General features: G+C 41.0%; 3 protein-coding genes and 2 long non-coding RNA genes across 10 annotated transcripts; 2 read left to right on the forward strand and 3 right to left on the reverse strand.

Moving 5' to 3' along the window:
- The first annotated feature begins 6,590 nt into the window (after window positions 1–6,590).
- On the forward strand, window positions 6,591–19,011 carry DEPDC7 (DEP domain containing 7). The gene is made up of 9 exons (XM_081838939.1): window positions 6,591–6,715; window positions 8,931–9,324; window positions 13,982–14,112; window positions 15,411–15,600; window positions 16,018–16,232; window positions 16,467–16,609; window positions 17,424–17,549; window positions 17,645–17,723; window positions 18,632–19,011. Exons 1-9 carry the CDS (start codon window positions 6,643–6,645, stop codon window positions 18,850–18,852), a joined length of 1,572 nt encoding a protein of 523 aa, XP_081695065.1. The 5' UTR covers window positions 6,591–6,642; the 3' UTR covers window positions 18,853–19,011.
- A 2,417-nt stretch (window positions 19,012–21,428) lies between these two features.
- On the reverse strand, window positions 21,429–23,250 carry LOC309327587. Its single transcript, XR_014150583.1, has 2 exons — window positions 22,920–23,250; window positions 21,429–21,668 (listed from the first exon to the last, which is right to left on the reverse strand). It is a non-coding gene; the product is annotated as an uncharacterized lncRNA (long non-coding RNA).
- A 370-nt stretch (window positions 23,251–23,620) lies between these two features.
- TCP11L1 (t-complex 11 like 1) lies at window positions 23,621–46,728 on the forward strand. Of its 5 annotated transcripts, none has more exons than XM_081835429.1 (12): window positions 23,621–23,856; window positions 28,107–28,225; window positions 30,252–30,411; window positions 32,228–32,360; window positions 33,518–33,638; window positions 35,255–35,475; window positions 36,477–36,613; window positions 37,785–37,972; window positions 38,723–38,904; window positions 39,554–39,726; window positions 40,612–40,729; window positions 46,015–46,728. In XM_081835429.1, the coding sequence occupies exons 3-12, from the start codon at window positions 30,258–30,260 to the stop codon at window positions 46,031–46,033; spliced, it is 1,446 nt and encodes a 481-aa protein (XP_081691555.1). In that variant the 5' UTR covers window positions 23,621–23,856; window positions 28,107–28,225; window positions 30,252–30,257; the 3' UTR covers window positions 46,034–46,728. The 5 variants fall into 5 exon arrangements, with proteins under 5 accessions (XP_081691555.1, XP_081691556.1, XP_081691552.1 ...); XM_081835430.1 differs by having other exon boundaries at window positions 46,702–46,728; XM_081835426.1 differs by lacking the exon at window positions 46,015–46,728 and having other exon boundaries at window positions 23,622–23,856; window positions 40,612–43,462.
- A 1,895-nt stretch (window positions 46,729–48,623) lies between these two features.
- CSTF3 (cleavage stimulation factor subunit 3) lies at window positions 48,624–104,460 on the reverse strand. Of its 2 annotated transcripts, XM_081834917.1 has the most exons (21): window positions 104,137–104,460; window positions 95,839–95,940; window positions 95,618–95,713; window positions 65,169–65,201; window positions 62,874–62,971; window positions 61,253–61,319; window positions 61,135–61,169; window positions 60,903–61,029; window positions 59,098–59,175; window positions 58,751–58,913; window positions 57,642–57,751; window positions 56,940–57,056; window positions 56,691–56,765; window positions 55,937–56,080; window positions 55,749–55,851; window positions 54,335–54,404; window positions 52,734–52,929; window positions 51,332–51,485; window positions 50,922–51,016; window positions 50,714–50,774; window positions 48,624–49,341 (listed from the first exon to the last, which is right to left on the reverse strand). In XM_081834917.1, exons 1-21 carry the CDS (start codon window positions 104,164–104,166, stop codon window positions 49,139–49,141), a joined length of 2,157 nt encoding a protein of 718 aa, XP_081691043.1. In that variant the 5' UTR covers window positions 104,167–104,460; the 3' UTR covers window positions 48,624–49,138. The 2 variants fall into 2 exon arrangements, with proteins under 2 accessions (XP_081691043.1, XP_081691044.1); XM_081834918.1 differs by lacking the exons at window positions 95,618–95,713; window positions 95,839–95,940; window positions 104,137–104,460 and adding an exon at window positions 79,235–79,381.
- LOC309327499 lies at window positions 84,423–93,090 on the reverse strand. Its single transcript, XR_014150553.1, has 4 exons — window positions 92,202–93,090; window positions 89,859–91,832; window positions 89,713–89,793; window positions 84,423–89,390 (listed from the first exon to the last, which is right to left on the reverse strand). It is a non-coding gene; the product is annotated as an uncharacterized lncRNA (long non-coding RNA).
- Window positions 104,461–129,971: the final 25,511 nt, after the last annotated feature.

A 129,971-nucleotide genomic window follows, 5' to 3' on the forward strand; every position in this document is an offset into this window, starting at 1 on the left:
TAACGTACACTGAGATCACATGATGAAGGGCAGGCCTAAGCTATGCAAAATAAATAAGCATTCTGTGTTTCTGTAGTATTAACTTGTGTGGATTTTATTTATTTTCAGTATATGTGACCTATATGCTGAAAGTCTACTTGTCTCTTCAAGGATAATGGGCACAGAGCACATTTTCATAAGCAATTGTTTATGTAATCCATGTGCTGGTCTCTTCAGAATGGCTTCATTTTGATTGAATGGAGCCATTGTTCATAGGTTGGAGAAAGATGCAGATGAGGAGTCATTAAAAAATAACTGGAATGTTTATGAAATATTTATGGTAAATAAGCATTCGGTATAATCCAAGATCAACACACAGGATTCAAAGAAGCAACTCATACTAATATAAAGTGAAACATCAGTGCTGCTCCAAACACTAAATTAAAAAAGATATAGTGAAGACTACAGTAATTTGTGATGTGGTGAACTATTCTACATGAACAAAATCTAGATGTACTGCCTGAATCGAGCCATTTTCTTAACTTTTTCTTAATGTTAGCATGAAATATGAAGCCTATCTAAGAAAAGAAAAGTAGTATTTAACCTCTGCTTGATTATTTTCTTTCTCAGTTTGTGCTAATCTGACACAAACATCATCTCAATCACTTGAAAAAGCAAGGAAGATCCCATCAGTTACCATGTCACTCCAAAATTTATTCCCGCTGTGAAAGAAAATCCTGCTCGCTTGCTTTTTTATTTTTAGACTTACATACCGCCCTTCATCATACATCTCAGGGCAATTCACAAGGTAATTCCCTGACGTTACACCACTGGCAAGGCATAATTAATGCATGGTTGTGCATCTTGGCCAGATTGCGACCTGACCTTTGCTATTTCACCCTCACCCTTTCCACAGGCATGGCCAGCCCAAACCTTTTGCAGCACATACACAGTATAGGTCTGCTCAAAAGTGTACCCTCTTGAGTTCCAGTGTAATCCCAGTACAGAGTGTATAGGACTGCAGCCTCAGTATATTAAACTTCTGCAAATCTATTTTAATTGCCTTGTTTCCCCTGCAAGGGACTTCCAAGGGATCAGATACCAAGGATGCTTTGCTCCCCACTCCTTACTTCAGGAGCTGCCTTCCCTAAGACCTAGCTGTCTTTGGGTGTGTAGTACCCATTATACACATTCTTTCCCTCAGTGAATTCTGGGCATTGTAGTTTACCCCACAGAGTAGCAATTCCCAGGAGCCCTTAACAAACCACAGTGCCCAGAATTCTTCAAGGGAACGAATATGCTTGGAATGTGCTCTAAAAGGTATAGTTTGTGCACAGCCTCTGCTGTGCACTTTGTCATGTCACTGTTTCTTACCCTAGTTACATTTAGAAGAGCTCAGCTCACCCCATCAAACTTCTGAAAAGCCCAAAGTTATCAATGGATTTTAGAAATTGCAGAGTATTGGCAGGAATATAAGCCAAACCTGCAAATAGGCGGCACCTTTAAAATTTGGCGGCTTGGGAGCCGTTGTCCCACGCTCCTGGGCTGCTTCCTGGGAGGTGGAGCCGCACCACTTTGACATGGCATAAGGTCGCAAATATAAGCCGCACTTTAACTTTTCACGATCAGATTTGGGGGGAAAGTGCAGCTTATTTTCAGGCCAATACAATATGTAGTTTACAGGATCTCCATTAAAATCAAAACAATATAAAATCAAGCAAAAATGCATTAAGGATAATCAGTACAAAAATGGGTCATCTGACAAAGGTTTAAAAAACAAATCAGTTTCATAAAGCAGTGTGCTGAAATCACCAAGTTTTAAGTTGGTGCCTGAAGCTCATCAGACACTTACATATTAATTATTTTGTGCTTATATAGAAAAACCATCTGGATTACAATAAATGAATATCTTTCCTGAGCAGCAATCTGAAATAAGGGGCATTTTTTTAAAAAAAATAGGCCTTGTGGAAAACCCCTTGTTAATACAAGTGTTGCCCTTTTGGTTTAAATGACATTGATGAGCATAAGAAAACAAATATACTCATTCATATAAATGGAACTGGCTGAATTATCACAAGATAAAATTAATTATTACTGAAAATAGTGGTTCATGCTTCTGAAGCAACATACTACAATTGCACAGACATCCGTTTTTCATCTAACAAAATAAAACAAAGATTAGTGTGACCTCAATGCATTTGGTTCATTGTGTGCTGGCCTAGATCTGAATGTTCTGGTGTACCAAGCAGATAATTTTTTTCAGTATGTTCTTTGATTAACAGTGTATTGTATAAAACAAAAAAATTCCTTCCAGTAGCACCTTAAAGACCAACTAAGTCAGTTCTTGGTATGAGCTTTCGTGTGCATGCACACTTCTTCAGATACACTGAAACAGAAGTTTCCAGACCTTTCTATATAGTGAGAAGGTGGGGAGGGGTATTACTCAGAAGGGTGGTAGGAATGGGTGATTGGCAGATAGCTGTGATGAGCCTGTTGACGACTCTTAACGACTGCAATAGGTCTTACAGGAGGAAGCAAGGGGTGAAAAGGTGAAAAATGGCTTTGTCATGTATAATGAGATAAGAATCCTAGGTCTTTGTTCAGGCCAGGTTTTTCCATTGTTTTAAGTTTGGTGATAAGTTGTAATTCAGCAGCTTCTCTTTCCAGTCTATTTCTGAAATTCCTTTGTAGTAAAACAGCTACTTTGAGATCTTGTATAGAATGTCCTGGGAGATTGAAGTGTTCTCCTACTGGTTTCTCTGTCTTGTGATTCCTGATGTCCGATTTATGTCCGTTTATTCTTTGGCGTAAGGTCTGGCCTGTTTGTCCAATATAGAGAGCTGAAGGACACTGTTGGCATTTTATGGCATACACAATGTTAGACGATGAGCAATTAAATAGTCCCGAAATGGTATGTGTGATGTTGTTGGGGCCAGTAATGGTGTTGTCCGGGTGTATGTGGCAGCAAAGTTGGCATCTGGGTTTATTACAGGCTCTGGTGCCAGTGTCTGTGTTAGGTCTGGTTGTAGTATTATTGTGGGTTAGGAGTTGTTTAAGACTGGGTGGCTGTCTGTAGGCAATGAAAGGTCTTCCTCCCAGAGCTTGAGAAAGAGAACTGTCATTGTCCAGGAGAGGTTGTAGATCTCTGATGATGCGTTGTACTGTTTTAACTTGGGAGCTGTATGTGATGACTAGAGGTGTTCTGTTATTTTCTTTTTTGGGTCTGTCTTGCAGCAAGTTCTCTCTGGGTATCAGTCTGGCTCTGTTGATCTGTTGTCTAACTTCATCTGTTGGGTATTTTAGTTCTAAAAAGGTTTGCTGTAGATCTCTTAGGTGAGAGTCTCTGTCAGTAGAATTGGAACAGATGCGGCTGTAACGTAGTGCCTGGCTATATACAATGGACTGTTTGGTATGTTTGGGATGGTAGCTAGAGGCATGTAGATATGTTTGTCGGTCAGTTGGTTTACGGTATAAGGTGGTGTCTATGTGCCCATCCTGTATTTTTATAGTAGTGTCCAGAAAATGTATTTCTTGCATAGATTGATTCATTGTTAGGTTGATTGTGGGGTGAAAATCATTGAATTTCTGGTGGAAGGTGTTCAGGGTCTGTTGACCATGTGTCCAGATGATAAAAATATCGTCAATGTATCGCAGGTATAAGAGAGGTTTGAGTGGGTAAGAGTTTAGGAAACGTTGTTCTAAATCTGCCATGAAGATGTTGGCGTACTGTGGGGCCATGCGGGTGCCCATTGCTGTGCCGCTGATCTGAAGGAACAGTGTATTGTATATGTTGCTATGCTGCTACTTGTGTCTATAAATTTGGTATGGTTGGCATAAACATCCTGAACCATTCAAAATTTTACAGAGGCTCAGTTGCTGATGTGTAATTTTATTTCAGCAACTCCCCAACAGTAAAATTGTCAAAACTCAAAACCTCATTGTTCTGCAAGTTGTTTGAATTCCAGTTTTTAATAATGTTTAGGAATAGGCCCAGATTGCACAGCATGTCCAAATATCCCATTATCACAACTGATTAGCCACACGCATGTTGTTACTTTCAATCATTGAGACCCATAGCCAACAAACATCAGACTTCTTGGGACAGAAATTGCCTTGGTTATGATAATAAACAACTTTATCAGGAAATGGAACAGGGCTTTTTCTTCCTTTTTTGCTACTCTGTGCCCTATAAGAAGCTGAGTTTGTGGATATGATCAGGTGTAAACATGTTTGACTCAGGTATACGTGCATTAGAGATTGTTACAAAACATATGGGAGAGGGCCCTATAGAAATGAAAGACACAGACCAGCTAGTCATTGCCTATGACTGCAGCATGTATGACAACGCTTGACTCTGGATAGCTTGAAGTACTGTAGTTTGGCTAAAAGTCACCTTGAAGTTAATGTTCCCTGGTCAAACAACTGTGGGGATTAAGCTACACCAACACACTAAAAGAGGAAACGGTCTCATTATGTGCTCAAAGGTACTTACCTCTTGGCTACAAGATATTTGCTAATATTTTAGCTAATAGATTGAAAAAGGTCTTAAATTTTTATATACATCCAGATCAAGTGGGATTCCTTCCAGGTAGACAGATGAAAGATAATATAAGAAATATTCTAAATGTCATAGAATATCTAGAAGAAATGAGAAAAAAGCAGCAATGATGTTTATAGATGCGGGAAAAGTGTTTGATAATATATCTTGGGATTTTATTAAGAAAGTGATGGAAGAAATGGAATATGGAGAAAAGTTTATAAAAGGGATACAAGCTGTATATACAGAACAGAATACAAAATTAATTATTAACCAGGTGATAACGAATCAATTTAAAATAGAAAAAGGAACAAGACAAGGTCCATGGCTGAGCTTTGCCTCAGATTAGATTATGTGGGCATACTAAAAAGGCATTCCCTCTCTCCAGAATCCATAGTGACTGTGATACTCTGAGGTGAATATTCCAACATGACAGTTCCCATGGTTCTCTGGACACATTAAAACAACATTGATATAAACTCTGTAAATTTGTAGACTACATTCCAAGTAGAATTGAATCTGCCCCAATACTAGTATCTGCACCTTCAGGTCTTTTTCAGCTCAAAATTTCCAGGAGTTGTGTATTTAGGACCAACCTGGGGGACTAGGGTTTATATCCCACTTTGAGCTACTTGGAGAGGAAAAGTGAGATGTTAGTATAATAATAAAGGTAAATAAATTCTATCTCAACAATCAAAGCTTGCACATTTTTGTATAGGCTGCTACCAGCTGAGCTCTTTTCACCGTTAGGTGTGTATAACATTGCATAGGATCTGTCTGGCAGAACTGCAACCCCTTCCACACTTAGTACAAAGCAGGATTTGCTTATGAGTAAACATATATAGGTTTCAGGGTGCACAGACTTGTGAAATGGAACATCTGAGACCACGAGCGATAGGAGACTTTTGGTTAATATGAATTTGATGGGGGTAAAATGCTCTCACCACCAAGATGGTAATTTGCAAAGAGCAGGGAACATACCCTCACATGCCCCACTACCTGAGACCTTTATAAAGAGGGGCTAACCGAGAGGAGGCATGGCTACAATGCAGAGACTACCCTACACCATGGGCAAAGGCCTACTTGGGACCCTTATAAGCAGGAGTCCACCAAGTAATAGCCCCTCACCTTCCCCTTACTTGCACTCAGCCTGAAATCCACATGGAAACCTGTACACTGACCAACCTTCCAGAGGTTTTATGTAGCATGACAAGTGCAGTTGCACTGGGGGCTGCAGGAGGTGTCACAACATCACAGAACAGAGCCAGGAAGGTGAGGGGTGTCAAATCTTAGCGTCACATAGGGTGCTGCTGAAATTTGAGAACCCAAAGTCCACTACTGCTCCTTCTTTCAGGCCTTTCCACCAATCAGGACCAGTCCACCCATTAGGTGAGGTGAGGCAATTGCCTCAGACGGCAGGCCACGGATCCCAATGCAAATCATTATTATTCCCTGCCCCCTTGTTCTTGATGCAGATCTTCACTCACCCTTCTTCCCTAGTGGGGAGAGGACGGGGCGCCATTTTGATGTTTGCCTCAGGTGCCAAAAAGGCCAAAATGTCTTGGGTGTTCCCTGTTCACAGGCAAGCCAGCGGGCAGATGTGAGCTGACCCCACTCCCCTCTAAACCCGTGTGTGCAATGCAAACATATAGAACAGGCTTCCTCAACCTCGGCCCTCCAGAAGTTTTTGGCCTACAACTCCCATGGTCCCTAGCTAGCAGGACCAGTGGTCAGGGATGATGGGAATTGTAGTCTCCAAACATCTGGAGGGCCAAGGTTGAGGAAGCCCGATAAAGAAGGTGGCTCACTCTTGGTTTGTCCCTAGAGCTAGAGGGAGAAACGGGAGCCTTTGTGTGGGTGGGAGCGTCCCCCGCAACGCACCCCATGAGCACGGCAACCCCCTTTAGGGAAGCTCTGGTGAGCGCACCGCTGTCTTCGCCTCGGCGGCCAAAACGCCCTGCGGCTGCAGTTCGGCTTATTAAAGTAGAGGGCGGGCTCCGCCCCCGCCGCCAACGCGAGCCAATGGGAGCAGCTTCTGCGTGCGAGCGCCGCCTATTTCCCCTCCGCTAGGTGGCCGGCTGCTCCGCTCATTCCCGGGGACGCCGAGGCAGAAACCGGCCGGCGCTATGGCCAGCGTGAAGGAGAAGGCGGCGGCTTTGAATCTCTGCGCGGTGTACAGTCCGGCTAACAAGCCTCCAGGTAGGCGGCGGCGGCATCGGGGCTGCTTCTCATGTTCTCCGTGGGGAGAAGGGAGACTGCGGGGCCAAGCGCCTCCACTTAAGGCAGGTGGGTGCCGTGGGCTCCCCGCCTCGTCTCGCTCCTAAGGGTCGGCTCCTATAAAGGCATATGCAAAGCCGCCTATCTCGCGCCCTCGCCTCCCCAATTTCGCCCCGGGGGGCGGGCGGAAGGCGCGTTCTCTGAGCGGCCGCAGGTGGAGGCAGCGCCCGGGTCTGATCGACGGATGGACCTTTGGCCCGACCCGCCACGGTTGCTCTGATGCAACCCCGTATCTTCTCCCTTCGACGGCTATCTCCTCTTTTCTGGGAAATGGTTGGCCTTAGCCCTGTTGGAAGGTCAGCCGGGCGGTCAACAGAGCGGCGTTGTTGTTGTTGTTGTTGTTGTTGTTGTTGTTGTTGTTTTGCTCTTATTCTGGAGGGATCCAGTTGCTCGGGCAGAATCCTATTTTATTATAAATTTGTATACTGCCCTTGTATACTGATCTCAGGGCGGATCGCAGTAGAAAAATGCATAATAAAAACAAGAACAAAACAAACCAATAACTCCTCCACCCCCTCTCACAAACACATATAAGAGGTTAAAAATGTTAATTATTGTGCCTAAGGGCTAGGATGGCGTGGACTTCCCTCCTCTCAGCTCTGGTAGGTTTGCTGTTTCCGGACCTGCCGCTGGGCAGGCTATCTCTCTCTGTGTGTGTGTGGTTAGAGCTGGTGACCTGTTTCTTCAGGTTGGCTGGAGTCGCTGGGTAATATGCAAGAAGCCTTTCCTCGACAGAGGATGCTCTTTTAGCTTGCTTTACTTGCTCACATTTCTACATTAATTTCATAAAGTGCTTTCATTCCCTCGCTTCCCGCAATAGGTCTGTTCTGTCTCTCGTAACTGAACTGCTCTCCAAAAGCCGGAGACGCTATTCATCAGCATATTGGGTTCCTTCTTAACATATAGCCGTGGATAAATTGCTGTTTAAGTGTGATCAAATTCACGCTGGCTGTGTGATCCCTATGGAAGTTCATATATGTAAATCTGCAGGAGCTGGTCTCTTGTGGACTGTCTTCCAGGAGAGGAAATACTTTCCTCTCAGTTTGGGTAGTCTTCTGGGAGGCAGCCTTGACTCCAATGTTGTTAGCAAACAAAGCTTTCCCTGGGGTCTGTTTGGCAACAAGAATTAGAAAAGCTGTAGTGCTGTTGGCTATGGTATGGTAGATTTTTTGTTTTAAAAAAGGAACTGGTTTTTTAAAATCTCAGCAGAACTACTCAGGCATTTGAGTTTACTGGTCTGATACAGACAGTACCAGTAGATTTAGGTGTTCTGGGGCAGCCTTTGCATCCTCCAGTACTTGACTATAAATATTATGGTCATAGGCATAAAAATTTGATGGGTGAATGTACCAGGTTTGTGTGTCTCAGGCATTTGTTTTAATAATAAAAAAGACCGTTCTGTGCTGATGGCTTTGTTGTAATTATAAAGTACAAATAGTAACCACAACACATGCTTCTAAAATACATCTCTCTCTCTCTCTCTGCAACTTTAATCCTGAGTGGATACAAGAGCTTTTACAATCTTGTGAAGAATCATGGTCACCTGTAAAATACCTTCTTTCTCTTTCCCTCCCCCACCTCAGGAATTTGAAATGGCAGCCTTGCATAGAAGAATCTAGGGCAGGTGTGGGCAAGACTCTCCCACAAAAAGTATCCCACAAGAGTTTCTCAGTGAGAAAATGAAGATTCCCCAATATTGTCAATAATTGACTGACATCTGCTTTATAGGGTCTCTGTGTCTGGCAGAGAGAAATCTTTCCCAGCCCTGCTAACTGATAGCATTTTTATAGTTACAGGGACATAACTGTTATATTCCCTCGAGTCAAACCTTAGAGCAGGGTTGAGGAGCCTCTGTCCTTCCCCAGATGTTGGAGTCCCAGAGTCCATCATCCCTGACCATTGACCATACTGGCTGAAGTTTATGGGAGATGGAGTCTCACTCCTCCTTGCAGGCAAAAGGTTTCCCATCCCTGCGCTAAAAGACCTTGTTAGCTAATATTGCCAGTAAAAGGGCTCCACCAATATTTCCATGGGAAATGATGCACACTTTTGGAAGTGACTCCTAAAAATATTGGGTAGGTCCATAATCTGCTTCCAGAAAACTCACTGAAATACATCTCTTGCATTGCGTGTTTAGGTTTCAGCTTGGCACAGAGACCATTTGGAGCCACATATGTCTGGAGCAGCATTATCAACGCACTTCAGAGCCAAGTTGAAGTGAAAAAGCGGCGTCAGAACCTGAAATCTTTTAACGACTGTTTTATTGGCTCTGATGCAGTAGATGTCGTCTATGCCCACCTTCTGCAGAACAAATACTTTGGCAATGTAGATATTTCCCGGACTAAAGTTGTGAGAGTGTGTCAGGCACTGATGGACTACAAAGTGTTTGAAGCAGTTTCTACCAGAGTCTTTGGAAAAGACAAACGGTCTGTGTTCGAAGATAGCAGCTGCAGCCTCTACAGGTTTCCAAATGCGTGTAACCAAATGGACAGTCCGTTTGGAAAAGAGTATGGCCGGACTCTGCATCAAAGGTTAGTACCAAATGAAAATATTTGCCATGTTTTCTTGTTGTTCTATCTTGAAAGCAGCCTAACCCTAATCAGACTTACTTTGAACTCGAGTATTAATTGCGACTTTCTAGTTGTAAGACGGGAGCCTGGCAGTCCTATCTTGTGTGCTCATTTGCTCAGAAGTCAGTCCTGGTTGCTGCTGTGGATGTATGTGCACATCCAAGGTAATATATATATAATACACACACACACACACACAGAGAGAGAGAGAGAGAGAGAGAGAGAGAGACAGACAGACAGACAGACATACATACATACAAATAAATAAATAAATAAATAAAAGCAAATCCTTCTTGAATGGCCCTAAAGTCAATAGAACTTAATTCTCTATGTGGGCTGCAATCCAAAGAACTGTGTATGCAGCTTAAAAGGTTAGGAGGGAGGATATCTTGTCTATAGAAGGAAAAATGGTAAGCATAAGTTGTTCCACAGTCAACAACTGAGGAAGATCTACTTTAGCTGAACTCATGGTGGACTTTGCTTTGATCTATCTCTGCAGCTTTGTGCACCAACTCTGTACATGTCACTGTCACTATCTGGCCAGGTGCCTCTGTGGATGTGGAAAGGGGCAGTCGACTCCCCCTACTTGTCAGAAAGACAAGGTGATTGGTGCTGCTGTTGGCCATCTGACTAAGGATGTGTGAGAACAGCCCTGAATTCAGGATGCCCTGGGAATTATGCATGCAGCACCAATTTTTAGGAGTTCTCATCCAACCAAGGGGTGCTGGAATTGAAGCTAGTTTCCATCCTTGCTGGATGTCTATGTCTGTCTCTCTTAAATGTATATTTTGCCTTTCAGCGTAAGGCATTGGCTGATGATATCACTTTAATGGACAATAAAAGGACAATAAAGTCAGTAAAAGCAAAAAGCTGAACAGAAACAGAAACAAAAAGGCTATGGCAGCAAAATTAGTTGCCTAGTGTAAAAAGGCTTTTTGGACAATTTAAAAGCTTTAGACACCTGGTAATGAAACTAACACACTAGGAACTAGTTACCAGTCAAGTGTTTCTGGGGAGTGTTCCACTGTGGGGATGCCACCATCAAATGGGCTCTCTCTGATGCCACCAGTTTACCTCCTGTTGCAGGGAGCATTCAGACAAGAGCCTCCAGTGAAGATCTTGCCAGGCAGGCAGGTTCACGTGGTTATAAATCTGTGTTTTAAAATGTCCCCAGGGATAGAAGGTAGAGCTGCCTGTAGAAGTCAATGGAGAAATTGTAGATTTCAATGTAGCTGGAACTGAATACCAGCATGTTCCTCCTACCCCAAAACAGCCGAGTGAGGACTGAGCATGCTCAGTAGACACAGAATGTTGACTGGCTGCTGGGATAAGAGGGAATGGATAGGAACAGAAAGAACGATTTCATTTTTATATATCTTCCTCTGTCCTCTTTTTAAGCTACTTTCTTCTGCCCCACCCCCCGCACAGAACCGTTGCTATGGGGAAGGGGGGCTAGCTGGATTTTTTGCCCTGGCTGAAACCTCCAGAGGGGTGCCATTGAGGCTTCCAGCCTGTGTGTGTTTGTGTGCATGTATGTCTGCAAAAGCGAGTGGTGGGGTGCCAAACTGGGTCTTTGACCCAGGTGAAATAAAGCCTAGTTTTGCCCCTGCCCTTCTTGCCCACTTGACCTAGTTTTCAGTCGATACATTTTTGAAAATTGAGCAGACTCAGTACTCATGGGGGCGGAGCGGTTTTCCTAACATTTATTTTGTACCATTGTACAATTGTCCCAAACCTTGGGATTTTCTCAGGTCTGCCGATAACCTCTCTTTTTTTTGTGTCACTGTTGCTCCTCTTAGCGACATAAGTGACGACATTTGAACAATTGAATGTGAATAAAGATATGATTTGAGATCAAGGCTGCAGTCTTATACCTCCTTTCCTGGGAGTGAGTTCCATTCAACTCGGCTACTTTTAAATAGTAGTAAGATTGTACAACTTTGGATATTTCTGTTTATAAAACTGCGGTGAAGCATGACTACAAATGGGAAGGGGAGGGAAGAGTATGGTGTTATTTTTTAAATCCAAAAATGACCATGAAAGTTGCAAGTAGCTGTTGCATAATAGTCCCAGCTAGAGAGAGGGGGGTCAATTTCTTCTTCTTCTTCTTCTTCTTCTTCTTCTTCTTCTTCTTCTTCTTCTTCTTCTTCTCCTCCTCCTCCTCCTCCTCCTCCTCCTCCTCCTCCTCCTCCTCCTCCTCTTAAAATTTACCGTATTTTTCGCTCTATAAGACGTACCAGACCATAAGACGCACCTAGTTTTTGGAGGAGGAAAACAAGAAAAAAAATATTCTGAATCCCAGAAGCCAGAACAGCAAGAGCTGCGCAGTGAAAGCAGCAATCCCTCTTGCTGTTCTGGCTTCTGGGATAGCTGCCCAGCCTGCATTCGCTCCATAAGACGCACACACATTTCCCCTTACTTTTTAGGAGGGAAAAAGTGGGTCTTATAGAGGAAAAAATATGGTATATACTGCCCTATACCCACAGGTCTCAGGTGGCTCACAGGAGAAAATCACAATATAAAAAACACAAAATACATAAAATAAAAACAACCCAATTTACACTTCAACTCTGTCATTCGCAAATGAATTTAAGTATGACTAATTTCCATTGAATCAAGTACAATTCTTGGACAGGATTTTGTTTGTATCATTCCAGCTGATGAGAGAGTGATGTATCTGAAGGCACATGCTGAAGACTCACTCACGTGAACTAATTATGATTACAGGGAGAGTTGTTCTTTTGGTCTATTATTATATGGGCGAAGTGGACATTCGAAATGTGTTAGTGTCTTTTGAGAATGGAACCAAGGGTGGACACCAAAGTAGAATGTAAGGATGTGTGTAATGTAAGATGACTAACATGCTTCTAACTTTTAGGAGAAAAGCGTACAATGCATTTAAACCACATCCAATGACTTCTCTCAAAGAATCCTGGGAACTGGTTTGTGAAGAATGCTGGGAAATGTATCTTTTGTGAGAGGGAAATGACAGTTCCCAGTATTATTTGGGGGAAGGCATATGCTTTAAATGTGTGGTATGGATCTGCCCTTAATTAAAATTAAACCTGTTGACAAGCGAACTGAGAGGCCTCATTTGGGTGCAATGTGCGCAACCCTTGTGAAAGATGCTGAATATTACTTGGTTGTGCTTTACAGTGCAATCTATATATAGCCAGATAGAAACAAGTCCATTTGAAGTCAGTGGTGCTTGTTCCCACTAACCTGGAAGTAGGGTTGCCTTAGACATCACACCTAAGCACCTTTGCTGGGGAGTAAATCCTACTGAACTTAGTAGGACTTACGTCTGAGTACACATAGCTTGGCCCCTTAGAAGCAGTGTTGGAAACTGAGAGAGAAAAGCTAGGAGCCAAATGGCTCCTGGAACCTGGATTACAGGTGCAAAAACAGGATTGCTAGTCGCCATTCCCTCCCCACCCCAAATGCAGTAGCACTTTATATTTAGTTTTTTGAAGTGCATGAACTAATACACAATTCACATCAGTGACACATTGTAAATATCAGTTCTTAATTGGACACTGCAAACATAAATAGGGCTCAGCCTCAGCAATTGTGGCCAGCCATAAGTATTTATAAATACAGGGCTGGGGCTGTGCAGTCACAGTTAAATATGTCCATTATATCAAACTTCTTGGAAGAACAGGCCTAACAGCACAATCTTAGCCATTTCTACACAGAAATAGATCCTACTGAAATAGAACTAGGCAAATGGGATTGGGATTGTAACAGATTGGTTTTGATACTCTTGTGACAGGTCAATTAACATGTTGTTGTTTAGTCATTTAGTCGTGTCCAACTCTTCGTGACCCCATGGACCAGAGCATGCCAGGCACTCCTGTCTTCCACTGCCTCCTGCAGTTTGGTCAAACTCATGCTGGTAGCTTCGAGAACACTGTCCAACCATCTTGTCCTCTGTCGTCCCCTTATCCTTGTGCCCTCCATCTTTCCCAACATCAGGGTCTTTTCCAGGGAGTCTTCTCTTCTCTTGAGGTGGCCAAAGTATTTGAGCCTCAGCTTCAGGATCTGTCCTGAAGGCTAATTTCCTTCAGAATGGATACATTTGATCATCTTGCAGTCCATGGGACTCTCAAGAGTCTCCTCCAGCACCATAATTCAAAAGCATCAATTCTTCGGCAATCAGCCTTCTTTATGGTCTAGCTTTCACTTCCATACATCACTACTGGGAAAATCATAGCTTTAACTATACGGACCTTTGTTGGCAAGGTGATGTCTCTCTCAACCTAGATGCTGTCTAGGTTTGTCATTGCTTTTCTCCCAAGAAGCAGGCGTCTTTTAATTTTGTGACTGCTGTCACCATCTGCAGTGATCATGGAGCCCAAGAAAGTAAAATCTCTCACTGCCTCCATTTCTTCCCCTTCTATTTGCCAGGAGGTGATTAACATAAGGGACACTAAAGTGTATTCAGTTATATTGAGCATGTATCTCTTTGGTTCATTTTTATGTTTGAAGCGGAATGTTTGTATTTTTGCCCTTCAGTTGAGTAGTCATGAATTCAAAGCTCACTTGTAGAGACTATCGCTACCAGGACCTTTCTGGCTGATGAGCAGATAACTTGAATCATCCATTTTTCTTTCTTCAGACAGGAGAAAAGAGCATTACTTAGCATAACACCAGTGAAATCGGGAAGCTTGGAGGATCTCTTGGAAAACTTGAGTCTAACACCTGTTAGTTCCTCTCAAGTAAATACCTCTCCAAACTTTTCTCACCAAGGTAAGTGATGCGCAAACATCATAATTGCTTGCACGCAAGGGAAGGAATGGGTGCCTTGTTTTAAACTGGTGGGAACTTGCAAATTTAGCTCCTTTCCACTACCAAATACAGTGCTTAGAATAAAAGGAATACATTGTGTAGTGTATTTTCTTGACTTACAGCAGATGCCTATTGTCTCCCCATCCTGATAAATCATGCAAGGCCAGCCTCTGACACTGACCCACAACTGTCACAGGGAATAGAAGTTTGTGAAGTTAAGCTGGAAGGCCTGGTGATGATCAGTATAGACAAGCCCTCACCAGCTCAGTACCCATTGTATGTTTTGGACTACAACTTCCATCAACCCCAGCCAGCATGGCCTAGCCATTTGCTTATCCAGTGATGTGCTGCTGTCTGCCTTCTCTCCCCAAGCTCTTTAGACTACAGATAGCAAAACTATCCCAAGCTATAAAGGGAAGGGCTGACTGTGGTGGTTTTGAAAATGGCATTGCCTCACATGTTTTACTTGTAGTGGCTAAAAAACTTTTATGTATTACATTTATTATGTAGCCACCCCAGAATAGAAGTTCCCTGGATGGCTTACAAAGCAACAAATAAAATAAGTGCATCATAAAACAAAAAAAACTATTTCAAATTACTATTTTTTAAAATGAAATTCAGTTTAAAACTCAGATTTAAAGCTTAGCCACCAGTAGTGCAAGTGTTCAAAGCTTTTCATTACCTTTAAAATTTAGCTCGCTTTAAGAAGGCTTGGATGTGTTGCTGCCACTATTTCATCTTCATTGATGGGAAAACCCAGAATTAGGGTTGTTTTTCTGTAGTTGAAAATTTAGTCCTGATTAGAAAGTGCAGCAAGCAGACAAGTTCTTGCTTTTCAGTTTTGGAATCCTTGAATGTGGCAGAGGCTCTTGGAGCTAAGGAATCCATTGTTCCAACTCTAAAGTCTTCAACAAGGCCTCCTTTCTTTACGCATCCTTATTAGCATGATTTATGTGATTGGATTCCCTGTGCAGCAAAGATCATTCGCAAGTTCCACAGGAAAAAATGTAAAGCATGTTGGCTATGTCTAAATGCTTGCTGTTCCCTGCATAAATTGCTGTTGGTCACCTTCCTTTTACCCTGATAAAGTACACTTGTAAGTTGATAATGCATTAATAAGGAAGCAGGTCGCTTAAGTGTTCTTTCAGTGAAGTATTAAGTCTCTTAGGCTAAAAGATAAATACTGCAATAGCAAATTACTCCTTGACCCCTAAATAAATTTAGCTAACTGGATCTTGGCATTTGAATTGTGCTTCTAGTTATTAACGAAGTCTGGAGAGAGCAAACAATTACCCGCCTCCTGCAGCTTATAGATCTTCCACTTCTTGACTCTTTACTTGAGTACCAGAAGGCAGGATCTAAATTTCCACAAACAAAGCAAGAGTCTGAATGTAACATCACAAGCAACTACCTGGACCGAGAAATTCTGAAAGCATTCGGAGACTCTCAGTAAGTATGTATGTTGATGAACAGGAACACAGGAAGTTGAGTTACAGACTAAGTTTACTTTTACCTGCAGGGCAAAAAGCATCTTTAGAGGCATGTTTATTTTGGAGGGGAGGGTTTGGACCAAGAAAATAGTGTGCTAGGAAGGGTGTGCTAGGAAAATAGGAAGGGTTACTTTTCCTGCCTCTGTGCTGCAGTTCCCATTTTAATTGTATTCACCTCCCATCCCATCCGCAAGGTGCTTTGATCTTTTTCTTAAATGCCACCACTGAAGATCTTTCCTACATCTCTCAGGTCACACCTAGCTTTGGCCCTAAGCTGTTACTATGACTTCAATGGGTCTTGGTTAGGGATGGACTTTACCTGGAGTAGGGCCCATGACTTTGAAAATATAGAGACATAGGAATTTTCATTTTCTAGGACGGATGAATGGCTGTCGGCAGCAATAGACTGTCTGGAGTATCTGCCAGATCCGATGGTGGTTGATGTGAGCCGTAATTTGCCTGAGCAGCCTGACAAAGTACATTTTGGGAAGCTGCTGCTGTTTGATACCATTGGTAGATACTATAGCCAAAAGAAGGAACCACTGTTAAGTCATGCACCCGAAATCCACCTGGGCATTGCAGAGCTGCTAGGTAAGTGCAATTGGCTTCCAAATTTCTAGATGACTACCTACATTCTTTATCAGTGTATACAGACATGTGGAGTGAAAACTCTTGGAAAAGGTATACTGTACTGTATAGCTCAATGGTAACTGTGCTTTTATTGGCAAACTTAACAAGTTTGTGGTGATGGGGAATTGTCGGTATTTAAACAGAACAGTAATGTTGGGTGTTAGTCATAAACTCCATCGTTCTTCTTTGTTCCAGTTAATGGGAAAACTGATCAAGCTTTGGAAGCGATTCAGCTCTACTTGAAGTTATTGGATAGTTCAAGAAGAGAGGAGTTCAGGAGACTACTCTACTTCATGGCTATTATCGCTCAGAATTCTGATCTTAAGCTCCAAGCAGAGGCAAGTGTGATCACTTAGGGCCCCTTCTAATGTAACCTTCAATGACATGACAGTCTCTGGAGCAGAGCAGTGCCACTAGGTTAATGTTGGAAATATGAGATTGCTATGGTGGGAGCCCATGCCATGATTCCTTCCCATGGTGGCACTGTCCTTTTGAGAAACTGAAGCTCTGAAGTGGGAAGGAGCCACAATATGGGTTCCTCCCACGTGACCTTGGGTTTCCAGTGCTGCTAACCAGTGGATCAAAGAGTCACACTGCACAGTTTCCACACCACCAGACAGAACATTGTTTTAATTTACTTTAATATTTTCTATATATGAGCTGGGACCTTATGACAAAGAGTAGGTAAGAAATAGTGGTTAATAACAATAGTAAGCAATAGTAATAGTTAATAATGATAAAAAATAATGGGTCATTTCCAGTGTGACTATTCTGCTAGCATAATATTTCCCCTTTCCCGTCCCCTGTGCACCCTCAAAATCTGCTCCAGAGGATTGGAGGGAGGCCCTGGAGCAGATTCTGAAGGTGTGCAAGGAAAGGAGAGGAAGGAAAAGTCCACTTGCACAATGGGAACTCTGTGCACAGTGTTGGATACAACCCCTAAATGACCAATAACAATAATACTGGGATGATTTTAAGCAGACTTATGCATAAGCTGTGCTGAACTCTATTAGGCTTACTTCACAAATTAAGTAACTTGCATTCACATAACTTTCTGTAGTCTTAAAAAGCAAACTTTAGGAAACTTGTGTTTGAAAACAGAGAAAGTAAGCAGGGAAACACTCCTTTAATCATTTCCCCCCTATTTTGTAGAGTGACAACCGGATGGTTGTGAAAAGAACTTTCTCCAAAGCCATAGTCAACAATAAAAGTTTATCTAAAGGAAAAACTGACCTTCTAATTTTGTTTTTGGTGGACTACCAGAAAGATGTATTAAAGGTAAGTGCCTTAAACCTTGTTCCCCTGCTGTTGCTTGTTACTGAATTATCTTCCTAAATTTTAATGACTAAAAGAAGCTGTTGCTTTTCTCCAAGATCCCAGGGACGTTGCATAAAATGGTCAGTGACAAGCTTGTGGCTATACAGCAGGGGAAAGATTCCAACCTGAATACAGGTAACCATGTATTTAATAACATTTATGTCCTTGGCTGGGGAATTGGTGACCCTCTACCTGTTGCTGGACTACAGCTCTCATCAGACCCTGACCATTGGCCATGCTGGCTAGGACTGATAGGAGCTGAAGTACAGCAACATCTGGAGGGCCACAAGTTTCCACATCCCTGTTTTTGAATCACTTCTAAAGAAACCTCTGGCAAAACCTGGAAAAATCTATCTTAATTGACTCTACCATTTATTTGAGCGTAGTGATAACGAAACTTGGTAAGGCATGGGTTGGGTTAGTAATGCATTGGGGCCCATTCAGCAATGTGGGTCTATGAAAATGCAAGCTAATTAAGTAGACTGAGATGAAAGCAGTTGTGAGATGGTCAAGAGCATGAGTGGGAAATCCCTAGTCCCAATTTTTTTAGCCATGAGATTACTAGGTGGTCTTAAGCAGCCTATGTCCTTAATTCAGCCTACGTCCTTTATCTGTAAAATGGGGGTAATACTGAACTACCTTCCAGAGTGATATAGGGCAAGGGTGGGGAACAGGATCCAGCTTAGGAGGGGGGCAAATTCTGAGGCCTCCCACCCTCACATGTCACTTTGCTAGGTAGGTAGGGCTACCCACCTGTCAGTGGCCTGTTGTCATGTTACATCTGATAACTTCAGTATGAGGGAAACATGAGAATGTGTTCCTGTTGTGGCAGGGATCAGCTCAGCTCAGCTCAGAAGGTGTGGGGCCATGTGGGCATGGGTGGAGGGAAATGACTTCACCTTCACAAGCCAAATTAGGATCCCTGGCAGGCCAGAGGCTCCCCCTGCCTCTGCTCTATTGATTATGGATATGAGAATACTGTATATCAATGACAAAAGTTACCACTATACTTTTATGAATGGTTTTTCATGCTTGCTTTTTAGGATATACTTTCTGCCAGCAACTTGACAAAAGTGAGTATCACCACAGTGCAAAGAAGACTACAAAAAAGGAACTTGTATCTTTGCTAAAATCTATTGATGAGGACTCCAGTCTCTCTGCCAAAGAGCGGAAGAGGTTGCTTGATCAATTCTATGCTAGTAATCCAGCCATCTTTTTGCAGTATTTTCATGACAGAGGTACCGATGGAGGTGTTGAACTTTAGTTCTAGAAGGATATTGGGATACTAATAACTTTTGGAAGCACTTATTTTGTATCTTTTTAATTTTTTTGTATTGTACTTAAATAAAAGTGGTTTTGTGATATGGAGTCCCCATGTAATAACATTATTTAAAAATAATTAAAGCTTCTATTTAAATCTTAATTGTTCAGATGTATTCTTGATTTTAAAAAAATAAATGGGGTGGTGAGGGAAGTTTGGGCCAGTGTATGAGTTTTTAGCTTTGTTCAAACACTATTGGAAGCTCCTGAAAACTAGACTTTATTTGGTGAATATAATTTTTGCTCCTGATTGTCAGATCTCATTGCCACTGGACTATAACAACCACATGTTTTCTCTGTGTAACACAAGGCTGTTGGATATATATATACACACACACACACACACACACACACAAAAGATTATTTGTCCATGACAAGTCTACATTTGTATGTGACTTGTTCACGTGTTGTGAGTTTATAAATACCTTCAATCCATTTGTTGAAGGGAGTTGCATTTTTATTTTTCCAGTTCATCAATACCAGTCTTCTTGCTATAGTAAGGGTGTGGAGAGTCAATTCATATTGTCCCTTTGTTAGGTTCCATGTATTGTATGTATATAATTCAAAAGGATATTTTTAGGCCAAGTTGGTCTTGAATTAACAGTGCATGGCAGTCACTTGCCAATTATGTAAATACCTGTGATTGTGTCTAATCTTATGTTCATGTTTATTGAACTCTGAAGAACAAATAATCCTCCACAAAGGTGAGCAGCAGCAATCTTCCATTGGTCCACTTGGGCATAAACTCCATTGAATTCAGTGGGGTTCAGAGTAAACGTAAAAAATAATAGGGCTTGTTAGAAGAAGCATGTTTGTTTTTGTAGGACATGTCTTATGTATAGGCCAGTTCATATGATCCTTGCGAACACCTCAACTTAATTGTATTTGATAGTGGCCTGCTGAAATGTCACTTATGCCCAGGGCAGTGAGTCCCAGTGATTGCTTTGTCAGTGGCACAACACAATCCAGAGGGATTAAGTACCTGCTTGGAAAATAAGGGCTGAATCATATACTCCAGGGTTGTGTAAATTACCCTTGTACTTGGATGCCAAGAGAGTTTGGGATATGCATGAAGTCACTGTTACTGCCTTCTCTGCTGATAGATCTAAAAGTGCAGCTGATGGTGATCTGGAATCTACAGTATTTTTTTAAAAAAACAAAACACTGTCTTGGTCCATGGAACATCTACATAAATCTGTAGTAGAAACCTAATGGAGGTTTCTGTGAACCTTCTTGGATTTAGAGGGCAGTTGTAAATCATCATTACTGCCATACCACCACTTCTGCCCTTACATGGACACAAGAATTGTATCAGTGCAAAGAATGCTCGTTGGTAGATGTTTTCCATTCTGTTGAACAATAGGGACCTGAAGCTAATAAACTGGCCAAGGGTGAGCAAAACTTTCCAGCATAAAGGTTCGCTCCTCAGGAGACTACCACCATTGAACCCATTTTTATTTACTGTTGCAATTGGCTCCATAATATGCAGCCAAAAAAAGAAAGGAAGAAAGAAATGCAAAGCTCCGCTTTAATATTTCTCACTCCTTTAATTGTGTTATTCCCACCATAATGTGGCATATTGGATTTATCTGCGCCAGTAGATAGGCTTTGAAGTATAGGCCCTATCATACTACTTGGCATTCTAGGCTTAGTTACTTGCTAATTTTCTGCGCATGGGAACATAAATAGTGCAAAGGGGAACCAAAAATAAATGGGGGTAGACTGCTTTTAATGCATTTTTGCTGATAATAAGAAAGTAAATGCTGCTGCCTATATCTTAAAAAGTTTTCCTGTTTGGAAATGGTTCCAAATACGGCATATGCTTAACCATTGGCCTTCATGTGTATAGTTCATATGTATAGTTTCTAGATGGCCAACTATGCTTTGGTTTTGTTTCTCAAAGAGCAATTCCTTATAACAGATTGCAATGGCACTCCAAGTGTGGGCAGGGGGAGTGGAAAGGTACAGCAGGTTTATGGTACTCGGACTCAGAGACAAAGCCACGCCAAGGCACAGGAGAGCCATGCAGTATAGCACACACCAGGGTGGTGCATTATTATGTGGTTGGCTCTCTGATTGCTAAAATAAGGGCTTGGGAAACAACCTATTGGGCGTAGAAATCAAAGGGATAAAAGTGCTGTCTGGTTTCAAGTCACTGCAGCAAGATAGGACCATCCCATAGTAACCTGACAAGACAATATGTCACGTGACTAGTGACTGCAGAGTGTGGCTGAAGTTAGGTGTGTTGGGTTGGACTAATCTGGATCCAGTTTCTATTGCTAGGTGCTGTCTTCTGCTTCACTGACTGCTTTTTTCCATGGCTGGTTTCTTGCCAGATGGTATCATTTTCAGCTTTGGCTTGCATTTTTGCCTTTTGCTCAAATGGCCGATTATAATGCTTTGCAAGTACTGTAGTACTGAAGCTACATTTATCTCTCTTCCTCTCTCTCCCCCCCCCCAAGTTTCCTGACTTGTTTCCTCCTGAGATTTAATTGATCTCTCTTTATATAAACAGTAAAATTGTGGATGTGTCCCTTTTCAGGCGATGTTTTTAATGGTTTATTTGCTGTTCCTTAGTTTTTTTTCAGAGGTAAGCACAGAATAAACTGATTTTACAGGTACTATCACTTTCTGAAGATATCTTATTTGTTTTGTCTAAGCTCTCATTGTTTCCCCCTGGACTAATGTTCTGTTCTGGATGGCAACCAATTCTGAGCTGTAGGGAATTGTCCAAGTAGAAGTGAGCCATCAGTCACAGATCTGCAGGGATTATAAGGGAACAGAAATAAGGCACTTGAATCTGATGAAGGTTTATAATGTTAACCCTCCTACCTAGATGAAATACATAAGCAGGGCTTTTTTCAGCCAGAATTTGCCGGAAATCAGTTCCGGTATCTCTCAGGTGGGAGCCATTGCCATTATAAGAGAACAAGGGAGGTGTTCATGGTGAGTTCCAACACCTCTTTTTCTAGAAAAATAGAAATATTGAGGATTAAGGATTCCTATGCATTTCACATGTCTCCTAAACATGTTCAGGATCCTTCCAACAAAATGGCAGCAACAGACCTGTGCTCTTGGAAGTAAGCATTTTATAGAGGGAAGAATATAATTTCCCTACTCACTTGCCCCCAGTTAGATTATTCCAAGAATAAACATAAGGTGATATGATACCTGTCAGTTGCCTCTGCAGAACAATGTAGATTTATTCTCACAATGTGAAGTTATTCACATGTGTTCTGTTTTGCTTCCCACTCAGCATTCACTGATGTTTTCAATCAGAGGTTAGGTAGGTAGTGACTAGGGAATAAACTTTCTCTGTGGTGACACAATGTATATCTCTCCAAATCATTTATTTGCCCAGCTATTTATTTGCCGTTGTATAGCTTATTATTATTATTGGTAGTTATAGGCTATCTTTCAGGAAGGCCCTCTCTTCTGTTTTCCTATTTTTACCTAGTGCATTGTATGTTGCTTTTGTTGACTTCTATTGTTTTTATATAACATTTTGTTGTATCTGCTTTTGTTGTTGCATATTTGTATTGGTTAGTCTAGAATGATGTCATCTAAAGGGCTCCTTCATAGCTTTAATTATTGATTGTGAGACTGTACAGTAGTTTGGTCAGGAGAGGGTTAATGGAAGCAGCATAACTTCCTGAGGTAACTGATAGCACTGGCAGGGCGATCAACTACCCTCTTTATTAAGGAGGCATCATTTAGACACCGGAGCTCAGCTCCCCATATACCCCACACCTGCTGCTGAAAGTACCCAGAGGCCCGATTCTGCGCTCTGGGAGAATCCAGTACTGTACTAAGGCATTGTGAAGCCACCGCCCCCCTGAAACCTAATGAGCAGTTTTATTTGGCGCTCTGATGCTGAGAGTCCAAATGATGCTCAGCGGCAGCCTGTAAATAAAACCGTTTATCTTACGACCCCAGAATCTCAGGTGACCTTGATTTTATTTTAAAGAAACCAAACACGAGATAGGTGCGGGCACCCTTGAAATCTCTCACCATTCAGCGAGTGGGGTGCATACGCCATTCTTTTCTCTTCGCCCCCCCCCCAAGCCATGCACCCTAGGGAGCTTGGGGAGCAAACCTCACTTAACACAGCAGGACGGCATTCCCAAGTAAACATGCCCGGGGCTGCAATGCACCTGACGAGCTGGCCCGACTGATCCCTTTCGGACATTGACCAGCAACCTATTTTGCAGGACGGCTGTGCGAGAGAGCCAAACAAAGGCTGCCTCCTGAACAGCGTGCATGCTTAAAAACATGTTTGCAGGGAGGCGTTTCCAGCACGCCCCATGCCAGTCAGTCCGCATGGCGTTAGGATGCCAGTTCATTGTTTCGAGGTTTATCGGCGGTTTAGAATAAAAGCCGTCATAATAGTACTCAGCCCTGCCTCTGTATGTGTGTGCGTGTGGTGGTGGGGCTTTTGTGCCGCACGGCGCTCCCCTCCCTCCCTCCATGCACACGTACAGTGGGAAAAGCCTGGATGCAGCAGCGGTAGTTCTGGAACAGAAAAAAAGGCCCGGGGGTGGCGAGGGAAGAGCCTTTCGCCCCTCACGCCTTCCGCCAACAACCTGGTCTCTTGATTGACAGCTATCTTGCGTATTGTTATCGCCGGCACACGCGCGCTCCTCCCTCCCTCCTCCCGCAGCTGCCCTTTAGGGCTCCTCGCGCTTTGCTTTGAGCCGCTTTAGCGAGGAAGAGCGCAGACATGGCGGCGCCCTATGAGGAGCCGCCAGCTTTCCCCTGCCCTCTGCAGGCTCCGGGCTGCCTGTGAGGAGGAGGAGGAGGAAGAGGACGGGGATTGCGAGGAGTTCCCGCTAGTGGCGCTGGCGTTGAGGAGCCGCGCCCTTTCCCGCCCCCCGCCGCCCGGACTCGCTTTCCGGAGACCGGGTGCAAAAAAGTTGCTGTCTTCCTGCGCTCGAAGCCTCCCTCTCGGGTAAGCGGGGCTGCGGACTGGTCTTCTTCCCACTGCAGCCCGGTTGTCCCCTCCCCAACCCTTGCCATCCCTGTCTGCACCAGGGCTGGGGGGTGGGGGGGGGGTCGGGTTTTGGTGCCGCAAACTCTGCCTCCGCCTGCGGGCGCTGCAGCAGAACCGGCGCTGCTTGTTATTCGGCTGCATCGGGGTCCCAGGCCAGGGTCGCGACGGGGATGCGGGAGAGAGCACAAGCCTTGTCGTCCTGTGTGGGCCATTAATCCCGATTAAATCGGAAGGGATCGCATTGCTTAGCAGCATGCATGGAGAGAGCGGGGAAATACCGCCGTGTCTGCCCTGCCCGAAGCATTCGTCAAGGGTTAACATCCGTAAAGCATGAGTTTGTTTTGAAGGGCTGTCAAAATTTCCAGTCAGTTCCCGATGCGCGCCTGTCCGGAAATGAGCTCCACTAGCACAGTGGGACTTTACTGCTAGGTAGGCATGCATGCATTATCAAGGCCTGCCTTTCCTTCTGGGCAGCCTCCCAGCAGCGGCATAGCTAGCTGCTCGGGGGCGGGGGGCGGGGCGAGCCTCTCCAACCCTTGGAGCCTCTCCTCTGCCTTTCCCTCAAACTCAACTCCACCCCCATGACACCCAGGGCGACTGCAGGCCCCCCCCCCGCACCCCCTTCCTCCGCCACTGCCTACCAGGGGCTGCATGTAAGTGGTGGGCAGGGCCAGAGGACAAAGTGGCAAGAGCAACAATTGTTCAGTTTTACCTTTGTATAGTCGGCTGGTTTCTACACACATTCATAAACCTCTGTATTCTCCCAGCCAGGCAGGGTGGAGAATTCAAGGATGCGTTCCAGCCAGGAAAGAAGGGTATGGAACAGGGCCAGTGATGGGGGTCCCCTGGGGAGGGGGTGTGGTGTGGTGAGCGTCCCAAGGGCCAGATAGAGATGCTTGGAGGATGACATTTGCCCCCCGGGACCAAGGTGCCCCCCTATACAGCAACAGTCTTTCATTTGCTAAATGGGTATTATTGTTCTAATCCTATATCTGAAGATTTTCCTTGTTTTGGAATATAATGGATATATTTTATTTCATAACTCTGCAGCTCCCCAGAAAGAAATACACCAGTTCTCTGATATCCCTTATTTTTATTCTCTGAGTTGTTCAAAGCTTTGTCTGTCCCCACTGATAATTTTTTTGTGTCACATTGGGAAATATATAGTTTCACTGAAATAGCTGGCACTTCACTCACATCCCTGCTTTTCTAGTTCTTAACCTCAACGTTACATGCTTATCTGAGTAGTCATCTTTTTAGAGTTTCATGCAGACTTTTAGGAAACTGCATAGTCATGCTGTGGTGTAAATAAAATCCAAACAAGATAATATATATGCATTTTATGTATATGCTTTAGGACAAGTCATGCTCTGACACTATAATAACCTGTTTTGATTTGTGCTAAGGAAACCTTTTGATAATGGGGACTATACAAAACTTTAAAATTTTGCTGCTTTATTTCCAAACACTTGTCTACATTCATATAGTGATGTGTGCATGAAGGTAGAAAAAGTGAATGGGGAGGAAGCCTCAGTTTTTCTTTTTATGCCTGTAAAGCCACCTGGTTTGAACTTCATTGATTTAAATCAGTACTGTGCCATTTTTTTCTATGTGGTGGGGCATTTTCTTGGGAAACAGTGTTCTCCACCCCTGCTGTAAACAGTGCTGTTAAAACTTGGCTGCAAAGTTTGGAAGACATCAAAGAGGAATTCTGTCTCGTTGACCTGTATTGCTCTGTTTCTCTCATTTTCCTTTGCTGCCTTCTGTTCAGACACCCCTTAATTGGGAGGTGGCAGGGTGCAAACCTAGCTGGAAATTATAGCCTTTTGACATGGATGTCATTTCTCAATGTGTGTCTGTTGGTTGTACAGGCTCATTGTTATGGAATAAGTCATTATAATGATTAGGTTCTGAAGCTGTGAAGTCCTGTCTCAAATTAAACCCTGTGGCTTATAGGGAAGGCTATGGTGGTTGCTTCTCAAAAGTTCTGTGAAATAAACTCAAGGATGTGCAAGCCCGCCACACATCCATCAGGTTTATTCATTAGTCTAAACAAAAGCAGGTGCAAACACATACTTCTAGAGGCAGACTCAACCACTTGGCTGATTAAATACTTCTCACCTGTGCTAGCAAGCAGTTCATAAACCTTTAAGGGGCATTACAGCAAAAAGGCTACTGCATTAAAAGGAGGAAAACACACGAAACCAAAGTGAAGTTGGAAATGCTAAAATAGAAAAGAAAAGATTGAGTGAAAAAAATGAGGTGGGTCTAAGAATGATGGCGAAAGGGACCACCAAAGAACTTCTGAAGAAAGTAAAGAGAGGGCAGTCTGGGAAAGTGATGATAACAAGGGGGGAGAATCATATGGGGAAATGATATCAGGATTAAAAGGAAGTAACTGTTGAGATGAGAACTGAATGGGAAAGGAAAATGATGGAAGTGTCAGTAGAAGTACCATATTTCACATGATAGAGGCAAGCATGTTAGGAAGAAACCTCAGCTAGAACTCATCTCCCTGACATTTAGTGAAGGGAATCTTTTTTGTGTGTGTAAGGAAAAGGATTCAGTCATATAGTCTGTAGTCTGAGGTGGTAGAACCCAAACAGGTTTTAACATCTCGGTTACCCAAATCTTTACTGTCATAGAACCCATATGTAAAAGTGGTCAGAGGGATGGTAAATGTGACTCTCCCCATCTTTTTTTGCCCAATGAACTGCCTTTATTGTTTTCCTCTCAGTGAGACTCTGAACCAAAATTAATCATGCTGGAGAAAAGCAGCAGATGTACAGCAGTTTCACTGGGAGGGGGAGTTAGTTTTCCCAACCCACATATCCCTGCTTCCATTCAGTTGCCACTCCACCACTTCATATGGAGTTGGCAGGATCCATGTTGAATCTGCCATTTTCATATCTAGTTTGTCTTGGTGTCTGATAAATCAGCCTTCTTGATGGGGATGTTGCTATTTTGGATTCTTTTTCACTTACACAAGCATGCTAAAAGACTCCATGATGTCAGAGGCTGTAGAACTACTTGGCTGGAGTTGGTCACACAGGCATAGTTCTGCTGTTGAATGTGCTCAGAAGAATCCAGTGCATTGTAGGTTGCTTCCTTTTTAATTTGGCAATTTATGGACAGCCGAGCCATTCAAACTACATATGACACCAGGGAGCTTAGTGCAAACCGTAAATATGTGTAAATCATGGGTATAGTTAGGGATGTTTAGTTTTAATTATTAGAGTGGAAAACCGGTTATTTAAATCCCTCATTTCCTATACAGTCATCTGTTTCCAAAGCTGGGGTGAGGAGAAAAAAAATAGCAACATGGTACACTATAATCTAGCAAGGTGTCTTGTTTCATTCTATTTGTTGAAGCTCTTTGCTTAATCCATAAGCTATTAACCAACACTTACTTTGAAAAACTGAAGGCAGCACTGGTAGAAGTCCAGACACAATTCTGCCTTCATCAAAAATATGGATAAACTCTGTCTGCTCTAATGTTTCTATTTATTTTAGAAGTTTTGTCTAGAATTTGAATAATACATTAAATATACAAACAAGTGTTGAACCTGGATTATATCAGTCATACATACTTTGGGTCTTCTGGGTTTGGGAAACTTTTGTGTTTGTGCCAAAACTCAAGCAGATGAATCCTGAGAAAATTCTAACTTTCCTTTGCATCAGAATGTCAAAGAGATAAGTAACCACTCAACTTTTAGAAGACATCGGAAGGCAGCCCTGTATAGGGAAGCATTTTAATGTTTGATGTGTTATTATGTGTTATTATGAGATATATTTCTGAATGTTAAATAACTCAGTGTCAGTTGTGTTGAAGAAAACTTGACTGAATGCCTAGTGGATTCTAAATGCTTTTCAAATGATGCTAGTGAGTTCGAAAGAGGCATTGTGAATACAAAATATGATTTTTTGTGTGCACACAGTACAGTATAATGAAAATAGCAGTGTGACTGCAGGAAAATGTCATATGGGAAGGATACTGCTGTGATAGTCTGCCTTTAAATTCCTGTGATCAGTCACAAGCATATTTATGTATAAATTGTATCTAAACAAGTAGGGCCTCCTTCCATGTAAGAGATTTGGGAGGCTTGGGATGCCAGATTCCTGTGCTTTTTTTGAAATCTGCCCTTTGTTAATGGTGTTTTGTATTTGCTGCTGTGGAACCTAACTCTGTTGTGGTGGTTTTCTTACAGACCTCTTGCTTCTGTTTGGCTTTGCAGAACTTGAAGCTGTAGTCTCACTCCACTGCTTCTCTGTCTCTCTGCCCTTTTCTTACACCCTGAAGGCTTGGTCCAAGGACATTAAGTGAGAAGTAAGTGTGACAATGTGGAAGACAGGAGTGCCTGGCGTGCTCTGGTCCTTGGGGTCACGAAGAGTTGGACATGACTAAACAACAAAACAAGTGTGACAATTCATTTATGTGACAATTCATTTAAATGGCAAAGAGGCTACCATCATCTAGTGCATGCCCTCAGGATCATGTGCCTATAATCACATGAGGCTGGGGAGTGGGACTATGATCAGTCACCCTGCCTGCCCTGTTTTGCAGGGTGCTCCTGGGGGGGGGGTGACACCCTTCCAAGTGGCCCCATGAACTAGAACCTTGAGCGCTTGGAGATCCATCTCATGGGGCAGCCTACATGCATTTGGAATGCTGATGTGACTCCATTAACATGAATGGCATTGTGGAGAGGCTGGCGTCATGGCCTCTAAGGGGCGGGCATGTGTTTTCCAGCCTCACGCAATTATAATATGATCCTGAATGCCGATATAGGATTATAGACTCAAAAGGTCAGATTTCCCACCCAGCCTAGACTGCTCAAATCCCATTTGCTACCTCTGAGCAATTCTTCTTAAAAAAAAAAAAAAAAATTATAGTAAGAGTTGTGTGAGGCATTTCTTCTTTGTTCTTCCTTTCCTTTGTCCATTTTGCTGATTTAGAGGCTTCCCTTCTAGACTAGCTAACCAGGCAATCAGCCAGCTTTGCATATCCCAGATGGTCTTTACCGGGATGGATTTTGTTTTGTAGTCTTAAGCGATGAGAGGCAGTATCTGATTCATATCAGCATTTCCTGGGGAGATGAAAGACAGATTTTCATATCCATCAGCATCACTTGTCTCATTGCTCAGTGACTTGATGCTGAAAGTGTGAACTGCTTCCCATAGTCTGTGTTCTGTTTGAGAACATTAGTTTGGTAGATGTGTGTGATCTGTGGTGGCAAGTGCACATCTTCACATCATTGGATGGCAAAGGTCTCTTGTTTCATCACTTATTGCCTTTTAGGTGAATTAATGTTCTAGCAGTAATAGGGGCTGGTTTTTGTTTTGTTTTTTTACAAAAGCCATTGCTAAAGTCTGAAAACAACATTTTCTGAAACGAAAGGTTAAAACCAGAAATATTCTAGAAACATTTCTGGGAAAGTTTTCCGGTGCCCTAAATTGATGGGGAACTCCCTTAGCATGTATGACTTATATTTGGTAAACAAAACTGTCTGAACACATCAAAGTCCACCCCCCCCAAGTATACTCATAACTATTTGAAGTCAAATATTTTATTGGGAATAAGGTGAATCAATTAAGTGTACAGAATGTAGTTCAAATATGGTTTAAATGTTACGTGCAAATTAATTAAAAAGCATTACTTGAATAGTATTTTTGTTATGATTGTTCAGTAGCATACATTTCCTTACATGGTTACATTTCACAAAATTAAAAAGGTGACAAACCCAGGAAATTGTTGAAAAATGTTAACATACTTTAACCAGACCCATATAATTTTGTCACGCATGCATGTATATATATACATAATGCATAAATATACATTTATGCTTCGTCAAATATAGCCACCTGAGAAAAGTTTATTATAACTTTAAAACTGCCTTATTTGCCTGGTGTTATATCTATTAATTATGCTACTAATTAAGGTTATAATACCATGTACTTTGGGAAAGGGATTATTTTCCAGCCTATATTGCAGCTCTTAATATGGCATGATGTCAGAGCTACTATCTTTCCGTATTTGAAATTACTGTTGCTGCTATGATGATGATGATGATGATGATGATGATGATTATCTATTAGTTGATTGTTACCCAAACGTCTCCAGGCAACATTGTCAATACTGAAACAGTGTTATTTTATTCAAGTGTTTTTAAATAAATAGGTCTAACTTCTGTACAGTACATATCCTCCCCCCCCAATTTCAGAGAATTTCCCCTCAAAATTCTTAGGTAGAATCCTAGTTGGACTAACTGAATTAGATGCAGGATTTAGCAGAGAATTTGGCCTCAGTGGGAGTGCGTGTATTGGTTTAATTTCTTTCTTCTTAATCCAAAAAGCTGAGAATGTCCCAGGACCCAGGCAGGCCAGATACAAGTGAAGGAATATCAGGTAAATCAGAAGATAATCAGCAGGACAACTTGGATAACTCTGAACAGTCTTCCAGAAAGAAGATTCGACAGAATACGCCAAGTCCCAGCAGAGGCAATACACCTCAAGGTAAGCAAAATTACTACTTCAAACCTGATTTCCCTCTTCAGAACCAAAATACCCTCCAGGAGTTCTCTCTGTGTGTTCTGTACTTCAAGGTAATTTTCTCACTATAAATGGAGCATTTTCTGAACAGTATATTTTTTTATTCAATAAAACATATTTCTTAAACAAGTAGTAACGCTGAACAGGCTTTCTACCTCACTTTGTGATATTGCACCACATACTCCAATGCATGGGGAGGAAATAAGACATTGGATTGACACCCAATGTTAGAACTGTGGGTTGTATCCAAAGTAGCACTACATGAATGTTCTGTGAACACAAGGACTTCTGCTTGAGCTATTGAATGTTTTATCCTATCCTACTCGCACATGCCCCCTAAATCTGTTCTAATGGTTTCCCCAAATCTCTTGAGCAGTTTTGGGGAGGGCACATGAAAGGAGAGGGTGTGAAAGTAATGGAATCATACAATTGTAGTGTTGGAAGGGACCCCGAGAATCATCTATTCCTTTTTAAAAAAATTTTTTAAATTTTTTATTAAATACAAAATAAAGAAAAGAATATCAAATAAGAAAAGAAATAAAGAAACAAATTTCTTACGTATACACATGAACATAATTATACATCTGTAAAGCGATATTCAAAAAGAAGAAGAAGGGGGGAAAAGAGAATAAAAGAAGAAAGAAAAGTTAAAAATGGAAATTTAGAGAATAGAAAAGTGTTCACCATAAACAACAATTTCAGATCTATACTTGCATACAATTTTATATTTCAATCTTGCAAAATATCAGACTTAATTAAAATGTTTTAAAAGACTTCCACCGTTTACGCCACACGTCTTTTATACTTCAGGCGCCATAACCTCTGTTCTTCCTATCCTTCCCATAAGTTTTCCTTAATTTCTCACTTTACATTCTTTATATTCTTCACAAGATTAGTCCAAACATCTATTTCAACCTGCTGCAATGCAGGAATCTCATTGCAGAAGTGAGAATCCTAGCATTAATGGGGCACATTAATAGACTACTGCCCTATGCTTATTTGTAGTCCAATCTCAGTTTTGATTTCCTGAAGCTGGAAATCTTGCAGCTTTTCCTTTCTGTTTCTTCCTTAAATGGCAGAGTTTTTGGTTGCTTCCAATGTCATGAATTCAGCATACCTCACTTATTGATGAAGGGCTATATCTTTTGTTTCCTTTTAACAGCCCTCCTTTCCAATTTTCCTCTTTGATGTTATTGTAGCACAAATTCTGCCCATCTGACAGCTTTCACTTTTTCTTTTTTGTGACCATACCTTCCTTTCTCAGAAGCCTTGGTGAGGAGAAGCATATTCCTTCTCTTCATCTTTGAATTTTACAGGCACGGAATTGCACAGAATGACCTCTAAACAGCCCACTTCTTTGTGCAGCTTCAAAATGATGGTAGCATACAAACTCCACAGGATGGTCACAGACTGAACATGGCAGCCTTCCCTAACCTGGTGCCCTCCAGATCTTGTTGGACCAACTCCCACCAGCCCCAGCCAGTCAGGGATGACAGGAATTGCAGGCCAACTATATCTGGAAGTCACCACACTGGGAAAGGTTGAGATGCACCATTAGATAGCTTATCTTTTTTTGAGGACATTATTGAAATATAGTGGACATTTACTTCTACTATTTCCAGTGGTATCTTTGATTGTCCATCCTTATCAATTCTTAGGAACTGTAAACTTTAAAATAATACAGGCCATGCTCAGTGAGATGGGAACAGTCATCTTTGTTAATTTGCCATTTTTTAAATTAATGGGACATTTTGCTGAAGTATATTTCATTGCCTTACAGCCAGCCCTCCTCAGTTTGTATCAGTGGAGGAGCTAATGGAAACGGCAAAAGGAGTTACCAACATGGTGTTGGCCCATGAAATTGTCGTCAATGGAGGCTTCCAGATTAAGCCAGCCGAATTGCCAGAAAACAGGTATAATGTCTATTGTCGCAGGCATAAAAAGTTTAAAACAAAAATATAATTTTTGCTGTACGAAAAGGCAGCATCGCAACTAGTGGATCTAGGGGTGGGGAAAAATCAGTTTTAAACATCTCACTGTTTTTACATGGAAGTGAGAAATACAGAAAATCTTGTGGCTGGTCAGGCATTTGTTGAGAGAACATAAGCTTGTTAACAGTGGATACACCATATTCTGTTTGCCATGAACCAAATGCATGGGATCCTCCTCACCCTGTGAACCACATCCTCTCCCCGGAGGCCATCAGCAACAGGCTCATATAGCCATGAAGGTTAGCTTTGTACATCTAGCTCAAGTGTTATATCCTATACAGTGGTGCCTCACAAGACGAAATTAATCCGTTCTTCGAGTCTCTTCGTCTAGCGGTTTTTTCGTCTTGCGAAGCAAGCCCATTGACGGCTTAGCGGATTAGCGCTATTAGCGGCTTATCGGCTTAGCGGATAAGCAGATAAGCGGCTTAGCGGCTTAGAAAAAGGGGGGAAAGGAAAAAAACCCCGCAGGAACTCGCAAGACATTTTCGTCTTGCGAAGCAAGCCCATAGGAAATTCGTTTTGCGAAGCACCTCCAAACAGAAAACCCTTTCGTCTAGCGGGTTTTCTGTCTTGCGAGGCATTCGTCTTGTGGGGCACCACTGTATATAGTCAGGGAACGTTATGTTCATGTTTGTACATAAAGTCTATTAAGAGCATTCCTGCCCTAGGAGGAGATAGAATGCTTACATCAGAATACACACACAATCAACTGTGATTCAAATTTCCACATTCACCACACAACTCATTTAGGAAGCTGTTTTGCATATTATTTATGGAGGGAGTTCTCAAAACCTTCCAGCCCTTCTGGCAGCTACACCCCCTATCCTTTTCATCCCATTTTGGTGACAGAGTCTCCCTTACGTGTTCTTTTTGAGCTAGAACTTCCTCTTGGATGCAGTGAATTATCTTGTTCTCTACCAATGTATTTTCTTCAACTGTAATGTTGGACATTTCAAGTAACCATCTAACTGCTAGTGATGGTTCCCCGCCCCCCCCTCGAAGCATCACAAGCTCATTGTACTTGGCTTTGTGTTAGAATTACCATTTCACTTTTCTTCTCCTGTTGTGTTGCTTGCCAGCCTTGAAAGAAGAGTAAGGGATATTGTCCACAAAGCTTTTTGGGATTGCCTGGAAACACAGCTAAAGGAAGATCCACCATCATATGATCATGCAATTAAACTTGTGGGAGAGATCAAAGAGGTAAGAGGGGCTAATGTATTTCCATAAGCATACTTCTTGTCCATACATGATTCTACATTGTTTAAGGGTAGTTGCAGCTGTATCAGTCCCAGTACAGAGACCTACACTCTTTCCTGCTCCCAGTACATTTCTCCCTTCTCTTTGCTTCCTGTTTTCTAACTAGTAACCAGCCCATAAAAAGGTTCTGCCCTGCTTTCCTGTGACTGCTAAGTTCCTTTGGCAGGTACTTTGTCAAAAGCTTTTTGAAAGTCCAAGTGTTTATATTATCTTCCAGATGGACTTCATCTACGTTGTTTGCTAATATCTGCAAAGAGTTGTAAAAATACAATGGGGCATGTTCAGAAGCATCTTTGATTTAGACAAATAGAGATCCTCATGTCCTGTTCGAGCCTCACAAAGGCGTTTGACTGGGTAGTGCTGGAGCCAATGTACAAGACTAGATAAATTAATTGGCCTGATCTATCAAGGCAGTTCCTATTTTCTTAGGCCAATGGCAACTTTAGTCTAGTGTCTTGTCTTCAGCATTGACCCTGTTTCATAAGGGCATGGACTGGTGGCAGGCAACACCTGAATCCTTTGGATAGCTTTGCAGTGCTTCCATAATGACTCATAGCCTTAAGCCCTGCCCCTCTGTGCTCTGGAATCAGTATGGCAAACAGTTTCTGTTGTCTCATAATCCAATTTACAACCTGTCGCTAGTGAAAAATTATGTCGGTCACAGTCTGCCACTTGATTGACTGAGGCATTTCATTCCTTTTCCCTAGCCCCTTTAACATCTGTGCTGGAACTACTCATTGTGTCTCCAAGTATCTTCAGAACCTGCACACTGCTTCTCCTCTGCAAAGTGAGGTCAGTAGAGAGAGATTTGCAGGGAAGAAGCGGCAGCAAGAGAAGTGGAGCTTAATCCTACCCTCTCTTGCAACCCCATCTCTGTTTCAGATCCATGTTTGTGGTGGAAATAATCATTCTAAAATTTCAGCAAAGTGGCAGTTGAGGAACAGGTTAAGTGCCCTTTCTCACACCCCCTGTTTCCCTGCTGATGTCCCTCCTTGACACCACTTTGCAGAATGGAAGCATCAGACGTGAGTTTAAGGATATAAAATGGAGCAGAATTTGTCACCCTTCAATACACTGGAGTTTATGCATGCATACACACATAAGCACCATTGTTAATTCCCTGTTCCAGAAGCCAAGGGTTGCATCCAGCAAAGTCATCCCGTTTGTGCAAGGGATGGAACTACCCCTCCCTTTAACTAGCCCCTTTAACATCTGTGCTGGAACTACTCATTGTGTCTCCAAGTATGGAGGGATGGAACTACCCCTCCCTCTCCCCACATTCCATCCCCCAAATATGCTCCAGAGGGTTGGAAGGGAATGTTCTTGAGCAAGCAGAAATCCTTGTACACATGGGATTACTTCACTGGATACAACCCCAAAACAGTTCTTCTGTACACAGTGAATGAAAACTTCTATTAAAACTGTTAATGATTTGACCTTATTTTACTTTTCCTAGTAACACAATATTGCTGCAACTGTTATTCACTTTGGAATAGTGTTGATTGATACAGCAACATAATACTGCTATGAGCTAACAAAGGAACATTGCTTTCTTTCAGACACTTTTGTCTTTTTTGCTGCCTGGCCATACTAGATTAAGAAATCAGATTACCGAAGCTCTAGACCTCGAGCTGATAAAACAGGAGGCAGAGAATGGGGCCCTTGACATTTCGAAGTTGGCAGAGTTCATTATTGGAATGATGGGAACGCTCTGTGCTCCAGCTAGAGATGAGGAAATTAAGAAGCTGAAAGACATTCATGAAATTGTTCCCCTGTTCAGGTACTCACATTAAATCAGTATCTGCCTATGGAAAAATACTTTGAATGTTTTTGATAACCATTGGCAGAATACAAAAATTATGCATGTAGCAATGAAATCATACATGTGTGTGTTCATGTTTGTTTAATGGAGAAGTTATTGGTGAAAATGCAAGTGCAAAAATAGTGAATAATATGGAAATTATATTTTTATCAAGACTACTTTTATAGAGGCATTCATTGCAATTGGGATTTCCCTCCCCAGCTAATTTAGAAAGTAAATAAAATCATGTATACTCCTAAATACGCACAAAATGTGGCATTTATGTCTACTCCTCCCTACAGCTTTAGCTGACATGTCAGACTGAGGTGGCAATTCATATTTTGCTTGTATGTTCCTCAATGATGAAGGGGAAGGGAAAGGAGGAGAAAGATTTTTTTCCACATTGGATACCAGATGCATGGGAAAGTATTCTAGTCCGGCCTTCTGCCTGACATTGTAATTTCTGTATGGGAGGGGGCTCTTCGTTTTTGTAAAGATGAGCATTAATTCATGTAAGCCCCAACTGCAGTCTGAAGCTGTCTCAGGCTTATCATCTAAGCAAGAATTGGGCAGTGGTGATCTGAAAAACTGCTAAAGGTAATTTTTAGCATATAATACATATGCCAACAGAATAGTTCTCTAGAAAGCACTGTATTTCTTCCTGTTCTTTAAAAGGGGATTGTTCTTAGTTCTCCCCACATAGTTCTTTAGTTAGATTACTTAAATATGATTTGCCCCCTTAGCTCTTCACTTTTTCATTTGCTTTATCTCCTTCTTTTACATTTGATAAATATTGCAATTTGGGGGGGCATGTGATTTGATTTATTGCAGACATTTAGACATGCTGTATTTCTTATTGATACCATTTTTTAAAATACTGCGCATTGCTTCGGTTTTTTTTAAAAAAAAACATTAAGCGATTTATAAATGTCCTTAAATAACTACACACACCTGCTTGAAATGTCTTCTTGATTTTGCAGAGAGATTTTTTCTGTGTTGGACTTGATGAAAATGGACATGGCTAATTTTGCTGTCACCAGCATAAGGCCACATTTAATGCAGCAGTCAGTTGAATATGAAAGGAAGAAGTTTCAGGAACTTTATGAGAAACAACCAAGTACGGTTTTTGTTATTTTGCATTGCTAAATTATCTGCTTTTTGTTTATTAAAAGAGAAATTTATTAAGCTGATTCATCATAACTGTTCAGTGCTTAATTTGATAATTATGCCAAAATAACTCCCCATGAACGGCAGAAAGCTTAATGAACTCAGGGGGGCTTATGTCTGATGAGCTGTATATGGGAGGTCCTTCTGCATAAACTTTGGGTGTTCCTCAGTGCCATGAATGGGAGCATGCAATGCAGTTTAAAGATTGCAGTTTTAGCATAACTGTGGCGCTGTGGGTTAAACCACAGAGCCTAGGACTTGCCGATCAGAAGGTCAGCGGTTCGAATCCCCGCGACGGGGTGAGCTCCCGTTGCTCGGTCCCTGCTCCTGCCAACGTAGCAGTTCGAAAGCGCGTGAAAGTGCAAGTAGATAAATAGGTACCGCTCCAGCGGGAAGGTAAATGGCGTTTCCGTGTGTTGCTCTGGTTCGCCAGAAGTGGCTTAGTCATGCTGGCCACATGACCCGGAAGCTGTATGCCAACTCCCTCAGCCAATAAAGCGAGATAAGCACCGCAACCCCAGAGTCAGCCACGACTGGACCTAATGGTCAGGGGTCCCTTTACTTTATTAGGGGGAAATGAGCAGTGCTAATAAAAATAAGCATTCAGAGTGCAAATGTCTGGATATCTATTTCAGTTTTTAAAGCCAAATTATTAACAAACTAAAAAAATTCAGTCAGCTGAAAATCCAAAAACAGTAGGCCCTTGGGTAGAATTATTCAACATGCCTTCATTCTTAAGGCCATCTTCCCTAAGGACCGACACCCTTCCCTAAATATCTTTCACATTGGAGGTGACGCTGATCCGAAGTAGAGAGATGGCTTTCTTAGCTGTGGTGCTCCAAGTATAAAATATTTTAGATGTGATGATGAGAGACCTCTCTATTCCCCTAGGCATTTTAAGTATTGTTTCACATCTTACACCTGCTCATCTTATTTGTCAGCTTTTTTCATGTCTTTTGTTTTAAACTGTTTTGATTGTTTTTATTTTGTTCATATATTGCGCAAACCATTCTGTGCAATCTGTTTTGACCAAGGGCGGTATAAAAATATTTCAAATGGATAGGCAGGAAAATGGGTTGATGAGAAAATGGTCTGGTAAGTCAGTTTCTCCCTCAAAACAGATTCCTTAGATTTCGTCACTGAGTGGCTGCAAGAAGCTGCGGATGACCTGAGATCCAGAATGGTGCCTGCTATTGATCATGGTGCCACGTCTACCAGTACTGCTCCTGTGCTCTGTCCTGTTGCTGTACAGAATCATGCATACCTTAAGCTCCTCAAATGGGATCATCTGCAAAAGCCTTTTCCAGAGGTAACTATTTGCTTCTCTGCAATTACTATAACAATGTATGGATTGGTAGGGTGCATTCAGACATACACTTGAACTTGGTTGGGCAAGTCCCTTTGAATGCGAAGGACGGGGATGAATATGGGATTGTGTGGCAATGTGGGATGTGCTTGTTGTTGGTGGTGTTTAGATTATTATCTTTGAAACTAATCTTTATGCTGCATACAGTGTGTTTGGCTGATGGTGTCAAGATGTGCTTGTTTGTGGCAGGCAGCTACCATAATGCTGCCTCATCCTCAGTGGTTGTGGGCAGCGGGGAGGCATAGTTTAAATGGAGAGGCTGAATACCATCTGGGCTAGAGGTCTTGACGTTTGGTCTTTGTCAGCTCTTTTGGAGCCCTCTGCTCATCCAGAAGTTCCTGGTAGCTTATTCACTGAGTCCTCTTGTCAAGTGGAGCTGTTAGTCAGTCTGGAACAGGTCTATGCTCATCTGCAATCTTATCGTGGATGAAAGGCCTGACCTGACATGTTTTGCTGAGGCTTGGGTGGATCGGCTGTTCTTGCAAGGATACTTAGTACTGCACCTGGCTAGACCAGAGGATTGAGGTGAGGGTGCTGCCGTTAACTTTAGAAGCACTGTCTCCTTCACCAGACAGTCTCCTGAACTAGGAAATGGATGTGGAAAGCTTACACTATATAACTATTACATCATCTCGCCTTCCTCCCTGCATTCTGAATTTACTATCCTCTGTTGTGTTAATTTTTTTTTTCCAGACTGTGCTAATGGACCAGAGCCGCTTCCAGGAAATGCAGCTGGAACTGGACCAGCTTATCTTAACTGGAGCGATTCTTCTGGTAACATTCAATGCTGCAGGCACAGCGCTTTCAGGCTTGCCAGCATTTACGGCCAATCTCAAAATGGTTATCCGGGTACTGCTGACAGATCTACACCTCCCGTGAGTACCATGTGCCTTTGGGGCCCTTTGTAGGGTGATGCAGGATGATATAGACGTCAGTTTCAACTAGATCTCAGGCCTGTTTTGAAATGAGACTTGCACATTCTTCCCTACTTCTCCAAGTAGTAAAAGGCTTTAGAAATTATGAGGAATTTCCATTATGAGGAATAAATAGCCTTTTGGATAATTCTAATTTTCACATTTGGAGTAACCTTTGATTATATCACTTCAGAATACAGGGCTGTGGGAATCTCCTGATACTCTCACATGTAAGAAATAGAATGGAATGGGAAAGGGTTATAGGTAGTTTCTTGTGTGGGGAACATTTAAACATATGTTGTGCACTCGCAGAGCATTCTGAAGAGTTATGAGCCTGAATTTTTCTTAATGTAGCTCCCAGTTGTATCTAGGAAATTGCTGACACCCCCCACCCAATATAGACACACCCACTTGTTTCTTTGAGAGCTCAAATCCCCTCTTTAAAAAGGAAGTGGTTGGTGTGTGATGATTCCTCCAGTAATGTTCCCTCAGTCTGTAAGGTTTTTACTTGTATAGCTCATGTTTTGTTTGATTGGCATACCCGTCAATTCAATTCCATGTTGCTTATGAGTTGTTAAAACATAAGAGAATTTTGATCATCTTTTTCTAGTTCCTTCAATTTGAGTGAAGCATTGGCTGTCATAAGTGAAAAGATTTGTGCTGAAGTTAATAGCTGCCTTTCCCAACATGGATTCACACCTTTCACACTTGAGAAGGAGACGGAGCTTAAAGGACAGATCCAGGCTGTGGCCAAGCCTAATAACACTGTGTGCAAACTGATAGGTATGCTTTGTAGATCAGATGATTGCTCTTTTCCCTGCAATAGTTGTGCATGTCTAAGTCAAACATACATTTGAGGACATGGGTATATCTTATTTTTGTAAAGTGAAGGGGATAGTAATGCTTCAAATGCGTGAATGCACTCGTTTTGAGATGAGAGATTGTATTGGCTGCATGTGCACATCATAAGACTAAGCCAAAAATCCTGGTTTCAAGAGCCAGGATATGCATGAGCAGTATGCACTTGTAGACAGCCCCTTTCTTGCTGCTTCATTCCTCCCTTTCTTGAGCTGCAAAAGCAAGCCAGGACTGAGCCATAGCTTCTTGTTATATGCATATCCTGAAACTATGACTAATGGCTTCAAAACAAGCCAAGGTATTCAACCAACATTAAACCTTGGTTGAATGACTCTGTCTTGTTTGGAAGCTAAAAACCAGTTTCAAAGTTTTCATGTAATGGGAAACTATGCTTAAGTGCTGGATCCTGTAAAGGGAAGTGGCAGGAGCCTGCAACCACTGCCTAGCATAACCATTAAAAAGCTACTTTGTCAAGGTGTGGAGGTAAAAAACCAGGAAGCAAGGGCTGCTTTTGGAAAATGAAACGTTTTCTTGAAATATTACTGAAAAGTGATGATAGGTTTGAGTTTTCTATCTATGAGTGGTGGTGTTCCTCTTGGAACTGGGAAGCAGAGATACATGGGAATGTTTGAAATGAAGGTGAAATGATGCTAAAAGAACTCCAGATTTTGTTCAGTCTGTGATTACGATAAGATGGTTGTATGAAAATAAAAATTAAGCACCATAATGGGCCTATTTGATGCGTATTATCAAAAGAGGAATTTGGGATCTTTCAGTAAGTCTTACTAATAATTTACTTCCCTTCTCAAGATTCAAGAATCCAGTCGTTTCTGGAGAGCTACCTTGCTTCTGGCCATCAGAAATCTCTTCCTGCCATTCCTGGTGGATTAGGCCCTATTCAGAAAGAGCTGGAGGAAATTGCTATCAAGTACGTTCGCCTTGTTGACTACAACAAGATGGTCTTCAGTCCTTACTATGATGCAGTTCTCAGCAAAATACTGAATGAAGAAGACTCATCTTAGCTATCTGTGAGCAAAACTGGGAAGATGTCAGACTCATTGGTATGCTGCCCTAAAGAAGATAGGGTAGGAGAAGGCTGTTGCACTCATGCTTTCTGTCAGAATGATGAGGGTTGGGAAACAGAGGCCTCTTTCAGATCCCAGTTGTTTTTTGGGGATCCCCGCAGTCTGTCTTGGTATCCCCTATTCCCCATCAGACCCCCTCAAACACAGACCAGTTCTGATTAGGAACTTAAGTAAAATTCAACACAGCACAGTTTTATTTAGGCACTTGTGTGTTGGAGGTAGAGTGAGAAGTTGCAAGATTTAAATGTTCACTTCCCCCTGCTTTCACCCAAGTTTAATAACTGCTCGAAGCCAATGCCAGTCCGCCATTGGACTAGTGCAGAGATGTGCTGCTCCCCTCCCATCCTGGTCCTTCTGGCTGCTGTGTATGCAAGTGTGCTTCTATACATGGATCACTGTTATTTGGATCAGGGTGGTCAACTGTATGTGTTGTAGAAAGCTTACAATCCTTGGGCAACAGCTTTGCTGGGAATCTTTCACTAATACGGTAGCAATGGCTGAGTGGCAAGTGGATGCATCAGGTGATGTAAAAGGTACATGAAAACACACCAGTTTAGTACTTAATTCAAAGCAAGTAAGAATTGATGGTGTATTGACTTTTGAAATATGGGCTTGAGGGTAAGACTAAAATGATAGATGTTCAAATTATCCTATTAGCATGTACATTGATACAAAATGGGCTAGTAAACTTCTCTTTCTATATTAAGTTTTAAATAGTTCTGAAGATCATCTCAAAAATTGTAGCAGTAACTTCAGTTTCCAGATACTCAAAACTTGGATATTGGTAGTTAAAGCACTTTATATGCAGTCTGCAACACTCTTAAGTCCTTCTGCCAGCCAGGTTTTTTTTTTTTTCTAAAGTATTTTATTCTGTACCTGCAGATATTCTACCAAAAGCGTATAAAATTATATTTTTGTAGAGTATTTTCTGGTTCTTCTCTACTGCAGTATTCACATTCTGTAGATTCTATATATTGTTTCTCCTCTTGAAGTGAAAACAAAAAGTCTGATGAGGGAATTTCTTCCTTCTGTATTGCTGGAGGCATGAAATGCTAATATAGGTGAGGAAAACTTTGGATATCTGAAAAAGTTGGATAATGGAGTATCCATTTAAGTTCATTCTGGAATTTATCTACGTATTATAAAAGCCTGTGATTTAGGTGAGAAGTTGGGTTAGCTCCTAGTTTAGTAATATAATACTGTGTCCCCAATTCAAGTGCTCTTTGAACATAGTTGTACATTATGAGCCTACAGCTTAGCATGTGTGCTGGCAGAGATATTGCTGGCACTGATCATGGTGAATTCCTCCCCCCCCCCCACCCTTTTACCTCATAGAGTAGCCTTTGGAAGGCCTGATCCAGCAGACAACCCACAGGCAGGAAGTTTCCCTCTGCCCGTCGCATCACCCTTGCTGGACTTGGATGCAATACTTTTATTTGAATGTTAGAAATAGTGATTTTAAATTTATAGTAGGAAGTGGACTACCTTTAATGTCCCATGGAGTTTATAGAAAAGTTTCTGCTAGGTTTTAAAACAAGTGTTTTCAGGAGTTCATAAACATGTGACTTATTGGATACTTGAGGACATTAACTGTTTATTAGGTAGGCTCTCTTGTTAAATGTTTTCTAACATCGAGACATGGATGTGTATGTTGTCACAAATATGGGAGGCAAAAATAATTCTGTGAATTGGCTTTTGAAATTGCTTTTGGTTGAAAAGCCACAATGCACAGTATGCTTCCTGAATGTTTGGTAGCTGTTTTAATCTTAAAAGGGAACAAAGTTAAAAGCCTCTACATTAGTGCTTAAGTGATCTCTCTGAATAATAGAATTGCTGTAAAGCAGACCAGCCCCCACCCATCATTATTTGATGAAACTTTCTCTGTTTATGGTTTTTTTTAAAAGAGGTTCTCTTTAACTATTCGGCCCATTGTGTTTGAAATGTGATGCTCGTGATGTCTGGATATACGGCAAAGGTATAGGGCTAAAAGGTTTTCCTCTGTGAAAAACTGTGGTTGGCACCTACCTGAAACGTAGATCTATGAAGTTTGAGTGAGTCTGTGAGGTTGGGTTTTAGGACCCACCAGTGCAGCAGAGGCAAGACAAATGTCTTGGGAAGGGGGTGGAGCTCCCAGCATTCCTCAGTCTATGGACTCACCAAGTGGAAAGCAGGCATTGAAATTCAAATGGTTATGAAATAGAACAGTAACAAGGACAAACATACAATTGTCCCTCTCCAAAAGTAGAACTGCAACAGGAGTAAATTTGCCTTGAAAGCAAGGCTTGATAATTACGCAGCCAACCTAATCCCAACAAGGTGATACTTCCAATCAACTCTCAAATTTTATTACACTCATTGAATATGGGTATGGCCCTTAACTAGCTCACTCACACTCTGGAGACCTGTATTTCAGGCAGGTGCGAATTGCACCCATAGCGGGAGTGAGCCTCTTCTGGTTGGGACATAAAACGGCTAACCCCAATTTGGGCAGGACCCTGACAATTAATCTGGGAAGATCTGCTGAAGGACAGCCTCAACCTCAGCTGAGACATGCTTGTCAATTTACTATAAAATTGACATACCGTATTTTTCGCTCTATAACACGCACCTGACCATAACACACACGTAGTTTTTAGAGGAGGAAAATCCATAGGCATGCCACCCGTAGGCATTCCCTCCATAACATGCACAGACATTTCCCCTTACTTTCTAGGAGGAAAAAAGTGAGTGTTATGGTGCAAAAAATACGGTACTTTTAAATGACATACTTGTCAATTTTATAGTGTTTGACAAAAGGTTTTTGGGGCTATGCTCGTAGCTGCTTTACAGATATCCTCTAAAGGAGCATTGGTGGAAAGGCTGCAGCCCTTGTGGAATGCGTTGCCACATTTTTTGGTACTGGAATCTTTTGAATTTTGTATGCAAAGATAATGCAAGCCTTAGTCCACCTAGCAAGGATGGATGTGGAAACCCTATGTCCCAGAGAGGGCAGCTGAAAGGACACAAAAAGGGAATCTGTCTGCCTCAAATCTCTCTGCAGTAAGGAGGGATGCTTCTTACTGCAGGTCTTTCCCTCTTCTGCCTCCTTGCCTGTTCAAATATGATTTGACTGTAGCATTGTCTATGCACAAAACGATGTGAAAAAGTTAAAACTGAGAGGAGATGTGCTGAATCACTAGATAGACTGCTGTGAGTTTGAGCTAGTTGACACCCCCCACCCCAAAACAGGCTACCTTCACAGGAGACCACAGGGCCTGAATTGAAAGATGTTGACAGAGACCCAGCCCAACAGGATGTCATCCAATGTGATGATGGCTCGAGTTGGATCTTCCAAGGGGTGTGCCTTTACGTAAGTTGTGGCTATTTGTCCGCCAGCATGTGGCCAGGCAGTGATGATGTGGAATCGTGATGTGATGCTGTCTTCCTGCTGTCACCAGTCACTGGTGAGTGCTTCTAAGGCAGTAGCACCCACTGTGATGGCTTGGCATGGAGCTTTGCCCAAGGTGGTGCTTGTGATACTGATATGCACACCCAAAGGCATGGGACAGCTGCGTAATGACCACTTTTTTTGCTGTTAAGGGACTTCTGGTGGCTGCTTTAATTCAGATTACTCTGTCCAGTGCTGAGGGGATAAACCCTCTTACTGTATCCAGAAGTGTGCCTAGATGAACCAGTTGTTTTTTGGAGCTCAGGTGCACAGGGTGAAATCTAGGCATGTCTCCATGGCATCTCCAAATTGTGCTTGACCATCTTTCAGGTGTAAAGTGTGGCAGAGTAGATTAGCAACAGGAAGGTACTTTCAGCAGTTCTGTAATGTCAAGTTGTAGAACATACAACTTGTTAGCCAAAACAAGCATATTTTTTGTACTTCAGCGGAGAGTTCCACTCATCCTTGGTCACAGATGTAAATGGAGCAGGAACTGGACTATATCTAGTCACTGGCTTTGGGTCAGGTAACTTGGTCACACCTGTGAGAGGTGCAGACAGCTCTTCAACTAGATTTATCATTATCATTGTTTATTTGTATGCTGCCTATCCATAGTTAAAACCATTCTCAAAGCAGTTTACATGAAAATAATTACATAACTGCAAACATAACAAAAGTAGCCATGAGTGATAAATAAAATGTACACAACATGATCAAAAGATACAAAAAAAAAAAAATCAGTACAGTGGTACCTCGGGTTACAGACGCTTCAGGTTACATACGCTTCAGGTTACAGACTCCTCTAACCTAGAAATAGTACCTCGGGTTAAGAACTTTGATTCAGGATGAGAACACAAATTGTGCGGCGGTGGCGGCAGCGGGAGGCCCCATTAGCTAAAGTGGTACCTCAAGTTAAGAACTGTTTCAGGTTAAGAACGGACCTCTGGATCGAATTAAGTTCTTAACCAGAGGTACCACTGTATCAAAAACAGCAAAATCAATATCTCAAAAATTAAATCTTGACCCCCCCCCCAACAAAAAATCCTGAACCCCACGACAAGAATTTGTAAGTATCCTGAGTAGCAGGTCTTCCAGGACTCACAGTCAAGATGGTCTCCAAGCAAGGAGCGAAGCCATTACTACCCCACCTCCTGGTCCAAGGCCCTTAATCCATTGTTTACCTCAGGCTGCCCAACTCAAGTTCCTCAGAATATTCACAGCAGCTTCCCTCACTTCTTATAGCTGCAGTGCCATGCATCCCAGCTGCATCTAATGGGCCTTGACGGGTCAGCATTTTGGCCTTGCAGATCCAGAAATGGGTGAACATCTCTGCCTCCGGGATGTGGGAAAGCGAAGCCAGGGGCTATTCTAAAGGAACCCCCTCTTCTGTCAGCTTTTGACATTCTGCCAAGGTGCTGCCAATCTTCTGGGCACCCTGAACTGCTTTGTGTCCTCCATGGAACGCCAGAAGGAGCAGTCCAGGGCCTACTTCCCCTTTGGCAGCTGCTTTTTTATTGGGAAGGTCAACAGGGGCCACTTCCTGCATTTCCCTTGGGATGCAAACCATTGCTCCAGCAGACAAAGATGGCGACTGGAGATGAGAGACAAATGGCACTCACCATAAATGCCCCAAACACTTATGAAAGCAATCAAATGCTTGGTCAAGCAGCCAGCCAGCCAGCCACTCTCTGTCTCTCTTAGGACAAGAAAAAGAGAATGAAAACAACAAACAAGCCTGAAGAAAGTCAGAATAGAAGGACATAGAAGCAGAAAGCAAAGACATGTACAGCTTGCAGTAAAGGCAGGGCAGGTTAAGGAATGCCTAGATCTCCTCCTCCTTCCCAAGGTGTTTGTCACACTGGTGAGGCCTAAACCTGGTGCAGCTCACTTCAACTCAGGAGATAGATGAGTAGATAAGATACCCTGGGCTACCACAAAGTATCAAATCAGTGTTCTTCACATAGAACAACATTGACCACAACCCAACAAAAAACAGTCATCTCTCCCATTGATATAGACTTCACTGTGCTTAACTTTGGCTGGGTTGTAGCTCTCGGGTCTAGAATTGCCAAAGTAAAATAATTATTCTTCGGTTATATTGGTCAAATTGTTCCTTTAGGCTTAGCTTCCTACACATCTGACCATTTAAAGAAAAAAGTGCTGCTTGATAATTTGCAACAATAAGTTGGAAAGGGGTGGGGATGCTAAAGGTGGAAATTCAGTATTCTAATATTGTCTGACTTGTATTTCCTTGAAGCTGTTAATGTGATATTGTTACTATTTTTCTTATGTGTTTTATGTTGCTGCTGTTTACTTCATCTATGCACCACTAATGTGAGACTGTAACTCATCTGTGATAAATTTTTGTGTGTACTTTACATGTTGCAGTTACAGATAAACAGCGATTGCCCGCCATTCTTCTTTCTGGTCTGTATGCAGTTTTTGCTCCTTTCATTACTTGTTGCAGGCAAGTATTTTATCTTTTTAATTCCCCCTTAATATCTACGTATGTGTTCAAGTCCTTGAAGAAAGAGCTATAGTTTAAAGTGCAATTCTACAAGAACTGCTGGTATGCGGAGCAGTAGATGGGTTGGTGGGACTGCAGCGCTCACCTTCTGTTGCAGTGCCGCTGCATACTGGTACAAAAAGATTTGAGAGGACAGTGAACTAAGAGAGACCTCTGCCTTGTCCCTCTGTCCTGGTATACAGCAGTGATACAACCAGAAGCAGGTGAGTGATGTGGACTCCCCCATGCCATCTGTTACTGTGTATGCGTTATTGCCATTGAGTTATTTTAGCTAGTAGATTACTCGAGAAGCAGTGCCACTTGCCACATAAGGAGGTGGTTACAGTGGTACCTCGGGTTACAAACACTTCGGGTTACAAACTCTGCTAACCCGGAAGTAGTACCTCAGGTTGAGAACTTTGCCCCAGAATGAAGACGGCGGTGGCACGGTGTCAGTGGGAGGCCCCATTAGCAAAAGCGCACCTCAGGTTAAGAACGGTTTCGGGTTAAGGACAGACCTCCAGAACAAATTAAGTTTGCAACCCTGAGGTACCACTGTATTTGTAACCTCAAGAGCATACCTGTGTTGGCTGTTACTGGCCCCTGGATGTCTAAGGACCTGTAGGATGGGTAGTGTTCTGTTTGAATGTGGCTGGATACTGCACATGACCTTGCAATAATCCCCAGTAAATGTATCCCCATAATTTCATCCCATTTCTGCATTAATTACACTTTTAGAAATTCCAGTATAAAATTGCATTTAAATATATTTTAATACTTTTTTTGAGAAGGTAAGAAGCTGGTGGATAACTAAGCTTCAGAATGTACCTTAGTCTGAGTTCATTCAGATCAGTTGAGGTCCAGCTGGAATTTGTAAAAATCAACTGCTTGCAGCATTCTGAATGCAGCGGTTTGTCTCAGGGTGTTAATTGCCATGTGGTAGAATTAAACCGGTTCTTGCTGACATGGTTGTCTGGATTACAACCATTCTCCCCAAGACAAGTTTTTAAAACTGTAGAAGGCTTTGGGTACCTTGCTAGAAAGGCAGTATATTTCCAGTTTGGAAGAACATTTAGGAGGTCCACTGTAGCTATCTCTCAACAACCGTGAGTGCTTTGTTTCAACAATATTGCTTCTTAGGAGTAATGTCACTGTTGCCATGTTTTTAAAAATGGCCAAGGCTTCAAAAACAAGGAAATTGGTCCACAGACAAATGAAATAACGATTTACCTAATTGTTTCTTTTTTGTTTACTGTAGACTGTACTGAAAAATTTATTTAAGACCAGTATAACAAATAGCCTTTTAGAAGGAGGCAAACCCATATACTGCATTTTAATTCATGGAAGCTACCCAAGGAAAGCATATACCGGTAATAAAATTTGCCATGACTACAGTGCTGTCATGAAGGCTCAGCTCTTAGCTGAATCAGATGTAAAGAGGGCTCTTGTTGCAGATCAGCCCCTACTAATATTTATAACATGAAATAATGACATTCCTGGACATTTGCTTTTAGTCTGTCATGTATGTTCAGATACGAATTTTTCTGAATAATAAATTGCACTGTAATAAGTTAATAAAGCTGTTAGAAGGCCAGCTGCGAGGGGTACGCCAGTATCCAGAAGGGAGCCCCAGCAAAGCAACTGTACCCAGATTGTCAGAGGCTGTCCTGGAGAATGGTGTACTTAACTCCCCACCACCACTGCCTACAATGGGAGGGGGAAGGAAAGACAAACTGCAAACAAAAAGGTAGGAAAGAGCTGTCACCCCCTCTATGCTAGAAATAAAGTGGTATGAGGCATGACGTTATGGAGAGATCCTTTATTGGAAAGGAATGTTCTTCCATTTTAAACTACAAAAAACAGTTTCCATTCATTCTGCCATAAATAAAAACAAAGAATAAGGCAGGACAGACACTAAATGAGCAAACTGAGAACAACTTCGTTTTCCAGAGGTGTGAATTTAAAATATTTCACAATTTTTATGCTATCCAGTTTTTAAAATAAAACTGTCAGGACCCCTGCAAGATTTCAAGTGGTAAGATGGGGATACACATGTGAAGAGCAACCAAATGGAATTCAGACATTCTGCACAAATTGTGTTCAAAACCTGGAGCTCAAATTTGCTTGTTGTAAAATTCACCTGCCCTTTTCTTTTCTGATGAAGAATCAGCTGGTAAAAAAGAGGCACCACAGTAATAAAACAACCTCAGTTGCAAGATGCTTGTTAGAAACTTCAATCCCTTTTAAACATTTGATTTTGTAGAAGGAAAACAATGGTTACAAGTCCTTTAGTCTTCATCATTGCGACTGCAACATGTCTCATCGGATTCGCTTTTGCTGTCGTGCTCTGTAAATGTCGTGAATTGGAGGAACCACTGATCCTTTTTCTTCATCGTCATCTGAATCTTCATTTGGTCTTTTTACAGATTTATTAAGAAGGGCATTATTTTCCAAAGGTCCATTCCCTTCCATTGTTAAGTCTGGCAGTCCCCCAGTAATGATTCGCACAGCTTCATCCACAGCTTTGGAACAGGGAAGAGAAATAGTTGTTGTTAGAATTATGTGGGCTGAAGAATTATGACAGTGCCCACCATTATATGCTTCATTAATTTTATTATTTGTTTGTGCATTAAATTGTCCATACTAGCCTTCCATTTAATAACTCACAGGGCAATTAAAAAATGTTTAGCAGGAAACAGATGAGAATGGCTTTTGGAAAATATTTCATTTTGAAATTCTTGTTTCAAATAAGATCACAGAAGAAAAAGCCACTGGTGTGCTTTCTAAAAGTATACTCAAATTATGCAAGTGTCATGTTTTTCAAGTACAGCTCTTTACAAAGGCCAAGTACCAATGTAATCTTTTAATATTAGAACTAGAGCAACATCCTCTAGCAAACCAATTAGGTTATGAAATGATATTCCACTGGGGGATTGAATATTGAGGGTTTACATTAGATTTTGCGTTGATGAAGAGCTATACTTGAAACACACACATTTGAATATACCTTTGATAATAGTTGTGGTATAGCTGCTATATCTGCTATAGCTCTTGCTTGCTGATTTATTCAAAGTATGCCCATCTCTTTGACATTACACACTAAAGCTCAAAGGCACATCTAAAGGCAGTGCTTTTTTTCTTAAAAAAAAAAAGTTTAGGGGTACTTTCATTTTCCTACTCATATTGATATACTGCCCCTCAGTGAGGCCAGACTTAGATTCACAAAATTGTTTTGGGGTATGCATCCCCCCAGAAAAAAACACTGTCTAAAGGGATAGCTGACTTGCATCAAGAAGTTGCATGTGTGTCCATTTTGTGTTGACAAATGTGGGCCTCAACTTCAAATTGTAGTATTCACCCTGCAACAGGTGCCAACCATGCAGAAACACATTTGCTACTGAAAATGCACAGTGGCTATTGTTGAAAATGAATAAAAAAACAGCACAGTTAACAAAACTGAGTGTTGAATTAATTCTGTTGATTTCAACAAGAGAATATTCCTGTGTCATTATGGGTGCAAAATCCTACTTTGATCTTTTATGGGGTGGTTGTTAGAACCATATAGCCAGCAAGTCACACATGTATTTAAAAAAGCATGGCTTTGTAATTTCAACTTCCGTCTTACAGCCACTTCCTTTTGCTTCTGTGGACTTCAAGACAGAGTTCTCTATTAACAGTAGTTACAGAAGTCGCTAAATATTTACTCACTGTCCTGAAAATAAGAAAAAATATTATTTTGGCTAATTTGAGTACACACATACAGCAATGTCATTAACCTTAAATAGTGTGATTGTCAATACCTCAAATAGCCACCCCCAAGACATCAGAGTTTAAGTGAAGTAGTACAGTCTAGTGATGCAACCATGCATTTAAAAAGGACAAAAAGCAACTTACTGTCTGGGAGTTTGCATCTCCTGATAATCTCCATGAGTTCATCCACTTGCACAAAGGGGCCCTGCAAGAGAAAAAAAGATGGACCATTTAACAGGAAATGCTATGGTAAAAACCAGTGAGACAAAAGAAAATGAAACGTTTAATGCATTGAAGCAAAACACAACCAGACTGCAAAGTCATTAAAACATTTCAGGATCTCATGACCAACCTGAAAACACACGGGAGGTGGGAGAAGCTTCATTAGAACTACAGCAGCAGGCGGGACTGGAAAGACACCACCAGGGACTGGATGCAAACCTGGAGCTAGTAAATAATAAAATAAAACACATTTAAGTCTTCATGGCTGTTACAGCTAAGGAGAATCAACTGCATGCTGATGGGAGTTCCTTTGGTTGATGTAACTGACCTTACAAGCACTATGCAAGAACAAACAAAAACCTCAAACTTTTGTTTATTGTACTTTGATTCCAATTTAGCAGAGAATTGGAAGGGTATAAAACATTCTAGTTGTGTGCCCAGATGAGAATGAACTGAATGAATTGAAGCTTTTTAAAGAAACAGCCAATCAGAATAAGGTAGACTTCTATTTCACATTTACACGACTCGATATTCGCTTACGTGCTAAATGTCTTGGCTGAAATGGAATCATCTGCTGGGTATCTGGTTTTGGATACTCTGGTTTTCTGTCCGCTTCATCTTTTAGCACAGGTACTATTGAAGGAGCCACAACAGGATCTGGAATTATGGTTGACAGCTTTGCCCGAGACACATCCTGGAAGTTCATAGCATGAGAAGAAGCATAAATAGCGTGAGAGCAGCTCTGCTGGATCAATCCAAAGGCTGATCTATAGTCCAGCATATTGTTTATCGTGTGACCAACTGAGTGCCTATGGGAAGCTCACAAGCAGGAGGGGATCCCATAATGCTCAACATAATGCTCAACCAGACCAAACCCTGCCCAATTTTATGGAAGAGAAGTTTTCTGTCTGCTCATAATTTTAAAATTTATCAACCGCCTTTGTAATAAAAGTTTGCCTAGAATTATTTACAATAAACAATGCAAAAGATTGAAAATACAGGCAATGCATTATTAAATTCCAATTTACAGAATCAAAAACTTGAAACATAACAGATAGAGCAAGAAACTAGCTCCATATTGATTTAGGAACTTGGAAACAGTAAGATCAATGCACCAGCACTTCATATGTAAAGATGCAGGTAGGCAACTGATAATCAGCTAAGAGTATTTTAAGCCGGGGTCACATGGGAAGGATGTGGTCAGTGATACTTTTTATCACTGGCAGCAGTCTAGAACCTGAATGGAGTAAAACTTGGAATGGATTTAATGCTGGCTTTTTAACATCTTCTGTTGAGCTAGACTTCACCTTACAGGTACCACATGGAGGTGGTTTAAATTGTTCCTCACAAGCACTGCTATAAAGTGTTAAACCATATACTTGCAACAGCTTACTATGCAGCTGGTGCGATTTTCCAAAATGGCAACCTTTCTCTTCTCGACATGAGAAAGAAAATCGCACCTGCCATGTGGAGAGTGGAACAGACTGCTTCAGGAGGTGGTGGGACTTTCTTGGCTGGAGATTATTTAAGCAGAGGCTGAATGGCCATCTGTCAGGGATGCGGTAGTTGCATCCTGCATTGTATATTCATCATCAAGCAGGGGGTTAGACAGCATAATCTCCCAACTCCCTTCCAACTCTGTGATTCTGTGATGGGAGCTACTGCCCACAAATAGCTAATCATAGGGTAACAGCCACCAATTTGGAATAATATGAACTGTTTTCTACATGGTGACGAAAACAGCAAAAAAGAAACGGAAATGAATAGTAATTCCAAACAAAGAGAAGGTGTTTTTGCTTGTGCTTGAATGGACATCTAAAGGCTTAGGAGAGTTAAGGGGTTTTAACATTTTTAAAGCAGCACTGAAGGCATGCAAGTAGCAATGCTATGGAACTGCATTCCCTCTCCAACTAAACATTCTGGAATGTCATCATCTCCATACCTTATAACCAAGAGCTTTGAGTTCACTGGCAGAGCAGGGGTACAGATCCATGAACTTGTATCTGTCTACTAGTAGAGCTGTTTCTTTGCCCTCATATTCCTCCTTGAAGGCTGTAAACCTCCGTTTCTCCACTTTAAGTATGCTAGCCAGGTCACCAATATTACTTTCAAAAGCTAAAAATCGGGCCCATATCTCTCTGTGAAAGAAAAGACAGAAAGAGAACAAATGTTCAAAAGAAAACATGCTCAGCACACATGGCCTGCAGTAAGTGCAATCACTTGCAACAGTTACCAGCAACCAGCAGGCCCAATCCACTGTAAGCCAGCTGCTTGCCCACTGACTAAGGAACCCCCTCGTCTGCTCTTTCCAGTGGCTTGCTACCCCGGATATCCAATTCTATGTTGGCAAGATGAAGAAGGGAATTGTGGGCAGCTGCCAGTCAACTATCATGTCTTTATTCTACAACCAGAAGCCATAGCAGATACATCTGCTTTGTACCCAGAGGGCATCCTAGAAGGCAGCAATGGCCAGTCTGTGTATATCCAGGGCAGCAAACCAGCAGCTCATAAGCAGCATGCTGATAGTAGGTAGGGCCTGGACTCCCTCTCTCCTGCTCCCCAATCTTATCCCCACTCATGGACACAGAAACACACACAGATCTTTGATCTTTCCCCTCTTCCCTGCGCGCGCGCGCGCGCTCTCTCTCTCTCTCTCTCACACACACACACACACACTATGCAAGGAGCCCACTGGTTCACTCCTAGGTAGTTTACAGTGCCAAACAGCTGGGAATTGGTAAAGGGGCCTGCAGACCATCTGCATGCATTGTACATGCAGCCCTGGCAAGGAGTGCCAGGCAAAGGAACTGGTTCCCTGCTGCTGGTGCTGCTTGCTAGGTGCTTCAGGTTGAAAGCAAGAGGCAACCAGTTGGTGTGCATGCCCCCTCTGCACCAAGGGCACAGGAGAGAGAGTCCTTATAGGCAGAATGTAGAAAGAAAAAAGCTGCATGCAAAAACTGCATGACACTGCACTGTAACTGGAAGCCGTGGTTGCTGGGGGGAAGTACTACCTGATACTGACAAACAAAAATGGTTAACAGCAGATAAATGTCTAGCTACCACTTACATAATTCCCAAATTCTACTTTTCCTGGAATAGGCTTCAGGCAGCACAGAGTTGGCTATGAGGCTGTGGAGGGCATTTGCCAAAGAGAGACGATCTCCGTGGGTAAACATGGAACGAAAGCAGGAGGGAGGTATAGATCTGAGCCCCTGTGTGTATGCATGCAAGCAAAAATGCCCCAAGTGCTCTGAGTCTATATTCTATATTGGCCAAATCTACTTTCCAACAACACTCCATATAGCAGTTATCTTCACAATGGAGATGAGAGCACATTCTGGCATCCAAGGAATGAACTCCATAGAAAATTCTTACAATCTCTGGCTTCTCTCTCTCAGCAGCCGGCTCCTTATTTAAGACGAAAATGGCAGTGCAGGCTGCAACAACCATCCCCTCATTAATCTGTGATAATATGTATGTTGTACAAGGGTTGTCACGTACAGCAAAGCAGACGACTTGGAATGGAGCTTTGGCGAAGCTTACCCAGATTTCTCAGGTGGGAGGCTCCCTGAGGTTAATACTCGTTCAAACAGGACTCTTGTATTATTATCCTCTATTTTAAAAAAAAAGTATTAAAAAAGAAAGATGAAAACAAGCTTTAAATATATATTTTTTAAAAAACTGGAAATTATGGGGGGGAGACAATATCTTGACATAATTTCAATTCCTGTGAAAGATGAAAAACCCAATTTGTAACTCCAGCTTCATTATTGCTAAAGTAAACTCAGGGAGAAGAGACACACAGAGAAAAGGCTTTAGAAAAGTCTCACTTCTACTCTGCAGAAGACACACCCACAAATTACAACTGCAGCTGAGAGGTAGGTATAAAAACACACACTAAAATGAATTAAAACAACCAGAACCATAAAATAAGGATTAAATACTCTGTTTAAAAATTGGTGGCAGCAGCAGCAGCACACTTAAGTACTAAACAAGAAGCAGCTGCTTAGGACAATACTGGCCATTGGTTTTTTTATGCCCTTTGTGTTCTTGCAGGCTGCTGATTTTTCAATCTGAAGTCCTCACTCAAATTAACAGTCTATGGACTGGATGTGAGTTTCCTGCCTGCAAACAGCAAGACTCCATCCATACACAAAATGTTCCCTGAAAGGTGGTGGTGATGATTTTCACCAGCTGCCCCTTTCCCTTTCGCCAATTGCCCCATACCTCCTGTGTTCCTCTGGAGGTTGCTACAAACCCCCAGAACAGATTTTCAGAGGGCTGCAGAGGGAAGAAGAAAATCCCTGCCCACCTTCCCAAAAAGCAAGTGGAACTCCTCACAGCACAAGTCTGAAGCTAACCCAGTTGAAGAACAGTCGTGAGATTTGACTGTTCTCAGGTGTTGACTTTTAATTTCATCCCCCAACGCTCCAGAGAATTTTGATATTGTGGAGGACTTCAGGAAAGAGGAGAGCAAGGGGAGTAGAAATCCACTTGTGCAATGTTGGGTGTCTCCCACTATCATCCTGATTTTACTGATGGAGAGAAGAGCTGGGGAAATAGCAGCCTGCCTACAATTACTACTGAGTGGGGAGAAATTTGAAGGTTCTCAGCTCACATTCTTAGCCACAATTCTATACAAATTATCTACATATAAGCTATGCATTACGATGCATCAACATCCATCTACACACTCTTGAAGTTTTCCCCAGCACATTATTGGCTAAAGACCTGACAAAGCAAGCAGTATGCAAAACAATGAGCAGTGAAGTCCCATCTGCTCACTGATGATATAATGTGGAGGGATGCCACCAATATCAGTGGTAACTGAATTCTGAATTTTCACAGGTCCATGCCAAACAAACTGCTCAATTTCAGGTAAAGAAGGTTTTTGTCTTGAAAAAAGTTGTAATCCCAGAGTCCAATGTAATGAATTATCCCAGCTCCCAGAACTTACCATTGAGATGAGAAAGATAATCAATATATGCCAAGACGTATTCTGGAATGTCTCCATATTTCTTTAGCCCCAACTCAAAAATCTTAAAGGCCACTGACTTGTCCTGCAGATTTCAAAATGTTATTAGTTGTAGACAGAAGAATCCAGAGGCTGAAGCAAAAGTTTCATTCACTGTGTTGCAATAATACCTTGCTGCAATAATACTCCATCAGAGCAGCTGTAACATAGACATGATGACGGGTCCGGGCATCTTCTCGTGCCTTCTTAAATATCATCCTGCCTGATTTTATGCCCTCTGCTCGCCTTGCAAACTTCATATACTGAATATATACCTGGAACATATAGGTGGAAAAGGTAGGATCACCTTTAAGCTGTGACACTGTTTTAAGAAGTCAACACCATATTAAAGATATGGCTTCTAGACCTTGGTTGTGACTCTTGATTTGTTTCAAATGAGACAAAACATGAGCCCAGGTCTGAATACCATCATAAGCCAAACCATGGTTAGTTCTAAGTAGGGTCACAGCAGCAGAACCAGCAGAGCTGCAGAGAGGCCACACTTTCCCCCCTCTAAGCAACAGAATGCTTGCTCATTTCTATGTTTGGCTTGCTGTTATTTGTGAGCAAGGCCATTCTTATTGTCAACAACAGTTCTGCTCATAGTTATTTTTAATTAAGTGGAAGGTTAGAAACAGATTACAACATGAAATCTTTCAAATTTTACTGAGTCACAAATTATACACGTCAGACATGGCAACACAGCTGAATAATGTACAAAAAAAAATTGGAAGAAAAAAGGCAATTGATAACAAAATTTGAAAATGTGACTGACATTATCTATACATTTTCAACCGGAATACTTTAGGAACTGATCAAGAGAGATATATAACTTTTTATCCTATAGTCATCTCAACAAGGTGAAACAATGAAGACTAAACATACCAAAGTGGGATCAATATCTTCAATAGCTAAGAGCCGATTATATATGCTGTGCACCTTCTCATATTTCATCCGACTCTGAGAAAATACAAAAAAAGCCCATGTTTGGTTTAAGTAGTTTATGCTCAAAATTATTACCAGCCCTGCTTATTTGAATTTGCCAAGATTAAGTTCTCCAATGAAGATTATGCACAAGAAAGAAAAAGCTGGTTGAACTGGAGATTGAAAGAATAATGTCACCTAAGGACTCACCTCTTCATAATCTGCATATGCAAAATAAAGAAGCATGTTCTTTTTTAGTAAAGTGCTGATTGCTCGTTCATAAATATTTGCAGCTTCATCACTAAACAGTTTAGCATTGTTCATGTCCTGGAATCGAGAAAATATGAGAAAATCAACTAACTGTAGGACTAGTATGAAAAACAAAAAGAGTTTTCAGTCCTGTGCTCATTAACAGCTCTACAAGAATACTGTAAACCCAAGTGGGTTACCTTGTAGCAAGAACTCAGCAGCTACAATAAAGGATCTTATTAGAAACATGTGATTTCACATCACATGCTAATTGTAAAAATTGAATATAGTTTAGCAACATGGTAAATTCAGAATACTTAATTATTTTTATGGACTTGGTATTTTTATTTTCTATTTTAAAGATCTCCCACAATTTAAAAATGGGATGATATATTTTTGCATATGATCCCATACAACTTTGATAGAATTAACCACTTCATTGTCAAATAACAAGGTCCCACAAAACAAACAAATGAAAAGATAGGCTGGTCCAGATTAAATTAGCTGAATTTAGTTGTCACTGAAATCATGACTTGCCTTAATCATGTCTAACTTCACACTGATCTCAATGGACCCAAGTTCAACTCATTTAGTTTAGTACCAATTATAAATATGTTGAAATGCTGTACATAAAATGCAGTATTTCTTACTGTCTTCTCTTACCCCTTTCTCAGCTAGTAGTTTGCTGGATTGCTCGAGATATTGTGCAGCTTCATACCAAATATCTGGATGATGTCCCAGCACCAACAGGCATTGTTCATATGCAAACATCACTATGGGAAGACATTGAAACAAGATAGATTCCTAATGGGTGGAACCTTACAAGCTGAATCACTACCAATGATTCACAAATGTAACTAAAAATGCAGGTCTCTTAAAGAGCCAGCCACATGATCTCAAGAGCCGCCCTCTTCAATTCTATGCCCTATCAACATCTTTAGAGATTTCCAGATATATAATTCCTGGCCCCTCTCCAGCTAATAAAATGCTGACTTTGAAACTGTTGGTGGTCAAAAAACGCTGAGCTCTGTCCTCACAGGAAAGTCTCATTATACATGCCCTTGAATGGCAAAAGGACCAACGTCATGTTTTCTTTATAAGATTCCAAATGTTTTTGCACCCTAAGCCATGGGAGCTTGTGACTACTGTTTCAAGAGGCACCAACAGGTTCCTTTTGGAAATTATCTACCTATGGAGTGCTAGGAATATCTAAGTAGAAACTTTTCTTTCTGGAGAAAAGCAAAGTTCAACGAGGTAAAGGTAAAGGGACCCCTGACCATTAGGTCTAGTCACGGACAACACTGGGGTTGCGGTGCTCATCTCGCTTTATTGGCCGAGGGAGCCAGCGTTTGTCCGCAGGCAGTTTTTCCAGGTCATGTGGCCAGCATGACTAAGCCGCTTCTGGCGAACTAGAGCAGTGCATGGAAATGCCATTTACCTTCCCGCCGGGGCGGTCCCTATTTATCTACTTGCACTTTGACATGCTTTCGAACTGCTAGGTGGGCAGGAGCAGGGACCGAGCAACGGGAGCTCACCCCTTCGCGTGGATTTGAACCGCCGACCTTCTGATTGGCAAGCCCTAGGCTCTAACCCACAGCGCCACCTGCGCCCCATATGCCCACGGCAATCAATGGGATTTAAGTACACAGTCCAGGCAGCTAGGTTTGTATAGTTTGTAAGAGTGCTGCACCCCAAAGTAACATCAGCACGACTTAATTACTATGGTTATCTTTGCACTATTTCTAAGGAGCACAACAAAAATGTACAGTCACCTCTCTTTGTTATAAGGGTTTGGTCTTCAGTACGTAAAGGGTTGCTCTTTTCCCACTGAATATATTTCTTCCACATGTCTACCTGCTGAGCTTCTTGGGGAGTATTTTGGGGTGGGACCGAAGGAGCATTGCGGTCCAGACCTTTCATCACAGTTTCATATTCCTGAAGAGACAGGAAGAAACAGAGAAGAGGTTTCGTTAAGGTGGGCTTTGAAACAAAACTTTATATTAAAGTTACTCCTTTTTTCAACTCCACTTAGTAATCTGCTGCAGCTCAAGCATGCAACAAATATTCATGCTGTATTAAATCAAGACAAAAGAGGAACAAAACAACCGGGAGCCTGTACCTTAGCCACACGTCTAGCGTTCATATAATCTCTACTGCGATCTTCAATCATTTTCTTAGCTAAGTGGATGTTTATTCCCTGGAAGACAGAAAACAAGAAGTGAAGCCCTGCTCAGGACCACTGTGGGCTTGCAGTCCCATGCATGCTTCCTCATTTGTAAGCATCATGGAACTCACTGAGACTTAGATAGCATTAATCAACATAGAATTGCACTGGAAAGCTGTCACTTTGTACTTATCCCCATGTAAGTGGTGAAATAAAAGCTGGGCTGCTGTGGGGGTTTCTGGATACACAGCACCCCTGTGTGAGAAAGGGAGGACTCCCAGGAACATCGAAGGGGGAACTAGCTGCCTGCTGCTGCCTGCTTCCCAGTGGGACTCCAGAGCTTTCTTGCCTCCGGAAGCCCTGACTTGGCAGCTCCCAGCAACACCTGAAACTTCACTCCCAGCTGGGCATTTAGCTGGGCTGGTGGAATAAAAGCTGGGCTCCCTTTGGGAAGAGCCACTTCAGTGGGAGAGCAAAGACAAGGGATGCCCCCTTAACACTGTCTGCTGTGGGGTCGGCCTTACTCTGATTGTTTTTATTCTTCTAAGTGTTTGGGCTTTTTTATTTATAGCACCAATCCTGGCCTGACCACACTAGCTGCCAATTGGTTTCCGGGCCCAATTCAAAGTGCTTGTTTTGACCTATAAAGCCTTAAATCAGGCTTCCTCAAACTCGGCCCTCCATATGTTTTTTTGGCCTACAACTCCCATGATCCCTAGCTAGCAGGACCAGTGGTCAGGGATGATGGGAACTGTAGTCTCAAAACATCTGGAGGGTCAAGTTTAAGGAAGCCTGTCTTAAATGGCTCAAGACAGAATACCTCAAGGACTGCCTCAGTCCTTGCAATCATCACCTGAGGCCCTTCTTTGTGTGCTTCCTCCACAAGAGGTCTGGAGGATGGAACTTGAGAACAGGCTTTTTCTGCAGTGGCTCCCTGTTTTTGGGACGCTGTCCCCACGAAGCCTTGCCTGGCACCTTCATTACGTATCTTTAGGCACGTGCCGGAAACATTCTTCTTCTCCCAGGCCTTTGGCTGATTAAGCAATCTATGACATTTTCAACAATGTGTGTGGAGGGGTTATTGTTATTGTTATTATGTTATATACAATTTTATTCTACAGTTTTATTCTGCTAGAGAAAATGGGAAAACACTTGTCATTTGGATTAGGGTCCGGCTCAAAGAGGGTAAAGTTGCTGTTTCAGTAGGAGACAATCCTATGTTCTGCAGCCCAGTGGTATTAAGCATATACAATCATAGAATTTTATAGTTGGAAGAGATGCCAAGGATCATCTAGGCCAACCCCCCGCAATGCAGGAATCCCAATTAAAGTATCCATGAAATGATAGGCACAGATCTCCCAAGTCAGTGAACTGGAGCTCCTCGTTCTCTTGTTCCTGGCACTGGGAGATGGTCCTTCCCACTGTACAAAGAACACCATCAGATGAAGAATCTAAAGATGGCTGGAGGACCCAGGATCTTTAAGGCAATGGGAGTAGCCTCATCCACCTAGAATTGGGGCAAAAGTGTACAGGCAAACAAACAAAAAGTCCCAGCAATTTTGAGAGGCAGGTTTGTGCTGCTTACACAAAAAGACTTTATTGTCCTGCTCCTTCTGTCCACCCTTCACAATGTTTTTCAGAGGTCTACACTTGAAATACTCAGAAAGGGCCTTGCAGAGAGCCTATTCAAGTAACCTCACTGCTGCAGGTCAAGGAAAATAGCTAAATCTTGTTTGAACATCAGGCATCTTTTTATTTACCTCTTCATATTTGTTATAATCTCGCCAGAGTTGCTCGATGTTGATCATTGGGTTCACACAGCCCCGTTGATATACCCTGCGCACAGCAGTTATCCTCTGGTTTTCTGCATAGGATCCTACTGCTTCACTAAATTGTGAGGCAAGACAGTAACATACCAGCAATTACATACTGCAACCTGTACGAATATTAACACTGCATTAATTAAGATAGAAGGCAGATTTTTGTACTTACACGCCTTTCAAAAAATTGATGTAATCCACCCAGATCTAATGTAAAAATATATAGAATCAGAGCAGTGAACATTTAATCAAACACCACAAATAAATATTCAATGTGAAAAGAAACATACCTGGTACGACATTATTTCCATGCCAATTTTATCCAGAGCAAAGTCATATGCCTGAGCCATTTTTTCTCTGGAGGAAAAAACATACACTATTAGAGCCACATGGTAAAATTACTATTAAAATTACAAAAATTACAGTTTTAAACTACAATCTTAATAAGCAGTGCCCAGCCTAGTGATAACAGAACAAATTATGCAAGGAGGGAGCTGCAGTCTAAGATAAAAAAGAGGTGGTAAGGGAGCATCTAGCTATTTTAGAAGAATTCAAATCTCCAGGGGTGAGAGAAGACCAAGGTAATTACTGGCTGGTCAGCTTGATGTTGATAGCAGAAAAGGTCCTAGAACAGACAATGGTTGGTCTGTGAGGACTTAGAAAAGGATACCAGATGAATCTCATTTCACTTGGTAGATCAGGGGAATACTGTGGACGTAGTGTATCTTGATTTGAGTAAGCTTTTTAACAGTCCCCCATGATATTCTTGTGGAGAAGCTAGTAAAATGTGGGCTGGATGAGATAAGTGTTAGGTGGATTTGTAGCTGGTTGACTTAACCAAAGCTCACTAATGGTTCCTCATCATCCTTTTAATATTTTGAAAGAAATGCAATACATGCCTGCTTATATGAGGGGATACTATCCTGTAAATGTTGCTCTTATTGTTCTTTCTCTGGGTTTAAATAACTGGTTTTGTTTTTAGTTGTACAACCCTTGTTGTTGTTAAGCTTCTTACATGGGATGTGATTGGAAAAAATACTTAAGAGAGTAAATTAAAATGGCACTAGGCATGGTTTGTTGTGGCACTGTGCTGCTCTGACTATAGAATTCTCTCCCTAAAAGTGCAGATGGTAAGAACTTAGTTAGGTTTCTAGTGCCAAGTGAAAGCATACTTGTACTTTCTGGCTTTGGGAGGAAATTAGCAGAGATTACGCAAAGTCTCAGGTTTGTCCTGCTCTGACCATTGGCCTCTTAGTGATTGTATTTTATTGCTGTTTTAGGTTTATGATGTAATTTTATATTATTTGAGAACTTGCCCTGTAATTGCTGTCAGTGATGAAGAGCAGTCTAGAAATTTCGTAAATAAATCAAATAAACAAAACTTGTCAATGGGAGGGGAATCAGAAACAGCTGTGACGATTACGCCTTCTTTGGATTACTAGATCAGTGGAAAAAAGCAACAGATCCTTCTGATATCTTGTGTAAGGCTGCTTCAGAAGTGCCACTTTGTTCGCAAATGAAGTTTAATAATCAACTGGAAGGAATCAAGAGGCATGTATACAACGACAAAGAACACCATGTAGGAGTCAGTGCTGACCCAAGTTTATGGCACTAGGCCATCTAGGACAACATTCTATGTTGGGTGTCCCCACGTGACCCCCACTGGAGCCAACCCTTTTAAATGTCTTGCTGAACCTTTCAGGCATCAGTTCCTGCCTTTACCAACTCCTGTCTTGGTGGAGGTTGCTTCACCTTGCTACATTGGCAGGTCTACATTGGCAGTATTTGTCTAATTATTACTTTAAATGAGAAGCTAACTTGGGAGACTGTGATCCTGCTTCAGCATCCTTAACTGAAAAAGGAATTAGATTGCAATAAAAAAAGAAGCTAACACAAACAGCATTTACTTACTTATAACTAGGTAGCTTCCCTTTGGTTTCTCGCACATACGAAAGGTAGCACTTCCATAAGTCAATGTGTAAAACTTTCATAAGGCACCTCTGAAACAGCTAGTCACATTGAAGAAAAACAACAACAGGAATCCATGAATAGACATCAGGAGGCACTTTGGAGCTTGAACAAACAAACTAAGGTTCAGTCTGCATTCCTTTTAAAACAGACAGGCACAGTCTCAGGAATAACAGCCAAGTCTTAATGTAAAGGTAAGGATGCTGTCAGAACTGTGAAATGCACAAGAACCTTGCAATTCATGCATCCTATGTTTGGCATAGTGGTGTACCTCTGTTTTGACATTGCCATTTTACACATATTGAAGCACAGATAAATTCAGATAAACCTCTGAATTACTGTGTGTAGGAGCAGTAAATAAACTTTGGATCACAGCTGAAATGACTAAGTGGGACTGGGAAATATGAGCATAACAGCAGATGAGCATACAAGGAGGGATGACTTTACTAAGTGGTTCATCCATTTATCTGAGTGGTTTAAAACCTGTTCTGGAGAGAGTTGCATTCCCCCTAAAGCAAGGATTGAGGCAGATAAAACTGCTGCTGCAAAGGAATGATCAGGAGCCCTAAAAGTGTGCTCCCAATTGTTCTTTGGTAAGTGGTGCTTTAAAAATTTCATAATAAATGGATCAACTGGGATTGGTTTCACTTGTGAGCTCCAAAACAGAGCTCCTGACTCTGAGTGCAGACAAAGCCTGTGGTAGAAACTTTTGTAACCCCATCTTGAACTCAAACCAGGATTGGAAAGAAAGAATAATCCTTTTCAGCTCCATCTTAAGCAAAAGTCAGGCTGCAAAGGAAGAAGGGAAAAATCAAGAGCACACTTCTCAGTCAGCTTTGAATCTTCCTTTGAAATCTGAATCATCCAATGTCATATATAACATCAGGTGATTGACAAGTAGGCATTCCTCCTACCTGTAAGAAGTGGCCCATGGAGGGCAGACCAAAGCCAGCTTTTGAGGCTTGTAGTTTGGGCTGCTCCTAGATCTATCATGTCACTGAATGCAGAGGTGGCCTCAGTGGCACAGAGTGCCTTTTATTAGCTGAAGGTGACATATCAACTGCAATCTTACCTAGACAGACAGCTGTGCTTTGGTAACCTCCCATTTGGATTACTGCAATATGTGAGGCTGCCTTGAAAAATTCTGCGGGTCCAATATAGGGTAGCAAGATCACAAACTGGGACTAGTGATTCTGATCATACTATGCCGGTACTTTGCCATCTACACTAGCTTCCAGTCCATTTCCAGGCTCAATTCGTAACACTGCTGTAAAATTTTGAGGTCCTAAGTGGCTTGGGGCCTGGTTACCCAAGGGATTCCCTCCACCCATTCTTATCCTATAATTTCTTCAGAGACCTTTCCCAGGATGCCCCTTGCCAAGTGAGTGAAGCAGCCTCATGTGATATAGTGAATGAAATGGCCTTTTCAAAGGTGGCACCCCCACTGTGGAATGTCCCTTCCCTTTCCTTCATGAGGGCAAAAATACAGACTCAATTCATACTTAATGGTAGTTCCCTTATGAGTGCCACAAGAATGTGAGCTCGCAGACTGGCATCACTCACACAGAGGCGGTGTCTGGCATCTCCATGTGGGAAATGTTTGTGTAGTTGCTACAATTTGCATGAGTGTAGTACAGGCACCCCCAACCTTCGGTCCTCCAGATGTTTTGGATTACAATTCCCATAATCCCTGACCACTGGTCCTGTTAGCTAGGGATCATGGGAGTTGTAGGCCAAAACATCTGGAGGGCCACAGATTGGGGATGCCTGGTGTAGTATCTTGAAAAGGGCTTGCCAGATTGCATCAATCGTGGTGGCTACATAGACAGTATCCATATGGAGGGCAGAGAACCCCATGTGGTTCTCACAAATGGCACCTGCATGTAAGTACTTTTGAAGTCACAAGGCTAGGGGCAGCCCAACCTCTTTTTGAGGTACTCACATGGGAGTCACCACTAGGCCATGACCCCAAAACCTTCTTGTGGAAAATGGGTCTTCAAGCAGATGTTAGAAATGGGAAGGGGTGTGTGTCTCTTCCTCTTTCCAAGTTTCTTGCCTTTTGCCACAAAGTGGCAGACACTTTATACTCAATTTCCAAGGCAAATGCTAGCACAAATTAGCTGTTTGCAAGCTTAAGACTGACTTCTCCACATCACTTAACAAAGGAGAATAGATGATCCATGTATTTATTCTTCCTTCCAAATCTATTTAAAATATAGGGCATACTTATACACTCACCTTTTCTACTTTGTCATAGTTTTTTGCTTTTATCTGTAAAACAAACAAAACTCAAACGGTTAGGTCAATCTTGCACTAAAGAAGTAAAAGCATTCTATATTATTATTTAAGTCAGGATGGGGAACCTCCAGCTCGTGGTCTCTTAAGACTCCTTTGAGCTCCTCCCCACACAGGCACTACTCAGCTAACCCTCAAGTGCTTTTGCTTGGAATGTGTCCTTCAATTACGACTAATAGTTTAGGCGTGTGTATGCATTCCTGGCTTCTGTGTGGCTGATACGTAGCCTACTGCACCAAGTTAAGAATTTCATTTGTTGCCCCCCACACTTTTGCCTCTCCCCACTGCCCCTCCAAGCACTGGCCTGCCACCTCCAGAGATTGCCTATGAGAATGTAGTCCTTGGGGTGAGGGTTCTGCACCCTGATCTAGCTTCAGTCGGTTTGGTGTTCTAGGTCTTCCATTTCATCATTAACTGCAAAATATTCTTCAACTTGATGAATCCCGCACCACCACCTTTTTAAAGGATAATACTGCTTTCCCTGAAACAGCTGGAACTCTTCTTACGAACAAGACATAAACCACTTACATACTAAAAACCCTTTATGTGCATTTCATTCGGTATGGAGTTGGTTTTGATAACATTTATGTATGTCTAGCTATGTGTTTGATGCAATACTTCTTGCACAAGCAGCAATCAAAGCTTGCCAAAAATGAATGCTTTACCTAAAGCTTACAGGGCACCCATTTATGGCAGTAAGAACACAAGAGCCTGCTGCATCAAGCCAGTGGCCCATCAAGTCCAGCACCCTGTTCTCACAGTGGCCAACCAGATGCCAGTAGGAAGCTGGAAGGTAGGACCTGAGTTCAAGAGCACTCTGTCCTCCTGCAGTAGTTTTCAAACTTTGTTTCAAAAGAACAGTGTGATTGCTCTGAAGGGTTTCCTCTATGAAGTAGCTTTTCCATTGCAGATTTTCCCCAGCTGCAGAGCATAATTTCAGTGGTCATAGAACAACTGTGATTATGTCTAAAAGGCCTAGCTGGTGTTAAGTTTCCATCAGATGGGATTTTCTTAGCAGACAAATGTACATGGAATGGATTCCCTGAAGAAACAAAATTTGAAAGCCACTATTTGGGTGCTTTATTTTTTCTCCACGTGACACTGTGGTCATATTAGTGATAAGCTTCCAAACAAGGTACATAATATATAGTGAGGGTTGCATGCACCCTGCAGTTGTGAGCTTCCATTCCACAGCACAGGTGAACAATAACACATTGCTATGCACTGTCCAATTTAGCCACAATTCCAGTACTGTCTCTTCGGAAGAGAGGAATCTCTCCTTATTTGCTTCCAAGCACTAGTTCCTTTTGCAAAGGAATTAAATAATAATAATAATTTAGAATCAGGACTCAAAAGCAGACCATGGAGACTGAAACCCAGTCTAAGAGCAGCTTGGATATTACTTAGGCAAGAATAGGGTGCCCAAGTCTCCGGCATTTGTGCAATGTCACATCTGAAACAAAGGTTCTGCAATGAAGCCTGCCCTATCATTGTACATGGAACATAGCTGTAAATCAGGGGTAGTCAACCTTTTTATACCTACTGACCACTAATGATCTTTCTTGATGTTAAAATTTCCTTACCGCCCACCAGTGCTCTATGGAAGGAGGATTCAGCTTGTGCCGTAGAACCCCCTACTGCCCATCTAGAATTCTGAAACACCCACTAGTGGGTGGTAGGGACCAGGTTGACAACCCCTGCTATAAATGAATATGAAGCACTAGGAACTTATGCAGCCTGTTCCTGATCAGCAATGAAATGTTCAAAGTCACTGTAAGTGCTCATATTTTTTCACCCATGTCTCTGCATTCCAACTCAGTCTGCAAAGATCCCCATGAGTTGGTAAGTTTATATTGCTTTACATATCTGATTCTAAAGTACATCTACAGGGCTGCAATATTCAGGATCAGCAGGTGCACTGTTTCAGTTCTTCTGATCATCATAGTCCAGACATGTGGGGTGCTTCTATCTGTACTACCACTGATGGGCAAAGCTGGCACAAAACCAAGAGGGGCTGCAAAGTCTCTATTGAGCCTTTCCAGACAGTTTTTCTCCCTTAGCACTAAACCATTATTGCATCTGAACACTTCCCTGGCAACCACAGGTGACCAGGAACTGCATGCAGGTGAGTTCATCAGTTGACATAGTGCTGCATTCGTCCACTGAGCTCAGTATAGTAGCCAAGTGGGCTGCTAAAGGAGGGAAGCCCCTTCATCCATGCCCAGCATTGAAATACAGCTCTCTGCACCTTTTCTGCCAGCCTCCCGTAGGCTAGTAATTTGGGGTGGGGAGCAGGCTACCATCTTCTAGAGGGTATTTACAAGGTAGCACTAAACTCTTGCTGCTCCTGATCCAGGAAGGAGGATAATGGAAGGATAATGGAAGGAAATGATTTAGCTTCACTGTGGGGTGCTGTATAGCATAAACCTGTTCACTAAATTGCCTACAAGGGTAGATGTCTACTCCAGCATCAGAAGGGAAGAGTGCTTATCCTTGAGAGACAAGGAGAAGAGAAACAGCAAAAGGTTCATTAAATGGAAGAGTGTTGCTGTGGAAGGAAGGAGGAACTTTGATGATGTCTCCAGTTTGCATGGGGGATTAGAGCACAAGAATCTACCCTATACAGAATCAGACCACACACTGACTGGCATTAATTTCCCATGTTTGTAGCAAGACGCTGAAGATGCTGGGGACTGATCCTGTGACACTTTGCATGTTCTATGTTCTAGACCCATGGTTTCCAAAATGGGGCAAACGCCCCACAGAGGGCAATTTGATTTTTAAGGGGGGCAATTCGAGAATGAGTTATTAACAGTGAATGGCCTTTTAGGCTTCCTCCACGTGAACAGGAGTTCACTTTTTGAATACAGTGGTGCCCCGCAAGACGAATGCCTTGCAAGATGGAAAACCCGCTAGATGAAAGGGTTTTCCGTTTTGGAGGCGCTTCGCAAAACAAATTTCCCTATGGGCTTGCTTTGCAAGACGAAAACGTCTTGCGAGTTCCTGCGGGGTTTTTTTCCTCCCCCCCCCCTTTTCTAAGCCGCTAAGCCGCTTATCAGCTGATCCGCTAAGCCGCTAAAAGCGCTAATCCGCTAATCCGTCAATGGGCTTGCTTCGCAAGATGAAAAAACTGCTAGACGAAGAGACTCGCGGAACGGATTAATTTCGTCTTGCGAGGCACCACTGTAATAAGAATTATATGTCACCGGTGTGTGTGTATCAGAATTTTAGAGATGCTTATGTGGGTCGTGGCCAAAAAAAGATTCTAGATGCTAGATGAATGACTCCCTGCTATAGAATACTTATCCTCTGCCATTAATCTTTTAAAAACAAAACTAAGAATTAAACTTAAAAACAGTTTATAAAATGGTGCATGTAGCAGCACCAGAGATTTCTATCACTCACTGGACAGGTAGGCACTGTTTTATACCAATGACACCAGTTAACATATCTTCCACACTGTATTCTCAATTTCATTGCTAGCTGGGGGGAAGAATAGGCTTTCCCCAGTAACAAGTATTTGTCCACCACACAAACACCAGCTGCACATTTCTTCCTACAAATAAGGAGCTGTAAAGGCCCAAAACTTGCATGTCTTTCCTTGTGACATTTTCCATGCTGAATGTTTTCAACAGAGAAAGTAGAAAAGCCTTAGATTTCAATTGTCCATTTTAAATTAAATCCTTGCTCATTCTTGAGCAAGAGAGGCTGAATTAAGGTGTGAAAAAAGAAAATAACTCAAGGAAGCATAAATTCTAACTCTCTTGCATCCAATTTACAGGGGCACAAAAAGATATCTTTCACTATTTTTTTATTTCTCTTTCTCTGGAACAAGGTGGAAGACAATAGGCCATTGACATGAACGGTAATTGTGCAAGACCATAGCAAGACAGTGTTTTAAGACACACAGTGTCTCATATTACAGAAGTCCCTTTGTGTCTAACAGGCTTTGTAAGCCTCAGTGTGATTATACAATATACCCTTATACACCCAAAAATTTTCATTTTACAACCATAGCTGAGACCAGTACAAATGTATTTCTTAGGAACATATATTACACTAATATTTAGTTGAAGCATAAATGAGGGTATGCTATTTTTACCATTGAATTCCTTTGGTCTTTATAAACATGTCAGCTTTTATGTCATTATATATGAAAACTTTTCTATTTCCACTTTCTCATATCTTGTTTCAAACAGTGGAATAAGAAATCTGTGTCATTCCACTCTTTAAAAATGCTTGTGGCACAATGACCTGGTTTGGATGATTGAGATTTATGCCTGTACGTACAATCCTTACAGTGAGCCATGATTAAATCAAGAAGGCTTCAGCCACATTTCATCCCAAACAGGAAACTATGGTTACCAGCTTTGAAACAAACCAGGATCATAAACCAATTTTTAACTTGGCTTGCTCCAAAGCTGGTAACCATAGTTTCCGGTTTGGGATGAAATGGGAAACAGTGGCTGAACACTTCCTGATTTAATCATGGCTCACTATTAAAAAGCTGGGGGGGGGGGAGAGAGATAAGATTTCTGCATATTACAGCCAACGTAGAACAAATGTAGCCTTTTTTTTTAAAGTGTTCATTTTTAAATACATCACTAGAGTTAGTGATAGACTTCAGACAGCTTATGAAAAAAGAATGAAGCAAATTCAAAGGATGAACCTACTAATGTCATGATAACTAAACGGAACCATTTCATCTGTCTTCTAATTATCAGATTCTGGGAACAAGAAACAGAAGCACCACAGCTCCGTCTTGCAATGGCTAGCAGTTGCCTTGTGGATTTTTGGCTCCGCCCCAAAACAGTAAAACCTGTATTACAAGCTGCTTTTGAAATTCTTTTCAGCTCCTAAAAGAGTCTGCCAGGAGGCATGGGAAGCTACTGTTTGAGAAATATGAGACTAAAGTTCACTGACTAGTTAAGATACCTTATTTTAAGCCCTGAAGACAGAGGTGTTGTTTTGCTAACAAAAAAAAACCTCTCGTGTTATTAAAGCGATTCTGTAAAACTTGAAGGCAGCAGGAGTTTGATTACAAACTAACCAATATCTTAGCACCGTGTCTATAGATCATTGTTAACAAAGAGAAGATGCAGGTTCCTTTTGTTCAACATTATATTGGTTCCATCTCTTTGTTACTACAGAAATGTATTTGAGGCTAGATTTGCCAGACATGGCTTCTAATATTTAGCTAAATAGGTCAGGACTCAAATGGCTGTACCATTTTCTGTTTACACATTGGGGCTTTTAAAAATATATATACAGTGGTAACTTGAGTTACATACGCTTCAGGTTACATACGCTTCAAGTTACAGACTCCGCTAACCCAGAAATAGTACCTCGGGTTAAGAACTTTGCTTCAGGATGAGAACAGAAATTGTGCTCTGGCGGCATGGCAGCAGCGGGAGGCCCTATTAGCTAAAGTGGTGCTTCAGTTTAGCTAATAGTTTCAGGTTAAGAGCGGACCTCCGGAACGAATTAAGTACTTAACCCGAGGTACCACTGTACCTCCTTCCCGCACTACGTCACCTCCCACCTCCCATGTTGTTCCTGAAGGAGCTGCCCAGAGCAGAATTCAATGTGGCGAAAAGTAAGAAGCACAAAAAGTAAGAAACAAGAACATATTACTTATATTTAGGAAGGTATTGTGATAGAAAGTCTGCCGTCTCAGGAAACGAAGAATTACTAAACAGATCATGGCAAATTTTAGTGGAATGACAGTGGTTAGGGAAGAAAGTGGAGAGAGAAAATCCTCCATCAGAGATTTGGATACTTTTTTTTTTTTTTGCTTTTAACATGTCAGGAAAGTTATATTTGGACCCTTGAAAAGAAAATGAATTAGCAACTGTGTATCTGAAGCAACTAAAAAGCTGATTTATGTAAAAACAAAAAGCTATAATTGAAGGTGAACTTGTGGATCTAGATGTAACCAGCTTTGCTCCCTGCTCGTAGTCTGAGTTACCTTCTTATTTATTCTTATTGCTTACTAATATTAATCCAGGCTAGGAAACAAAGTACTACAGAAAAGCCCCGATAAAATAAATATGATAAATTAAGAATGATCAATAATAATAATAATAATAAATTTATTTATATCCCGCCCTCCCCAGCCGAAGCCGGGCTCAGGGCAGCTAACAACACTAAAACAATGCAACATTATAAAAACATTATAAAAATTAATTAAAATCAAAATTGATGGCAACCATAAACTAAAGTTTCGTAAAGATTGCCAAAGGAGGGAGTCAGGCTGCGCCCTGACCAAAGGCCTGGTGGAACAGCTCTGTCTTGCAGGCCCTGCGGAAAGATGTCAAGTCTTGCAGGGCCCTTGTCTCTTGTGACAGAGCGTTCCACCAAGCCAGAGAAAAATTTGAAAGCAGTGTCAATCCACAGAAAGAAAATTCAAATACATTTCAGGTATGATTTGCATCCAGGGATAATATTATTAATTATAAGTGCAGGTATTTGCATGTGACTTGCTTGAAACGTATTCAAAATATGCAAGGTTTTCCAGTGCAAGTCTATATGTGTATATTCAGAAACAAGTCCCATAGATCAGGGTGCAAAAGATAGCAGCCTCGCAGAACCAATTACAATGCATAAATCTCAAGAAAAGCTGAACGAATGTTCTAATGTTCCTCTTCTTTAGGCTCCTGTTGATACTAGAATAAATTAGGATAGTATGTAAACTGTGTTCACCTTGTGGCCTGAATCCATTCTTGGCACAGGCATATAAGCATCTGTTCTGGGGAAAAACCTTATTCTAAAAAAAATAGTTCAGAAATTTGATTGCATTTTTTTCCAAACTAACTGCAATTCTGATAAATTATTACACCTAGTTTTAGACACCTTATCAGATTCATTGAAATCAATTTCAGGCTGCATGCAGAGAGAGTCTATTTTGATACACAGAAAATTTGAGGGAAATATAGCATTTCTTCCAACAACAGCCTCTGAGACGTATTAAAGATGACTTCTTTAGGACTACGTGCTATCTTTTTTTTAAAAAAAAATGCAGTGCAATCCAATAACGTAAGTTGTGAATACAGTGAATGTGTATATCATAAAAGTACACCTGCCACATAGCTGGGATTGCTTTGGCTTCCCGTTGAGTGGCTGCTACATAAATGGGTGAATTGAGCCTCTATATTTTGTTTTAAAATATTAACATGTTACTGAAAGTCAGGATCCATAAGACTTGGATATGCCCAGTACAATTTGGCTTCTTCCTTTGAACAGCAGACCTGCATTCTATGAAGCTCTTGAAAATCTAGTCATATTTACAGTTTGAAATCAGTTGGCCATGAAGAACAGGCCTATTGGACAAACAAAAAAAAAAAGTGGCAGAGTAAAAATGATAAGGTGGTAAAATCAGCATTCATAAATTTTAAGACAACTGCAACAGTTTGTCAGAGGTTAGCCACTGGCTGTGCTGTGCCATTTTCTTATGTCAAAAAGTTAGGGTCGTTCTCTGCTTCATCTGTAAAAAACTTTGAAATGGAAGTTTTGGAAACAGCTTTGAGGTGTTTTAACCATCAAGTGGCACATGAATTTTATGGAATAATAAAAGGTTTAAAGTTAATCCTTGATGAAAATCTTGCTTGCAGCTTACGAAGGATAGTTGGGCTGGTAGGACATTTTGGTTCATGGGCTAGGAGAGTAAGAACACAAATCTACTTATGTATTACTAGTGTATCAGCTGTTCTATTCAGAAAATCAAAGCCATGTAGCCTGGCTTTCCCAGCATTTGTGCTACCGGGAGGCTCACAGTTGGGCAAGTTCTGCACAGAGCATCATTGTAAGGAAACACACAGCACTGTTGCTAGCCACTGTTTTACCACCTGAAGAGCTGAGCTTGCACTTGGCCTTTCTAGCCGTGTCAGAAAACAATGATCTGAAGGCGCATGATGCAGAAACCTCACTGAAGCCAAGTCTGTTTGCTTCTGGTCAGCATCTTGAGGAGACAATATAGGAACCCATGTATGGCAAGTTCCATGGTGGGAAAAAGGGAGGGGGCTGATGTAAATAAATTTCTAGCAGAATATTTAAGACTGATATATGATAGTCTGAATAAGCAGTTTTGTTTTCCAGTGAACAAATAAGAAGAGACAGGGCAGTATCTAAAAAGGAGGTTTTGTGTTCCACTGAACAGATGAGGAAGATGAGATGGTTCTATCTCACAAACTCCCAATTCTAATTTCCCCACTCTACTAGCACCTACGAAATGCTCTGATGGCGTTTCCTGCTTGGCAGGGGGTTGGACTCAATGGCCCTTGTGGTCTCTTCCAACTCTATGATTCTATGAAATCCCACAAGTCTTATTGGTCTTCCACAACTTCGCCATGGTACTGCTTTGCAATTTGAAACCCACTAGATCACTGGATGCAGTACTTCCAAAGCAATGTACTTCCAACAATGTTTAGCTAACAAAGGCAATAGGCTAAATAGATTTTCTGTCCTTGTTAAGACTATCAATCCCTCAGCGCTCGTGAACCCAAAAGGATCCCATAAAGCTTTGAAGACATACTCATCCACTTTGAAAGCTATTCAGTCAATAGCCTAATTGGCTAGCAATATAGGAAGTTGGCTTATTAGCCACTGACATGGTTGTTGCTATGTGTCCTTCCCCACCATTTTCTGATTAGAATTTCGCAGAGTTTGAGCCAGAAAATGGGAGTAAGAGTACCACTGAGTCTCAATTCACACCAAAGAGCACAGAACTCTGCATAATAATTTCTAAAACGCTAGCTGTGATAACAGCAACTCCTTCCCAATTGCTGTTGCATCTCCAAAGCCAGCTGAATTGTTTTTAGTGATGAATGGTTTAATTGACCCAGGATGTCTTCATTCTTAGCAGTTTTCAGCTTTCTGTAATATTGATTTTCATTTGGGAGTTGCAGCTCAAGTACAAAATCAAGAACATCAGCACTCTGGTTATGACTCATTGTCTTGAAATATTTTTTTTCAGTCTCTTCACCCATGCACAGTGTAAAAAAATATGTACTTGGCTGTATGACAATAACCATCTGAAATTTGACTGATGAATGCCACTTGAGTTTGAGACTTCATTTGGCCTGGCTACAAGCTATGATTTGGCAGAGTGGTTCTTTCATTCCTCTGAATAAGCACCAAGAAACTGAAAACTGTCACTCCATTGTAATGGTCACTGTAGGATCCCATTTTGTCCCTTATCTTCTTCAATGTGTATATAACGATTCTGGCCTGCTTTCGAGTGTGGGAAGGATAATCGAGAGCACATTTCACCAGTGCTCCAGTGTCTGAACTACTCTTTTTGGGCACAATCACAATTCAAGTTGATTACTGTCAAGTCTTAAATAATCTAGGACAGCATTAGACTGACTGTACTCCGATAATTTCGGATGTCTTTCAGCAGCTGGGAATAGGTTGGTATGAGAATCTGCATAAATTCTGCATAAAATGTGTCCCTTTCAGGGAACAATAGAATTACTATCAAAGGGACAATGATTAGTAGACAGAGATAGGATAGTATGAAGATAAAGTTATGACAAGTTTATAAGTATTTTATGGAGAGTTAATGAAAACCAATAATTTACTCTACTGCAAGTTTTAAAAAGAAAAACCACCAAAAAATTATGCAACTAACATAGCCCACTTGTTTATGAACTTGGCAAACAACTGTTATTTTGTGTTCTCTACATTATGGTAGAATAATGGTTATATCTTATGGTTTGGCTGTTTTGGAGAAGTCTTCTCAAAAGCATTTTCATTGCCAATACTGTATTTCTGTGTGATCTTTTAAGTTTCCTTGTTTCTTAATGAAGCCTTCAATTCAGTCTGCCAATTTAGGACACTTTTCCGTAATAAGAACAGTTTTCTTACTATAGCTTCACCTACATAGCAACTTGACTTGGATTTCCTTCTAAACTGTGCATGTTATCTCTTCAGTTTTAATGCAAACGTGATTTTCTTAGCAGCATCCAAAACAAGCAAAAAACAAAACAAAACCTTTCCTTTTTCTTTTTCTTTTACTGAACTTCGTCCATTTTTAAAAATCAGGTTTACAGAATTGTGATATAGTCAGATCACTCATCTTTCTACCTGAGAACAGCATCAACTTCAATCTCTCTCTTTGGATGGAACACTTATCCTAAATGTGTCCCAACTCAAGAGCTTGACATCATTTCAATTTGGACATTTTTGAAGTTGCTGACTGTTGTTTTCTGGCATTCTCTATTTTTGATGGAGCTGTTTTTTGGAGCCAGGCCAGTTAACTTTCTAGGTCTTCTCTTCCTTTGGCAGTGTTCAACACCACATTGCGTAGCTATAAATTTAAGAATTCTGTCACTACAAATAGAATCCAACGTCATCTTATGAACCAGTCAATCGAAAAGGATGATGGAGATTAGTGTATGAATCTGTATTAATTTCACAGCAGAATGTGTCCCTTTCAGGAAACAAGAGAATGATTATCTAAGGAATAATGTATCTTGGGACGATCATTTAAGGACTTTAGTCTGATGGCAATAGTCATCTCAAACAATAAGAGAAAGGCTTGATGAGGATGAGAGTGAGAGAGAGAGAGAGAGAGAGAGAGAGAGAATGCTTATCATTATGATCTGTATCAGAAGATTTCCCACACAAGACTCTGTTTTCTAGCAATTTAGCACTCACTGTAAACAATATTATAATTTAGAGGGTCTGAGCTTCTTATAGATACTCATTTTCAAAAGCATCCAAAAAATAGTCTGCCATTTAAGGAGTTCTAGGCTGGTGATAATCCAGTCAGGAATACTGGCTAAGGGAGAAAAGTGAAGGGTAAGTTTTACACACCTAGAGTTTTAAAACCTACTTTGACCCTTGTGGAAATGTAAAAATTAACCAAGAGTTGTTTGTAAACTCTAAATGCAACAAAAAGCAAAATGACACCAAGAATGGCATGCTATTTATTTTGAGGGAACTGTGGAATTGTGTTGTTGTATTCCAAACTATGAGTTCAGCACAAGTAAAATTGTTTACCGACATAAAAGCTGTTTATGCTTGGGCTCTTCATGTGTAATGATGTATGTCAATTATATGCAGGTTTACAGACTGGTGGGGAAATTGTTACATGTGTTTAGTCCTCTTGTGGTAATTCAGCAGACGACTAGGGGGCTGCATGCCAACCCAAGCCCGATTCAGAGGCACATATACGTACCCTCAGCAGTCAGGGAAGACAGGCATGCCACTTACATATTCATGCACTCAACAGGAGATAGACAAGAGCCTGCACACAGGTGCACACAGAGCAGGGGAAGGGTGGACTTGGCAGCAGACAAAAAGACACATTCACTTAGCAGTGCTCTTGCTCTGAAGCAGGGCAGGGTCTACCCCTGCCCCAGCACTTCCCTGCCTCTTCTTGACATTGGAGAAAGGCCCCTTCTTTGGTGTGACACCACTGTTAGGTCTTCTTCCTGTTTTCTAGCCTTCTAAGACCTAACAATGGCGACAACCTTTTAAAAACAGTGCCATCCTAGGGGGCAGAAGGGGCCCTTTAGTAAAAAGATAGAGGTGTCACCTTTCTTTCCCCTTACTATCAGATCAATATAGACTTCTCCGCAATGGGTGGGGGGGAGAGAGCAGCACCACCCATTTACATTTTTTAAACTGCAGCCAGGTTATTGCTGACCTTTCTGGACTACCCAAAATTACTTGGGAAGTGTGAATGAGCCATGTGTTAGCCATGGCATGGAAGATCAGAAATGTCTTCTAAATGAGAAGCTTGGAACCCATCTGTCAACACTGGTCAAAGGTTCCACTAATTCAACACAGAGAGACAATAATTTGAGCAAACATTTAAAAGTCACACTGAACATTTGTTCTTTTATATTAGTTTTGTTTCTCTTATGAAATGGGCAAAAGGATGAGGTTACTACCTACCTGTAGTGGTTAACAATGCACCTCACATAGGCAAAATGAATTTTTAGAGGGTATGTTAAGAATATGGTACAACCCATGGTAGAAATCAACATATCAGGGCACCAGGCAGGTAGTGTGATGATTAGATATATGCTATTATTTGTGAAGTGCTATAGCTACAAGCAGTTCAAGGTGAACAGAAATTCAGTAGAAATTTGTCTTTGGAGCACAGGAGCAAAAGACACAAACATGCTCTATACCTCTCACAAAGAGATCAAAGAAGATTCAAAATGCTTTTGAGAGAAGGACCAAAAGCAGATGGAGAAGTGAGACGTTGGGAGTCAGGGAGAGAACAAGTTCGGCAGAAACATAAGTCTATTGTGGCTCTCAGTGTGTGTATTTAGAGCTTGCCATTGGTATAGAATACCTCTCCCAGGTGAAGACATACCCTAGAATTCAGAGGTACACGAAGGGGGTATTCAATCAGGAAAATCTGAGGAATACAAGTGGATATTAAACCAAAGGAAACAGAAGCTTCAGCATGCTTGGAAATTAAGCAGCTTCAAGCACAGCAATGAACTTGGTAAATACAGCCTATTTTATTACTGGGTCAGAAGAAGTAATGATCAATTTACACTTTAGGGGTCTGTATCACATTTCCCCATACACCCTCCCCAATCCTTTCCCCTTTTGGATGCCTTTCTGTATACTGAAAATGATCCTTTCTCCATTTGAAAGCACCAATAGAACTGTGTTTCTACCTTTTCCAAAAAACGTCATAGGACATAGGGACTAAACCCTACTCAACTTTCATTTGTATATTAAGGTTTCTGGACTTTTATCAGAAATTCACTGCTCCCACTCAGTCTTCTATCAAACTTTTATACCTGAAGGAGAATCTCCACCCCCATTGTTCAGCTCAGACACCAAGGTCCAGTTCCAAGGGCCTTCTAGCAGCTCCCTCACTGCAAGAAGTTACAGGGACCCAGGAAGAGGGCCTTCTTTGTAGTTGCGTCCACTCCGTAGAGCATCCTCCCATCAGATGTCAAACTGATAAACAATCACACAACTTTCTGAAGACATCTGAAGGCAGCCATGTAGCAGGAATTGTTAATGTTTGATGTCTCACTGTTTTTATATTATGTTGGAAGCCACCCAGTCTGGAGCACTCCAGTCTGATGGGTGGAGTGTAATTAATTATGATGATGATGATGATGATCATCACCATCATCCTCAAGCTGCTATGGGTGTGGGGCTTTTACAGAACTATGGAATGTATTATTTTTGGAAACCACTCTGAGCTTTTACTACAGCCAAAAAAATACAATGGATATAAATGCTTGCTGCTCACCACTTTGTATTGGCCTTGAAGAAGTGCTTTTCCTCCTGTACCTTGTCCCTGCAATCCCTTTCCCTTGTGTCTTCTATTTTAGGAATAATTACTTAATACTATAAAAACAAAATGCAATAAAAAGCTATTTTGTGTTTGCACTTTGAAAAGTTATGCTGTTGAAATTTCATTGACTTCTAAAAACCTTCTCTTTTAAAAATCACATTTCTGCCTTTGCACAAATAAATATTTGCCTCTATCGCCTTGGCTATTCAGAAAAGCAAAACAGCAGGGGTAGGCAACCTAAGGCCCAGGGGCCGGATGCAGCCCAATCACCTTCTCAATCCGGCCTGCAGATGGTCCGGGAATCAGCGTGTTTTTTACATGAGTAGAATGTGTCCTTTTATTTAAAATGCATCTCTGGGTTATATATGGGGTCTGCCTGGTGTTTTTACATGAGTAGAATGTGTATCACATTATTTAAAATGCAACTCTGGGTTATTTATGGGGCATAGGATTTCGTTCATTTATTTTTTCAAAATATAGTCCGGCAATGGCTGAAAAAGGTTGCTGACCCCTGCAATAAAAGTTTGGCCAGACTAACAAACCATGCAACTAATTCTCTGTAGCTAATGTGCTTTGTGCATATGCTTTCTGAAAACAGCAGCCTGCATGCTCCATGGTGAATGAGTTTTAAGTACCAAGGGGCCTTCCCAAAGCAATTTGTAATTTGCCACTTGGGGGAGTGGGGGTACTGTTAAAAAAAAATCCACCAGTGTGTGCAAACCCTTGCACTCACCTGTAAGCAGTTCTTTGGGTCCTGCTCCTTCCCTGAAATATTACACATATGCACAGGTGGTTATGTCCCACTGATTTTCAGTTGGACATACAATATAGAACTTTGCAAAATTGCAGTCCCCATTTCCTGCAAGTGTTCCAAATGTAATGTCCTCTTAGCAATGTGGCTAGGATTCAACTAAGTAGTCCCATCATTCCACCAGCACAACGGGCTTTTTTCTCTTTCTCCTCTTCCTGTGTGCCCTGAAATTTGCAGGGGAGGAGGGGAAGAATTGGGCGAATCTCCAAAACAGCATACAGGGGGAAAGGGGGAGGGTGGGTGTTCCATCTGGCAAGCTGAAAATCTTGGGCTGACAGGATTGCCATAGCACTATGCTGAATTTCTCTCCCCGTTTCAAAGTACAGCTGTACTCCTGAACTAAAGCAACTTCACATTTGGACATTATGCAAAACAAGTGAAACCACCTGGCTTCTGAAAATACTGCTATTATTTTGATGGCTAGATCCCTTTCTGAGCTAGCCTTCGCTTCTCCCATATCTGGCCTTCCCAAATCATTTTCCTTCTCTTCTGGGTACATGCTCCGCACAAATTCCAAGTTTCTTGTTCTTCTATTTAACTTTATCCACCCTTCTGAACTAGGCTACACCTGTTGTGGATTCTTCCTCATGCACATTACTTTTCTGCTGTAGTTTTCATCAAATATCAGATCTCTCCCCTGCCATTACAATTCCTGTGCCTTATGCTATACCACTGTCCCAAGTCTGTAAAATCTCCTCTTTATAACTCTGTTGCCCTCTCTTCTGTCCACACTTCTTACTGCAACCTGTTTCAAGTTCAAAACATTAAGAGGAGAAAAAAACCCAACAACTTTCTTCCCCCCATGTGAATGCAGTGTAAAAGATGAATTTGCTGCTTATGCCATTTTATTATTACTTTATTAATAATAATTATTGTTCTTATTATTATTTTGCTTTTATCATTGATTTGTTTTTACAGTCTTGTAAACCACTCAGGTAAAATTTACTGAAGTTTATAGAATAACAAATACACATATCCCACTTTCACTCCATTAAGCAGATTTTGTATTGTTTCAAAAGCCTGCTAATCTAGTTTTACCAGCTGCGATAAGAGGGCTGAAGAAATGTGTGGGCCAAGCGTGTACTAAAGGAGGAAAAGACGACTGCAGAGAAACTGAATTATTTGCATCTACTTTCGCTACAGAACATGTCGGGCAGATAGCTGTTTGTCTAAAGAACTGAGGAATGTGATGGCAAGAAATGAAGTTCTATGCCCTATTTAAAAAACAAAAAATTATCAACCCAAGAATTCGTAAAAGAATCCAAATGTGGAATTGCTGATCATCTAACCAAAATTAATTGCTGCCAAGATTGAGCAGTTTCTAGTCCTCAAATACGGAGACCAATTATTAGCAATACTAACAATAAACATCTTTTTTAAAAAGAGAAAAAGAAAAAGAAAAAGCAAGGACAAGGAAGAATTATAGACCACTTAGCTTAATGTTGGTCACTCTGGGGCAAACTGATGGAAAGCATTAAAATGACCAAATGTACAGAACAGGGGTGGGGGAAACCTCCAATCTCATGAGCCAATCTTGGTCCACCCTTGAATGCTCTTCAAAAAGTCTGTGGACAACGTGGAGTCAAGTATCCCAGATGGTTTTAATATTTGATAGATTTACTCCAGATTAACCAGAGATTTTAAAGGCAACACACAAACCTTCCTCAGGGAATTTTTTTAATATTATCATTGAATGGATGGGGTTGTAAAGACAACTGACATGATACCCAAAAGAATTTTTTTTCATGTTAGAGAAAATGTTGTAAATTCAAATATACAAGCAGAAATTGATGGGAAGGCAGCTAGAAAAAGAAAGAAACCTGACTGGCTCAGAGCTTTAAAAAACTGGAAGAGTTGAAATTCCAAAGGAAATCAGGAGAAAGATGTAGCAGGCACTTTTTTCTACAAGAAGTGAGACAAGAGATAGATAAGCAATTTAGAAAATGTATAATATGTATTTATATGAAATGCAAATGTTTGTGTTGGGAGAAGATGTGGCCAAGATTATGCTCATGTGGAATGCAGAAAAGTATACAGGGAGAATTTTTGTAGCAAAGAGTAAAAAACAGAATACTCTATGGTCACAATAGTTCTTAATGTAATATTGAGGAAGCAGGGAGAGAAACTAAAGAATTGATTAGAAACAGGCTGACAAGACATTAGAAGGGTTACTTTCTCTCCCATTTCTCTTTCAGCTCCAATTCTGGCAAACTACACTGACTTCCAATTAATTTCCAGGCTAAATTCAAGGTGCTGGCTGTGACCTACAGACTTTTTGTGTCTCAGGATCCCAATACTCCAAGGACTGACTCTTTGCAACATAAACCAACCCATACCCTTGGTCCTTCTTCATATACCCACTCCAAGGAAGGTGCAGGAGGTGTAAAAACAAGAGCAGGCCTTTCCAGTGATGGTTCTCCCCTTATGGGCTGCTTTCCCCAAGGAGCTATGCCTGGTGCCATCATTATGTATCTTTAGGTGACGGAGGAGAGGGTTATTTCTTGTCAGGCCTTTGGTTTTGATTATATGTCGCCTTTTCTGTGTGAGATATGTTAGTCCTACTCTCTTATACAGTGGTACTTCTAGTTACGAACTTAATTCATTCCGGAGGTCCGTTCTTAACCTGAAACTGTTCGAAACTAGAGGCATACTTTCACTAATGGGGCCTCTTGCTGCTGCTGCGCCGCCGGCACACAATTTCCATTCTCAACTCAAGGTAACTCTTCCAGGTTACTGGAGTTTGTAACCTGAAGCGTTTGTAACCTGAGGCATTTGTAACTTAAGGTACCACTGTAAATATAATATTCGGCTTTTACTGTTTGAATTTTATACTGTTTTCATGCTGTTTTATTTTTTGCAAGTCTCTTAAGAGTTACCTTCTTCTTTTAAAAAGTAAGTAGTAAGTTCAAATAATGAGAAGAGCTTTTCAAAGCTCAAATTAATTCCACTGGACTTTTACAAAGATCTCCTGAAAAAGCAAAGTGTGCGTTCAAGTTGCCATTTTCACTGACTTCTGGGGGTGGGGGGACAACTGATCAAGGGAAAGGAGTGTGAAGTAACCGGAGAGAGGGGTGCCTATGGCGTTTGCTCAAAAATACAAATGTGGCCACAGGCCAAACAAGGTTGATGTCTCCAACACAGATCACTGTTTCTAAATCTGGACCAACTAATTTCTTATTTAGTTTATTTTTGATTTTGTATTTTATGTAAAAATGAATATATTTGAAGTCTCTTTCCAGCCATGCCACACAAGGAACTTGTTTTAGAAAGTGGTTAAAAGGATTCAATTCTTTTGATTACATATATGAAGTTTAGAACACTAATAATTGCGATGGTGGTTGACAAAGAAAAAATAAGGATTTGAACAAAGAACTACTTTGGTATTAAAGTCATTCCTGACAAGAGCTTTTTCTGAAAATATATGCACACACACTCTCATCAACCTTTATCTGCAGTAATTTATTTGGAGCCTATTTTCAGATTTTGAAAATACTCTGGACAAGGTGCTACATGGACTCTCTACATGTGCATACACACACACACAGATAAAAATATGCACGCACGCACGCGCACACACACACACACTGGTCTGACTAGCACCTCTGAGGTTCTATGACAGATGTTGATAGCAGCCAAGCCTACAAATAAAAACAAAATGATTTAATGGAGCCAGTATATGGTTTAGTCATCAACTGAGAGAAGGCCGGGGGGGGGAGGGAGGAAAGGAAATCGGAGGGAAGAAGAAATGAATCTCCTTGAACCCATACAGCTAATATTGAGTATCCTAGAAGAAAATGAGGCTTGATGGAATATATGCTATGAGATTAAAGGAAGAATAGGGAAAAAATGACACCTTTTCCCATTTCTTCTCTCCAGAACTCCTTTCCCCCCAGAAAAAACCCTCCATGCTTACGTAGCCATCAAGTGTTAAGGTTCAGGTCTAGCAGCCCAAGGCAAAGTGCTTGGAGCAAAGTCTAAGCTGATGAGCCAGGAGAGAAAAAATTACGAATGACAAATTATTTACAAATAGTTTATGTAAACAAAACTCACAAGCCACTAGTCATACCTCGTTGCGAATTTGAGCCGTGCTGGAGGCACGTTCGCAACCCACAGCGTTCGCAGCCTGAAGCGCTGTGTCTGTGCACGCACATGATGCGATTCGGTGCTTCTGCGCATGTGCCGAAACCCGGAAGTAACCCGTTCCGGTACTTCCGGGTTCGGCACGGTCCGCAACCCGGAAATGCGCAATTCGCAGCGTTCGTAACCCAAGGTATGACTGTATCTATACTTAGTGCAGCTATAAGCCCCTAAATGAATTGTGTGGCATGGGAAGATGAGAAATTTCATTTGCTCCTCTCTTGGACACAGGCAATCTGAAGACACTGGATAAAATGAAGCAAGCTGGAGCCCAAATGAAAGGCCACTTAAGAACGAAGTGTACGAAAAAGGAAGTTTAGTTTCTCTTCCCCACGTACAACTGAAGAGCTTTTCAAATTTCATTTTCACATTGCTTTTAAAGCTCTGCAAGTTTAAATGAAAAGCCAATAGGCCACTTCTCATTTAAGTGTTTAGGTATCATACATGTAAGAAGTAGCAGTGCAAAAGGTGAAATTAAAAATGAGTTATAATTTCAGCCCTATCCTTTAACTAGGTATTATGCCAGATATGCTTAGCTCATAAGAGTTGGTCTCCAATACTGAATATTATATTATTAGCTATTAGCTTTTAGCTCTCTACCTTTAGTAGCAAAATTTATTGCAAAGATATTGGAGTCCAATGACAGGGTATTTGTTTTCAGAAATATTCGGTTGGGTGGGGGGTCATCTTCTCACATAAATTTCCCTATGGAAGTAATTACAGACACGTGTGGTTGTTTTCTATGGTTTGCTTCATTGTTTGGGTTAACAGCATCCCTTTCGTGTTGTGGACTATTTCCACTTGTGGCATACAAAGTGAATTGTGTGGGTCTATAGAATAGCTGGCATATGGAGCAAATATGTATTAATGAAGGGAAGATTTTTTGGATTAGGGGAGGGTTTTGATTAGAAGACAGATTCATTTCAAGCCAATGAAGAACTACTGTGAAAAGAGTGGATACAGAAAATAATAATTGTTCTTTTAAAAATGCCTCTTTATTCTGTATTTTTGTGAAAGGAGAGTTCAGTCGTATTCACAACAGTAAGTATACTTCGTACAGCTAAATAAGGCATACACAATCAAAAATACATATGGAGGAAAGGAAGAAATTTAATTATGCTCTAACTGGTATTTCATGACAAGACGTGCATTTTGTGAATGTAAAAGGGCACTGGAACAGTAAAACAAACAAACACACAAACAAACAAACAAACAAACAAGCAATTAAGTCTTTCAAAGGTTTATCATTAAAAGGTATGTTAGAACTTCCATTCCTTACCCATGTATACCTCCAATATGTGCTCTGGAAGGTTGTGAGCCTCCAGAGCAGATTTGAGGGTGGGGAGGAAAGGCGGGGAAGTGCACTTGCACAAGCAGAACTTGGCTCATGAAATGCTGGGATTCAACCCAGTTGCCCAGATCCATACTTTTTCCAATACTTTTAGGAAATCCTAGAGAAGGCTAGGGAATATTATAATGTTAGAACATCCTGGAAAGGGGAAGGATAAAAGGGCTGGCTGGCTGTAACATTTGGCTACCCAATATTAGAACACATTACCAATTGCCTCATAGCATAACCATTATTTTCCAAAAATGAATTGTGCAATAATTACCTTGCTGGATCAGACCAAGGACTCAAATATTTAATTTTGAATATTGGCCAGCTAGATGTTTCTGGGAAACACACAGGATACAATAATAATGGGCCAACAGTCCATCCCAGAATCTCCTACACTATGGCAAAATGACTTATTGCTACAAAACTATCACACACACATATTCTAAGCTGAAAGATTTGCACAGAGTGAACATGCATTACCTTAATAAAGGTAATTTGTTATGATGGGTATAACCATTTGCAAGAATGTTAAATAACAGCACGAAACACAATTGTCCAATCTCATATACTGTAAACGATTTCCCTCAAACTGGGGGTACAAATTTAACAGTCTGTCGTGGCAATCTTTTAAAATTACAACTACTTACTTGCAGTAGCACCTATTGTATTTTTTCTTGCAAGGGAGCATGTTGCAAGATCTCAGGAGAAGGCAGTTAATTACTTGGGTTTAAAGTTTTTAATTAGTTATGCATTTTGCTTCATCTTTGGCCAAACAGGAGCTCACAACAATGGTCTCATTGTTTCCAAGGTATATTTTCCTTTAACCTAGAAGGAACATATCTCTAAATATGCATGAACCTGCTAGTTACATATGAATTCATCTCATCTCTATCGTATGGCCAATGATACAGCATTAGGAAAACATTTTTTCTATGTCCACCCATTTATTTTGCAGATCTTAACTCTCCTCCGTTGCCCTTTTAAGCTTGTTTAAGTCTTCCTTTTATAATGGAACTCTCTCTTTAAAGAAAACATTCGGAGGATAGCTTTGCCATCATGCTTTTTCACTCGATCTTAATTCTAAATTCACTGCAAATGGAATCAATGGAAGAAGACACTCCCCTAAGTATCTTCATATGACTATTTAAGGGCCAGCACATTGAACTGATCATGGCAACAGACTGGCAACCCTATAACTCAGACAGGGAAGTACCTGGATTATAGGCAGTTCCATACTAAAGCAAAGTTAGCATATTCTGAACCAGCTAAGTTTCCAAGCTGCTTTTCAAGAGTTACACCACACTACAGTAACCAAGTTTAGAGGTTAGCAACTCATGAAAAGGACCGCCAGACCTCTAGTTTATGTAAGGGTTGAAGCTGCAATCAAGCAAAGCTGAGAAACATGGTCTAGGCCAGAGATAGGAGAACTGGATGCAGCAGCATGGTTAAATTGAGTCCACTACTAAATTGAGTCCACTACTTAACCCATGAACAGCACTTGAGAACTTAAGGCATAACCTAAAGCTTAGAACATGAAAATGAAATGCAATTATACTCCCCAGTAAAAGTATTTCTGGACTGTGTCCATTCCATAGCTGTGTGCAAGTCCCAAATTTAGCATTTTGACCATTTTTCCTATACCTCCATTCCTACCACCACCACTTCTAAAGATTCTAACCCCTGCATATTGAAAATATGTGAACATGCTTAGTGACATCTCAGAAGCTGGACCAGGGCAAAGTATGATTTCCAGTGAACAATGTGTTGTACTCCACAGATCCTTTGCCTCCTCATGACTAGCTTGAATAATTATGCAAAATGTGAATGTGTGTAATTTCAGCTTGTATATGTAGTAAAACTTGTTACCTCAACAGAATCTGACTATTACATGCAGGGTATAAAGTACACAATCCTGCGTATAGCAAATAGAACTTTTTGCATTTCTGCAGCCAAAGAACTTGACCCCCTCCCAAATATTTTCTAGTTATTTAACACATGACACAGAATGCAGGCTCCTGAACTAAGATTGTGTACTTAATACCATAAATTCTGAAAATAAGCCTTAGTGTGCTTTGCAGACTGTATGGAGACACACACAAGCATGCTTACATTACATTTTACATTACATTTAGCAGCTAAGTTCTTCAATAACAGCCTTAGGCTTCTGAAATAGCTCAGGAAGAAGAAACTGAATAGCAGCCTCCTTTAGCAAATCATATGACTCCTCTGCAAGTATTTTTGTTCCAAGTTTAAATACCTAGAGAAGGGGGCTGGGGAGAAGCTTCTAATTTTATTTTATTGTATCGTAAGTTTTTAATTTGTTTTTTCTTTGACATCTGAAAACTCTTTGTTATTCAACAGCCGACAAAACAAAAGAAACAAAATGATAAGCCATGATAAGCAAAAAGGAAACCATGCCATTCTTGTACTTGGTGAAAATAATTCTACCATGGGTGATACCCAGAAGAATTATATATGTGACATCTTATTGTGTCAGCCTGTTTGCTTCCCTTTCCACCTTCCTGCAACTGCCCATTACTCCCAAAAACATCTGCTTCAGAGGGTCTCCCAAACTTCCAGAGCAGATTTTGGAAGCACACTAAGGACTGCAGGGAGGAGAGATGAAGAGCGCTTTCCTGACCCAAGCTGGGGTTGGATGTCACTCAATATGATTCTGTACTCCAAAAATAATTGAAAATAATTGTTTTGCCTTGTTTATGACCAATGTTCCCGAATGACTTTAGGAATAAGTCTCTTGCATTACCTACAAAAATCTAATATTTAGGGGGGAAATACAAGTGTATGTGAGCACACACAAGAGAAAGAATGATGATTTTTAAAAACCATGTACAGCCACTATACTAGAAAGCTCGTATTTCAAATCCTAACTTCTTTTTGCCTTGTATACCAGGTTATTGGAATTGCTTATTATATAAACTCATGACATACGTGGGAAATCCCAGCTTTGTAGTGTGTTTCAAAGGCAAGAAAGTAACATCTTCTGTGTTTAAGTTGCTGGTAATTCCATTGACTGTTACACTCGTACTACAATAAATGATGGGCCAAAAATCACAGACACAATTGCATCTGATTTCTGATGCAAAGCTACAACAAGCATATAGAAATTAATATTTATTAACAGGTAAGGAGCAGTATACAAGTACATTTTTTTAAAAGGTACGAGATTCATGAGGTGTTTCAAAGTCTAGTATAAACAATTGCTTTACAGAAAACCACATGCAACTTTGTAAAAAAATTACCGTAGTAGGGTATTACATAACTGTAGCAATAGCATCAGACTAATTTCAGAGGAAATTTTAGCAATATGTAGGTATTTCACATTAAAGAACTCCAAGCACATTCTCAAACAATTATATTTTCAACCATATATTTCTAAATATGTCTTTCTCAGAATGTTTGTATCAAAATAGATTTTAAAATCCTATAAGAAAAAGATGTATAATCCTGAAATCCTACATTTTCTGTGGCCTCTATACCTTTTGAAAAAATCCTTCTTAGTCTATGCTAAAGTGCAACAAAGCCAACACGTTAGTTAGTTACACTCTCAAATATAATGGAAATTCAAATTTCCAATACCAGTTTTTAAAAAGAAAAAAGCTGATTTTCATATCAAATTTTATATTAAGTTTTTGGAGCTTAAGAGCTTTGTTTATGAATCTTTGACAAATTGGAGGGGGGATTACACACTGCATTGTTACTTAATGCTTGCTTAGCATTAGTTTAATGAAAAGCAGCTCAATGATCCCACTTCAATGTGAAAACAAGACCCTGAGAATTTGTTCCCTCATAAGCCTTCGTAGTCTACAGTCTGCTTCTTAACACTGAGCAGCTTTCCTGACATGTTTTTAAGGAAAAGTGTGGAAACCTCTTTATCCCGGTTGGTTTTGTTTTGTTGTGGGGGGCTGGGCAGTGGTGGAGAGATCATGAATTTTAACTATAAATAGTCTGTTTTCTCAATTCTTTCAGTGTGTGAAAAAGTGACCTTCAACAGGCAACTGTCAAAATTTTGGACTCGTATATGGAATTGTCTGCATGAAGTACACAGCCTAGTGGGTCATGTTGAAGCCCATGTTTCCACTTTCCTTCCCCATCCCCTTCTTTGAATGTATAATAATGTATTAAAGTTGTTTTTAATGAATGTTGTGTTAATCTTTTGTGAAATGTTATTTTAAAAATAATAAAGTACACATAAAAAACTATGTGTTTTGACTTGAGGAATGTTTTTAGACATTTTTTAAAATTGGTTTAGGGTTTTGGTCTTAGCTCCTTTTTTGTTTTTATTCTAAGTTGCTTATTATTTGATAATTTGTAACTCATTCTGGGTCCTGTATACAGCTACAGCAATAGGATTAAAATTCCTAAGTAAAACTTACTTCTTAGTTATCTACAACTGTACTATACTGGAACACTCAAGCATATTATTATGAAGCTAGATTTTTTAAAAATACAAACTGCAGTGGTGTGGGACATTGTTCGAGAATGAAAATGTAAATTCCCTATTTTCTATTATTTTATTTATGGTGTTTGATAACATGAAGTTCTAAGTATCAAAATTGTTAAACTTTAACACACGACTGAATTCTGTCTACAGTGGTGCCCCGCAAGACGGAAAACCCGCTAGACAAAAGGGTTTTCCGTTTTGGAGGCGCTTCGCAAAACGAATTTCCCTATGGGCTTGCTTCGCAAGACGAAAATGTCTTGCGAGTTCCTGCGGGTTCCCCCCCTTTTCCTAAGCCGCTAAGCCGCTTATCAGCTGATCCGCTGATAAGCCGCTTAACAGCTGATCGCTAAAAGCCGCTAATAGCGCTAATCCGCTAAGCTGTCAATGGGCTTGCTTCGCAAGACGAAAAAACCGCTATACGAAGAGCCTCACAGAACGGATTAATTTCGTCTTGCAAGGCACCACTGTATTTGGAAGGAAGTCTCTCAGGCCCAGTTAACAGAAGCCATGGTTCCCCACTATGTCAACAGATCAAGGAACTGCCTGCTCTCTTTCCTTCATGGCTGCAAGGACACCTGAAACTTCCACTTTTAACTACAGTTCTCCACAAGATCAACATCTAGCACAATGTGGTTTGCGTAGACTAGGGGTGGGGAATATGTGGCCCTCCAGGTGTTGCAGCATCCAACTGTCAACAGCCACAGCCAACATGGCCAACCTTCAGGGATGATGCAAATTTAACATAACATCTGTAGGCCCGCAGGGTTGCTATCCTTTGTTTAAACTAAGAAGCAGCCAAATTTCAGGGCAAATCTCTTCCTTATGGCTTTAGAAAGCTTACAGTTCATTCACATAGCAGAAAACAAATTTATCTAGTAGGTGTGTTTTGAATTGTAGCCTTTGCCACTTAACTGCTCGTTCTGGAAAATTAAATCAAAGGGATATATTTTGTCGATTTATGTTGTTGTTGTCCCTTGTGTAGTACATTCCCAGAATAGTACTTTGTAACATTTCCACACTATTATTGGACCTAAAACATTTAATTAAGCCTCACAACAACCCTGTGAGGTAGGTAACAGTATAGCTATTGGATGGGAAGCTGTTTAATTAAACTTACCAAAAATGGCCCAGGATATCAGAAGAGGTAAGAAGAGAAAGCTCAGATCTAGTCATTGGTATGTGCCATGAGGATTCACCAAGGTTCTGTGTTTCTTTAGCTGTGGCATAGTACTATTTGTAGAGTTTGGCAGCAATCATTAATTTTTATCATGTTCACTTAGCTGTTCATGTTAGATATTCTCAAGTTAAATTGTATCACCATCCTTGTGCCATAACTTTTTCCATAGCTAAGCCTCTGTACAACTTTGTACGTTATAAAAGCATATTACTGCATAATTGTATCCATATGCATGGCGTTTTCATAAGAGCTGATGCTCAGATTTTCAGATTCACTAGCATTCAAAACTTATTCTGTCTTCTAGCCCAGCACCATCCACATGCTCACTACTGAGAAAGACCAGATGAATAATCTGGGCTCCTGTTCTATTTCCTCCAATCTATTCCCTGACACAGTATCCTGAACACTGATCAGCTAACCAATACAGTATTATGCCTCGCTCTGTGAAGATGCAGAATCCAGGTGAGTGAATGTTAAGAAACCACAAAGAAGGATGATCAAACATGGGATGAAGATAAATAAGGCTGCAATAAAAATGTATCTGTACCTTGCACTATGATGTGCAAGATGATGTGGCAAGAGAATAAAATATGGCAACAAAAAGACTGTAAGGAAGGGTATTTTCTGGATGAAGAGGTGGAAGTAAAGACTCTTATGTTTGAATGAGTATAGGAGCAATACAAACACCTTACTACATTTTAGAAGCAAAGGATTGCTAGGCAACAGGTAATGCACCGAGGTAAGCATTGCTGGGACACAATCCAGGCAAAACAGGGTAAGATGGGAGAAGAGGAATCTTCCAGGGCTAGCTCTGTCCTGGATTCTCTCTATACCTAGCCGATGCTGCTTCATGGACAACAATAGACACAGATGGAGCTAGATGTTCCCATATCATTTGTCCCATAGCAGTAGCCTTGAAAGTTATAGTCTCTATCTACCTTCAAGCTGGCACAAAGTATCCCTGGTTATGCAGGAACACATTTTAACTACCTTGGTGTCAAACAACCAATTTTTAATTGGACGGAGATTGGCACAGCCCAATATTCATGTTCCTTCCCAATCAAATACATCATCACTCCTCAACTCACACACACAACTTTTCATAGATGCAAAATCTGTTAAATACACATAGGAAGAATATCAAGCAGTAGTGACAGAAAAGGGAATGCCATGTACCTATTTCCTGAAAAGACAAAGGCAGAATGACAAACAAAAATTTTGTTTGTGTGCAATGTTTTGGAGTTGACTTAGAAGAAATTAATTATTTCTTTTCATAATGTTAGAAAATCAGAATATTAAAAGCAATTTTTCCAACAGTAAGTGATACCACGAGTAGTAATATAAAGCTTTAGGGGACAAAGCCAGTGCCTATTTCCTACATACATCCTAATACTACTTATAACCACTGAGTGACATAAAGGTAAAGGTAAAGGGACCCCTGACCATTAGATCCAGTCGTGACCAACTCTGGGGTTGCGGCGCTCATCTCGCTCTATAGGCCGAGGGAGCCGGCGTTTGTCCACAGACAGCTTCCGGGTCATGTGGCCAGCATGACTAAGCCACTTCTGGCAAACCAGAACAGCGCACGGAAACACCGTTTACCTTCCCGCCGGAGCGGTACCTATTTATCTACTTGCACTTTGACGTGCTTTCGAACTGCTAGGTTGGCAGGAGCTGGGACCGAGCAACGGGAGCTCACCCCGTCACGGGGATTCGAACCGCTGACCTTCTGATCAGCAAGTCCTAGGCTCTGTGGTTTAACCCACAGCGCCACCTGTGTCCCATAGGTAGGACTAAATAAACCCAGAGTGTATTTTTCATTTCGGAATTGACACATCGCATAACTTTTAACATAATCCTTCTAGTGTCACTGGCACAGCAGAAAACAATGTGCCCAAAATTCAGTCCTTTACATGGTGACATCCAGCAAGAACCATTCGCCAGTGGAATCAACTTCCACTTATGCAATGGGACTACTAACCCTGTGGAGTAGATTTGGAGGTCAACAAGGGGGTGGAGGAGCACTCCTGAGGTGGAGGAGAGGAAGGATATATCCTACTGCATGAAGTCAATTGCATACTGTTGGGTATCACCATTTTTAATGCGACTAGCGAAGTAATTGGGCCAAAAGGTATCTCAAGAAATCTGCTGATTTTTGCTTGGCAAGTACTGAAATAAAAATATCCTATGGGTTTTTCAAATTAAAACTGATTAAGGACATTTTTAAAGGATTCATTAAAAGCAGTAAGGCTTACTGTCACACAGGAAGATAAACAGGAAGATAGTAACAGTATGGGAGTTAGAGGCGCGAAATCAGCAGAATAAGACACACAATATTTCTTATATTCTTAAAATTTAAAGATATTTACAATCTGCATATGAACTAAATTTGACAAATTCCATTACTTCTTTTAAAATGCTAATTCATTAACATGTAACCCATGATAATTCTAAGGCAGTAAAAGGACCAGGGCAAGGTAATATTTGTGGATAAGAAGTTTGTCAGACTTAACTATCATTTTGCTCTGTAATTATATGCTTATGAGTGAGTGGACAAGACAATGCTTTAGTGGCTTGGACAATACTTCTGTAGTCATAGGCATGGGAGTCAAAAGAAGATTTCCACAACCTTAATTCATATGGAGGCCGGCACTAATGGCTCAAGAAAACTGGGGACATACAAAATACTTGTAAAGTCAAAATCCACTACGTAAACCAACAGCTTATAAATCCTATTTTCAAGTACAAACATAGTGAGTACTTTCTAGCCTCCCCTCTGAAGAAAAGACAGAATATACATTTTATTATTATTGGGTGTACCTTTGGTCTGACATGTATCCATGGGTTGAGCATCCAAAGGGGCCCAAGAATGAAAAAAATGTCCTGTCTTCTTTTCCATTGCCAGTCTCCCAAGTCTCATGGGAAGTGATATGGGACAGAATTTTTTGTTTTGTGGGTTCATTAGTAGAAATGTACCAATTACAAATATAATATTAAGGAAGCATGGGAGTTTCAAAGGTTTTAGCTTTATTTACTAAATACAAGTAAAACAAGTATGCTCTCTAGGGAAACTAAAAATTTTCTGATACAAATTACCCATCTCATTGCTCACGGGTGTTGCTTTTAAAAGGCATTCAGCCCACTGAAGGGAGATTTGGGGGGGGGGGGTCCACAGGGGGTAGGAAGGAGAGAGCTGAAATGCATATGAAGACAGTGATAGCACACTGGGAGGAATTCAGTGCTGTGCATTTTAAAACATTCTATCAGTAGAAGCATTTTTCTTCCCCAAGGAAACTATCTCTTTTCTCCTCCCGTCACACCCCCCAAGCCAATTTGAAGGGCGTTGTGTGGCACGTTGGGGAAGGAGAGGGTCAAAGTCTTGAGTTGCTAGCAGAAGTCCCTATGCAGATTTCCGCTAACAGGCCCTGGTAGTTCAATCAGGCCATAGGATCCTGGATATTGTCCAAATGCTAAAGATGAATGTTCCAGCTTATTCTACCATAAACTATTATCTACAACTAGGGTTGCCAATGTTGGGCAGTATCCAACTAAATAGTTCTGCCAGTGCAAGGACTTTTAGCTGCACAATAAAACTTCCCTTGTCCTCTCCTTGCCTACTCCTAATAATGTTCCAGGGTGGGTGGATGGGAAGGGTTGTCCCCCAACACATCAAACCAAATTTACAAAATGAGCAGGGAGTGTGCAGGGAGATGAGAGGGCAGGAATGTTCCAACAGAAGAAATTATAATAGTATTACTGAAGATTAAGACTTTGACAATGCACAGAATCCCTATCTACTTTTTCCCTTCACGGTTAAGTCTAACAGTTTACAATGTGTGAGTACTGGCCACTAAGAAAGGACAATATTGCCTACTGGATTCACATAGGCAATTGTGCTATTATAATTAAGTTTTAAATCCAGGGTTCAAGGGTTTTCAAACCAACAGCTCTTCAAGCCTTCTGAAGACAAGTAGAAGAACTGGGAAAGTCCACAGCCTAAAGCTATGACCAAGCACATCACATAAAAACAAGAAAAATAGCGTGGCATTCAACTTTTTTGCTCTGTTAACAGAAAAAACAAGAGTAGCATTCATGGGACAGATCTTTCATCTGTGGAACAAACATGTCAGATACTACCTGTGGATAAATCAGCACAGATAAAAAAAGAAGCTAATCATCAGTATGGCTGATCAATATTCCCACTGCCTCTGGTATGGATCAGCACATGCTGCTGGCAGGGTGTAGAGAATACATCTCTAAAAAGGCTGCCTTACATTTGAGAACCTGCATTAGCAGAGAGGGTGCTTAAGGTCTGAGAGACTAATCTCTTAACATTTAACACACTTAACATTCAACTGCATATAGTCTGTGCAGTCTTACAATAGTTATATACTTGAGACTCTCTTACTAATATTATATGCCGCATTCAACTCCTAACAACTTATTTTACTTACCATTTTAGATAAAGATTTAAGTTTACTCTAATTTAACATAAATACTATAGTTATTATAATGTTAAAAACCTATGACATGCATCTCCACATGCCAGGGAAAGTCATATTTATATAAAGTATTATTATGAAGATGTTTTTCTGAGAATGCATACTATCCATAATTTCAGCTCATCCTTTGCACTTTTAACAGAGCAGGATAAAAAGCTTATTCATTTTGGTTATGAAATATTTTGTTAGACAGGTACTTGAAAATGTGACTTGCATAATTCACATTTATGTTTTACCGCATTCAGTGATTTTCAAATAAAAATATGCATTTCCAACCCCCCTCTAGCAAACATTTCAAAAACTGAAACAGCCTAGGAATAATAATAAAAATGTTAGAGCCCAACAAATCACAAAGCCATTTGTTAATTTTTATGGGGAAAAAGGAGCTCTAAATAAATGACACAGGAGGCAATAAATTGACACGACAAGTAAATAAAAGGCTAAAGCACTCCAATACCATTGAAACGGTTTTAATGTTGTTGCAAGTCCATAATGCAACAATCATCAGATCATAGAGAGACCCAAATATTTAGAAATAATTTTAATTACCCCCTTTCATCTGTTGTACAGAATTAAGAAATGCTCAATCCCTCCTTTACCTGAGTTTGTGTATGTGCCTAACAAGTTATGTTTCAGTGCCAACTTAAATTCCTATTATATGTTTAAGAAAGAAAATGAAAATATTAACCTCAGCTTCAATGTACAGTTTCCAGAATCTGCCAGAACTTGGGAACTGGGCAACAAGGCGTTCATAGGTCTTCCGTGCTTTGTCTATAGGTTGATTCTAAAAATTGAAAACCAATAAATATTTACAATATTTATAATGTAAAAATGTATTGACATTTACTTCAGAACCAATCACTGTGAGTGGACCCATTGATAAGGAAATGTAATCCTATGTCACTAAACCTGTGCCTCTCGAATGAGAATGCTCCAAGCGTCAAGGTCATATGGATTCTCTTCTAGTTTCTTTTCAGCTTTCTTTACTTTTTCTGGGACATATTCAGCAGCCTAGAAAACACAAAGTAGTTGGTTAAAAGGGTATATAAATAGGTTAATAAAATCAATGCCATCTGCTAGCTATATCATCAATGTTCACATATCCATAGCAATCATTAGATTGATATATGCCAGCCTACAAGTTTTTCCACAGTAGTACTTTGATGAGTATGCACAAGAATCACACTTCAAGTCCACAGAAAAGCTCTCCATTGCAATCTAAAAAATGGCTCAAAATGTTAGGTTTAAAATAACAGAGTAAATTGAGGGTTATTGTAATAAGCATCACCAGTCTTCTGCATTAGTACCAAGAATAATACATGCATGTTTGATTCAGTCTTGGAATACAAAACATTTGAATAGCTCCTTCCCTTCTCCCGAACAAAAACAAAAACAGAGTATCACTGGTTAAAAATTATTTTAACAAAAGTTTTAAACTGTTGGTCTACAATGCAAACTGAGGAGGAAAGGAGGAAGAAGACAAATAAAAATACAATTTAAATGAAATATCTGCAATTCTACACTATTTTATTATTTTCTGCTTTACATAAAGCTGTTGCCCATCTTACTGCCTGGCAGTACTCTCTTAATGGTACAGTAATTCCTTCTATAGCCTCAAAATAATTTAGGATAACAATAGATTTTCACCCTGACACTGGATTCCAAAGATTTAAGAGTGCTCTTCTTATAAATAAAGTAACAAATTATCATCAAATAAATAAATAAATAAATAAATTCTGATTTCAAAGAGCTTGCGTAAGGTGACTGGACTGGACTTCCTCCCAATCCCATGAATCTAGGATCTTCTGAATAAGCTATGACGGAAGGTAAGTTTGAAGACACGGGACTTATTAGTTGTAGTAATAACTCCCTGTTCTTTTAAAGAATGCAGCCCATTATTGTGTAACTAAAAAAAAAATTTAAAAAAAATGCAACACTTCAGATACTACATACAAGCAACCCATATTAAACCAATAAGAAAGCTTCCTTCTTCGTATGCCTAGATATTTTTTGAAATTAGTATTTTATTTTATAATCTAAAATGTGAAGCAAGTAGAAGAGTTTGTCTACACTAGCTGTTATACAGTGCGTAAGTGCCAGGTTCAGTCATTTGGGAAGACTCCAAACCTTTGCATATTTATAGTTGTCTAGCTATATATGGAATTTTGAAAAACTAATAGTGACAGTTAAAGACTGAGTTGAATCTAACTTTGGAAAGGGTGCAGTATACTGATACATCAAGTAGCACTAAGATTTGGCAACACTCAAGAATGCTAGCAACTGTGGATGCGGTATAACCTTAAGGCTGAGCTACACAACAAGAAGGAAAAACTAACATTCTAGTTGAGCCTATTTATCTTACATTGTGTATTAGAGGACTGCAGTCTTGCAGTCCAGTATCTATGAGGTAGTTGACAGTTTCCCATCATCATTATTATTTACCTAAAATACAAAGAGCTGCTCAAAAGCAATAAAATCAACACAAGGCTGTGTCTGCAGGATTACAAAACATGGCAGTACCTTTTCTCAAAAGATGAGAGCAAAAGAATCATGGGCTGCCATTGGCTTAATCTAGCAGGCTCTTCTTGCCTTCTCCCAACTCCCACTTTTTCACATTCCATTCCATTCAAAGCAAAAGGGTTCAAATGAGCAAAACTACTAAGAAGAATAATGTAAGTATGAGCATAGTTGGTTTGCAGGACTGTGTCATGATTTAGTCCTCTGGCTTTTAGCTTTTATTCAGCAGAACATTATACGAGGTTGTTCAAACAGGTAGAGCATTCGAACAGGTAGAGAAATCCATGAACGGGACTTAATACTTTACTTAAAAAAAAAAAAAATTAACACCACCACCCTTAAACTTGAAATAATCAGTTTATTAAATTTATTGATTTCTGCAAAAATATGGGGGTCTATGTTGTTTACTCATGCAATTCATGAGTGGTTAATGTTGTTGTTCTTTAGTCATTTAGTTGTGTCCGACTCTTCGTGACCCCATGGACCAGAGCACGTCAGGTTAATGTACAGTGGTTAATGTACAGTGTACAATGTACAGTGTATCTATTCTTTTGCATGTTTTCTCTCATTCTATATAAAGGTATCTTTGCAAAATAGTAACTACTACAAGAACCAGTCTGACTTGACTTCAGCAAAGGTAATGAAGATAAATGCAACTTTGGCATAAAACAGAATCCCAATGTCACAATGAACTGAGCTTATGAGACTCAGCTACAAAAAATCAATATGGACTCATTCACATAAGTTCAAACAGTCCTATGGCTAAGATTTCTAACAGTATTCATTTATTAATTAGATTATATTGTTAACTATTATTATATCCCTAACACATGCAGTGACAACCATTAAGTTAAACAAAATAACAATTTAAATTTACAGCATGTAATACTTTATCTGTTCCTGCCACAATACACCACTAAACTCACCTTCACTAACAAAGCCCTGGATAAAAAAGTATTAATTAGCATCTAAAACAAAGCAGAGTTGGTGTCAATTGCAATTTTGTGGCAGGGCATTCATTCTAAAGGCCCTCTCCCATAGGACTCAACATGGAATAGCAAGGGCATCTCCAGTAGATCTTGCAGCCCAGGCAGGATGAAATGTTGCAGCTGCCTTGGGAACCTTCAAGTTGAAGGGAAAGGTTTGTTACCCAATGCTGTCTGTGGCTGAACAGAACAGCAATGGAAAGTGAAGCCCTGTTGTCTGAGCAGAGGTCTATTGGCACAACACTAGCTGCCATCCAGAACAAATAACACAACCACCTTGAATAGGGCTTGGTGGCATATAGGCAGCCAGTGCAGACTGGCGTTACATTGTTCTACTTGGCTGAACTAGTCAAAACTGTGGCAGCAATGGTCTGAACCAGTTGCAGCTTTCAAACCATTTTCAGTCCAACCTGGAGTACGTTACAGTAATCTGATAATTGTGTGGGTATCCCAATTGTGCAGAGCCACAAAATAAGGTACTTTCACACTGAAATTCTTCTACAAACAGACACCATACAGCTGTTACAGAAAGTGGCAGTAATGTCAAGGGTGGGACTACAAGCAGGGCCTCTCCTATATTCACATGCCTATGGGCTACAAATGAAAACACATGATCTAACATGCAATCCTTATTACAGCCCTCTCTAACTAGGGAACCTGAATTTCATTTTCAGATTTGTAGTAAGAAAGAAAAAAAGATGACAGGCATAACAAACTTCATGGGGAGAGGCATGTGATATGTGGAGCTGAACAGTGCAGGGTGGTTAAAATAATTCTAATTAAACGTTATTTGTAACATGCGGCTTAAAAAAATAACCTGCCTAAAAAGAAATTTGATTTAACACCCATATGTCTACACTTACTCTGAAAACTGAATCATGACCAACTATCAAAAACAAAATTCAAGGTCCTTAAAAATGAATAAAAGATAAAGCACTGGGAGGGGTCCACTGAGGCTAGATAGATTATAATAATAACAACAACAACAGATTAATAGTGTTGTATTATATTAAAAGTACTGTATATTTATAACTGTGGATTTCCTAATGGACCCACTATAGCAAGTTGTTATGTGTACTAGAATTCAAGAGTTGTCATAATGAATCCCAACTTAATCATCCACTACATGCTATTGTATCTCTATTATGCCTCCCACTATTTCAGTTTGCATTTTTTTCAGTTCTTTAGTTATGAATATTTATTCTTTATCGAACATGAGCATTTACTTTCTATCACCTTTCCCTAGGAACTACCATCTTTAACTGGCACCTAGAAAGCTAAGAACAAATCAATGCATTTTAATGGTTGCAGCATTCAGTAAACATGCATGATTGTACAGGAAATATATGAATACCAAAAATGAGAAACAATTTACATCTATGATTTAAATTGGTCTTTTTTACAATTTAAATCAATCAACCCTATGATAATTTAAGTGTGAATAGCATGAAGCAAAAGAATCTCACTGAAAGAGGTGCAGTAAGCTACTTCTTATTATGAAAGAACAAATCTCTATCTGCCCTTCCAAGCCTAAGAAAGCGATCAACAGATATGAGTTCTCAATCTCAGCTGCACTCTGCTGCCTCCCATTGCAATACATGTGTGGCTGGAGGACTGCCTTTGTATTCATTCTACAGGACAGCAAAACTACTTGGACATTCACTACTGTATTGGTCTTCTCAGTCAAGAAAGACAGTTCCCTGTCTACCGTCCTGGTTAATGAACACTGTAGTAAAATAGAACAAGGTTAAGCAACCAATGATGCACGCACAGACATTTTCCAAACTGGGGAATATGTGAGAAGTAGAAGTGGGTGTGTTTGAAATATGAAGCTTCAATGAACCAACTGATTCAAGATATAGTAGAGAAGGGACAGTTATACAGTTAACAAAAAGATGCAGTCATAAAACTTCTTGTGTAATTTCTGAGCTTCAGATATTTTATGCAATTCACCATTTCCTTAGAAATGGGAGCAGCACATACTGGGACTGATGAAATTAGCTGTCTGGAACAACACAATAAGGAAATGGTACAAATAGCATGTTCTTACATTAATCTACCTTAATTAAGCACATTATGAAACCTTCCTTGACTGGTTAACTGTTGCTGCTGGGTTGAGAGAACGGATAGTATTCAAACACAGGCTCAAGAATTGAGTTTTAAACAAGTCATAAATGTATTACAGCTGATGAAAATGCAAAATGTTAAACCCAGCCAGGTGACAAAAATTATGTCGAGTGTTACCATTCTTAAAATTTATGTGGGAATGAATGAAGTAAAAAATGACTGTGCTTTGCTGTAAGATCAATTAACAACATTTATTTGATGGCAGTGAAAACCAGTGAATGAGCCATTTACCGCCTTCCTTCTTTCCTCTGATGTTGTGCTGTTGAACTGGTCATAAGCAGGGAGGAGGAGAGCAGAGCACTGATAAAGTGTGATGTATACTAATACTCCTTCCACTTGCCTGTGGGACCATATTAAAAAGTTTGAAAACCACTCGGTTACAGAGTGGCAATCTTCACCTAAGTCTTTCCTCATTTATTGTCTGTCAAGGAACCTATGCACATTGCAGAGGATTCAGGCAATAGTCAAAGATGCAAACTCAATTAACATTGAGGTCTGTGGGCTATTGCCACTGCCTTACATGAACTGTACTCTAGAATGCATCCCAAACTCCCATGCATTCCCATGAGTGATCCACTCTGACTAAATTGAGTCTGAAGTCAGGAGCCATGCCCCTTGATGTGAGCCCATAGATGGTGGGGAATGATACCTGTCCAAATTCCAGCCTAGATAGAGAACTTTCATTTCAATGGTCCGTTCAACCCAGAGTGATATGTGAAACCACATATAGTGCTAAGAATACCAATGCTGGAACACCAGTGCATGTTTGCCTTATTGCACTGATTTATGGCAGACCTACCATGGAGATTATGAGCCTGAGGCCTGTGTAGCAAACATGCTATCCAACATACACAAACAGTTTTTGGCTGGTGAACATTGCTTTGGATTAGACAAAACTGTAGTGTTTATGTTTATATTAAGCAGATTCCACACTCATGCAAGTTCTGAGACAGATAGCCTGATAAGTTCTCCTTTTTATTATAAATTCTGCAGAAACTAAAATCATTTGCACATTTATTAACAAGGAAGTTCCACTGGACTCAGTAGGACATGCATCTTCATATAATTATTCTTAACTTTGTTCTTCCTAAACTGAAATACAACCAAGACATTTGGAATCCTTTTCCATGTAAAGGTATTGCTAGCAACTACCGTTTCACTTCAGTTTCCCAAGCCTGTGATACTATGACCATGGATTTTAAACAGTTGCCTGTATTTTTACAGCAGAGCTTTCCAAACTGTCACGAAAAATTACGTGTGTCGGCTGCAGTGTGTAGGTGTGTTATGCGAACACTCTTATAAGGGATTAGTTTAACCTCTGGTTTGCTAGTAAAACTGAATTACTGTGTTGCAAAATGATGCATGTTTAAAAAGTGTGTCACCAATGTGCAAAGTTTGTAAAGCTCTGCTCTACAGAAAAGAACTTCAACAAGATTTGAAATTGTCTTCCAACACTTATGTTGGCAACTTCTGTCTCTTAAAGCAAAAGCAACAGTGTGCTCCAATATTTGGTGTATGCACACATTTATTCCTTGGTTTTGAGAATGTTCAAGTTATACTCAACTTCACTCCTGCCCCTGCTTAATCACGAGGCCTACCCCTCCCATGCTAGTGAAATAAATTTAAAAAACCTGTGGCTGGAATAAATAACTGCACAACAGGAAGACATCCCAACATAGCTCCTTCTGCTATCCAGGCTGCAGCAGTGGATATACAGGAGTCTAAGCCATGTCTCCAGCTTCAGTTCTCAACTTGTAATACTGAGGCAGCAGGTTGGATAAAATGAGGTTCGGAGGGCTTAAAAGATAATCCCCCCCTTTAACAATCCTTCATCCAGACTACTGCATCCAAAGATACTGGGATTTGTTTTTATTTGTTGCAACAGTAAGTGAAAACCAGGGATCCTTCCAGTTTGGAGGCAGTATGTTCTGTGGGAAATGCAATGGACTTTCAAGTAACAGAAGGAGGGTTCTTCTTATGTTTGTATTATATAAGAGCAGGTATGCCTCTCCAGAAACTCTGTCACCTTCGCAGAAGCAAAGCAAACTATAGTACCATCTACCATCCTGGTTTCATGCACTCTGCCAAAATAATTTACTTCCTCCTATAGGAGACTAAACTGGTTAGTGAAATTTAGCCTGCCATGTCCAATATTACCTTGATGTACCCAAACCCAACCAAAGAGCACTACTAACAAGAAGGAACATAAGCAAAATTTCACAGGCAGAATAGTTGGTGGAGAAAGATTGTTTTTCCCCAGCTGACAAAAAAGGAAGCATTCAGGAAGGACTATCCATATGCACATACAAAACTTTTATATCTGATCACCAGAAATAAATCCAACAGGAAGCAATCCTTGGCATCCACTTGGTTCCACAGAAACTAGTGGCATATGTTATTTAAAATGTATTGAAGGAATTATTAACTGCAATCCTAACTTTAAAAGCAGAGGTTTTTTTGTGTTCTGCAAATTTAATGTGAATACCAAATAAATAAAAATAAGCTAAAGGGCTTGTGGAACCTCCTTCACTTGAAAAGCTGTGTTCTATTTGTTTTATATCGTATATTATGTTTCTAACCTCAACAGTAATTTGCCACACAGTTGGGAGGCGGCTTCTGTTTTAAGAAACACAAACTGGCCTCACAACTTCAGTGCATGTGATGTTTGGATTCTGGCTAGTGCCTTCAGTATATGTCTACCTTGGATACAATTATAACCTTAAAGGTACCCCCCCCACACACACAAAAGTAGTCTCTTTCACAAAGCACACCATAATATAATATTTCTGTAATATTAAACTCTTTTATTAAAAATAAATTTTAAAGCAGTTTCATTCAACTTTTGAGCACATCCACACCCACTTTACTTTGAATACACAAAATCGGGTACATAGAACTCAACAGTTTTTTGCTGAAACAAAACCTGTACAAACCTTTAAACCCATCTTCATGAAACCGCAGTGCGTTAAATAACGCTTTCCTGCGTTCTTCTAGAAAGTTGTAAGCATTCGCCTATTATCTCACACGTGGAAATTTGAATGGAAAGCGTCCGAGCAATTAAGTCCACGAGGGAAAATACATTAAAGCCTCAACGCTATACACATTCTCGTAAGGGCCGCTGAACAAAGCGGAGCTTGCTCCCGACTAAGTGCACACTGGATCAGCTTTAAATTAAGGCCTTAATACTAGGATTAATATCAATCTTAAATACCCTTACCGGCCACAGGGACCTCGAAAGGGCTGGGTTCTAAACAAGCATTTTCGGTCATGGTTCCAGCCAGCTACTGAGTTGAATGGGGAGAAATCACTGGGGCGAGTTGGAAGATGGGAAAATATTAAATTCTGAAACTCAACAGGCTCTACGAACTGGGGGAGCAGGGCTGAAAACTGAGAAGAGGCCGCAGCACAAAGGCGCGCACGTTACACAGGCCCGACCCCGCACCACTCTGAAAATCGCCATTTTCACCTCTTCCAGGCCTCGGTCGTCCTACCAGGCCCAACCCTATTCCCCCCGCCCTCGAAACAACTCCCCCGCCAAGTGAGACTGGCTCAGCTCGGGAGGGCCCTGGTCGCTCACCTGGTCGCCGGCGGGAGCTTCTCCAGACATGGCAGGCTAAAACAGGCCCCCGAAAGGGGTGGGAAGAAGCGGCCTCGGGTATTTAATGTGTGCACTTGACCCACGCCTCTTTCCTCCTCCCCCTCCCCAAACCCCCGCACACCTAGCAAGCTAGCCGGCCGGCCAGGCAGCCCACCAAATTGCCCCCTGCGTGCCGCTCCTGCCTAGTTCCGAGGAACAAAATGGCGGCCCAACCGCCCCACAACTCTAGTCTTCCTCAGTAAAGGGTGGAGGCGGGGCCAACCGGGAAAGCGCGATGGCGCAAGGGCTGCTGGGAAAAGGAAGGAAGGAAGGAATTCGCGGCACAGTATGATAAAGGGGGCGGGGGACAGCGGCGCGCGAAGGGTTAAGCCAACAAACAGACCAGAACTTGAGCGAAGAGGATGCTGGGAACGAAGGCGAAAAATAAAGGGGGGCAGCAAGGAAAACGCCCACAAGTTGAAAGGATGGTTAATCATGGGGGAAGGAAGCCGCTGGCGCTATTTGACGCCTCGGCATACCGTAGGCGGAGGGGAGCCGGATGTTGTTGAACTACAACTCCCATCAGCCCCGGGAAGCGTGGCCAACGGCCCGCGTTGATGGAAGGTGTAGTTCATCATCTGGCCAAAGGTTTTCCACACTTGCCATGTAGTACTTGCGAGAGGTGGTTGGCTGGCGTGGTCTGCGCCCTTCTTCCTCCTCATGGGCGTAGCCAGGATTCTTTTGGGGGGGGGGGCAGAACCTCAGTTTGCTATGTGTTTTTATTTATGGGGCAGCCACGCCCATGTTGCTCCTCTTCTTTTTTTTTTTAGGGGCCCCCAAGCCGGAGCCTGGTACGATAGGCATGGACTTAGTTAAAAGCACGCTGAGCGCAGGAGTTGGCTTTGACCGAATGGAACTGCAGTCCGTTTTCTCAGTCGCCAATTCAGTCCGTTCTCACAGTCTCAACCAATTGGGAGCCTTTGCCAAACATCTCTCTTCTTCCCACCCCCGCTCGCTTGCTTAATGGGTAGACCTGGACGCCGGGAATTCCAGTGCTTTACAATGAGTAGACTAAGAATCCCACACACGCCACGTTTGCAGACACAGCTAGTTTCAGGGTATTGAAACTCCATCCCAGAATAGATGTGTACGTGATGGTGACAGGTGTGTGTGTGTGTGCACGTGTGCCTGCACGTAGAAATTTTGTGTTTCCAATTTCTAGAATGGAGCTCGGTTCAAAGACACATTCCAGGAAGGCAAAAGCATTCAAGAGGGATGCTGAGCAGGCCCTATGAGGGTCATGACCTGGTGAGAGAAGGGGATACCTTGGGGAGAATCCTAAAGGACAAATACAGAGGACTGGAAGTTTGCATTCAATATTTCTTTTGTTGTAAGACTTATAAAGCTTGAGTAATACTTAGGATTACCTGAAATGTAACTGCTGGCACTGCATGGTTTTCTAAATACAGGACTGTACATCATTCACCCTTCTGCGTCCATGCAGTTCTCAATCTGTGCCAGGATAGGTGTGTGGTACATTTAAACTATCTGAAATGTGATTGGCACCAACACTGAGCTTTTGGTATAAGGCAAAAGCTTGATTATTACCCAGGCTTTAGCTGAAGTGTAAGGTTTGAATTGGATGGTGGGGCAGGGAGAGGTTGTAATTTATCTGCCTAAATATTCATGTTGTTTTATGTTAATATGTATGCCATTTATTTATATTTTATCATTACTCGCTCTAGAAGTGCTTTTTTAAAAAACAAAAACAATGAAGAGCAGAATAGCAATAAATAACAAAGCGGAAAACACCAAGCTTTCATCTCAAGCATATTCCTATATGACTGGTGGTTGGGCCAAATGTTCTTTGAGTGTTGTAATAGGGAGGGGCTTCTAAGTAGGGAGGGATGAATCTGTCAATTTTGGTTTCTCACAGTCTCATTTTTACAATCTTAAGTTTAGTTCCCCACAATTCCATATCATTTATTATTTGTTCTTGTTTTTTAAATAATTAAAATTCATTAGCCAATATCTGCTTATACAAACATATTTTTTTATTATGTCCATGACAGGACATATACAAACATTTCTAATGCCGTTTTGCTTAATACACGCACATCTTTGGAAAGCAATTATCACTATCAAAAAGCATTTTTGTATGTTATTTTTACACACATTTAACTTCATTACATGTATTTTTGTACATCTTACTTGTTTGGTGAACTGCATTGTAAAATTCAGAGATGTGAAAATTTTATAAGAAGACTTTGTTTCAGTTTTTGTGTTGTTTCAGAAAGCAAACTTAATCAAATTTCTCCACCATCCCTACTTCCAGCCCAGTGATTCTTGACACTTAAGATGCCTGCAAATGGGTTTTATTATCACTGCAGGCTGCCTGAAGCATACCTTGGACTTTAGTGGTTCTGGCAAAGTTGTCAACCACCTTACTTCTTTCAGATAGGAGGATTAGGCTGCTTTTGCCCTCCTAGAACCCACAGACAATTGAAATGAAATGAAATTAATTTATTACGGTCATAGACCAGAAGAGAAGCAAAAAACAACGGTAGTTTACAAGGGGAGTAATAGTGTCAATTTAAAAAATTATACATAAAAGCAATGCGCAGATAGGAGGATTAGGCTGCTTTTGCCCTCCTAGAACCCACAGACAATTAAGGAATGACTATTTTTGTATAAAAGATTCTAATGCAAAATCTACACTCTTCCAATACCTGTCAAGTCAAACTTAACATCAAAGGTCACCTTTCATCAGACATCCCAATCTCGAAAGGGGTAAAACAAGGGTGTATTCTTGCCCCCTTTCTATTTAATTTATTTTTATCAGACTTGCCAGATTACCTTCAAAAAATAGAATCACATGCCCCTAAACTTAATCAGAAACCAGTTCCTCTCTTACTATATGCAGACGATGCTGTCCTACTATCCTTAACGAGCTTGGGTCTGAAACGTCTTATATCTTCACTGATCCTCTATTGCGAATGTAACAAACTCTCTATAAACTATGAGAAGACAAAAATTTTGGTCTTCTCGAATGGTTGGAAATTAGAGAAATGGAAAATAAGAGGGCAAGAAATCCAACAAGTGAAAATCTATAGGTATCTGGGAATCTTATTCCAGAGCAATTTAGGGTGGGCAACCCATCGCACAAATGCCATAAAACAGGCAAAGTGCATCTCATCAGCAGTTGCCCGTTTTCATTATCAGAAAGGTAATCAATTTATTCCTGCGGCAAATCAGATATTTCAAACAAAAGTGCAATCCCAGATATTTTATGGAATCCCGCTATGGGTCCAAGCATATAACAATGATTTTAAAAAGATTCACTCTAGCTTTCTGAGACGTATTCTTGGACTCCCAGCTATGATCAAATATGAAACAATGTGTGCAGAAATAGGCATACACACAATGGAATATTGGGCATGGTCCACCTCAATAAAGTATTGGTTACGCTGCCACTTTCGCTGCCCTCCATCAAGTCTGCTCGCTGATTTGCTCAAAGACTCCTATAAATCAAGATGGTATCAGCACCTCGAAAAAAAGATTGAATCTTTAGGCATCGAGCTGGAGCCCCTGTACAATTCTAATGAGCAATATATTTCCCATAATATCCTAACTAGACTAAAGGATGTCGAGAGACAAAATATTATGGCAGCTGTAAACAAAATTTGCTCCCCCATATTCTATGAATTAAATATCTTAGATAGCAGAGCCAATTACGTCACTAAACTAATAATCCCAGCCCAACGTAGGGCTTTTATGCTGGCCCGTTTGAATGTTTTTCCCTCAGCATTTGTCAGGGGAAGATATCAAAACATTCCTAGAAACAAGAGACTCTGCAGATGCTCTATGAATGACTATTTTTGTATAAAAGACACAAAAGTTTGTTGGACTTGATTCTGGATTGGCAATTGTCTGAACAGTTCTGTTTTCTTCTGTTACCTAAAAATCAGTAAAAATAAATTCTTCTGGGAAAATATATTAAGTCAATGGCTTCAGTAGATAGGCTAACAATTGTCCGAGTCTGCTCTGCGAAGGGGAATATCTCTTATCTTCCCTGCCCGGCTAAGGAATATTTATTTATTTATTTATTTATTTATTTATTTATTTATTTATTGCCAATCTGACTGGGTTAGTCCAGCCACCCTGGGTGGCTTCCAACAAACTGAAACACAATACAACATCAAACATAAGAAACTTTCCTGAAACTTAAGATGTCTTCTTAAAAGTCAGATAGTTGTTTATTTCCTTGGCATCTGATGGGAGGGCATTCCACAGGGCAGGTGGAATGACCCATTCACAGCCTTTTCCTGAGAAAAGGACATTTGCTGGGATTTGGAGGGATCGGAATGTGCTATTGGGCTTAGTTAATTTTGTGGGGCATTGGACCTCATCTATGCTCAAGTAGTAAATGACTGCAAATGTTACAAAATGGCAATAAAGCCTCCAGTGATGTCCTTCCAGAGGAAACCAGACCCGGGGAGTAACTGCACCCCTGAAATGTATCCCCATTTGGAGATGTGGGACAAGCATACCAACGTAATGGACTCCTGTGTGAGGAACGAGGGACTGTTGGAGTCATAGGTGCTCATGCAATGCTACTAATCTAAGGCCACATATGAGATGGGAAAACTAAGTATGGAGTCAAAACTGGAGCAAGCTTCAATATAAAGTGACAAGTCTGGGGGACTTTTAAGAGACTCAACATAAGTGAATTCTTGGCTCTCCACAGGTTGTTGGTTTTAGATCATCCTGCAGGCTTTGTACTAGATCTGCTCCACTAGATGGCAGACTGACACAAATCCAGCAAGCTTTCCCTCACTGGACATGGAAGCAACAACTTTTTCCGTTGTTTGTAGGCAGCTCTTAATAGTTCCTAATATCATAAGATGCACTCTAATCGAGCTGGAGTCTGAAATGCAAGTTGTTGTGGTTGTTGGGTTTTGCTTTTTTTACACAAATGTTTGCAGAGCTCAAGAGGCTACTTTTTGCCTGCCAGCTTTATGCCTCCGATGATCCTACGTACGGCATATACCCAGAATATTGGGTATATCTCGAAAAGGATATTGCCAAGCTGGAAAAGGGCAATGGAAATTATCAAGGGCCTGCAGTACTTTATGGAGGAAAGGCTACAGAGTTTGGAGGTTTTCTTTTGCTTTTTAGGGCAGCTAAGTGTGAGGAACAGGATGGAGGTTCAAACAATTTTGCAGGGGGTGGAGAAGCTGGAACTGAGAACAGAAGCAACAGCACAATACTAACCCCAGTCCCCTTTGTTTTTTGTTTTTTTTTAATAATATTTATTAAGATTTTCAGAAATACAGAAAGAAAAGATTAAAATACATTCAAAGCCTTATTTTCATACACCCACTTTCCGGGACTCCCTCTTTCCCCCACCCCTACCATATTCCCCTATCATATTGTTGGCTCCACAAGCTCTCAATTCTAATTAAAACTTAGTTTGTTTAAACCATTAATCGAATTTAAATTTAAATTTGTACAATCCTCATCAATACCCTTACTAACGAAACAAAAGTTCTTTCCCCAGGGCCCACCCCCTTTCCATTCCGCAATTTCCCTTTTTTTTAATGATCAAAAACATCCCACACAATAGAAATATAAGAAAATAAGAAGTAAAAAGTGTAGTAAGTAAAAGAAACCCATTTCAGAAGATAGTTGACAAGCCTTTGGATTCTATTTCTCCCCCCCCCTCCCGTCCCCGGTTTAGTTTCCCCCTGACCACCAATCCATGTTGTCTGCCTGGAATTTTTAAAGTCCATAAATCACATTTTTCCCCCAACTCCTTGCTGGCTTTTTCTTTTTATAATTATTTTTAGAATAATTTTTAAACCATTTAGCATCAAATCTATAATAACGCTCCCCCCATTGTTCTTTCCAAATTGTAGTCCAGTTTCCTCTTGTTCCGCTACTAAAACGTTCTAGTTCAGAAATTTAGTAAGTCTGCAGGGGTTATTGTTGTTCAGGAACAAAAACTTGCGTTCAGTTCCTTCCTTTCTTCAATAGAAAATTCTATTGTCTCCTTTAGCTGAACACCCTGTAGACACAATATTGTTTCCGTTTTGCAGCTTTCCCAGAAGATAACCAGTCCTGTAAAATTCCGATGGTATTTTTCCACTTACGACCTTCTTTGTAATGTCCCGAAGCTCCTCTAGGGGGATTATAGTAACTTTGTTTTCTCTAGTCCAAAAGTCCGATTGTTATCCATGTTTTCGCCATTTTGTATCCAAATTTTAACGGGTTGTAACAAATTCTAACAAAATTTAACCAGCAAAGTCCTCGTATTGAAGTCCTCTTTGAATTTCCGAGTTTGACAGCTACTTTGACAGCTGTCAAAGTCTCCTTCGCTTTTCACCAGGCTCTCTCCTCGGTCACCCCGGTTCCCGGGGGGGAGGGTTACGTTTTCCTTCTCCCTCAATTCTTCCTCCAGCACAGTTCTTGTAGTTTCCCATCGTGGAATTCTTAATTTTTATCAGCAATACAATTCTTATTGGACCTTGGTTTCCCAGTCCTTGTTTTGGAAGGTTTACAATAGGGAGGGGGACTGACTTCCTTTTTAGATCCCCCCCGCTCGTATCAAATCCGAAAAAAATTTCTTGTTTTTCCTTTTAAACCCGGTTTCCAAATTACTCACGGGTTGTTGTTGAAAGTCCGAATTCTCAATGGAAGAAGTCAGCGCTCTCCGCCGGATGGCATGCGGCTTCGCTCGGCAGGGATAGCAGAGGACTCAAAGCACCACGCTTCTCCCCGGCACCCGATCCGTAGCCTTTAAAAAGGCTCCTTCACGAGTCGGGAGGGCGCTAGCGGTGCCAGCCGAGTCTCCATGTCCACGGCCTCCGTGGCCGTGGTTTTTAAGGGTCCCCGCATCGCCGGTGCGGTAGGACCCAGCCCCTGCCGGGCCGGCTCCCTCCGGAGCTCGGAGGGAGTCCGCCATTCGGCGATGGCGCCAACCCGGAAGTCTGTAACCCCCAGTCCCCTTTGAGTCAGCTGAATACAATGGGGATTATTCTCAGGAAAGTGTGGCTAGGATTGCAGCCTAATTTATGGAATTCTTTGCCCCAAGAGGTGGTAATCAGTGGCGTAGCGTGGGGGGTGCAGGGGGGGGCCGGCCGCACCGGGCGCAACATCTGGGGTTAGGGCAAATCCACAGGTTAGGGGGCGCAAATCCACGGGTTAGGGGGCGCAAATCCACAGGTTAGGGGGCGCAAATTACTTGCCTTGCCCCGGGTGCTGACAACCCATGCTACGCCACTGGTGGTAATCACTCCTTACCTAGATGGATTCAAAAGAGGATTAGACAGATTCACAGGGGCTAAATCTGTTATTGCCTGTTAGTTAAAACAAGTTGGGGCACTCAACAAAACGTTGTGTATGTGTGTTGGATGTATGTTTTGCATCCTGCTAGCACATCTATGTAGTTGAATTCAGCCTTAAATAACTAAGACTGCAATCCTAACTTCACCTATCTGGGACTCTTTATGTTGCGTGGCGAGTTCCCGCCCCCCGCCAGGATAAATAAAGACACGAGACACCATAGTTTAAGATTAATGGGGCAAATTAGGCCACAACTTTATTGAATTCAGGAATGAGAGGCATTGGCTTAGGCATTGGTCCTAACGACTATCCAGCTCCAACCCATTTGCTGGAGACACGGGAAAGGGTTAACCTTATATCGGGGGAGTCTCCTGCCGAGGCACGTCGACTAGGAGCTCCCCCGGGTCACCGCTCTGGGGCGTGCCTTTGGCCCTCACCTCCATAGGCTTCGGACAGGGCCACGCCCCCTGGAGTCCTTTAACGGACCACCCTTCGGTCGCTGGGAGGAGGTGATGGCGTTCCTCCCCCCCACATCCTCTTAACCCCTTCTTACCAATGCCTACCGACTCTTCGTGACCCCATGGACCAGAGCACACCAGGCACTCCTGTCTTCCACTGCCTCCCGCAGTTTAGTCAAACTCATGCTGGTAGCTTCGAGAACACTATCCAACCATCTCGTCCTCTGTCGTCCCCTTCTCCTTGTGCCCTCCATCTTTCCCAACATCAGGGTCTTTTCCAGGGAGTCTTCTCTTCTCATGAGGTGGCCAAAGTATTGGAGCCTCAGCTTCAGGATCTGTCCTTCTAGTGAGCACTCAGGGCTGATTTCCTTAAGAATGGATACGTTTGATCTTCTTGCAGTCCATGGGACTCTCAAGAGTCTTCTCCAGCACCATAATTCAAAAGGGACTCTTTATAGGATTGCATAAATGGGTTCAGGATCATCATGGCTGGGTAGCGCTGGCAGCTAAAAACAATTGCACTGGCTGCCAATTAGCTACTGGGCTAAGTTCAAGGTGCTGATACTAGTATACAAATCCCATTATAGCTTGGTACCTTTGTCACTCCCTCATGGTGTATATCTGTCTATTGCCAGCTTGTATTTTCAGCACCTATTGAAGACCTTCCTTTTTCAGCAAGCCATTTAATTAAAAATGGTTATCCTAGTTTGCGTCTGTATTTGACTTGACATGGTTTTTAATGTATGTTTTTATTGTTTATGTTTTATTATTAATCGCTTTGGGATGTTTTATGAGAAGTGATTCATAAACGAAATAAATAAGCGGCAGTTCCAGCAGAATTCTCTTACACGATCAGATCAGCTTTTGTCTGCTTTTTCCCAGCTGTCAGTCAGAGTTGCTATTGTAACATTTTTCAAAGGACTAGTTGAATGAGTGCTTTTTTTGTTTTGTTTTTGTATTTAATGTCAGTTTCCTTCACCAAGTAACACTCTCCAGAGCCAACTGATTCCACAATCTTTTGGGTTTTGGATGCAGACAAAGTTAAGTCTGAGCATTTGTCAGTGCTACTAAAACCAAAGCATCTATATATAATGCAGTCCACGAGATGGATGAAATGTCTTTTGCTGAAGGTCACTGGCTAATTTTTAAATGTGCCTGTTCGCATTTAGGGTAAAAGCAAGTGGCTATTTGCATTGAAATCTTGCTAGCTGAATTTCTTTCATTCTCTTCTTATATTTAGCCATTTTCAGAAAAGCTGCATAGCATAGCTGTGTCTCGCCAAGAGGGGTGTCTCTAAATTTTTCTAAAAGGCTTGCATGGTATGCTTGTGGAAATATAAAAGGCTGGCTCTAAATCTTCAGCTTTAGTTGTCAAAAAACGCTGTGATTTTAAAATAGTCTTTAAAGCATTGTGAGAGTTGAAAATATGTGATCAGACAACCCTGTGCTCTGAAATCAGGGGTGGAGAACTCTCCCACACACCCCACCAGAGCTAAATTCCCTTGGGGGGAAATGGTCTGGGGGCACATGTCAAAAGAGGGCAGGGCCAAAACAAACATGTCCCCTATTCTCCCTCACACACACTCGCATCATGTAGACACCCACACACCCTCTTCTGACGTCAGCTTACGCACATTGAGAAGGGGCTCTTCTGTTCTTCACAAAGTGAGAGGGCTTCTTTCTCAGCACACAGAAAATAAACAGAGCAAGCTGGCCGTGCTAGAAGAGGTCTCTTTCTGCATAGGCAGCTCACAACATAATGAGACAGTTGGAGGAGGGGCATGGGGGAAAGGGGTGAGGGCTTAGAGAGAGAGCTGAGAGTCAGATGAAAAAGCCTTGTGGTCAGATTAGATCCTAAGTCTGGAAGTTCCCCATGCCTGTCTTACATACTTGAAGCAATTCCTGAAGCTGCTCCTTGTTCTGAAATATAAATATATTTTTGTCTGCACCTGGTTCCACAAACAAATTTAAAATAATGGGCCAGATTCAGCTAAATTGTGGCAATAGTGGAAGCCAGTGCAAGGTGTTCTGCTAATGCCGTGGGACTTTCCCTCCTTTTCTAACCAATATATTCAGCTCTTTTCCTCTCACATCAGCCAAGGCATTTCTGACCTGAGTCCATGGCAAATTATAAAGCTTGATGAGAGAGTGTAAGCTAGAACAAATCATCCGTTTCTGACCCCTGGGATATAATGTAGGTATGACTGGCCTCTCCAAAATTACAAAACTGGATGTCCCAGTCACTGAGTCTGGTTCCTTTTAAAAAATAATAAACTCATGAATGTATTCATGTATACAGCTGCTTATGACACTGAAACAAGATATGCCGCTCTATAATCTCCACTGGAGTTGCTATTTACAGTGGGATGTCTAAGGTGCCTTTTGCCCTACATGTCTTTCCAGATGATTCATTGCTTGGTTTTTCAAATATACGTTTAATTTTTATTGCTCTCAATATCCTCTTGCTCACTTTATAGGCAGCAGTGCTCTAGAAAGGAAACTAATGAAATACTCTCTTATAGACCCACTTGTTGGCGAGGCAAAAAATACCAGGCTTTTAGATGTGAGGAACATGATTCTGTGCTGTACATGGAAGATTTCTCAAAATTGCAGTTTGTGTGAGTTTTTGTCACAACCACCACAAAACAACTGGATGCAATATTGAATGCCCAGCCCATACAATCATTTTGAAGTCATTCTGCCACTTGATCCAGTGCATCTCCCTACCACTACACAAACACAAACACACACACACACACACACAATTGTGGTTGCGCTGGCATAGCCTAACTGCCAAAGCAGCAAGAGAATGAAGAACCATTTCATTCAGATAACTTCCCATGTGATATGGCAGTTCCACAGTTTCCCTTTTCTTCATGGTGGCCACAGACATTATAAGTTATTATGCATCAGTCCCTAGAGTGGCCACATGCCCTATTTCACAGAGGATTTGCCGTCCTCTGTTTGAAGGGTTGTCTGGTCCAAGTCTAGTTTAAATATAAAAATTATGAGAACAGAGGCTATGAAGCTGCTCATCAGTGGTTTTCCACCTACCTACCTACCTTCCTTCCTTCCTTCCTTTCTTTCTCCTTTTCATTTATCAGTTTATTCCTTTATAAATGAAAATCTTTCAGTATAATGTCAATCAATTAAAAAATTGATTAGAACCTGGACAGCACACTGAGCAAATACACAAGCCACCTAAGTCACATGGGTTTCCACTATTTGTATTTCTTTTTAAATGATGCTAATGGGCATAAGTATGAGGCAGTTTTTAGTTTTTCGGAGCCAAGCTGCACATTACAAGCAGCCGAAAGCTGTCTCTTAAATTGTGATTTCCAGTGGAGGGGTTGCTGGAAGGAGGGCTTCTTAACCCTTTCCCCACTCAAAATTCTGCTCTTGCCGTTGTTTGCTCTGGTGGAGAGAAAATGAAATGGGGTACCTGTGTCCTGGATACCTGCAAAGTGAAACACATATTGGGACTGCAGATGAGAGAGCTATGTTCATGACTCCACTGTCTCACAATTCATTTATATGAAATATTTTCACTCCACTCTATGGCCAAAAGACGACTGCCAGAATGGCATACAAATATTATGAATAAGATAGTTCCTGTCCTCAGACTTACAATCAAAAGGGCTTCACACAAAAGGAAAAAGGATTAGGAGGAAGAAGAAAAACAATCTCGGGCACTAGTTACAGAGTTACACATAACACAGATGGTTTTCCAACCTTCCATGTTGCACATTGTGTGTTGAATTGATTTGTCTTCGTTTCCCGTAGTGCAAAGAGAGAGTCGCTTGGTCAGATGCAACAGAACATATCGCTGTGCCTATTAACACTGACCGGTGTTTCCAGCACTGTCCTGTTGTTTCCGTTTAATTACTTTTATAGCATAGCAATTAGTATATCCGAAGGTCAGAGTTCCTAGATCTGATTACCGTAATGGAAGTGACTGCTAGTTAGATGCACCAAGGAGAACACTGGGTTGCTATATATAGCACCATCTACGTACACGGTGCTTGATAAATCCCTACCCAAGGGACGTGTTTTACCATCTAAAAATAAAGAAGAAAAACAACAGAGGAAGGGAAACAGAAGCAGGAGTCAATGGGGAAAATACATAATTATTTCTTATACACGTACTTCAGCTTTTTTGTAGTGGAACTAAAAGGTCGCTCTAATGGCTTCCTAGAAAAGGCAAATGTTGAATTGGGATTTGAAGGTAGTATGGGATAAGTTCTCACAACGACATTCTAGTAGGGCAGTCCCAGGGATATGAAGGAGAAAGGGCAAAGGAGAAAGGGTAGAGCTGCATAAAAGAGCATGAGATCTTTGGAGTGGTGGAGCTGGACAAGCAAAGGTTATTAGATAGGTTGTGTCGATATATAAAGCTGAGAATTTAAATTATTATTAACACTAAAATTTGTCATTGCTGCTATTAAAAAGAAAAAAAATAGGCGAATTTAAAAGAAATAAGGGGAGTGCAAGCTCATGAAGGGATTTTGAAAATCAGGAAGAGAAGCTTGTGCAAGGTACAAGAGAAGAAAGGAAGCCAATGTAGGGATTTAAGAAGGAGAAAATTGCACCACCAAGTTATGAGAAAGCAGTAAAGAATTTTGGCAGAAGAGTAGTGGATGGGTATGTGTAAGATTAAGGTGGAAGACCAGAGAGAAGAGATGAGGAAGGCAGGGAAGGACAGACCTGAGGCTTGCGGAATCAACATGGAGATTATCAACTGAAGCCAAGTTCAAAAGACATGTGCTTAAAGAACATGGTGCCACTGAGCAAAGGACTGGTTTCGAGGACCAGATCAATGAAGACAGCCACCCTCACCTCGAGAACCTTTATGCCGAGGCTGGTGATAATATGGTAAGAGGCAGCCAAACTTATGCCAAAAAAGGCAGAGTCACACCAAAGTCATACTTGAATCAAATGATGCCCAGCATCCAAATATTGATGACAACTGTCACTCCCACATTGGGAATCCCCATGTCACGTTTGGTAATGATATACTGAGAGGCAGCTGAACCTATGCCAAAAAAGTCACATCCAAGTCATTATTTGGTCCACTATCTTGATTCAAGATGGGACCTGCCATCCAAATGGTGACAAAGTTTGCTGCTCCCACCTTGAGAACCCTTGTGCCGAGTTTCAAGATGATATCTTGAAAGGTAGATGAACCTAGGCCAAAAAATGGGCAAAGTCACACCAAACTCACATTTTGGCCTGCCATCTTGTGTGAAAATGGTGTCCTGCATCCAAACTTTGATGATGACCACCTGCTCCTGGTCAGGAACCCAAGTTTGGTGGGGATATCTCAAGATGTGGCCAAATCTATGGACAACCACGTCTATGATTCTATTATTCTGTGAAATGGACAAACCACTTTCTACAATCTACAGTAGATGATAGTTATTTCCAAATGGAGATACTCAAAGTGGCTAATAATATATATATAAAATATTAATAGTAGTAGTAACAATAATGATCGCTGTTTTTCAAGGTTTCTTTCAACTTTCCTACTAACCTCGCATACACAGATTTTAATTCACTAGTATGTATAATTTTAAATATTCGGGTATAGAAACCCAAAATCTACCCCGGGAAAAAAACTCAGCCAAAAACTTCATTTGGCCGAGAAGAAAGTACCCTGCTGATGACTCCAACACTGTTTTAATTGGACAAGAAATAGAAATTAACTGGGTCTGTTAACTCTCCTGAAGGTGGCATGATAAGTAATCTTGTCAAGTCTAAAAATAGAACCAAGTGGTGGTTAATCTGAAACACAGGATGAATACAAATTGTGATGAAATAGATTCTGAGAGAAGAAAAATGCAGGAAAGTCAAGAGAGAACAAGGGGAAATGCCGATCATAATCTTAAATAAATTCCAATTTGAAAATGAATAACGTTTTGATTTATTTTTTAAACCAGTAAGGCAATCCAGAAAAGGGTGGCAACTTTAAAAAAATAACCAAATCCCTAATCTTTATTGCAAGTCTATGTGAGAAAAAAATATATGGAGAAGGAAGGCAGGTAAAATAAAAATAAAAATTATTTTCTCTGTGTTTTTCTTCCCCCTTTACATCTTCACTTATGCTTCCTTACTCCTCAGAGCAGCTTTAGGTAGCTGCATCCATATCAGCCTCTGCTTTAGGTTGGAAATGTATGGCTCCCCCCCGCCCCCCGCACGCGCTTATGACTTGTGGAGAAGCAGATGTCAGGTTGCTTCCCACCTCTCCTCACTGTTTCAAAGCACTCTGAGACTGGATCCTTTTAACTGTGAAGCACCACAGGATCTAAAGTTAGCACTGCAGCCCCATCTACTCTCTACCCCCCTCCCTTTTGTTATTTCCCTTCACTGTTGGCCCAAAGCTTTTCCTGTACATGTGCACATCTCCAAAGTAGAAAGCTATCCCCTCCTTCCATTGTGGGATACAAGGGACCAAGTACGGTACCTGGCATACAGCTTGTTCTGTGCAGGGTTGCATTCCCCCTGAATGATGAGGTCTGTAGCCTTCAGTTACATCTAACCCTACATAGGGATGCCTGAAGGTCATACTTGAACCTGCATCAGTTGGTAGTAAACCACCAGTGGCTCTTCCTGGGTAAACATGAGTTTGCCACAAGTATTCATGCCCTGTTAACACCCAGTTAACAGCCTGTGCATTGGAATGCCTCTGTAAACCTTCAGGAAAGCAGTCCTATACACACTTTTAGGGACGCAGGTGGCATTGTGGTCTAAACCACTGAGCCTCTTGGGCTTGCCAATCGGGAGGTCAGCGATTTGAATCCCCACAATGGAGTGAGCTCCTGTTGCTCTGTCCCACCTCCTGCCAACCTAGCCATTCGAAAGCAAACCAGTGCAGGTAAATAAATAGATACTGCTGTGGCAAGAAGGTAAATGGCATTTCCGTGCGCTCTGGTTTCTGTCACGGTGTTCCGTTGTGCCAGAAGTGGTTTAGTCATGCTGGCCACATGACCCAGAAAGCTGTCTGTGGACAAACGCCTGCCCCCTCGGCCTGAAAGTGAGATGAGCACCACAACCCCATAGTCGCTTTGGACAGGACTTACTGGTAACCATCCAGGGGTCCTTTACCTTAGCTTTTATACAGTGGTACCTCAGGTTAAGTACTTAATTCGTTCCGGAGGTCCGCTCTTAAGCTGAAACTGTTCTTAACCTGAAACACCACTTTAGCTAATGGGGCCTCCCACTGCCGCCATGCCGTCGGAGCACGATTTCTGTTCTCATCCTGAAGCAAAGTTCTTAACCCGAGGTAATATTTGTGGGTTAGCGGAGTCTGTAACCTGAAACGTATGTAACCTGAAGCGTATATAACCCGAGGTACCACTGTATATACATATACATATATATGAATGTGGCCCTTGAGATACCGTACTCTGTTGTGTGCATCAACTATTATTTTTAACTAATTTGGGAAAGCACTGCTGCCCAGTATTCAGTACAATGTTCACAATATTTTTTTGTAGATTAAGGTTGATTTATTTGCAAGACGGAGCCATCAGAGAGTCTTCTCACATTCCCAGCTGTGAGGCTGATTTTAAACTGGGTGAGCTCTGTAGTTGAGTGGCAAAAAATGATTGGGTGGTAGACGTGTGCAGGGTGGCTTCAGATTATTGGGCAGTGACTTCATATCTGTCACCCACTTTATTTTTACATTTGTCCACGTGTTTATCCTACTGGATATATACAATTAATCCTATAATGGACTCCTGTTGACTGTGGTTTGGATGACTTGCCCTAAGCAGAAAGACAGGAAAATAAATAAGCAACACAAATGATGGTGCTGGAAAGCACAGCTAAACAGTGAGCACTTTGCTGGGCTGCCAGAGTGAGTAAAGAGATTTCGTGTTTAAAGAAGGAAGGCCATCTGTGCATATCTGCCAACTCTTCCTGTTTACATAGAAGACCCCAGATCTTAAGGCTAATCTTCATCCCTTTGCACAATGACCACCTGCTTGCATTATTTTGCTTCCCCTCCCCACCTGTCTGTGCAAAGCTTTGACTAGAATGTCCTACTGATTAAGAATGTCCCACTTTAGCTTCTTGTACCACAAAACATGCACAGGGGATGGCATTCCAGTAAAATACATTCTCTCAATGAAACATTAACTTGAGTATGGAAGTGCTGTGGAAGGAACATGCACAATGGTCTGTGCAAACAAATGTGTGGATGTGTTTTTTAGAACAGACTATAAGAAGGGTGTTACTGGATCAGACCAAGGGTCCAGCATTCTGTTCCCACAGGGGTGAATTGGATGCCTAAGGGAAGCTCACCGATAGGCCAAAAACACACTAGCGCTCTCTGTACTTGTGATTCCTAGCAAGTGGTATTCAGAGGCATACCAGTTCTGCGAGTTGGCAAGAAAAGTATTGCACATACAGTGGTACCTCGGGTTACATACGCTTCAGGTTACATACGCTTCAGGTTACAGACTCCGCTAACCCAGAAATATTACCTCGGGTTAAGAACTTTGCTTCAGGATGAGAATAGAAATTGTGCTCCGGCGGCGCAGCAGCAGCAGGAGGCCCCATTAGTTAAAGTGGTGCTTCAGGTTAAGAACAGTTTCAGGTTAAGAACGGACCTCCGGAACGAATTAAGTATTTAACCTGAGGTACCGCTGTAGTTGTTCAGCTGATCATCATGTCGCACATAAACTGCATATCCACAAGGGGACAAATTAACTTTTACTGGTGTTTTAGTGGCACTTTAAATATATTATAAAAGGCAGACAGTCTGCCTGAAAAGGGGGAGTGGGGAGAGAGGAGGAGGTAAGCCTGCTGACTAAATCAGTGTTCAAATTACTGGTGGGTGCATCTGTTAATTACACTGTAAAAGCAGGGGAGCAGGGAACAGGGCTCACACTGCAAGAGGAAAATTTTTTCCTGTTTCTCAAAGCTTCTCCTCTTACCTGATTCCAGCAAGGGGGTTACTGGGAGCTTAGAAGCAACTGTGTCAAGCACCTGGACCAGAATCCTGTTACAAAGGGTTACCTGGGTAACTATCAACAGAGTTGCCTGAAGACTTGACAGAGGCACTGCCACCCTTTCTTTGTCTGTGTTCCCACTCCCATTTACTCACTGGATGGCCTTTGGCCAGTCGCTACCTCTCAACCTAATTGACTGCACAGGGTTGTTATGAACATAAAATGAGAAGGGAAAGAAAACACCCTGAGCTCCTTGGAGGAAAGTAGGATCTGAATTTAACAGCAAAATAAAACACACACACACACACATCCCTCTTATGCTAAATTAACTTGCCAGGCAGGGATAACTTCAACCAGGTCCCCCACTCGCTTACTCAGTTCCTTCCAACCTCATGTCCTTGCTTTAATAATAAAAAAGCTCTTGTGAAAACAGTGATGATTATTATAAACAAATCCATTTCCTGTTCAATGTAATCTGCTAGAGTCATTGCCTCCTGCCTACTTGTTTCCTAATGCCAAAATGGCCCACACTCTTTGGGTTTCAGATTCTGGATTCAAATAACTCTCTGGCTCTGTTCAGAAGCCTCAGCGCAGAGACTTAGTTTATGTCAACAGGCTTGCAAAACTGCGTCACCGTTCTTGAATCCTTTCCAGGTTACACTTTGTACTCTAATAATTCATTCCTACGGCACCTAGGTCTGTATTTTCTGTGCGAGCCTCGGAGAATGCTTTGCAAAAGAAAAAGCCACAGGAGACAGGCATTAGCAAAGATTATGAAATACCAGTGGCTATGTACAGTTTGAGACATCTGACAGGTACAGGAGACCAGCCCAGAAAAACACACAACTAATTCCACATAGCCTCAGAAGGGGGGAGGGGGAAGGACCTGTCAATTTGAAATAGGGTGAAATTTAAAGTTTCATCAAGCCTATATTCCCCCCCCCCCCCCGTTTCATTGCAGAGATCATTGCTTATGCTGTCACTGGGGCAGAGTTGGGGGGGGATGTTTCAAACTTAATGTAGACTTAGAAAATCTTTCAATTAAAAAAAATGTTCACACACCTTTAGTATTCCTTTTTGTTAAATGTAATAATATTTAATTATAGCACTTTTATTGAGCCAGGTGATGAAGGGAGGAGGTAACTGTAGACAGGTACTCTGAATATGTTCAGATTTACTTGTGTTTCTTTAAACTGGGGGCAAATTGTGAAGATCAGGAAAAGTTAGTTGTCTTGACTGGCCTTGAAAATATTATTATATTATTAATATTCCACCTTCTTCCTTGATGCAGCTCAAGGCATCTTAGGAACAGCTAAAACATATAAAAAGCAATCATTTAAAAACAATTAAACATGCACAGGATTACAATGTAACACATTGTGTTAGGCATGGGAGGAAAAAGTAAGTTTAAGAGAAGCACATATACAGTACTCCCTACTCTGGTGAAAACCATCTCCTGTAGTTAACACAGCAAGTAGAAGAGGGACTCAAAAAGCAAAGGTTACTCTTAAACTTGCATGTGTGAATTGTCCATAAGTTAGCAAATAAGTAAACTTATGTATCCTCTGAAAGCATCAGGGTTGCTGCATTATGAAAGCAGTATTAGATGGCACCTGTCATGAATCAAACTGAACTGAACTGAAGCCTTGTTTCAGTATTCCAGTTGGGCTTGGCAGTTGCTCTAGGGATTAAATTATTTAAAGCCTTCAGCTGGCCAGTGTAGGCAAGCAATAGCTTATAAAATACTTAATCTATTTCTTTAAAAGTCGTCATAGGTTTGCTTTACTTGGACTGTAAAACTTTATGCAACTGTCATCTGCTATTGTTGATTTTCTTTTGCAGATACATTATATATGGGATATATTTTTATTTCTGAAACATTTGTCTTCCCTGCCTCACATTAATTTAGAAAACAAAAGGAAATATAAGTTTGTTGAATCTAGTCCTTCAAAATTTATTTCTGTAAGGCCAGATCCTTCAATATCTTCTTGTGCAATTCTTCTATCATCATTTAATCACAAGTGCTTAAAGGTGGTAACATCTCTGAAATAAAAAAAATATGACAAGCAATGTAAGTGTCTCGTACAGTGTCTAGCTAAACTGTGGTTATGGAAGACCTACATTTATAGTGATATCTTCATGGCATTTCACCAACACTGCAAGATTTCCTGTGCAGTTTGCTTAAAATCTGACTTGCTGAAATAGGTATCTGTTTCTAGAGAGCAAACGGTAAGTAACAGATATGAAGTGGAGACAGAAGCAATCTGGATAGCTCCTCACCACAGGATTAATTGGGTAAAGCCTCTTAGGTTTGATTAGCCATTACTTAGATCTCTCGGTTCTTCCCCTACCCTACCCCCATCATTGCTTGTTCCTATAAATGACTTTTCCTGTCACAATCTATTAGGTTGGTTTACATTCACTACCGTAGCATTTTTTCCAGAATCAAACAGAAATATAACAGATTAAGATCCACTTGGCACAGCATGCTTTCCTTACACATGAAACACTTTCATGTGAGTGCATGAAATGCATGTGAGGTTGACTGCATCTGGCTGAAGGTGCACCTTGTGGAAAGCTATTGGCTGTGGCTTTTCAGAATGTGCACAGCAGAGAACATGTTTAGGTGTATGCAATTAATGACAACGTACACACACTGTTTTCCTTTTAATGGGGCAGGAATATGATTATGCACAGTAGCCCTAGATGTATATCCTTTCACAGAATATAGCAGAGTATATTTTTCTGTACTATTTTTATACCTTTTAAGGTTTAATTAAAAAAACACCAATTCAGATAAATTGAGACAAAGTTTTAAAATAACAGTCCAGGGCACTTCCAGACTGTTGCTTATTTTCCAGTCGGATTCAATCATATTCTGGAAATTCAGGTTGCACAATTGTAGTTGAATTGTAGTCTTTTACAATCAACTCACATCCCCCAAATGTTTTTTAGGAAAAAGCAAAGTGATGGGAAAATGCACTAAAATGTATGGGACGCTTTGATGCAAGGTCCAGCCTCCAAACAAACCAATCAGAGTGAATGCTCTTTAAACAGTCAACGTGGTCTAATCTCCTTGCAATCAAATCAGATGGAATGCTCAATAAACAGGTCGTCTGGAAGCAGCCCCAGACAGCAGTCCAAATAGGATCAATATAATTATTTAAAGTACTTCTTTCAAAAGCAAGCAAGCCCAAAATTGTAGATGGGAGGCATCTGGGTGCCCTTCTCCCAGGAGGTTCTTCTGCAGCCCATTATTGCAAAGTCTTGCTCTACTACATGGGTAGGCAAACTAAGGCCCAGGGACCGGATCCGGCCCAATCGCCTTCTAAATCTGGCCCGCAGACAGTCTGGGAATCAGCATGTTTTTACATGAGTAGAATGTGCCCTTTTATTTAAAATGCATCTCTGGGTTATTTGTGGGGCATAGCAATTCATTCATTATTATTTTTTCAAAATATAGTCTAGCCCCCCACAAGGTCTGAGCGACAGTGGACCAGCCCCCTGCTGAAAATGTTTGCTGACCTCTGTCCTAGTTGCAAGATCTTGCCTCACTAGAGGATGTCCACAGTAAGGCAGTATACATACATAATACATCCTGCAAATACAGCCAGAGTGCTTCAAACAGGCCTTTTCTATCTAACAAACTTGATGTGCATCATTTATATATGCAGCTAATTGGACTGCATCTTCTAAAACTGGCAAACTACACAGTGCTGGAAGATACTGTCCTCTTCCCATTATGAGGTAAGATGCACATTCCACCTATTAAGACTAATAGTAAAGGCTGTTAAAGGAAACTTTGGACAATAAATTGTTTTATGACATACCTGCTGAATACATGGGGCTTTTTGTATCTGCCACCACTCTGAATTCTGCCGCTACTCTGTGTGTGTTCCCTTGTAGCCAGGCTTGGCTGGGTTAGACTGGAGAATGTTACCTTTCTCTTTGCCTTTTTCCCTTCTCTTCTTCTACCCAATTCTCCCCTTCTCTCCTTCATTTCTTGCCTAGTTAACACACTCCTCTGAGTAACTGAAAGTATCTTACCCATTTATTCCTTATATGATTAAAGGAAGAAGGTACCAAATTGGCAATAAAGCATTGTGATCTCACCTGCAACCTGGAGCATTCGCATGTTCTAGTGGAGCTACTGAATATGAGAAAGCAATATTATGCATGTTAAACCATGGTTTAGGGTTACAAGGAGACGACTGTGCATGCTATACCTTCCTCTTCTGGTGCAGTGCCAAGAGACATTCTGAGTCTTCCACTTCTGTTTTTGCAGCTTAGATCTGAACCCATACAAACTGTAGTAAATTAACTGTGGTTACTAAAACAAGATAACTTCAAACAGTGGTGTATGAAGCTGGCTTTTTTTTAGTAAACATTAGTTAATATTAGACACAGTTTAGGGTTTAAATGTAATGCTAAGCAATGGTTAATCTAAAATAGAAATGGAAATTTGTATCCCCTCACAGCAGCATTTGAGGAGGAGAAAGGATAGGGAACACATGAGTTCAAGGCTTGAACAGGCTTGTCATAATGCTAAATCGTAAAGGTAAAGGGACCCCTGACCATTAGGTCCAGTCATGACCGACTCTGGGGTTGCGGCGCTCATCTCACTTTATTGGCCGAGGGAGGCTTAGTCATGCTGGCCACATGACCCGGAAGCTGCTAAATCATACTTTAGTGTTATTTTCAAATGCAGCCATTATACATTTTAAGTGTTCACATGTGATAGCAGACTAGAAATCTGGACACCTAGGTACCATTATCTTTTCTTTAAATACATCAATTGCCACTTAGTTTGCTCTTTACATGGAAAACAAGCAGGGTTCGTAACATGACTGAATGGTAATAATATTTTTTTGCTTTGTAAAGTCTCCAGCAGGAAAAAAAAATACTTATACAAGTGACTTAAATGTAGGTGAGCATAATTTAGTGAATATATTTTCAACATAAGCTAACATTCTGAAGTATGTTCATTAATAAAATCTTGTCTTTTGAAAATGGTAGATTTAAGATTACAGCACTTAGTTTTATTTATTAAGTTTAAATGAGGGTCAGCCACTCAAAGAATTTTTGCTGGTACATGTAGATACTTTAATTCCATAGAAGCTGTCTGTCAAGTCAGAATTAATGGAGGTGGTATGACATTCCAAAGCTATGAGTTTCACAGAAGTTTCAATATAAAGGAGCCCTTATGGTGTTTGTGAAGAACTTTGCACAATTCAAAATGATATTAAAGTAACCCAGTTTGCATGAAATGCTAAGCCAATTCCGTGTCTTAGTATGAATAAGCAAATGTGTGGCATTTTGGAACAAAGATTGTGGCTGCTGTACTGCTTGCATTTGGCTTAGAGCTATGTTCAAATCTGAGCTAATGGTTTGTCTCACTCCAGACAAACAATGAGCTATAACTGAGGTTTATTCTTGGTTTACTGGTCGTGGTTTGTCTCCTGGGGGAAACAAACCATAAGCCTGGATTTAGATATCATGTTAAGCCAAACCATGGCTTAGCCTTGGGTAGCATGGTGGCAGCAGGACCAGGGATGGAGGAAGCTGCTGTGATCTTTGATCATATGTTCGCTCTAAGCTGTGGTTTAGCTTAGCATTACATGTGAACAGGGCCAGTGGAACTAAACGCATAGAGGATCAGGTTGCAAGTGTATCACTTTAATTTAAAACTAATTTTAGAGCTGCTTAATGCATGAAGAATTCAGCTAAAATGTATAAATCACCGAAATTGTAAAATAGTAAACTAAGGTTGCAATTTAGTTGAACTCAGTGGAACTTACTTCTGAGTAGGCATGTATCGGATAGGCTATAAGCTATGTACTCTTTAAAATAGTGTAGACATATCTAGCCTAAAAACTGAGTTCTTGTTAAACAACAACAGGAAAAAGAGAACAATAGGCTTGAGGGTGTGTGATCTTATTTGGTCATGCTAGAGAAAATCTATTATTTATGTGTGGGAATTCCACACAACTTAGTTTAAAGAGGCAGGGAGCATAACATACCTGCAGTATCTTATGAATAAGGGCAAGAAGACTGGATTATTTTATGAATGTTTAAACGAGTTGGCCCACTCATCAGAATTTCTAAAGTCTTTTAATGTCATTCTTTCAAAACAAAGACTATGAATATGGTGCAAGATTTCATCTATATGTGCCTGTATCTCCAAACCTCCTAGCTAGTGTCCTGTGCTATACAGTTGTACCTTGGATCCCGAATGCCTTGCAAGTCGAATGTTTTGGAAGTTGAACGGACTTCCGGAATGGATTCTGTTCGACTTCCAAGGTACCACTGTGCTTCCCATACTGCTCTTGTGCTGCCCTTTCATTTACAGGTAGGAGGCTCACACAAATTATCATTGGAAGAGAGAGAATCCACTGTGTGAATCATGTGTGTTCTGAATGACCTCCAGTAGAAGATGTTGAGAAAAGTGATGGAGCAAATGCCTGAGAAGCTGGGGCTGGTTTGCACATCAGTGCACTACATCTCTCTCATGTTCCTTCAATACTAAGAGAAAGTGGCTTGGAGCATGCCAGCTTCCCCCAACCTGGCGTGCTTCAGCTGATTTGGATTACAACTCTCCAGGATGACAGTTTTTGTCTAAGACTCTGGGGAAGGCTAGCTGCTAGAGAGTGTGGTAAGAATTTACCTCTACCACTGGTCCTAGCCCAGGTGAGGGAACAATCCTTTAAATAACCACACAACCAAAGGAATATCAAGGTTTGTACATAATTGTGTAAATAAAATGTGATATGAAGTTGTAGAATTTGGAACAGCAATCCTTATCCTATGGTAATCAGAAGGTTTTTTTTGCAAACATCCAACATCTATGTGTATAGCATTTTTTCCTGGCAAAGATGAAAATGTTTCATCTTAGCATTCTTTTGGTGTTTTTCCAGGTTTTTTTTTTTTTTAAGGTACTTGGGAAACCCACTTTTTATTTCATTTAATATATTTGCTGCCATCAGATAATTGGTAGCTGTTGTAACAAACAGGAAGGGTCCCAGTTCCAAGGACAACCCTGCAGAGTAGGGGTCCTTTGGGGAACCCATCCTAGTCCTTTCTTTCTGCTACCACTGCCTGCTTATGTGTCACCTAGCGCAAGGACAGGGTTCCCAGTGCCTTACTATGGTCTCCTCTAGTGCAGGGAAGCAGCCAGATGAATTCTAAGTGCCTGGCTTGCCAACTTCATCCCATCTCCCCACCACTCTCCCAGGCACTTCAACAGCCAGTAGCATAGCCATAAGCAGTCCTAAGGTATACAGGAGATTAACCAGCCCTGAGTGTGTTCAGAAACCAGTGCAGCTCAGGAATCCAATTAGACAATTTATTCAAATTGAGTATAGGGGGAAACAGAGGGAGGGGGAGAAATAGCAAGTGTTGCAGCTCAAAATTGACATAAATCACCATATCAAATTATTGTAATAATTAATCCTATGCTTAATCCAGACTAACATACAAATTTACTTTCAGTGGTCTAGTAATGGGAGCTTCAGGCATCATTACAGGTTGTCCATAGCCCATTTTAAAGGGATGTTATGTACTAAGCTTGGATCCTAGAACAATAGGCAGGTAGGATCCTAGAATGCAACAACTGATGGCCTGCAGGGGAAGACCAATCAGGCTCCAGAAGGCAAGCAGAATCAGCCAATCAGACGGGACTCATTGTGTAAATAATGTATATAAAGGCCTGAGGTTTGGGGGGAAATTCAATCTCTGTTTTACAAGCTTCAATAAAGAGCATGAAATCGCTGCAGGACTCCGAGTCTATTTACAGGGGTTTCTTCCAGATAATCAAAAGCATCAGCAGGAAGAGTTTTGACACCCTACTGGGAGCTGGGGAATATGGCAGACAACCCCTGGGCGCAGGGACGACACCTCCCAGGAGCAGAAGAAGATGGTTATCACTGTTGAAGACTGTTACCAGGATTTCTGTCTCTTGTAGATATATAGGGCCACTTCACAAGGCCACTAAATGTGTGGCCATCAGGGAGCATGGTCAGTGTGTGCATCTGTTGGGGGGGGCAGGGGTAAGCAGTGCAACCCTGTGACCCTATCATGTATTTATTCAACATGTGAGAGACTTTATCCATATTATGGGGTTGGGGTGTCACTTAGCGTCCCGGAAGAGCATGGTTCTCAGGTGTAATAATAAAATATTAGAGGATTTCAATCCATTGATTGATTCCAAAACTAAGTTATGTTCCTACTTTTGAAAGATTGCATTGGGGACAATTCTGAAAATCTATATTGAAAAGCATGGGGGATAAATATACTGCTCAGTTATGCTGCCTTTCGCTAGATGGTTAATTTTTGTTTCCCTTTTTAAAAAATGTGGCACACTTGAGTTGTGAAAATAGTTTGGTCCGGAAGGGTTACATTCTTTCTGTAGTAGCTCATGTTGTTTCAGCATGTTATGGAAAATTCTGCTGTGTAGAGAAAGCTACAACCACTCTAATGTTTAAGCATACTGTTTGGTATGCCAGATCGTTATGAGCCAAAAGGAAACTGATCTGGCAAATCTGTGTGGGGAGAAATAGCAAGTATGCAGCTCAAAATTGACATAAATCACCATATCAGAATATGGGTCTAATTAATCCTACACTTAATCCAGACTAACATACAAACTAATTTCTCACTGCAGCTCCATAATTCTGAATTGGATTTAAACAAACAAACAAAAACAAAAAACCCAACACCTAAACACATTTGCTCTCTGTCTCTGTCTCTCATTGTTAACCCCCCCCCCCCAAAAAAAAACAAGTGGCAACAGCCACAAGTTCATTTTAGATATCTTTGGGAGCAAGTACAGTTTTTGTTATGTCTGGCATCATAATATTCTTGTCCATGATTAGAACTCACTAGACAACACAGCAATAAATTGTATTTTTTAGAATGAAAACTAGTAGCACTGGTATATAAAAATATGCATGGTGTGAAGAAAGTGGATAGAGAAGTTTCCCCCACTCTCCCATAATACAGTGGTACCTCGGGTTATGTACTTAATTCGTTCCGGAGGTCCATTCTTAACCTGAAACTGTTCTTAACCTGAAGCACCACTTTAGCTA

The sequence above is a fragment of the Podarcis erhardii genome, assembly GCF_964252035.2.
Source record: "Podarcis erhardii genome assembly, chromosome: 1".
Lineage (NCBI taxonomy): Eukaryota > Metazoa > Chordata > Lepidosauria > Squamata > Lacertidae > Podarcis > Podarcis erhardii.

Coding starts and splice junctions, on each gene's coding strand:
- CSTF3 (XM_081834917.1), bottom strand. CDS start 104,166: ATGTCTGGAGAAGCTCCCGCCGGCGACCAG. Junction 51,486..52,733: donor TCAAAGCTCTTGGTTATAAG/GTATGGAGATGA, acceptor ATGAACTTCCAG/GATGTGTCTCGGGCAAAGCT. Junction 49,342..50,713: donor GAGATGCAAACTCCCAGACA/GTAAGTTGCTTT, acceptor CCTGTTCCAAAG/CTGTGGATGAAGCTGTGCGA.
- TCP11L1 (XM_081835426.1), top strand. CDS start 30,258: ATGTCCCAGGACCCAGGCAGGCCAGATACAAGTGAAGGAATATCAGGT. Junction 30,412..32,227: donor CAGAGGCAATACACCTCAAG/GTAAGCAAAATT, acceptor ATTGCCTTACAG/CCAGCCCTCCTCAGTTTGTA. Junction 35,476..36,476: donor GAAATTGTTCCCCTGTTCAG/GTACTCACATTA, acceptor TTGATTTTGCAG/AGAGATTTTTTCTGTGTTGG.
- DEPDC7 (XM_081838939.1), top strand. CDS start 6,643: ATGGCCAGCGTGAAGGAGAAGGCGGCGGCTTTGAATCTCTGCGCGGTG. Junction 6,716..8,930: donor TCCGGCTAACAAGCCTCCAG/GTAGGCGGCGGC, acceptor TTGCGTGTTTAG/GTTTCAGCTTGGCACAGAGA. Junction 9,325..13,981: donor GGCCGGACTCTGCATCAAAG/GTTAGTACCAAA, acceptor TTCTTTCTTCAG/ACAGGAGAAAAGAGCATTAC.